This window comes from Hyperoodon ampullatus (assembly GCF_949752795.1).
Source record: "Hyperoodon ampullatus genome assembly, chromosome: 3".
Taxonomy (NCBI): Eukaryota; Metazoa; Chordata; class Mammalia; order Artiodactyla; family Ziphiidae; genus Hyperoodon; species Hyperoodon ampullatus.
This window is the reverse complement of record NC_136916.1, coordinates 85,277,179-85,421,357: the sequence shown is the minus strand read 5'-3', so window position 1 is coordinate 85,421,357 and position 144,179 is coordinate 85,277,179. Positions and strand designations below refer to the sequence as shown.

Below are 144,179 nucleotides of genomic sequence, written 5' to 3'. Positions count from 1 at the left end.
GTTTAAAGGCTACAGGCTTTGTTCATTGATGTGCTGATTTAAAAAACTGTTGATTGAATGCCCAGCAGATTCTAGAACAATGCTGGGAGCTGAGTAGATCTGGAGGGAGATGGGGCACAGAGGTGAATAAATCATAGTCCTTGGGGTGAGGAAAATTCAACACGGGTAGAGAAAGCTTCCCAAGGTATAAATAAAGAGCTGGCATGGAAAAACCGCAGAGACAGATTTCAGAAAAGAAGAGGAGCCCCGGGAGGAGTATGGTGTTTAGTGGGGAGGACAGGGAGAAGGGAGATGGGTGGTGTGGGGAGAGGAGAAAAGACCAGAAGGTAGGGAAGAGAGTGACTAACACTTGATTAGCTGTCCTGCCAACTGTTCAGCTTCAGAGCCTACCCAGGCCCACAGAATAATGAAAACTCAAGACAGGAAAAACCAGGCATAGGAGTGGATAAACTGTTAATGTGTATTCACACAAAAGGTTACTGCACAGCAGTTCAAAGCAATGAGGTATCTTTATGTGTCAACATGTATACATCTGGAGAACATGATGTTGAGTGAGGAAAGCAATTTGCTAATGGATACATAGGGTACAATCACATTTATGTACATTATAAAATCTTCCAAAGCAATACTATAAAGTATATATAGTGTTTGCACATAGTTGTTTATATTATGTAATTATAAAAATACCTTGTATGCATAGACACACATAATATGCTTTGGGATAACAAAATATTTTGAGAACTTCAATGCTATTGAAGATTTTCTGGGAAAATATAGATTATTAAAACTACCTCGAAGAGGTGTAGGAACCATGAAGGGCTCAATGACAATTAAAGGAGTTTAAAAAGTTATTAAAAAGGATCAATCCACCAGAAAGATAGAATGACTTTAAATGCACATAGGCCAAACAACAGACCCTCAAAATAGGTGAAGTAAAAACTGATAGAGCTGAAAGGAGAAACAGACAAATGCACAGTTATAGTTGGGGACTTCAGCACTCCCCTCTCAGCAACTTATAGAACTACTAGAGTTCTAATCAGCCTCTAAAATCAGAGATATAGGAGACCTGAACAGGATAATCAATCGTCAGGCTCTAATTCATATTTATAAAACATCCCACCCAACAACAAATATAAATTATTTTTCAAGTGCCCTTGAAACATTCACCAAGATAGATTATCTCTTAGGCCATAAAATAAACCTCAACAAACTTTTTTAAAAATGAAATCAATTAAAAAATAGATAAATAAAATGAAATCACACAATGTTCTCTGACCATAATGGAATCAAACGAGGAATCAATAACAGAAAGACAATTAGAAAATTTCTAAACATGTAGGAATGAAACAACTCAGTTCCAAAAAACAATGGGTCAAAAAAGAAGTCTCAAAGAAAATAGAATACACACACACACACACACACACACACACACACACAATCGATTTCAATAAGACATCTTTTAAGACATCTTTTCAATGTTAAAAGCCACAGAAGTCCAATTCCCTGTAAAAGTGTTGTAAGCAGAGAACCCAAGGTCTTGCTAAGAAGCTTTTGGGCATAATGAAAAGAGGATTGATTTGATGTGCACCAGTTAGTAAATGCCCCATATTTTCTCCCTCACAGGGGCAGAGCAGATCTTCAGGAAATGCACACGTGGCCGGACTGACAGCGTCTGCTACACACCCTTCTTCCCACATAATTTCTTACTGACTTTCCTCCAAGGTTATCACGGTATCTTTGAATTGTTTCCAGATGCACACTTGACTTTGAGAGCGTTTCTACTTTTTGTTTGTTTGTTTTTTCTTTTTTACACCGGACATGGCTGAGAACTGTTTGTAAACTGAAGTTCTTCATGGCATCATTTGTATAAGAGTGAACCATAGACAATGAATAAAGTACACTTCTGACAATTACTTGTTATAGAACTGAATGAAAAGAAAAAGTACAACGTATCAAAATATGTCGGGGTGACGCAAAAGTGGTGCTGAGAGGGACATTGATAGCGCTGAATGCTTATATTAGAAATGAGGAAAATTCTCAAGTTAAAAACCTGAGTTCCTACCTAAAGAGATTAGAAAAAGAAAAGCAAAATAAACCCAAAGCAAGAAGAAGGAAGGAAGGAATACAGACAAAAGCAGAAATCAATGAAATGGAAAACAATAGAGGAAATCAATGAAACAGAAATCTGGTTCTCGGGGAAAGAAATCAATAAAATTGATAAGCCTGTAGGAATACTGATGAAGCAGAAAGATGGAAGACATAAATGACCAATAATAAGAATGAAATAGGGGACATCACTACAGGTTCTGTCAATCTTTTAACATTCAACAGAGTAACAAACTTTTCCCCCCCTTTTTGTTAAAAAAATGAGGGATGAGTTTCCAAAACTCGGTGTGGAGTGTTACAGAAATAATTAAAGGAAAGAAATGATCATCACAGAAGTTATAATTCTTCTCTGAGGCTCCAGAATAATAATAACTTAAAAAAAATCACTGATACCATGCTTACAGGGTACACACCTTGGTGTGCCTGTGAGCAGAGGTTTTAATTTTTAATACCAAACAATTCCAAGATAAAAACAATTTTGAGGGCTTCCCTGGTGGCACAGTGGTTGAGAGTCCGCCTGCTGATGCAGGGGACGCGGGTTCGTGCCCCGGTCTGGGAGGATCCCGCGTGCCGTGGAGCGGCTGGGCCCATGTGTCACAATTACTGAGCCTGCGCGTCTGGAGCCTGTGCTCCGCAACGGGAGAGGCCGCGATAGTGAGAGGCCCGCGCACCGCAAAGAAGAGTGGCCCCCGCTTGCCACAACTAGAGAAAGCCCTAGCACAAAAACGAAGACCCAACACAGCAAAAATAAATAAAATGAATTAATAAACTCCTACCCCCAACATCTTCAAAAACAATTTTGAATTATGACAGTGCCATATAATACAAGGTGCTTGTTGGCATATGTCATCTTTAAACTGCATTCCACAATCTATAATTCTTTTGTAACATACAATAGAGTAGCAAACTCTTTCTCTCTTCTTAAAAACAAGGGGCACTGTAGATCTTTTACTATGAGGATAATAAGGTTATACTATGAACAACGTCACAGTGATAAATTTGACAACTTAGAAGAAATGGATCATTTCCTCAAAAAAACCACAAACTACTCAACCAAGATGAAATAGACAATTTGACTAGTCTTGTAGCCACTAGAGTAGCCACTACAGTAATGGAATTAGAAATTTTAAAACTCCTGAAAAAGAAATCTCCAGCCTCAGATAGATTCACTGGAGAATTCGACCAAACATTTAAAGAAGAATTAATACCAATTCTACAGAATTTCTTCAGAAAACAGACAAGAAGGAAGCACTTCCCTATTTGTTTTATGAAGTTAGTATTACCCTGATACCAAAAACAGCACCCAAAATGAAAACTATAGACCAGTATCTCTCATGAACTCAGACACAAAACTCTTCAACAAAATACTAGCAAGCAGAATTTAGCAAAATGTAAAAAGAATTCTGTACCAGGACTGAATGGCATTCATTCCTGGTATGCAAGGCTGCTTCAACATTCAAAATCAATCAATGAAATCCACCATATCAACAAGCTAAAAAACAAAAATCATATGATTATAGCAATTGACGTAAAAAGCATTTGACCAAATCCAACACCCATCTTGTGATCAAAACTTTCAGCAAGTTCAGGATAGAGGGAAAATAATACAACTTGATAAACAGCATCTATGAAAATCCTACAGCTAACTTGAAACTTAATTGTGAAAGACTGGCTGCTTTCCCTCTAAGACCAGAAACTAGGCACGGATGTCCACTTTCACCACTCTTACTCAGCATGGTACTGGAAGTGCTAGCCACTCCACAAATCTAAGAAAAAATAGATAAAAGTCATACAGATTAGGAAGGAAGAAATAAAACTACCTTTATTTGTAGATGTCATGATTGTCTGCATAGAAAATTCCACCCCCCCTCCTCCATTACAAACCCTCTGAGAACTAATAAGGATGTTCTCCGAGGATAAGAGATCATTCATAATAATCAATTTCTATAGAATAACAATGAACATGCAAAACGGAATGGAACACGATACCATTCACAGTCACTCTAATGAAAATGAAATACTTAGATTATACACTTAACCAAACATGTACAGGATCTGAATGCTGACAATTGCAAAATGCTGATGAAAAACCTCAAAGAAGAATTACGTAAATGGGGAGACATACTGTGTTGTCATTGATTGGAAGACTCTATACAGTAAAGATGCCAACTCTCCCCAAACTGACTGATAGGTTTAATACAACACTTATCAATATCTCACAAGGTTTTTGGTAGACAAAGGCAAGCCTTTTCTAAAATTTATATGGAAAGCCAAAGAAAGTAGATAGCCAAAATCATTTTTTAAAAGAAGAACAAAGTGGGAAAAATCAGTTTACCTGATTTCAAGACATTATGTGGCTACAGTATTCAAGACTGTGTGTTAATGGCAGGGGGATATACTTAAGATCATAGGGAACCCAGAAATAGACCCACACAAATATGCCCAACTGTTTTTTGACAAAGGTACAAAAGCCATTCAATGGAGGAAGGACAGCCAGTTTACAGATGGTGCTAAAACTGTTGGACATCCAAAAAGAACCTCTTTCGACCTCAATCTCACACTTTATACAAAAATTAACTCAAAACGGATCATAGACTTTCAATGTGAACATAAAGCTATCAACTTTTAGGAAAAAATAGGCAAAAATCTTTAGGATTTAGGACTAGACATAGAGTTCTTAGACTTGACACAAAAAGCATGATCCATAAAAGGAAAATTTGCTAAATTGGACTTAATTGAAATTACAACTTTTATTCTGAGAAAGTTCATGTGAAGAGGAAACATTACATACTGGGAGAAAATACTCGCAAAGCATATCCAACAAAGGACAAATTTCTAGAATGTATAAAGAACTCAAAACTCAACAGTAAAAACAACAAACAATCTAATTAGAAAATGGGTAAAAGACATGAATAGACATTTCATTGAAAAGGGTATAAGATGACAAATAAGCATATGAAAACGTGTTCAACATCATCAGTCATTAGGGAAATGCAAATTAAAATGACAATGAATACCTGAAACTAATATATTATTTTATGTCAATTATATTTCAAAGGAAAATAAAAACCACATGACCTCTTATTACCTATCTATCATAATGACCAAAATAAAAAATAGTGACAACACCAAATGCTGGCAGGGAAACAAAGAAACTGGATCACTCTTGCATTTGCTGGAGGGAACATAAAATGGTACCATCACCCTGGGTAACAGTTTGGCAGTTTCTTATAAAATTGAATGCGCACTTACCATACAGCCCATCAATTGAGCATTTATCCCAGAGAAATGAGAACTTACATGCTTACAAAAACCTATATGCAAGTGTTCATAGCAGCTTTATTTGTAATAGTCAAAAACTGGAAAAAACTCAGATATCCTTCAACAGATGGATGGTTAAACAAACTGTGGAACATCCATACCATAGAATACTACCAGAAATGAAAAAGGAACCAGCTGTTGCTACACACAATGACTTGAATGAATAGCCAGGAAATTATGCTAAGTGAGAAAAGCCAATCCCGAAAGGTTACACACTGTATGGTTCCATTCATGTAACATTTTTTTTTTTTTTTTTTTTTTTTTTTTTTTTTTTTTTTTTTTTGTGGTACGCGGGCCTCTCACTGCCGTGGCCTCTCCCGTTGCGGAGCACAGGCTCCGGACGCGCAGGCTCAGCAGCCATGGCTCACGGGCCCAGCCGCTCCGCGGCACGTGGGATCCTCCCAGACCGGGGCATGAACCCGCATCCCCTGCATCGGCAGGCGGACTCTCAACCACTGCGCCACCAGGGAGGCCCCCATGTAACATTTTTTAAGTGGAAAAAAAAAAGAAATGGAGGACGTATTAGAGATTTCAAGGGATTAGAAAAGGGGAGAGGGAAGGGGTATCAGGAGTGTTGTGGGTTTGAGTATAAAAGGGCAACGTGAGGGATCTTTGTGGTGTTGGGACTGCTGAGTAGCCTGATTGTGCTGCTGGATACACGAACACACACAGATGATAAAATTGTATAGAGCACGCACACATGCACACGCACAGAGACACACACACATACACACACAGAGTACAAGTAAAACTCAGGAAACCTGAATAAGACCGTGGATTACATCAATGACAATATTTTGGTTCTGGTATTATAGTCTAATTTTGAAAATGTTACCTGGGGTGAATTGGCCAAAGTGCACAGAGAACCTCTCTGGACTATCTCTTACAACTGCATATGAATCTACAATCACCTCAACAGAAATTTCAATTTAAAGGGTTTTCAAAAAGTTACTGACCCTTTCACTCTTCCGCCTGTTAAAAAGATCTGATTTCATATGATTTTACAGAACAGATAATTTCCCATGCTATTTAAAGTGTCTCAGCAAATATGAACAGATTGAAAACCACCCAATTCATTTCACTCAAATAATGTCAACTCTAAAACCACACATGGAACCCTAGTGTATAAAAAAGATTTTAAAAACGAAGCATCTCTGGTTGAGGAAGTGAGGAGAGCTTGTACTCACCTACTTGCTTTCCCCTCTTCCCCCCACCCCAATTCCTATTCCTCACCCTCAAATACATTTGGTGTCCCCGTGGAAACTAAGGGCCATACAACTCACTGTTTGAAAATCACTACTATTGTAATGCCCTAATTATTGAGAATCATAGCTGTGAAAATTCCAAACAAAACACTAACAAACTGAATTCAATTTAAAACAATTATTTGCTATGACAATGAAGTAGGGTTTATCTCAGGAGGGTGAAAATGGCATAAAAATAGAAAATATATTAATATGATATGGCATACCAGTAGATCCAATAAGAATTCCACATGTTAAGTTAAGAGATACTAAAAATTTTAGTAAACTTAATGCTTATTGCTGATTTTTTTAAAATTTTATTTATTTATTTATTTATGTAATTGAGGTATAGTTGATTTACAATATTGTGTTACTTTCAGGTGTACAGCAAAGCGATGCAGTATATATACTTTCAGTATATATATATTTATATATGTATATACACATATATTACATATACATATATACATGTATATATATGTATACTTGTTTCTAAGAACCTCCCTCTTAGAACTGCTTTTGCTGCATCCCATAGGTTTTGGATTGTTGTGTTTTCATTGTCATTTATCTCTAGGTATTTTTTGATTTCCTCTTTGATTTCTTCAGTGATCTCTTGGTTATTTAGTAACATATTGTGTAGCCTCCATGTGTTTGTGTTTTTACGTTTTTTTCCCCTGTAATTGATTTCTAATCTCATAGCGTTGTGTTCAGAAAAGATGCTTGATATGATTTCAATTTTCTTAATTTACTGAGGCTTGATTTGTGACCCAAGATGTGATCTATCCTGGAGAATGTTCCATGTGCACTTGAGAAGAAAGTGTAATCTGCTGTTTTCGGATGGAATGTCCTATAAATATCAGTTAAATCTCTCTGGTCTATTATGTTATTTAAAGCTTGTGTTTCCTTATTAGTATTCTGTCTGGGTGACCTGTCCATTGGTGTAAATGAGGTGTTAAAGTACCCCCCTATTATTGTGTTACTGTCGATTTCCTCTTTTATAGCTGTTAGCGGTTGCCTTATGTATTGAGGTGCTCCTATTTTGGATGCATACATATTTATAATTGTTATATCTTCTTCTTGGATTGATCCCTTGATCATTATGTAGTGTCCTTCCTTGTCTCTTGTAATATTGTTTATTTCAAACTCTAATTTATCTGATATGAGTACTGCTACTCCAGCTTTCCTTTGATTTCCATTTGCATGGAATATCTTTCTCCATCCCCTCACTTTTCAGTCTGTATGTGTCCCTAGGTCTGAAGTGAGTCTCTTCTAGATGCCATATATATGGGTCTTGTTTTTGTATCCATTCAGTGAGCCTGTGTCTTTTGGTTGGAGCATTTAATCCATTCACATTTAAGGTAATTATCGATAGGTATGTTCCTATTACCATTTTCTTAATCGTTATGGGTTTGTTTTTGTAGGTTCTTTTCTTCTCTTGTGTTTCCCACTTAGAGAAGTTCCTTTAGCATTTGTTGTAGAGCTGGTTTGGTGGTGCTGAATTCTCTTAGATTTTGTTTCTCTGTAAAGCTTTTGATTTCTCCATCGAATCTGAAGGAGATCCTTGCTGGGTAGAGTAATCTTGATTGTAGTTTCTTCCCTTTCATCACTTTAAATATGTCATGCCACTCCGTTCTGGCTTGTAGAGTTTCTGCTGAGAAATCAGCTGTTAACCTTATGGGAGTTCCCTTGTACATTATTTGTCATTTTTCCCTTGCTGCTTTCAGTAATTTTTCTTTGTGTTTAATTTTTGCCAATTTGATTACTATGTGTCTTGGCGTGTTTCTCTTTGGGTTTCTCCTTCCTGGGACTCTCTGCGCTTCCCGGACTTGGGTGGCTATTTCCTTTCCCATGTTAGGGAAGTTTTCGACTATAATCTCTTCAAATATTTTTTCGAGTCCTTTCTCTCTCTCTTCTCCTTCTGGTACCCCTAGAATGCGAATGTTGTTGTCTTTAATGTTGTCCCAGATGTATCATAGGCTGTCCTCATTTCTTTTCATTTGTTTTTCTTTATTCTGCTCTACGGCAGTGAATTCTGCCAATCTGTCTTCCAGGCCACTTATCTTGTCTTCTGCCTCAGTTATTCTGCTATTGATTCCTTCTAGTGTATTTTTCATTTCAGTTATTATATTGTTCACCTCTCTTTCTTCTTTAATTCTTCTAGATCTTTGTCAACCATTTCTTGCATCTTCTTGATCTTTGCCTCCATTCTTATTCCAAGGTCCTGGATCATCTTCACTATTATGATTCTGAATTCTTTTTCTGGAAGGTTGCCTATCTCCACTTCATTTAGTTGTTTTTCTGGGGTTTTATCTTGTTCCTTCACCTGGTACATAGCCCTCTGCCTTTTCATCTTGTCTATCTTTCTGTGAATGTGGTTTTTCACAAGAAATGTTTAACAAAGATCTAGAAGAGCTAAAGGACAAAATACAGAGATGAACAACACAATAACTGAAATGAAATATACACTAGAAGGAATAAATAACAGAATAACTGAGGCAGAAGAACAGACAAGTGACCCGGAGAATAAAATAGTGGAAATAACTACCACAGTGCAGAATAAAGAAAAAAGAATGAAAAGAATCGAAGACAATCGCAGAGACCTCTGGGACAACTATAAATTCACCAACATTTGAATTATAGGAGTCCCAGAAGAAGAGAAAAAGAAAGGGTCTGAGAAATTATTTGAAGAGATTATACTTGAAAACTTCTCTAACATGGGAAAGGAAATAGTCCCAAGTCCAGGAAGCAGGGAGAGTCCTGTAGAGGATAAACCCTAGGAAAAACACATCAAGACACATGTTAATCAAGCTAACAAAAATTGAATTCAAAGAAAAAATATTAAAAACAGCAAGAGAAAAACAAAAACTAACATACAATGGAATCCCCATAAGGTTATCAGCTGATTTTTCAGTGGAAACTCTTCAAGTGAGAAGGGAGTGGCAGGATATACTTAAAGTGATGAGAGAGAAAAACCTACAAGCAAGATTACTCTACCCAGCAAGGATTTCATTCAGATTCGATGGAGAGGTCAAAAGCTTTTCAGACATGCAAAAGCTAAGAGAATTCAGCACCAGCAAACCAGCTTTACAACAAATGCTAAAGATACTTCTCTAAGCAGGAAACACAAGAGAAGAAAAAGACCCACATAAAACAAACCCAAAACAAGAAAATGGTAATAGGAACATACATATTGATAATAACCTTGAATGTAAATGGATTAAATGACCCAATCAAAAGACACAGACTGGCTGAATGGATACAAAAACAAGACCCATATATAAGCTGTCCACAAGAGACCCACTTCAGACCTAGGGACACATACAGACTGAAAGTGAGGGGATGGAAAAAGATATTCCATGCAAGTGGAAATCAAAAGAAATCTGGAATAGCAATACACGTATCAGGTAAAATAGACTTGAAATAAAGACTGCTACAAGAGATAAGCAGAGACACTACATAATGATCAAAGGATCAATCCAAGAGGAAGATATAAGAATTATAAATGTTTATGCACCCAACATAGGAGCACCTCAATATGTAAGGTAAATGATAACAACCATGAAAGGAGAAATCAATGATAATAATAACACAATAATAGTAGGGGACTTTAACACCCACTTACATCAACGGACAGATCATCCAAACAGAAAATAAATAAGGAAACACAAGCTTTAAATGACACAATAGACCAGATGCATCTAATTGATATTTATAGAACATTCCACCCAAAAGTGGCAGAATACACTTTCTTCTCAAGTGCACATGGAACATTCTCTAGGATAGATCACATCTTGGGTCACAAATCAAGCCTCGGAAAATTCAAGACAAGTGACAGCATATCAAACATCTTTTCTGACCACAATGTTATGAGATTGGAAATCAATTACAGGAAAAAAAAAACTGTGAAAAACACAAATACATGGAGGCTAAACTGTGTGCTACTAAATAACCAAGATATCACTGAAGAAATCAAACAAGATATAAAAAAAATACATAGAAACAAATGACAATGAAAACACAACGACCCAAGACCTATGGGACGCAACAAAAGCAGTTCTAAGAGGGAAGTTTATAGCAATTCAATCTCACCTCAAGAAACAAGAAAAATCTCAAATAAACAATCTAACCCTACACTTAAAACAACTAGGGAAAGAAGAACACAGAAAACCCAAAGTGAGTAGAAGGAAAGAAATCATAAAACAGAGCAGAAGTAAATGAAGTAGAAACGAAGAAAATAATAGCAAAGATCAATAAAACTAAAAGGTGGTTCTTTGAGAAGATAAACAAAATTGGTAAGCCGTTAGTCAGACTTATCAAGAAAAGAAGGGAGAGGATGCAAATCAATAAAATTAGAAATGAAAAAGGAGAAATCACAACTGACACCTCAGAAATACTAATGATTATAAGAGACTACTACAAACAACTATATACCAATAAAATGGACAACCACAAAGGAATGGACAAATTATTGGAAAGGTACAATTTTCCGAGACTGAACCAGGAAGAATTAGAAAGTATAAACAGACCTATCACAAGTAATGAAATTGAAACTGTAATTTAAAATTTTCCAACAAACAAAAGTCCAGGACCAGATGGCTTCACAGGCAAATTCTATCAAACATTTAGAGAAAAGCTAACACCGATCCTTCTCAAACTCTTTCAAAAAATTGCAGAGGGAGAAACACTCCCAAGTTCATTCTACAAAGCCACCCATCACCCTGATACCAAAACCAGAAAAAGATATCACAGAAAAAGAAAATTATTCATATTTCCTCCCTTCTTACCCAAAAGGTAACATACTCTAAACACTGCTCTGTACTTTGCTTTTCCCTCCTGTTAGCAATGTAACATGGAGATAAACTCATAGCAGTTTTTTTTAAAACTAATTAATTAATTTATTTATTTATGGCTGTGTTGGGTCTTCGTTGTTGCGTGTGGTCTTTCTCTAGTTGCAGCGAGCAGGGGGCTGCTCTTCGTTGTGGTGTGTGGGCTTCTCATTGCAGTGGCTTCTCTTGTTGTGGAACATGGGCTATAGGCACCTGGCTTCAGTAGTTGTGTCACACAGGCTCAGTAGTTGTGGCTCACAGACTCTAGAGCGCAGGCTCAGTAGTTGTGGCACACGGGCTTAGTAGCTTTGTGGCATGTGGCATCTTCCTGGAAAAGGGCTCACACCCATGTCCCCTGCATTGGCAGGTGGATTCTTAACCACTACTCCTCCAGGGAAGTCCCTCATAGCAGTTTATAGGCAGTTTCCTCATTTCTCTTTATGGTTGTAAAGCTCCCCATTGTTCTGATGTACCAGTGTTTCTTCAACCCATTCCTATGGATGATATGTGGGTCCAGTCTTTTGCTATTAACAATACAGTTGCAGTGAACATCCTTGTGCATGTGTCTTCTTCATATTCTTTGGATAGATTCATGGAAGTGGACTTGCTGGTCAGAGAACAAATGCATGTGTCATTTTGCTTGGTGTTGCTAAATTCCCCTTCCTAAAGATTATACCCTTTTGCATTTCCTAGGTGAGGCTTATCGAGGAAGATGATCAAGAGAGCTGTTGTCCATTATCCTGGGCCCTTAAATACCAGAACACAGAGTTTTTTCCCCCTGGAACATTCCATTTCCTTAAGGAGAAGTTGTGTGATTGTTTGCATGGAGGGAATATGTATTGCTTCCAGGGGTCTGTGTTTCCACATAGGTGTGTGTGAGGCGGGGTGGTCAGGGGATAGTGGCAGTGAGTCTACTGGCTCTCTATGTAATTCTTCGATAATATTCTATTTCAGCCTAACATTTCCCTTGCACCAAGCATTTCTGAATCCCGAGCCTCTCTAAGTGTCTGCAAGACAGGCTGAGATCCTTTGAGTGTAATGCTGTCTAGGTTGCTCTTGGTTGGGACTTCTGCTCACCCAGTAGTTACTCTGGTGTCTCAGTGGGCTCACCATCTTGCAGGACTTTGCTGAAATCTCTTGTCTCTTTGTGTGCCACCTCTTAATCTCTTTTCTATTGAGAGTTTGCATCTTCTAAGTTAATTTAGTACCATCTCATTGGCTTGAGGATGGAAAGGAGATGCGGTTGTGGTATTATTTCACCGCTGTGATCCAGAAGTGCACCAAAAATGTGTAGAGGGTGATGCTGAAACATTTGCAGGTTATGAGGGATAGGGTTAGGAAAAGAGAGGATTTTCTAAAAAAGGCTTCTGTGGACCATACATTAAGCTGTACTTTATGGTTTCTGAGAAACACAAGTGAAGGATTTGACTTATTTTGAAATTGCTTTTGTTTGCCAGATGGGTGTATCATTGGCTGGGCCACCCAGGTTCTCAACACATAAAGGATTAATGAACAACTGAGTTAATTCTGAAAACAGAGCAGATGGTATGCTTAAAATTTGGGACCTGCTGAAATGTTTGATGCAACCATCCTGTCACCTGACATACATAGGAGGCTTGAATTTTATTATAAAGCAATAAAACGACCCCCCAAACAAAAAAACGCAAGGCACCTGCAGAATTCTGTTACACTTCTGACAATTTGCTTGGGCCCCGGCATATGCCATACATTTTCTCAGATGACTTGCTTCTTCTAAGACTAAGATATGAAATGAACATTTGTCATTATGGACAATGCACACCTCATTTGCACAGTCAATGATCTAACTACTGTCTATCCAGGGTCATAGTTGTGTCAGCTTCTGTGCTAGGTACTGGGAACAAGACAGTCCTTGTTGTCAGGGAATTTACAGTCTGGTGGGGGAGGAACGGGAGACAGGCCACAAAGAGATAATTATAAAATGTTGTGATAGATGCTATTATGGTGGAATGTACAGAGGAATCCAGGATTTCATTAACACAGTTAACAACGTACATTTTTATACATGCTCACTTTGACAGTGCATCCATTAAAACTGGAGAAGTACAGAGAAAATTGGCTAGGTTCCTGAGCACAGATGACTTGGAAACTCATGAGGCACGTATATTTTTGGGAAGCAGCCTGTTGTGCTGGAAACTTGTCTCTACTTAGTCTCCAAAGGTCTGGGTTTGATCCCCATTTCTACCTTTAGTTTCTATTAAACAAGTCCCTTAACTGTCTCTGGGTGTCAGTTTCCCCATTTTTAAAAACAAGGAGGAAGGTTAAATGATGACTGAGGCCCTTCCACGTTGAACATCCCGAGGGATGAATTCCAACTCTTCCCTGATGTGAACCCAAAAGCCTGGTGAGGACATCACTGATCGCATTGCAGAGCTGGGCTAGATGTATCCAAATGACCAACCAGGGTCTTCGTTAGGTGTCAGTGTTAGATACACAAAGTACCTTTTTGGAGGATAAACTTGACAAGTTTAATGGCAGTGGGGTTATGTTGCTCTTCATTTCTGAAGCCAGAGTTGCAAGGCTTTCTGGACCATACACGCAGAGCAGAGAAAGTGCACACTCCCCAATATTCATTGTCCAGGACAGGTTACCAACTCCAGCTTAGGCTGGGGAATCAGTTGGTTGTTAAAACATCCTGATCACTCTAAATTTGTGGATGGAAGCTCAAAGAATGGTTGGGAACCTGGTACTGAATATGATTTAGTCACTTGAAAGATAAAATGTATATTTTGGTTTAAAAAACATTTTTGAAGATTGAGCATCTACCTTGCCCACATCCATGTTCAGGTTTATGGGAAACTTCAGAGGTGAACCCAGGTCTATCTCATTTCAAAGTATATGCTCTTAACCGTGCCTTAGTAGTCTAGTTGGGGCAGGAATTGGATGATGCTCTCAGTGGAGACTTATTTATTATTTTAAATTGTAGTAAAATACATGTGACATGAAATTTTCCATTTTAATCACTTTTAAATGTACAGTTCAGTAGTGTTTAGTGCATTCACACTGTTGTGCAAACTGTCTTCAAAACTCTTTTTATCTTGCAAAACTGAAACTCTCTATCCATTAAACAATAAATGTCCATTTCTCCCTTCCTCCCAGCCCCTGGCAACCACATTCTACATTCTGTCTCTGTGAATTTAACTACTCTGGTTACCTCCTGTAAGTGGCATCATACAGTATTTGTCTTTTTGTGACTGGCCCAGTTTCCACACTGCAACAGGGAAGAGAAAAATCTGCAGAGACAAAGGTTGAAGCAAGCACAGTTTTATTTGGCCACTTTTAGAGATCCCTTTTCCACGGGGCTGAATGCCATCAATTCCTCATTCCAGGCAGACAGCACGGGGTAAGGACCATCAAATTAGTTACTTTATAAGATGTACCATTATTCCTTCCAGGAACACTGGGGTCCATCTTCTCTTTGACATTGCACATTGCCAAAGTTTTCCATTGGTCAGCCTAGATTTCTGGCTCTTTAAGATTCAGTGTTCTGTCTCTATTTTTACCCTATTGACAGATATGCATGAAAATACTAAAGGACAGATGAACATGGTCCAGAGAAGCCAGTATTTCTGGAATAATGATTTAAGGGTATCTGCAGTGGACACTTGATACTCTAGAAATTCTCCTTTATCCCTCTTTCCCATGGCTACTTTGGGAGCTGCCATCCTGGTGCAATGTCACTTTCCCTGTGGCCACAGTGGATTGGTCTAGATTTATCTCTCAAGTTAAGCTGGGCCACTTTGAGTTCTTTCCCAGAGAATTTCATTGGAGAGGCAGAAAGGACTGACGCTCTCTCTCTCTCTCACTCTCTCTCTTTTTTTTTTTTTTTCATGTGGACCATTTTTAAAGTCTTTATTGAACTTGTTACAGTATTGCTTCTGTTTTATGTTTTGGTTTTTTGGCCCTGAGGCATATGGGATCTTAGCTCCCCGACCTACACCCCCGCCCACACTGGAAGGGAGATTGAACCCACACGCCCTGCATTGGAAGGTGAAGTCTCAACCACTGGACCACCAGGGAAGCCCCTGACTCTCTTATTTGAGGCTTGATTGACAAGTGTCCAATCTGCAAGCTATTGGCAGCTTGGTGGATTAAGGGGTAGAGGGGTTGATGTGTAGTGGCCAGAGGGAAAAGAGAAGCCAACATAAGCAAGAAGAGTAGAGGGTATATTTGTCTCCAAGGGCTGCTGTAACAAATTACTACCAACTGTGGAGCTTCAAACAATTGAAATTTATTTTTTCACAGTTGGAGGTTAGAAGTCCAAAATTGAGACGTTGACAGGGCCATACTTCATCCAAAGTTTCTAGAAGAGGATCCTTCCCTTCCTCTCTTCTAGCTTCTGTTGGCAATCCTTGGTGTGTCTTGGCTTGTAGACACATCACTCCAGTATTTCAATCTCTGTCTTCACATGGCATTCTCCACTGTGCGTCTTCACAACGTCTTCTTTCTGTGTCTCTTCTCCATGTCTTCTTATAAGGACACCACTTATTGGATTAAGGCTCACCCTAACCCAGTGTGACCTCACCTTAATTTTAATTAATCACATCTCAAAGATCTTATTTCCAAATAAGATCACATTCTGAGGTTCCAGGTAGACATGAGCTTTTGGGGACACTACTCGACCCAGTACAGAGTGGGTGGCCTGAGGGCATCTGGAACCTTGATTCCAATGTGTTCACAAGATCAAAACCACACTCCACGCTTTGGGTGTTGTCAGACAGGCCCATAATCTGACAATAAATTCTCATTTGTGTTTAAACCTTGTTCAATTTGGGTGACTGTTACATGCAACCAAAAGAATTTTTAATATGCATAAAATAATACAGACCCCCATTGTTACAATTCTATTAGCTGCCGCTATAAATAAAGTAATAATATCTTTTTCTATGGGCCCCAGTAGGGGTGGGCACCATATTAATCAACTTTAACAAGCACACATAGTGTATCACACAGATGCCTGCACCCCCAGCCTCAACTCAACCAGCGTAATAGGAGGGTCATAGGCAGGACAAACCCAGGGTGACACTGGGCTCCCGTTCTGCTTCTCTGTGAGTCTCTTGGCTTTGCACCTCTCCATGTGTCTGAACAACTCCTGGGCTGGAGTCCCTACGTGGTCACAGGGCGGCTGAAGCAGGTCCAGGCATCATATTCAGGTACAAAGTTCTGAGGCAGGAAGTGGCCATCTCTCCCTTAGGTCTCTTTATAAGGCCAAGGAGAACTGTCCCAGGAGTCCCCAGCAGGGACAAGTTTCCCACCCCTGGCCTGCCCCTCCCCCAACTGACTTCCCCCACCCCAGTCCAGAGGCCCTTGACCCAGCCCTGCAAATCCCAGGAAAACTGGGCTGAGGCTCCCCCTGTAAGGACTGGGTCCAAAGGAGATTCTCTTCCTGCTGCCGGGACTCAATGGCTTCCCACAAATTGACATAACAAGGCCTGAGGTATCATTGTGGTGGCTCATTTAGAGCCTCATTTAGATGGAGACTGCCCACAAAGAACAGACAGGTTTGGTGGACCTTTGCATGTAACAGCTGCTTACCACCTGATTTTATGGCGTTAAACCAACTGGCCTGATTGGAATCATCCTTTCAGGCCCTTTTGCCCAGCTGAAAAGGCAGTGAATGGGGCTTCCCTGGTGGCGCAGTGGTTAAGAATCTGCCTGCCAATGCAGGAGACACGGGTTCGAGCCCTGGTCCGGTAGGATCCCACATGCCGCAGAGCAACTAAGCCCGTGTGCCACAACCACTGAGCCTGCGCTCTAGAGCCTGTGAGCCACAACTACTGAGCACATGCACCCTAGAGCCCATGCTCTGCAACAAGAGAAGCCACTGCAGTGAGAAGCCCGTGAACCACAACAAAGAGTATCCCCCGCTCGCCGCAACTAGAGAAAGCCCGTGTACAGCAACGAAGACCCAACGCAGCCAATAATAAATAAATAAATAAATAAATGAATTAATTTTTTTTAAAAAGGCAGTGAATGGGATTTTTCTGCTGAGGGGCCTACATGGAGGGCATCTGAGAGGATCTGGCCAAGGAAAGCAGCTGTTATGTCCTTCAGGAGGTTAGGGGATGCATTGTCTGGGTCCTGGTCCATGGACTTACAGCCGGAAAGTGTGCCTCTTCTTTCATAGGTCTCCTAAAACAGTCTTTCACAAAGCCACTTTCAAAGTTATGCAACCATCAGGAAAGCTGACTGAGCTGTTTTTCATCCTTTATGTGACTGATATCAGAGGCACAGATCAAAACACTGGTGGGATGCTACATTCTGGCACTTCCTGCCAAACTTTGCCTATGACACATGGATGGGTGTTTAGGTGTGATCTAAAAAATCTGGTGGAAAGAGCCCTGCGGCCATACGGTATTTGGGGACCATAAGCTTGCCAGGTGTAGCTGATACTGCTCGCTGCCCACTCGACATGCATTTCTCGTCCACCCCCCTCCCCTCTGGATTCAGAACACGCATCTGTCCTCCTTCACTCAGCTTTGGGTTTCAAGGGGTGTTCATCTGAGCCCCAGCCCAAGGGGAAAATCCTGAGAGGTCCAAGTCAATCATGGGTTTCCAAACCCTTTGTTGGTGATGTGTGTGGATATGGGCATATGGCATATTTAGGGCCAAAAAGACTTGAGAGAACATCTGCTGGGGACTCCTGGGCAGTTATAAAGATGTAAAGGAGAGATGACCCCTTCCTGACTCACACTCCATCCTAGAGACTTCCTGCCCCTCCGGAAAAGAGAAAGAGACTTTTCTATTGATCTCATGGAATCATCCTAACTGCCAATGATATGACCGCCCCGCCCTCAACCCCGCCCCACCAGTTTACATTTAAGGAGCCTGAGGTTCAGACAGGATGAGAGGTATAACCGGTTCACACTGCCACTGAATGAATTCAGAGCCCATGCGAGTCCTGAGGGAACGGGACATGAGAGACAATCACATGATGGAAGAGGAAGGTCAAGGGAGACCTGGATGGCTACTTGGGAGGGCAGGCTGAGTGGTCCCCGAAGGAGAGGATAGCCTGGGGGCACAAGAGTTAGCAGGAGGCATTGCACTGGGAAGACAGAGGGGCAAGGAGGTAAATGGCGCCCTCCGATGTTCGTTTCTGGGAAAACATGGCACCACCAAGGCTGAGCTCTCTCAGGAGAGCAGCAGAGCTAGCTGGCTGGGATGGCAGCGGGGAAGGGTTCTCGGGAAGCAGGAAAGCACTAGGGGATGCTGGGGAGTGGGCGGAGCCTGGCTTGCAGTTACCTGCGGATGGGGGATGCAGTACTGGGAGGGGGAGGGGAGTCATGGCCGGGAGGAAGCCAGGCATGGTCAGGAAGATAAAAGCATGCATCAGATTCAAGGAGTGAGACAAGGACGGACTGGGAAAAGGAACAGTGAATTGGAGGCCCAGTTGAGGAAGAGTTGGGCCAGCCAAGAGGTGAAGGCTGGTCACGGGGGGCGTGGAGGCTGCTTGAAATCCCCTCAGTACCCTGAGCAGCTGGGCCTGAGGATGCTGCATGAATCAGTGAGGACTTGGGCAGCTCAGAGAGGAGGGTCCCCTTTGCATGTTTAATTTGAAGAGGTCTCATGATCTAGGGATCCAATTCTCCATTTTATAGCCAACTCTGGGGGTGTGGGCGTGGGCAATGGGGCAGGATCCCAGGGGCTCCCCCACGTGGAGATTCCACATATGTACAGACGTGAGCCTGTGCTGACCCCATCCCTTCCCCCACGTGGGAACTCTAGGGAAAGCTGGTGGGGTCTGTGGGCCTAAGAAGGTAGGCTTCCCTTATGATTGAAGCGAAACAAAGAACCTCTGGGCCAGATGGAAACTCAGTTCCTTTTCTGGCATGGCCAAGGGACACCTTTAATTGCAAATTTCAAGACCAGCCCTTGATGGAAATTGCAACGGAGTCCAAGGCCGTATGGGAACATTTCTTGATGGAAATGAGCATCTGTTCTCTATAAGAAATGCAAATGATGCTTAATTGTGCCTTCAGAGGGATGTGTTCCGCCCCCAGCACGCTGCCCACAGGCAGGGTAATCTGGTTACCCTTCAAAGTCCTCAGCTCCTACCCACTAGACTGAGGCAGCACAAACCACACTGGACCAGGCAGCGCCCTCTGTTGATGGTCCATCCAAATACTCAGGGTACAGAAGGGAACCAATGCCTGCTGGGTTCCTACCACGTTCCAGGTTCTGGGCAAGGCGTTATTGTTTCATTTAATGTGGGCAACCCCCACTGTGGGATCTGCTGCTTTACAGACAAGGAATCCAAAACTCAGAAAATTTATGTAGTTTGCGTGATGTCATATACTATGTGGTGGGACAGAAGCACAGGAAGGACTGACGGTGTGCAAAGCCCCACAGTGTGCTCTAATATTTACTGAGTGCCTAGGTCATGTCTTTAGCAAACGTTCTCTTATTCTGTCTGTCTCTCTCCCTTCTCACTTTCCTGTGAATGGCTGAATAAAGGGGGTCTGCAGAGGCAAGCGGTATTCCTTCATAATGAACACCTCATTTCCTTCCCAAAACATTAGAGATGTCTTACACAAAGAGCACGTACAATAGGACAGGCAAAATGAAATAGAAAAGGGTTAAGACAAAGCAGCCATTCCCTGCAGGAAGATGAGGGATAAGAATTTCTGCATTATCATCACCATCATTAGATTTGATGGCACTGGAGTCAAGAATACTAACCTGTGCTTAGCCTGTACTTCACAGGCTCCAAGGAGCTCATGGGACAGCTCAGCACAAGTCCTAGCTCCGGAGTGAGCTCATCTGTGAAATGGGATGATAGGTCCTATCTCAGGGGTTTGCTGCCAGAGTTAATGTGCTCATGTTTTTAGAAGAGCATCTGGCCCATGGTAAGTGCTTAATAAACACTAGCTGTTATTACTTTTCAAGATCTTACAGTTAGCCCTGCTCAGGGTTTGAAAACTCCCTGGAGGTCCTGGGGTGCGGTGTGGTTACTGCTCTTGCTTCTGCAACCAGAGACACCAGAGCTTTTATCTTTTATACACAGCAAGATAGGCTGCCTACAAGATATTTGAAAACTACCTTGGATTATAGGGGTCATATAACCTCTCTGAGCGCCCAGAAACAGTAGGGAATTTTTCTTACTTAGGCAGTGTTATGGGCTGAATTGTATCCCCCACCCCCAAATTCATATGTTGAAGCTTTAACCCCCAGCATCTCAGAATGTGACCGTATTTGAAGATGAGGTTTTTAAAGAGGTGATTAAGTTAAAATGAAGCTATTAGGTTGGGCCCCAATCCAATAGGACTGGTGTCCTGGAAGAGACACCAGGGACGATTGTGCACGGGAGTGACTACGTGAAGAAGCAACAAGAAGGAGGCCCTCTGCAAGCCAAGGAGGGAGAACTCAGAGGAAACCAAACTGCCAATGCCTTGATCTTGGACTTGTAGCCTCCAGAACTGTGAGAAATGAATGTCTGTTGCTTCAGCCACCCAGTCTGTGGTATTTTTTCTGTGACAGCCTTAGCACCCTAAGACATAGTACATCTTCAATACCTAGAAGATGTCTGGCACGAAGTAGATGCTCAATTAATCCACGCCGAATTGGATGCAACCTCATTTTCCTTTTCTATGAAATGCAAAATCTATGAAATGTGTTCCAGGACTCGTGACCCCTATAAGAGAGACACCCTCCAGGAAAGTGTCTCATGCACATTCAGAGTCTCTGTGCAGATGCTCTGGAAAGTGGGCACGAGACCCTCGATTGCTCCACTGTCCTGGGTTCTTCTCTACCCCCTACCCTCCCACCTTGGGCATGTTGCCTGGCCGAGGAGAGGAAACCAAGTCTTTCAGGAAAACTAGACCCTGGTTGTGGCAAGGAAGTCAGAGGGAGTGGCAGGTGGGTCAGGAGGAGAGAGGAAGGGGCCAGTGTGCTCAGAGCGGGTAAATGGGAGCAGAACCTCCAGCTGGCTCTCAGGAGGACGGGCAGATGTCCCTGGCTGGTGCAAAATGCGATCACGCTAAAACAAGGGACTTTGTAGCAGCAGCTCCCCACCTCCCCAGCTTCATCCCACTGGCCACAGTTTGCGGGAGAAGAAATCATGGTGTTGAGGTTACTGCTCGTGATGCTACTCAGGGGTTTTCCTGGAGCTTTGAAGACTCTGTACTCAGAATGTCATTCCCCAGGGATTCCCTGGTGGCACAGTGGTTGGGAATCCACCTGCCAATGCAGGGGACACGGTTTGAGCCCTGGTCTTGGAAGATCCCACATGCCACGGAGCAACTAAGCCCGTGTGCCACAACTACTGAGCCTGCGCTCTAGAGCCCGCGAGCCACAACTACTGAAGCCCGCGCCTAGAGCCCGTGCTCCACAACAGGAGAAGCCACAACAACGAGAACCCCGTGCACCGCAACGAAGAGTAGCCCCCACTCACCACAGCTAGAGAAAGCCCGTGCACAGCAACGAAGACCCAATGCAGCCAAAAATAAAGAAATAAATTAATTAATTAAAAAAAAAAGAATGTCATTCCCCAGACGAAGGTTGTGGGGATGTTGGAGGTCAGGGTGGATTGGATACATAGACCTCTCCTCTCCTTGTTTGCCCTGAGAAAGAGAATGCTTCTGTCTTACAAGTGAAACAACCCAGGCTCAGAGACGTTAAGTGACTTGTCTAGGTCACACAGCTAGGAATTTCAAGCAAGTCTGGATGAAACCAAAGTCTGGGCATTTTTTTTCTGGACACAACACAGCATTGTCTGCTCTCAGACCCACAGGTTTGTATTCTGTTTATCAGGCTCTCCCTTCATGGATAAAAACCACTTATAGAGTGAAGGCAAACCCACTTCCTCCATCCTCATGGTCTGCTCTGGGGCTCCCTGGACTGCCTCATCATGTGGGTTCTAGGCATTGAGCTCCCCGGCCCCAGACAGCAGAGATTCGGAGAAATACAGAACTCATGGGCCACGGGGACTCATCTGTCCACCTGTCCCTGATTGTGAAATGGGGCCACATTTACGCTGATCCCCAAATGACAGAGGCCTCAGGCCGCTTATCTCCCCAAACAAGAGTGTTATCTGCTCTCTTCACCCCGCCCCATCCAAGTGCCACCGGTCATTTTGGGGAGACTCAAAGGGAACTTCACTGGGGCCCAGGCTGTCGGGGGCACCACCAGTCAGTGTCCACCCCTTTTTCCTTTCCTATTCTGGTTTCCACTTGCCCAATCCTTGCAGCTTTCCTGCTGTGAATTATTAATCATGTTATGGTTATAAGCACGTTATTACTAATCATGAAAGTGGACCACCTGAAGAGTGAGGTTTGTGCCAATGTCTGTGCCATTGGGGCTCATCCACTGCCTGGAAGGTCCTCGTTCATTGGCAGAATCTCACAATGACTCTCACGGGGATACTTGGAGCTCCCACCTCAAAGGTCTTGTCCAGAGGGCCAGGTGGGCACAGGTGCTCTGTCATTCTCCCATTAACCTCCAACCTCCTGATGGCATCTAGCTACAATCACACTCCCTCCCATGGCTGATCAGTGGATACAAAGAAATCTTAGGGGACACATTGTTATGGTCTACACAGGTCTCCAGAATGATTTTTAATTGCACATTCCTATCAGTACATCTAAGAATCATGTACCCCTCTAAGATGCAAATCTGTTTATTCATGTGTCACATACACATAGCACTGCATTTATATATAACATGCATTAAAACCATGCACAAGGTAGAAATGTACAAGGATGATGTTTCTTCATAAATTAGAAACATTTATGTATTTCTGTGCTATGTCCATGAAAACCATCTGTAAAAATAGAAATGTAAAGGGAAGATGTAGAATAAATATAAAAAGAAGTTCTTATCTTTTCTTCCCCCCCACTCCCCATGCATCTGTTCCCATCTGCACCCCAGGTGCGTGCACCTCATTTTAGAGATTACACTCTGTCCACATCTGCACGCTTACCAGACGCCCATGTCACATGCACGATTCACTCGAGCTGCTGCTGCTCTCTGTTTTATGCATCAGATCAGAAGTCAGGCTCCAAGAGGCTGAGCCCTTTGGGACCCAGTGAGGAAGTTTGGAGCCTGAGGTTGACTCCTGCTCAAGCTGCTCTAACAAAATAGCTTAGACCAGGTGGCTTAAAGAACAGACATTTGGGCCTCCCTGGTGGCGCAGTGGTTGAGAGTCCGCCTGCTGATGCAGGGGATACGGGTTCGTGCCCCGGTCTGGGAGGATCCCATATGCCGCGGAGCGGCTGGGCCCGTGAGCCATGGCCGCTGAGCCTGCGCATCCAGAGCCTGTGCTCCGCAACGGGAGAGGCCACAACAGTGAGAGGCCCGCGTACCGCAAAAAAAAAAAAAAAAAAAAGAACAGACATTTATTTCCCTCACTTCCGGAGGCTGCAAGTCCAAGATCAAGGTGCCAGCAGGGCTGGTTTCTGCTGAGGCTTTTCTCCTTGGCTTGTAGACAGCTTCCATCCCACTGTGTCCTCACATGGGTTTTCTCTGTGGCTGTGCATCCCAGGTGTCTCTCCATCTTATAAGGACACCAGTCAGATTGGATTAGGGCCCCACCATTATGGCCTCATTTAACCTTATTACCTCTTTAAAGACCCCGTCTCTGAATACAGTCACATTCTAAGGTACTGGGGATCAGGGCTTCGATGCATGAATCTAGGGGCCAATTGAGTCCACAACAACTCCTAAGCCTGCGTTCTCTGAATCACTAGGCTGCCCTGCTTCACTGGTCTGGGTGTGTGACCTGGGAGCACTCACCCAGAGGGTAAGCTTGCTCTGACCCCCCAGGGGACAGCTCCAGCAGCATCTCCATGCTCCCAGTGGGAGCTCCTCCATGCCCACTTCCAGGATGCTGCTCCACCAGTTCTTCTGCCTGGGATGCCCTTCCCTCTGTTCTCAACAGCCCCCTTCCACCCCACCTCCCCTATCTCCACCTATCAGTGTCCTACCTGTCCTTCCAGCAGACTCAAGTGCTTCTCCTCCATGAAGCCACCCATAGAGAAGCAGGCTGAGTCCTGCACCGGGATGCCCTGCTGAGAGGATGAGGAGAAGGATGGTGTTAAAAGCCAGCTTGCTCCTTGTTTGCCAAACCCTGGGGCTGTTACGCAGTCCGTCCTCCTGCGTGGCTTGCTGCACGACAGGCCGATAAATTGAGAGATGAGTTGCTGGGGCAAGGAATGGCGACTTTATTTGGAAAGCCAACTGACTGAGAAGATGGCACACTAGTGTCCCAAAGAGCCATCTTCCCTAAGTTAGAATTCAGACTTCTTTTATACTAAAAGGGGAGGAAGGGAAAAGTCCTGGTTCCAATGAGACTCCGGATGGGAAGGAGGGTTTGTGTTCATTTCCTCCCACCTACAGCCAATCACAGGTGGGCCTGGTCAGGAGGTTTCCTGGGAGTCAAACAAAGGTATTTTAGCTTAACACGCATTACCTGGGAGGCAGTGGTTCCCAGAGATGGGCTATTATGTATAATTCAAGCTTGTAGGCAACATCCCTGTAATAGAGTACAAAGGTTCTTCCCTATCACAGACCCAGGGTGCTGGGCCTGTCAAGGTGGACTAATTCCAATGTGCACCAAGACTCCTATGGGCTAGGAGGGCCCTGAAACCTTGCAAGAAATGATTTTTCTCTCTTTTTTCATTTCCATAAAATTTTATGGCACCTCTTATACTCAGCTGTATCATAGGTGTTTTGCACTTGAATCATCTTCCTGTCTAGGTGAGTTCTGAGCATGCAGGGATTCTATTTGTCTTATCCGTGTCAGTACAGTAAGTCTTTTCCCTGTGTCTAGTCCAGGAAGACCCCTACATACGAACCTTCAAACTGTGAACTTTCAAAGATGCGAACGTGCGTTCCATCAGCGTCAGGCATGAGTGACATTGCAGCTTGCCCTCCGTCTCCTATTGCTGACGACCCTTCAGCTCTACCATCTCCCACCTCCTCCCCCTCCTACAGTCAGCAACTCTTCTCACCTGTTCACTCGATGCCAGCCCCTGGATGCCAGCTGTTGTACTGTACTACTGTACCTTTCAAGGTATTGTACTGTAAGATTCAAAGCGTTTATTTTTTGTGTGTGTTTATTTTTTATGTATTATTTGTGTGAAAAGTATTAGAAACCTATTACAGTTCAAGAGCCAATCTTGTTAGTTGGGTACCTAGGCTAACTGTGTTGGATTTATGAACAAATTGGACTTACAAACACACTCTTGTAACGGAACTCGTTTGTATGTAGGGGACTTACTATACTTTGTCATTCATTCGCTCACTCTATACCTATTCTTGAAACTCAATTGTGTTAATTCAATTCAAATTTGTTGAATGAACGGGTGAGTGAAATGTTTCCTCTGGAGCACGTGTTCTTCCCGTGTCCCGCCTCCCCAATCCTACCTGCTCTTCCAACCTGGTCTCCAGGATTAGACTCCTCCCATAGAGCTGGCCTTAGGTGTGGGCGGGCAGGCATCTTCTGAGGTGAATGAACGTGGCCATGCCCAGAGGCTCCTCTGGCCTCTTCGTGACCCTCAGGTGCAGGCTTTCCCCAAGCTGACCCGCCCTCCTCTAGGAGCACTCCATCCCAATGCTCCACCCACCCTTCCCACCTCCTAGGGTAGGCAGTTTGGAGCAGGTGAGCTACATAAAGCCTATACAGTCCCTTGTTCCTTCAGAGGGTGGGCAGAAGCTTGTGGGAGTGGGAGCCACCCCTTAAAGAAAGGAAATAGGCAGAGACGTCTTGGGCTGGGATCCTGGCAAGGAACAGATGCACCTCAGCTATGACTGGGAGTTACTAGGAACTACCCCCAGCTGCTAGCCTTGGGGTGGGGGTCGGGGGTTGGGGCGGGGGAGAAAGAGGGGGAGGGGGGAGGGGGGAGAGGAGGAGAGAGGAGAATTGCACTCTGAGTTAAGAGAAGTGTGTTAAAGGTCCCCCATCACTCCCACCCTCCTCCCCAAAACCAAACAAAAAACAAACCAATAAGGAAATTGATTTTGTTCAAGCCATTGCAATAGGTAGAGTACCCCAGATCCAAAGAGAGTAGAAAAGTCCCTTAAACTTGTCTAGGAAGGAGCAGACAATTTATCCATGGGGTAATTGTACAGTCGGTGTTGTGATCGGGGCGAGTGTCAGTCAACCGGACAGGAAATGTTCACTTCTGTGTCTAGCTAGTTTCAGGGGGACCAATAGTTTGGGCAATCACTTCTGAGACAAAGAACAGGAGGTTGGAGGGACTCTGTCTGGCCTCATCACTGGTAATTAGGGGGGTGTCTGCGAGTCTCATGAGGAGTCATGGGAGAGAGTGGACCGCAAGTCTTATCTAAGTCACATGGGGAAGGTGGTCGTTTGTGGTAAGCTGTTTCCCAGAATGCAAAAGGATAGGCGGACTTTGGAACACATGGGTTTGGGGGGTTTCTTCACCATCTTTGTTTGTTGGAAGAACAGGGCTCGGATAAATTTCAAATTTTTTAATTCTCTCAGTGACCTTGCCTGATGGGTGTTATCAGACTAATTTTATAACAGGCTTGGTAAGACCACCTAGATCTCTTCTCAGAAGTGCTGGGAAATCACTCTAACTGGGAAGAAGTAGGGGTGGGAAAACTTAGGTCTCAAGACACCAGTGGTCTGAGGGACTCTTTTCTCTCTGCTTCTGAGGAGAGGGTGCTGGTGGGGGGAAAGTTCTGTGTGGTGTTGCAGATGGGGAGGGGAGGGTGTTATTAGGAGCAGACTATGAAAGAGGGAATTTGCAGACATGACGGCTTAGGTTGACTTATCTGCACATTTGTTTGAATTCTCCATTGACTTCACACTCTGTAGCCTTTTCCTTCATTAGCAATAATTTTACCAAGAAGTGGAGTGAAATTTCTGTGCAAGAAATCATTTCTTGCCAAAGCAGTTGTAAAAAATTAATAAACAGAAACCTCATTTAAAATAGAGTCAGGAGAGCAGAGGGGAGAGCTCTCAGGCTCTGCGAAGAGGAAAGAACTCACTCTTCTTGCCTGCAGGAGCACAGCCAATGAGAGACAGTCACAACTCAGTCAATGAAAAGCCACAGACTCTGTTTACAGCACTCCCACTTCCCTTTCCCTCTATAAAAGAGTGCTCCTGGGCTTCCCTGGTGGCGCAGTGGTTGAGAGTCCGCCTGCCGATGCAGGGGACACGGGTTCCTGCCCTGGTCCGGGAAGATCCCACGTGCCGCAGAGCGGCTGGGCCCGTGAGCCATGGCCGCTGAGCCTGCGCTTCTGGAGCCTGTGCTCCGCAACGGGAGAGGCCACAACAGTGAGAGGCCCGCGCACTGCAAAAAAAAAAATAATAAAATAAAAAAATAAAGAGAGCATGGACGTATATTTGTTTATGCAATGTAGTGTTTATGTGTACCTCAGCTGAAAACTAGGCATTGTGTGGAGCACAGCCACCTGGGTTAGGTGATTCTGATTCTATGGGGTTCTTCACCTTTCATGGCCTTTGGGCTATTTTGTATCTCCACAGCTGATAGCAATGCAAATAATTCTTTATAGACATGCAAATAAATTCTGTCTGGCGGAGGTTCATTTGACTAGCTCCTCCCCAGTGGAAGAAGCCACTTTTGTGTTCATTTGTAAATCCATTTCAGTATTCCTCCTCGTTTTTTTTTTTTTTTGCGGTACACGGGCCTCTCACCGTTGTGGCCTCTCCCTTTGCGGAGCACAGGCTCCAGACGCGCAGGCTCAGCGGCCATGGCTCATGGACCCAGCCACTCCGCGGCATGGGGATCTTCCCGGACCGGGGCACGAACCCGTGTCCCCTGCATCGGCAGGTGGACTCTCAACCACTGCGCCACCAGGGAAGCCCGTTCCTCCTCTTTTGTAACCTCTTAATTGGTCCCTCGTTAATAACGAATTAAGTAAAAATTGTAACGTGTTCATTTTATATATGTAGGAGAGTCATAATTTCATCTTTAAAAAATTATCCTTTAACCATTGAAAGGTACTTGTGATCATTATTAAATAATAAAACAAGTTACAAATAGTGTACCAAATAGTGTATCTTATATCGTTCAAAGAAAAATGGCATGTTTTAATTGATGCACAGAAATAAAAAGTTCAGTGCAGTACACACCAAAATGTAGGAGTGTTTATCTCAGGATGGGTTCATGGCTGAATTTAATTGTCTTCATGCTCATCTTATTTCTTAGGCTTAACACGTACTATTGTGAATAAAAGTATTTAAACACCAAAGAAGCATTAATCAAAATCTGGGACATACCAGCCTTTCTAACCAAATTCCCGTGGGATTCAGATCTCCCGTTCTCCCAATCTGGCAAGTCTAAAGTCAGGAGGTAACTTTTCTGACATAACCCTGCTTCCCTTCTGGGGGAGGATAAGGTGGCTGACATTTAAGAAGCCCCAAGGAACATTTAGGTCTGGGGCTCCCTGCTGGGCTACATGCCCAGAGGCTCTGGGTTGGTCTGTTGGGTGGGGACATGGGGTAGAGGCTTCTGAAGATAATATTTGAGACGTTTAGGCTGTGACTACACAATAAAGAAAATCTGAGGAAACTACTGGTTTGCATAGAGTGGCTTTGAATGATTAGGATTGAAAAAGACCGAGGGATTGATAATTCATGCCTGACTCTCTGGTGGCTAGGGTACCAGATAGTCTCAGAAAGTGCTGCTATTAGAGGGAGCTGTGGATGGTTTGAGCTGAGGAAGGGTTCAAGGTTAACACTCCCCACCCCCTTCCCCAGTCCCACAGGAAGAAGCTGGTGGGCAGATCTGCATGGGGTGGGCAGTCTCCTTGTAGATGCTGGGTGAGGTCGCCGGAAGCCACCACGAGGTGCTATCTCAGCCCAGGGGACACAGCTATTCTGAGTCCCTTTGCTGGAGAGGGGTGGGGTAGGGAGGAAAGTTGTCCCCCGAAAAGCTGCTCTCCCCTCGGAGAACCAGGAATTCCCTGGGCAGTCTCTAGCAGGAGTGAAATGTAGATCCTTTGCACTTCAACTCCTGTTCTATTTTCAGACTGATTCATAACTAAAACATGAAACAAATGATGGAAGGCATGGAGCACTGTCTGACACTTGCTGAACGCGCGTTACTTTCTTCCCTCCCTCCTTCTCTTCTTCATCAGAGGCTGTGGGGCCAGACTGTAGGCGCTGACTCTCAGACTGTCCTGTCTGAAGGGCTGTTTTCTGCAGGTAATTACAGAGGCGGCGGGTCCCTGGGCTCATTCTGCTCGAGGGAAGGAACCTGGCTTCCTGCCGCGCTGTCCACGCCGCCTTTCGAGCTCAGGACGCCACGAACCCTCCCTCTGGCGGCGACAGCCCCGCATGTTCTCAAGCGGCCAAGGCTCCGCCCCGCCGGGGCTTCACTGCAAAACTTCGTTCCCGACGCCTGGTCACTGTCACCGCACAGTGGACACATGTCCCGCTTTGGACCGAATTACTCGGCAGGACTGCAAGGTGACTTGCTAACGCCATCAGACAAGAAAGGAGAGCATGTGAAGCTGGAGAGGGAGGGGAGAAGCATTTGCAAATTCCTTAAAATACAAGTGGTACCTCTCCCCCATTCCTCAAAATTTTGTTACGAAAAGTTTTAAAGATACCTAAAAGTTCAAAGAATTTTACAGTGAACAGACATATCTATCACCCAGATTCGTCCATTAACATTTTATTCGACTTGTTTCATCACATACCTACCCATCACCCACCCTCTCTCTCCACCCATCAGAACAGCTTATTTTTCGGATGCATTTCAAAGTAGGTTGCAGACACTTCCCTCTAAACATCTCAGCCCTCAGTTTTTAAAGAAACACATGGAAGAGGTTGATAATATTTATTTTCCTGCGCAGTACATTTCTATTTTCATGTTTTGTTCTTATAACCCTGTGAATGAGTTATTTATTCATTAAACTGAGATATAGTTGACGTATAACATTATTTTAGTTTCAGGTGCACAACATAATGCTTTGGCATTTGTGTATTTGTATATATTGTGAAATAATCACCACCCTAAGTCTAGTTATCATCCATTACCACACGTAGTGGTAACTTTTTTTTTTTCTTGTGATGAGAACTTTTGAGATCTATTCTGGTAGCAACTTTCAAATATTCAATGAGGTAGGAAGTTTTAATCCCATTTTACAGGCGTGGAAACTGAGGGTCAAGATGGGTGAGTAATTTGATGGAGCTGTGATTCAATCTGTGTCTTTCACAGCAGATGTCCTCCCCTCCCTAATTTTGATGGCTTCACATTTTACTTGGAATAAAAGCAGAACTTCTCATGCCCACGGCCATCCAGGACCCTGCACTGTCTGTTCCTTCCCTCCCTCACCAAAGCAGTCCAGTCTGCTTGGAGATGCATTCCCAGACCACCCTGTCTGAAGTTACCTCCCCTAGGGATGTTTTATTATCATCATATTTTATTTCTTTCTTAACACGTTTCACAATTAGGAATTACCTTGTTTTTACATTTGTTTGCTCATTATCTGATTCTCCGAGGAATGTAAGGATCTCCAGTACCTAGAATTGGGCCCAGAATGAGTCAGCGCTGAAGGAATATATTCATTAAGTGGATGACTGTAGAATTCTGCTCAGCTCACTTAGTTGCTAAGTCTCTAAGATATAAGATCTTGGAACATTAGGGTGTCAGGTCTACAAGCACTGCTGCCATCTTGCTTCTGGTCTGAAGAAAGAGCTAGCCCAGGGAAGGGTAGACCCAAGCAGGAGGCCTGACTGGACCTCCTGGCCCCCACTGTCCTTCAGGACTTGCAGTTTTGTGAGAGTATTTTCAGTTATTTGCAGCTGAAGTCATCGTTTGCCGTTAGCTGACCACTTACCATGTACCCTCACTTTGCTTAGCGTTTTAGAAATAGTATATCTAGGCTTTGTAACATTGGAGGCTGGCATTAGCCCCAAGGGTGCCCTTGTGACAATTAGTAGCAGAGATCCCCTCTGAGCAGATGTAGCTGTGGGTCCCATTCACCTCCGCTCAGGATGTCCCTGGTGAAGGCGCAGCCTGAACCCCATTACAAGGTAGCATAGGTGCCATTGCTCCCGTTTTGCAGTGAGGAGACCCAGGCCCAGAGCGGAAGTGACTTGCCCAACGTCACATGGTTTAGCCACAGGCAGAGCTGGGAATCAAACCATGTCTTTCAAAAGCTCATACCAACTTTTAAAAACAATGTTTAGTTTTGACTTTAAATGACACATTTGAATAGAATGAAATAAAACCAAAAAATAAACATTTAAAATTGAGCTGTGTTGGTGGATTCTTTCCTCAGGCAAAGCCTACGGAAATGTTTTCAGTATTTTTTTTTTTGGCTTCGACAATAGACAAAATATGGAATGTGTCATAGATGTGCGTGTCACTCTTGCACAGGGGCTGTGATGATGTTCCTTGTATAGTTCCAATTTTAGTATATGTGTGGCTGAAGCGAACACAGTATGGGTTTTTTTAAAAAGGCTTTTTGAGATATAAGTCACACACCATACAGCTTACTCATTCCAAGGGTACAATTCAATGGCTTTTGGTATATACACAGAGTTGTGCAACCACCACTGTAGTGAATTTTAGAATTTTAGAATTTCATCACTCCAAAAATAAACTTTGTACCACTTAGCCCAGTCTTCCCTCCCCCTGGTCCCTGGCAACCACTAATCTGCTGTCTCTACAGAGTTGCCTGCTCTGGACATTTCACGTAAATGGGGTCACACACCACGTGGTCCTTTGTGACTGGCATCCTTCACATAGCATAAGGATTTCAAGTTCATCTATGTGTAGCTTGTATCCATACTTCATTCCTTATCATGGCTGAATATTCTACTGTATGGGTATATCACATCTTATCTATTCATTCACTGGTTAGTGGGCATTTTGTGTGTTTCCACTCTTTTGGCTGTTATGAATAATGTTGCTATGAACATTCATGCCCAAGTTTCTGTATGGACATATGTTTTCATTTCTCTTGGGTACACACCTAGGAGTGAAATTGTTGGATCATATGATAAATCTATGTTTAATCATCTCAGGAACGTCCAGATGGTTTTCCAAAGTGGCTTCACCATTGTATGTTCTCACCAGCAGTGTCTCAGGGTTCCAATTTCTCCACATCCTCACCAACATTTGTTACTATCTGACTTTTTGGGGTTTTTTGTTTGTTTGTGTTTTTGTTTTTTGGCTGCGCCGTGCTGCTGGCAGGATCTCAGTTCCTCAACCAGGGACTGAATCCAGGCCATGGCAGTGAAAGTGCAGAATCCTAACCACTAGGCCACCAGGGAATTCCCTACTATCTGACTTTTAATGACAGCCCTCCTAGTGGCTGTGAAGTGGTATCTTGTGTGGCTTTGATTTGCATTTCCCTGATGGCTAATGATGTTGAGCATCTTTTCATGTGCTTAATGGCCATTTGCATATCTTCACTGGAGAAATGTCTTTCCAGATGCTTTCCCCAGTTTTTTGTTTTTTTTTTTGTGTGTGTGGTAGGCGGGCCTCTCACTGTTGTGGCCTCTCCCGTTGCGGAGCACAGGCTCTGGACGCACAGGCTAAGCAGCCATGGCTCACGGGCCCAGCTGCTCCACGGGATGTGGGATCTTCCCGGACCAGGGCTCGAAGCCGTGTCCCCTGCATCGGCAGGCGGATCCTCAACCACTGCGTCACCTGGGAAGCCCTTTGCCCAGTTTTTAACTGGGCTATTCATCTTTTTAGTATTGTCTCAGTGTGGGTTTTATTAAGGGAATAAGGGGCTGGCTGAATTAGATCACTGTCTGAACCACCTGGATATAGTGTATTGGAGAGCACTGTCTCTCATCTTAGAAAATCAGATTTCTCACATACAGTCTCAAGTAGATCCCAGGTCAAATAAAGAAAATTGGAGTAGGATATGCCAAGCCTTGGTAACACTGAGGAAGAACGCTTTCTGGCTGTGTGATCTTGGGTAAATTACTTAACTTTTTTGAGCCTCAGGTTTGGGTCCATTTTATAGGCTGATACTCTTCCTCTCAATCTGTGCGTGTAAGATGATTAGGAAAGCAGCACCTCTCACTCAGCACTAGCCCTGCGGTAGGCAATGCGGTCAGTGCCACTCCAGGATGGATGAATGCCGTTTCCCTTCTCTTCCTGCTTCTCAAAGCTCAGCTCCAGTTCTCAGGGCTCAGAGGCTCAGATCACTTGAAGGAAAGTCACAGTTATTTCATCAGATTAACCACAATAACTACAGCTCACAATGGTTGGAGGAGAGGATGACTATCCAGATCTGATTTGGCCATGAGTGGCACTAGAGCCCTAAGGATGTTTCAGCAACATTTTCTGAGAGAGGACACCTGGTGGGCAGAGCTTCCTGTACCAGGGTCTTTTCTTTCCACTAGAGGTAGCCTGCAGGGGATGCTGGCCGCCCTGGGGAAATGCTGGCCCCCACACCCTCCACCTAGCCTGTTGGAAGGAAGGGCAGAAGAGGAGGCCACAGGCATGTGCACAGCGTGTGGACACACGTCACCCTGTGCACTAGCACACACGACTCCGTCAATGCCCTGGAATCAGACTCAATCAGATTACTCCTTTGTAGGGAGCATTCAGGGAAGCAAGAGATGGGCAGGCATTTCCTCTGTTCCCTACAGACTGTTTCTCTCATCAACCCAGCCTGGATTTAACTCAGCATTCCTTCCTTCCGTCCTTCCTTTCTTTCTTTCACATTTGTGTAGCATTTCCTCTGCACCAAGCATTGTTCTTGCCACTGGGGATTCAAATATCAATCCAGCTCCAATGTGCTCATCACCAAGGAAGGGAGAAGTAGATGTTTGTGTACTGAGGTACCAGGTGAGCTTGGATTTAGAAGCTGTGCCAGCATCTTCAATGTCTAGGCAGATATAAAAAATCACCTCAAGATGGGTTCTTCTGATCAGGGAAGAGCCACGGGCATAATTCCTATCGATATGCAAGGGGAGGGACAGTGGTACTCACATCCTGGGGGAAGAAGGGACAGGATGTTCGTCTGACCCCCACCCCCGGTCTGCCTCCCCCTCCAAGCACAGGTCTGTGGGGGATGCAGCTGGGGCAGGGGCAGGAGTTGGGAAATGCACCAACTTGCCTTAGAAGCCTGGAAGCCTTGCAGAAAAAGAAGGACTGACATTACAACCCTCCCTGGAGTTCAAGGACAGGGAAATTGAGGAGGAGGGTCTAACAGGAGGTCCCGACCAAGGTCTGTGAAAGGAAGGACACCAAGGGTGTCAGAGTGGGAGCTCACAATGAGGGGAGGAGACACAGTGCCTAGTCCTGCCCCAGGCCCATAGCATTTGTGAGCAGGCTCAGGCTGTCCCTGAATTGATGGTGACTGTGATCCAACCTCCCCAGTGTGTCCTTGTGCTTTGGGGGAACAGTGGTAGAGCTTGTGAGTGTGAACTAGGACAGCATGACCTTGAAGTTCAAGTGTGGAACCCCACTCTTTTTTATTTTATTTATTTTTTATTCAGCAGGTTCTTATTAGTTATCCATTTTATACATATTAGTGTATATATGTCAACCCCAATCTCCCAATTCATCCCACCACCACAACCCCTGCCATTTTCCCCCCTTGGTGTCCATACGTTTGTCCTCTACATCTGTGTCTCTATTTCTGCCCTGCAAACTGGTTCATCTGTACCATTTTTCTAGGTTCCACATATATGTGTTAATATACGATATTTGTTTTTCTCTTTCTGACTTTCTTCACTCTGTATGACAGTCTCTAGATCCATCCACGTCTCTACAAATGACCCAATTTCGTTCCTTTTTATGGCTGAGTAATATTCCATTTTATATATGTACCACATCTTCTTTATCCATTCGTCTGTCGATGGGCATTTAGGTTGCTTCCATGTCCTGGCTATTGTAAATAGTGCTGCAATGAACATTAGGGTGCATGTGTCTTTTTGAATTATGGTTTTCTCTGGGTATATGCCTACTAGTGGGATTGCTGGGTCATATGGTAATTCTATTTTTAGTTTTTTAAGGAACCTCCATACTGTTCTCCATAGTGGCTGTATCAATTTACATTCCCACCATGGAACCCCACTCTTGCTCGGACAGATCTGGGCTAGCAAGATCCCTAGCTGGAAACAGGCAAGTGTGCCTTGCAAGTGTGCACTTGGGCAGTGGTGTCCAACAGGGACAGCAGGTGTCGGTCCAGAAGCCATTGCGCCAGTGGACCAGTCGGACTCTGCATTCTCTCCTCTCCTTTCCTCTTCTCCTTGTCTTCCTCTTATTCCTCCTCCACAATCACCTCTTTCTCCTCCCCCCTCTCTCTCTCCCTGGTATTAGAAGTAGAATATCCCTTTGGATCAAGTAAACCCTTAAGTCCTGGGGCAGTTTAAGCTGGGGTAAGGGGAGAATGGGGGTAAGTCTCCAAAGGAGATGTTGGAATTCCAATAGGATCAAGTGGATTCTTAAATGGGTCATTAGAAAGGTGAAAACTAAATATAACTGTTGTCCTTGTCATCTGTGAAATGATTTTGCCAGAAATCCAGGCCTATGATTGAGTAACTTGGACACTCTATTAGTCAGGAAATGTTAATTTCTTTAACAAAAAATCCTCAAGTCAGTGGGGTTTAAAATATATATACATGTAATATATGACAATAGTGGTACAAAGAACTGGAGGTGGTTAATGGAACCATAATGTTGCAAGTTTCCCACATTTCATGTGAAACCACTAAAAATGTGGTTTTTAAAAGCCAATAGGGGAATTAAAATGGAATACTAAAAAATAATTGATTAATCCAAAAGACAATAGGAAAGGAGGAATAGAAGATCAAAAAAGAGATAGGACAAATAGAAAACAAATAATAAAATGGTAGACCTAAACCCAACATATCAATATTTGTATTAAGTGTAAGTGGACAAAGCAGACCAATTAAAAGGCAGAGGTTGTCAGACTGATGGAAAAGCAATATAGGTATTCCCACTTTTGGAAAGTTCACTTTACCCCACTTTGCTTTTATGAAAGCCCTGTATTAGTGCATGTTTCTGCTAACTGAAAGAAAGCTGAAGAGGATTTTCCCTTTTATGAAAAAAGGCAAAAAGTGATAATAGTGCTCAGCATTTGTTCTGCAGTGAGAAGTTATAGAGGCAGCATGCACCCTGAGCAGTGAGAGGGGCACTGCCAAGCTCCTTCCCTGGAAACTACACTCAGCACCTCAGCATCAAGCTGCCACAGCTTTGAACTGTGTCTGTGAGCATCAAGCTGCCACAGCTTTGAACTGTGTCTGTGAGCATCTGTGTTTTTTTTTTTTTTTTTTGCGGTACGCGGGCCTCTCACTGTTGTGGCCTCTCCTGTTGCGGAGCACAGGCTCCGGACGCGCAGGCTCAGCGGCCAGGGTTCACGGGCCTAGCCGCTCTGCGGCACGTGGGATCTTCCCAGACCGGGGCACGAACCCGTGTCCCCTGCATCGGCAGGCAGACTCTGAACAACTGCGCCACCAGGGAAGCCCAGCATCTGTGTTTTATCTCAGTTTATCTTGTGCATCCGTTAGCAAGATGTGTCCTGAGGTAATTGCTTCTTTGCTTTATGCCATTTCAGCTTACAAAAGGTTTCATAGAAATGCCCTACTTTTGGATAGAGAGGAAACCTGAATTTCTCTTTATGCTGTTTATGAGAGACACTTTTTAAATGGTTTATTACAGGATATTAAATATAGTTCCCTATGCCATACAGTTGGGCCTTGTTGTTTATCCATTCTATATATAATAGTTTGCATCTGCTAATCCCAAACTCCCAGTCCATCCCTCCCTGACCCCTCTCCCCCTTGGCTACCACAAATCTGTTCTCTATATCTGTGAGTCTCTTTTTGTTTCATAGATAAGTTCAATTGTGTCATATTTTAGATTCCACATATAAGTGATATCATACGATATTTGTCTTTCTCTTTTTGACTTACTTCACTTAGTATGATAGTCTCTAGGTCCATCCATGTTGCTGCAAATAGCGTTATTTCATTCTTCTTTATGGTTGAGTAGTGTTCCATTGTATATATATACCACATCTTCATTATCTGTTCATCTGTTGATGAACATTTAGGTTGTTTCCATGTCTTGGGTATTGTAAAGAGTGCTGCTATGAACATAAAGGTGCATGTATCTTTTCTCACACTTTTAATTTAAAGAAATGGCTGAAAGTAGAAGAATGGAAAACAATACCTTATGAAAACAGTAGTAAGTAGAAGAAAGCTGGAGTGCCTATAATAATAATAGCCAAAATAGATGTCAAGGCAAGGAGTATTACAAAAGATAACAAGGATCATTTCATAATGATTAAAGGACAAATTCATCAGGAAAACATACACATTCTGTATGTGTATGTGCCTAATGACAGAGCATCCAAATGTATGGAACACAAACTAGTAAAATTGAAGGGAGAACTAGGCAAGTCCACAGTGACACTTGAAGATTTTTAACACTCTTTTCTCAGTAACTGATAGAACAATTAGACAAAAATATCAGTAATGATACAGAAGATTTGAACACTATTAATTGCCTTGATCTAACTGATATGTAAAGACACCACACTCAACAAGAGCAGAATACACATTCTTTTCAAATGTATCTGGAAAATTTCAATAAAAGTCAAAAGACTAGAACAAAATAAAAACTCAGCAGCGCAGGTTGCTGGGCTGATGTTCAAACAACTCACTGGGTCATGACCTCAAAGCAAGTGTGGGAGAGATGTGTAATTGGAAAGGGACATTGCAAGTCATGAGTTGATTCAGGCAGCATTTTGCCTAAGAGATGAGTGGAAACAGAAACTGGATTTGAAATAAATCCCTCATATTGTCCATACTGCCTGTTTCAGTCCCTGAGAATATTTGATAATTTACTTATCACTGATTTAGGAATAAAGGGGGCTTAAACTGGCCTGAACCTCAAATTTCCAGCTCTAGATTTTTGGGTTTTTTCTTCCCCAGCGCCTGCGAAGAATACTAATTATTCATAAGGAATCAGTCACGTTGACACACAAGATTAAATAATATATGTTCTGTTGAAGGGGCACATTGGGTTATAAAATGTGACATTCCAGATCTCTCTATATGCAGACCTGATGTCTTATAACTTCTAGTCATGGTAAGCCTGCGAACGTTAGTGATGGTTGATAACTGCCTCTCTTTCTCCCAGAGTGGGACTTTTCTTCCCCAATTCCCACCCATTTCCTTATCTTTCTGTGCTTTAATATCATCATCAGTGTGACTGTGAAAAGTGCTTTGGTTGTTTTAGTAATAAAAGAGCTCAGTGTGATTGAGGCCATGGAAACTAATTGTTAAGGTTACTGGAAATTCATAGGACCAGCTCCTTGGAGTAATTGTAAAGAACACTTTTATTCTGACACCTGAGCATCATATCCCGTCTTCTTTTTCTCCAAGTTTCTCTTTCTCCATCTATGCCCTTCCTACCGCCACCAGATACAGACTCCTCAGTCACTGTGATAATGTGGGAAAGTGATAGCAGGGAAAAGTAGAAGTTCAAAGATAATCTCCCACCTGGGGGTCAAGCTGTCTAGTACTGGGGAGTTTTAAAAGGTGGGAAACAAAAGGAGAGTCTGAGTGTCCAATATCTTTTTTTGCAAAAAGCTTTGGAATTTGCCTGTGGTGGGTGCAGGATAACCTCAGAATGTCAGCTCAGCTGTTCAGCCTTGGATCTCTTCTCTTAAAGATGCTTTCCCTGTAAAGTGACTCCACAGATGCCTTGTGTTTGATTCTTTATCATCCATGGCACTGGTGTCTGAGAGGTACTTGTCTCTTCCATGACCTTTCTGAGTCTTATTCAAAGTCATTTGCAGTAGCTCTAATATGATCTATGGACTATTTCCAAATGTGCCTAATTGATATCATGGTGGCCAAAGAATGACCAGGTTACCTCAACTATTCCTTTTCCACCCACACCCTTCAGGATCGTGTAGGAGTCAACATACCATTATTGCCATGTTAACCCAGACTTCAAGTATAGCTCCCTTTTGGAGGCTCCAGTAGTAGGTAGGAAACTTGCCTGTTATCACAATAATCGCCCAAACCTATTGTCCTACCTAGGCAAATTTCTTATTTATTAGAATATATCACATGAACACAGGGCAAATTTTCATTATGTAAATGAAGTATGTGGCAAATGGTACAAATTAGACTATTAAATGAAATAAACTTCTCTCATTTTGTTTAAAAAAATAGCTCTCTTTTTCTGAGTTCAGGGCCAGCTTCTTAAGCTCAGATTGTTAAGGTGGCATTATCCTCATTGTACGGATGAGAAAATGGAAAGGCAGGGAGTTTAAGTGATTTGCCAAAATTCACCTAGTAAGTTATCAAGTTATCCAGACTCCTTGCTTTTTCCACCACACCATGCTGCCTCAAAGGGTTAAAGTGGGAGTTTGTAAGTTTTTTCATTACACAAGTCAGTTGACGTGGCCCTTGAATTAGGAGTCATGAACTCTCATCTGGAAATTCAAGCCATGAAATGTTCAAAGATAACATATGAATTGGTAGGGCCCTTACTTTGCAGTATTTGTGCATTTGATCTTCACTGATGTGCGCAGCACTGTTAACCCCTTTGTGACAAATACAATGAACCCTATTCAGTCTATGAACTCATGCTGTCCTGAACATCATTTTGATTGTTATCTGTAGTTGGGGTTTCTTAAGCAGAACACTGCAAATCCCTGAAGATGCGTGTGATCTGACTCAGCTGCTCAGTCGACCAAGAGAATCATCCAAAGGTGCAGAGTTGTGCCTCTAAAAATGAACGGTGGTCCTTCCACTCCTTTTGCCACCTGCTTCAAAGCTTCACTGCCTTGATTCCATTTTAGTATTTAAGCTTCCATCTTTCTGCATAAAGAAAATGCAAATCAACAGTGTGATTTCCCCCAACTTCCTGCCCACTTCATCTCTACTCAAGACACATCTGCATCTCCACTCACTCATTCTTGCTTCTTTCTCTCTAGTCAAAGTGAAAGAGGTATCCCTCCTCCTCGATGCATCAGTAGGGTCCAGACAGGAAGTAGAATTCATTCAGATAGTTTAAATGAGGAGACTTTTAAGGAAGGGTCTAATTATAGAAGGCATTTTTGGACAGGGTTTAAAGGGACAAACAAAACATGTTGAAACACCCAGAGCTAGCAAAAATGAAAGTCATCACTGCCCTAGGGTTGAAGACAGCATGGGAGGAAATTGTGTTACTAGAGTCTCTGAGATCTGGAGTTCTGGGAGGGCTCATGGTCATGGGGGGATGGGGTGCTGCCAGAGGGATGGGGCAGAGGCAGGTCGTGGCTGACATTGGCAGAACCCAACTGAAAGGTAGCTGTATTAGTCAGAGGAACAGAACACTTATTTACCTACTATAGGAATTGGTTCACACAACCATGGAGGCTGAGAAGTCCTGAGATCTATAGGTGGCAAGCTGGAGAACCAGGAAAGCTGATGGTGAAAGTTTTAGTCTGAGTGTAGGAGAGGACTGCTGTCCCAGCTCAAGCAGTCAGGCTGGAGAAGTTCCCTCTTATTCAGCCTTCTGGTGTTATTCAGGTCTTCAACTTGGATGAGGCCCACCATATTGGGGAGGGCAATCTGCTTTACTCAGTCGATTCATTCAAATGTTAATTTCATCCAAAACTGCCTTCACATACACACCCAGCATAATGTTTGACCAAAGGTCTGGGCACCTCCTGGTCCAATCAAGTTGATAAAATTAAATCATCACAGTGGCCATCTTGGGAGACAATATGCTGCTCTCTGTAGGAATTAGTCTCCGGGAGCCCTGAGCAGAGCCAGGGAAAGACACAGGCTGGATCTGGGTGGAGAAGAACCAGCAAAACTGTTTTACTAAATGGATTGAACTCTGTAGACTGGTTTCTCTTCCCCTCATCACTATTTTCAGTTATGCTCCAACTGATCTTGGGCAAAACCTATTCTTTTTTAGCCACTTTGGGGTCCAATTAGCCTCATTTTCAGGTATTAAAAATCCAGTCCAATCTTAAACAAGACATTGATTTCTCAGGCTATTCAAATATTCTTCCTTCCCCTCCTGACTCAGCTTCATCAGCCACCAGGGGGAAGTGGGTTCATGCCTGTCCTTTCTCTCTCCTGTTCCATGTCACACCCTCTGCCTCATGGCTGGCTTTCCCGGGGTGGATCCCAGAGGGAAGACGAGTGGGACTCTGGTCAAAGGTCTTTTGACTTAGCTGAGCTTTTGTTCCTCCTTCTCCCTTGGCTGTTGAATGCCCTCTGTGAGTCACATAGCTTGTATGAGGCCTGTATTAGCTTCCTCTGAGACACCCCATGGTGGCCCTGGATCTACCATTTCCTGATGCAGACAATTCACCCTCTGAACTTCTTCTGACTCTCCCCAGCTCCTGTCCCCCCAGTGGTACACTCCACAGCCTCCTCTGTTGGGGTTTCCTCTCTGCAGCCGGCAGTTGATCAGAGCAGGGTCCCTTCAGCACTTCTCTGACCCAGCTCCTCCCTCCAGCCTACACCTGGCCTGGGGGAGCCCATGTACTCCTGTTTCCCAAATGGTGGTGGAGAATGGGCCCCTCTGCTGCCCCCTTTCAACTGTTCCTTGGTGGGCTGCTGTAGCCAGGCCTACAGGAGACTTCAGTCTCTTTACCCCCAAATACCGGGGCATACATGTCAAACTCTCCCTTCTACTTCCTCAAATTAAAAAAAAAAAATTCTCTCACCATAAGGAAATCCTCTTTGAGTCTCAGCCCAGTCTCACACAGGCTGTTGAGGGGGATATCAGCTGACTGGCATGTACTCTCTAGAACAGCAGCAGTCCCCCGCCTTTTTGGCACCAAGTACCGGTTTCATGGAAGACAGTTTTTCCATGGATCAGGGTAGGGGAGATTGGTTCAGGCGGTAATGCGAGCGATGGGGAGCGGCAGATGAAGCTTCACTCAGTGGCCCGCCGTCACCTCCTGCTGTGCAGCATGGTTTCTAACAGGCCGTGGATGGTACCGGTCCATGGCCTGGCGGTTGGGGAACCCCTGCTTTAGAAGGTAGAGGCAGGGCTGGGGCTAGGATGAAGTGAGTGAGGCACTGTGTGGGTGTAAAATTTAAGAGAGCACCAAAAACTCGGTGATCCACGTAAGTGATATGTTTTTATTTATTTATATATTTAAATTGAAGTAGAGTTGATTTACACCATTGTGTTAATTTCTGCTGTACAGCAAAGTGATTCAGTTATACAAACATATATATATATATATATATATATATATATATATATATATATAAATATATATACTTTTAAAAAAAATTTTCTTTTCCATTATGCTTTATCATAGGTTATTCAATGTAGTTCCCTATGCTATACAGGAGGACCTGTTGTTTATCCATTCTGTATATAATAGCTTCAGGTAGGTAATACTTTAATGCAGTTACCAAAAAATCAAAATTAATGCAAAAAATTCCATGATGAACAAAATAACAAAAATTTAAAAACAGGATCAGAATGGCTGATTTTCCCATTTGCCTCAGGCTCCAAGGTGGCTCATCAGGGCACCATAACTGATCCTGCCTTTAGTTAAAAACTTTAAATAAAGTTAAAACTTTGATATTTTGGGTCTTAATTTTGAATTTTTAAATACTATCCTATTTTGATTACTTACTTATTTTGATTACTGAGTTTTGGGCACCCCCTTCAGTTTTGCCCAGAGCCAATACCTTGCTTGCTTCATCCTAGCCTCTGTTCTCTGTCCAGGGCACCTAGCACACTGCCCCGGGCTTTGAGGTTTGGTCAAGTTCCTGAGAAAATGGTTAAATTTCCCTTGCATCGCCTGGTCCCTGTAGCCATCCCTGCTTTAGAGCTGGGCTGCCATTCGTCATTCCAGACTCATGTTCCAGCCTCCCCTGCCCCGGGGCCTGGTCACGCCAAGGTCCTCCTAGTGTATGGGCACGCCCTGCGCTCCCCTGCCTCTGTGCCTGTGCTCATCCTTACCTGCTGCCTGGAATGCTGTTTGGAACTCCCCTGGCTTCGAGGCTTCTCCTTGGCCTTTGGGAATAGTTCAGTCACCTCCTCTGTGAGGCCTTCTGTGGCCTCTCCAGAAAGAGAGACCCTCGCCCTGTTCGTACTCCCTGAGTCACCCACATATTTCTGTTCCAGCAATGCTGACATGGGCGAGGGAGTGTTGATAGTTTACCACAAACTTAGGGCCTTACAACAACCCAAATTTATTCTCTCTTACAGTCTGGAGGTCAGAAATCTAAGATGGAGGTGCCAGCGAGGCTACATTCTTTCTGGAGGCTTCAGAGGAGAATCCATTTTGTTGCCTTTTCCAGCTTCTAGCAGCCACCTGCATTCCTTGGCTCACAGACCCCTCCCTGCATCCCTCTAACCTCTGCTGCTGTCATCACATTTCCTGCTACTGACTCAGACCCTCCTGCCTCCTCTCGTCACCTTTGAGATGACACTGGGCTCATCCTGATAATCCAGGATCATTTCCCATCTCAGGGTGCTAGGCTTACTCCCCCTCTGCAAAGTTGCCTTTGCCATGTACGATCACGTGGTCACAGGTTCAGGGAATTAGCAGGTGAGTGTCTTTGGGGGGCCCTGTTTTGCCTCCCTGAACTATCCATCCTGCCATGCTGGCCACACCAGAATTGCAGTCATGGTTTCACCCTCCCTGCTTAGCACAAGGCTGAACGTGAACTTGGTCCTTCACGTGGTCTTGCTGCATTGAAGGGAATTCACAAAGCTGGAGCCTTCCTTCCTGGAAGCTTTTGCGACCAGGGGCAGCCCTGGGAGTTCTCTGCAGGCCACAGCCCAGTCTCTCTGAACTTGAGTAGATGCCATCATAGAATCCTTCCCAGTTGGGGTGGCGGGGAGGGAAGCATCTCAGATTGACCATCTTCCTCCATTTTACCTCGGTTTCTTTTCCTGGGTCTAATCACTTTCATTAAAATCCACCGCACGTTTCCAGTGTGTTAAATATATATTTGGTTTTATGCTGTGTGTGTCTTCAAAACCTGAGAAAAAAACCCCACGTTGAACCAGTAATATGGTTTTACTTTCCCACGGTTTGTAGGAAATCGAGTTCCCAGCAGCTCAGTGTGATTTATCCAACCTCAGAGAACAGACCTCTTCCAGACATATCCCCATTCTGCTAGTCCTCCCCCAGCTCTCCGCATTGCCTCAGCATCTATTTACAATGCAGGGGGTGGTTTTGTCTGCCAATTTCTGAGCAGGCTGGGAGGCGGGAGTCTGAGCAGGGCATGGCCTGCCCCTTAGTCCAGGCAAGTCCTTTTGGGTCTTATATTCTGGATTTTGGATCCCGTCTTTCTGGGTAAGTGTGGAAGAAATACCGAAATGGAAGCCGCATTTAGCGATGGAGGGGTGATGAATGTTTGTGGAAGTGTTTGCATGCAGTGCAATGGAATGTGTTTTAAAAGATTTATGGATTAGCTAAATATTTTGACAGAGAAACAAAAATAACTGTGGAGACCCTTCCACCTGGCTCCCCCTGTTTACTGCATGAATATTTACACTGCTGCTTTGGGAGTTTCAGCAATTCGAGAATGAACGTACAGAAACAGATTCTGTCTCCTGGCCAGAGTAGGAGACAACTTTTATCCTGTGAGTTGAGGATAAGCAGAGAAAAATACAAGCACAGGCCACCCTGAGGGGTTATGTCTCCTCTCCCTTTCTTTTCATGTACAGGACTAATGTCACACCCTCAACCCTCCCCCCAAAATTCTTGATGCATGTGTTGCTGTTATTATCACTAGTTGCAGATGTGGTTGTACTTGTAGGGGTGTGAGTGGCTGTAATTGAAAAGCCTTGAATAGGTGTTAGAAGATAGTACCAAGGAGAGAAGATGTTGCTTGTGCTTAAGGAATTTCAGGTCTATGGATCAGAGAGGAAACATATGGAACTTTTTTTGGAATGTCAGTGCAACTCACATAGAGGAGGGTGGGCCGTCAGGGAAGGCTTCCTTCCAAGGTGGAATTTTGAGGCAGGGCTGGGGTGTCCAAGAGTTGAGGATCTGGCTTGGAGGTCCCGGCACACTGACTTCCCTGACACGCTGGGCTGCCCTCACTTGGGTGCCTGTATCTGCCATCCCTCCATCTGCAAGGCTGCCACCTGGCTACCCGGCCAGCTCTCACTTCCTGATCTCACCTCAAACAAAAAGTTTTCCTTTTTGATACTAAACCTCATTTGGTGGCAAATCCTTCCTGAGCTGCCATGAGGTCTTTAAAGCTGTTGGTCATCTTTATTTCACTTTTACTCCTCCTGAGTTTTGCTGCAAAAGTCGGTGTGGTTGACTGAGGGTGACATCCCAGACCCTGATGGAGACAGTAGGAAATAGGCAACCTATAGACTGTTTACTTTCCTAATATCCAACAAATTCAGAATTCCAAACCTATCTGGCCCAAGCATTTTGATTAAGGGTTTGTGGACCTGGGTCTTCCTTACAGTAACTGCCCCGAGCATTCCTGTACTTTGTTGGAAAATCTGTCTCCCCAGGAGCCCATGGGCTTAAGAAAGGAGCCTAGTTTCTTCTTTATATACCAGGACCCCCAGATGGGTCATGCCCATAAGCATGATAAATATTGGTTGACAGATTATCAATTGGAGATATTCACTGAGGGTGTCCTTCTTTTACAGTACCACCAGGGAGGTTGACAGGGCAGAGCTGTACGGGGTGACTTTGGCCATGAGATGTTGCACGGCTGGACCAGGCAGATGTAGCACGCTCTGCCTGGGGGGGTCACAGCCTGAGATGAGCAGGAAGATTGGGGTTTGGACCCTGCGGACCCACCCCTACCCTGACCCTAGACTCAAGATAAAGTGGGGGCAGGAGATCCTGAATTTACTGATACCAACTCTCTGTTCCACGATGGGACGAGTACGTTCATTTATAGAAAAACAGAGAAAACCTCCTTCTTGCACATCTACATTTGTGGAGTAGAAGCCACACTGGCTGAACAAATGAATAAAATGATAAAGGAGGACTTCATCATTTACTTTAAATCCCCAATGAGTTTTGTTCTCCTACATGTCAGGCATTGGTTTATATATATTTGTCATTGTATGTGACATCCAAGGGACCTCCACAGCTGGTCCTGACTTATTTAGAGCTAGGTATGCCATAGTGGGGCAGAGCGTCCAGAAAATGAGATGGAACGCTAGTGCCAGCTCTGACGTCGGAGTCTATTTCTGCATGTGGGAAGCAAACAGCTTCAAAAAACTTGGTTGAACAAACAAACTCACAGAAAAAGAGATCAGCTCTGTGGTTACCAGAGATGGAGGGTAGAGGGAGGGGGAATTAGATGAAGGTGATCAAAAGGTACAAACTTCCAGTTATAGGATAAATAAGTACAAGGGATGTAATGTACAACATGGTAAACATAATTAACACTCATGTATGTTCCATAAAAGTTGTTAAGAGAATAAATCCTAAGAGTTCTCATACTAGGAAAAATACTTTTTTCTTTAATTTTGTTCCTATATGAGATGATGGATGATCACTACACTTATTGTGGTAATCATTTCATGATGTATGTAAGTCAACACCTTGAATTTATACAGTGCTGTATATATGTCAATTATATCTCAAATGAAACTGGAAGGAAAAAACCCTTGGTTTAAATAGATATTGGTTTAAGAGATCTCTAGAAATCTTGAAGGGGAACCCGAGATAGCTAAAAAAGAACGAATGAAAAAAGAAAAAGGAAAAAGGGAAAAAAAAAATCATCTATCTTCCGACATGTGTTTGGGGGACTGCAGGATAACCAGTAACCCACTAGGCGGCACTGCTGATCCAACTCTAACTTGAAGCACCCCGGCGCCTGTCTCTATGGCAACAAGTTTACAAATTTATGGGGAGAATTGGCCTTGCCCTCTGGGTGTGTGCGTGTGTGTAAGAACCAGTTTTGAGTGTTCAGAAAAGTCAGCTCTGTGCAGCAGCGACTGTTGATAGAGATACAGAATCACTCTGTGCAAGGCAATAAGGAACGTGCAGAGAAATCGCTCCTTCTAATACACTTACAGCCTTTCTTACTACCTTCCCTGACTCTGATGCTCTTTAATGCATGCAGCTAGGGAGCAGGGATCCGAGGCATGCTGGGAGCCTTGGGCTGGGCTACAGGCTGGATTTGCATTTGTGCAAGACAGCACTGCAGGAGCTCAGCCTGGGGAGAGCTGGGGTTGCTTGAACTGTGGGTGTTCCACGGTGTTCTATCACATAAAATATCACATAAGGCCAGACATCCAGTTCTACGTGTTATTTTATGTCTGGGCTTTTATGATGGCTCTCTGTCGAATGTGGGTATCCCACACTCTGTATAAAATGTGTTTCCAGAATGCGGCTCTGCTAGCCCTCGAGACCCCTCTTGCGTGATCAAAAGCCCAGCTCCCTGATCTTTCTCTCCCTGGTACTGTACTTTATCACCGCAGAGTGCCAGGCGCTCCCTATTCACTATGTGCTGTCAGGACTTCTGGGATTGTGGACCAAGATCGGGGGGCGGCTCTTACACCTGCAGAGATGCAGAGGTGCTTTACATGCTGACAGTGAGTAAATGCTGCTCTGGAGGAAATCCACCCACCCAAATACAGTTTCTCAGCAGCGAGGAAGTTTTTTTGGAGGTGCCTCCTGTGTGGGCCCTAACTGGTGCCCCACAGGTGACCTGCAGAGGGCTTGCTTGCCTCAGTGTAGAATTTGTGTTGGTTTTCAGCCGTAACAGCCTATTCAGTGGGGCCAAATTATTCTTTAATTTTAGTTTTCATGGAGAGAAGGGAAAGAGAAAAGAATGACAATACAGGACCTGAGCAATATTTCTGCAGACCTTTGCAAGAATATGCTCATCATTGGAGTTTTGTCTGGAGAGCTGTTCTGGATAGTTCCTAGAATATTTTTTAAATTGCAAATATTTTGAAGTAATTTCAGAGTTAGAGAAAAGTTATAACAGTACAAAGAATTGCCATATATCCTTCATCCATAGCTCCCCAAATTTGCCTACCGTCATGAAATAGATATCTAATGCATTTTTTAATACTTTTAAGGGTACGTTACAAACGTGATGTCTTTTTACCTCAGAGTTTCCTTAAAAACAAGGACATCCTCTCACATCACCACAGTACAATTATCAAAAGCCAGAAATTAGCATCAATACAATAGTCATTTAATCAATGGACTTTATTCAAATTTCATCAATTGTTCCACTAGTGTTTTTCATGTCATATGGGAACATTTTTCACAGTTCAGGAGCCAATCCAGGATCGCACATACATTTAGTTGTCATGTATATATGTCTCTTTAAAAATGATTAAAGTTAAAAAAAATGATTAAGGTTGCTTTTTACTTGAGAGTGGCGTTTGTTTTTTTCCTTCTCTTGCTATTGTGAGTCAGTGGCTTGCAGTTGAAAGTTGTCTACTTCGGGGAATCATGACTGTTTCTTAAGTGGCTGGCAGATGGAAAATACATAAATCCACACAAACCTGGATTCTAATCTCAAATCAGCCAGTTCCTAGCTGCGCTACCTGGGGGAAATTTCTTCATTTCTCTGAGCAGCAATTTCCTTTATAAAATGTAGATAATAATCTGAGTCTTGGAAAGTCAGTATAAGGATAAGTGAGATAGATAATGTCCAATAAAGACTTATCCACCACAGGTCCTGTTGGAGGAAGCTCTATATGCAATTTCCCCTATTCCCAGAGGAAATTCTTTTATATTAAAAATATTCAAGAATATTCAAAATACTTGAAGATGTGTTTTCATTTTCTTAGATTTAAACCACAAAGTAGTTGAAGTAAACTTTTAAAGACTTTCGTTACCTCAACTTTTTCAACCATTGTAAACATCCAAAAGATCTCTAACTTTTTTTTTTGGTATATAATAATCCCTCCCTCCTTTCCCCTTTGGTAACCATAAGTTTGTTTTCTAAGTCTGTGAGTCTTTTCTGTTTTGTAAGTAAGTTCATTTGTATCATTTTTTAGATTCTACATATAAGTGATACCATATGCTATTTGTCTTTGTCTGGCTTACTTCACTTAGTATGACAATCTCTACGTCTATCCATGTTGCTGCAAATGGCATTATTTCATTCCTTTTTATGGCTGAGTAATATTCCACTGTGTGTGTGTGTGTGTGTGTGTATGTGTGTGTGTAAATATATACCATTTCTTTTTTATCCATTCATCTGTTGATGGACATTTAGGTTGCTTCCATGTCTTGGCTGTTGTAAGTTGTGCTGCAATGAACATTGGGGTGCATGTATCTTTTCAAATTAGAGTTTTCTCCAGATATATGCCCAGGAGTGGGATCACTGGATTATATGGTAACTCTATTTTTAGTGCTTAAAGGAACCTCCATAGTGACACATTTTTTAAATTAAAGTTTTTATTTTGAGATAATTGTAGCTTCATGTACAGTTATAAGACATAATACAGAGAGAGCTCATGTATGCTTTACCCATGTTCCCCCATTGGGAATATCTTGCAAAACGCTAGTAGGACAACGCAGCCAGGAGACTGGCATTGATGCAGTTGAGATGCAGAACGTACCCATCACCACAAGCATCCCTCCTGTTGTGCTTCTATAGCTACACCTGTTTCCTTCCCTCCTCCATCCCCCCCTTCACCCTGGTCAGCCATGAATCGATTCTCCATTTCTATAACAGTATTTCAAAAATCTTATATACATGGAATCACACAGTATGTGATTTTTGGGGATTGGCTTTTTGCACTCAGCATAATTCTCTGGAGCTTCGTGTTGCATAGAGAAACAGTTGTTGCTTGTTTATTGCTTGGTAGTGTAGCATGGTGTACCACGCTCTATAGCTTCCTTTGTAGAGCGTAATTGACTTGAGTTTCATTAAGTTGGTCACACATTAAGGCACACAGACTTCTTCAGGCCAGAAAGTAGTCAGACTGGTGTGTATTTCCACCAAAAGTACAATACTTGAGAAAAAAAATTTGGGAAAAACTTTTTCAAAATTTGAAATCAGGAATTCTAAGATGTTTATTATTTCCCAATAGTGAGAGAATTAAAAATAAAAACAATTCTCAAGAAACAAGACTGTTGAAATACGAAAATTTCCCAACAGTTGATGAGATATCATTCTGGAGTGTCACCTCTAACAATATGTAACGTTGGGACATCATGATTTTTCTCAAAATTGCTGATGCTGTAAAATTAAGAAAAACGAACCTAGGGAGAATTGTTTGGCAAGTTCCACGAATCTATCTTAGGTTTTGCATTTTCGGTGCTTATACCTTGCACTTCCTTCAGCTACAGGACCTAAGAAAGATACCAACAACCCCAAGTATAAGTAGCTCTAAAGGAAGCTGTGATTGGCAGACAGATGAGTGGCCATGAAGGAGTTATGGCTCCAATTGCAGGCTTACATGATAATACATGATGTAAAAACTCCAGTTATGCCACTGCAGGACATTTAGCACTTAAGTGAATAAGTGAACTACTTGTAAATGCACATGTGACTCTTCCTTCCACATCCCTAGAAAGCTTGCATATTCAAGTTGACCCCAAACTTTTTTTTTATTAACATATTCTCATTAGGAAAATGGGAGATCACTTTGCATTTGGCTGTCAGGGAAAGGCTTCTGACCTTCTCTGCTCTGGGATAAGAATTTAACTACTTCTCCTATGGCCATTTAACTTCCAACACAGCCAAGGCAGCGCTAACAGAAATACATGTGGAAGCAGGGAAGCGGGTTGGGAGCTGATTTACGTTACAACTTCCCTGAACACCCTGCGTTTGCAATTTTTAGGATGCCCTGAGTTGATCTGCAGGAAGGTAATTTGACTCTAGTTTGCTACCCATTCAAACCTCAGGCATGTTTAAGCTGTACTTTTTTTTTTCTCATCAGGATTCTAACAGTGTAATTTATTTTCTCCCTTAGTGTTCACTCCTGAATGCTGGTTCGGATGCTTCTTTCTCCACCCTGGGAAGATGGAGCCACTTGACAGTGTGGGTTTTGGCTTTGCCACTCATTAAATTAGTGGCCCTGGGAACCAGATGGTCTTTCTGATCATCAAGTTTTCCCATTTGTAAGAAGGAAGGTGACTGTACCCTTCAATATCACTTCAGGTGAGTGAGTTGGTGCATGTGTGGCAGGTGTGTCCTGGGCTTGAGCAGAGTCCCCAAGGGCCCATCACCTGTCCTTTGCCCGCAGACCTCTGGTCCCCACCCCGGGCTCTGTCTGGCCTTCCCTCCTGCTGAAGACTCACTGGCAGAAGGAGAAAGAGCTTATGTTTCTTAGGCCAGCCCTTTCCCAGAGTTCCCAGCAGGATGCGTGCACGCAAGGTGTGTGTGTGTGTGTGCGTGTGTGTGTCTAGTGGCTGTGTCCTTTCCTCAGAACCCAGTCCTCTTCTCCCCAGACTTGCACACACTGCAGGTGCAGGTGGAGACAGTGACCATCTGGTCAGCCTCGCTGCACCTGGCCTGCCCACCCTTGGCATCCTAGCCCTGCTCTCAGCCAGACATCTGGTGCACCTGGGCTCATTTTTGCCTTGGGTCCCGAGGTCAGCCTCACCTAGGGGCACCCCCAGCCCCTACAGAAGATCTGTAGGGGTCTGAACCCCAAATGTGAGACAGGCTCAAATCTTTTCCCTCAGGATGCCCAGAACTCCAAGCACATCAGGGGAGTGGTGGCCCCTGGGATTCATCTCCAGGATTCAGTGAGTCCTCAGTTGACCTCTAGGGGGCAGTGTGGCCTGACTCCTCCTGCCGCCTTGTCCCCCTTGGCCCAGGCCCTCAGGGTTGAACGCACTGGGTATTGCAGCTCAGAGCCACAGGACAACAGCTGTGATCACAGCGGCCACAACTGCTACAGTTACAATTTCCTTCTTCTCCCTGATCCATTGCAATCACAGGTCAGAAACGCCTTCCTGCCTCTGAGCCCGGGAACCTCTCCTTCATTGGGACTCCATAGCGCTGAGCATCTGGAAATCTTGCTTGACATTTGGCATTTAGTTTTATGTCTCCGGAGGGAAGGAATGCATTTTCAGTTTTCTTTGATTCATCCCCGTCTCTGCCAGCCAACAGTCCCCCACCGGCCGAGCAGCAGTTAGTTTGGCACTAGGTCCAAAAAGGGTCTCGATGCATATGTGTAGTGATGGGGTGATGGTGGCAGCGGCGGGATGCAGAAACTGTGAGGGCCAGGGCCTGCGCTCTGCCTGGCATTTCTGGGTACACCCAGGTATTCCTAAATCCATGGCCCTTCTGTCCTGACTCACACCTCACCTTTATTCCTCCACCCTTCTGTTTCCTCATCTGTTGAATGCACAGTGCTAAGTCATATTTGCCTCATTGCCCACAATTTGAAAAGGACATGCTTTCCCCATAACCTCTTCAGGGGCTGTAGGATTAAAAGAACAGTCAAACATAGGAGTTAGCAGTTGAGGGCCCAGGAGGCGACCAGGCATTCCTTTCGAAAGCCTCTTGCCTCCGGTATGACCACGTCGATGGGGTCATGAGCCGCGCACACAGCATGGCTCCTCGGCAAGTGTTGGGGGCTTCTCTGGATCACTGATGGTGACTGACGCCCAAGGGGCCTGTGCAGCTGCTCATGAGAGCAGGGCCCAGCAAGGATGCTGTGGGCAGCACGTTGCCCTAAACCTCCGAGCTGGGTCGTGGTTCTTTGGGCTTGCAGTGTGTCTCTGTTTTGTGATATTCGACACCCCCTCAGATCTCTTTTTCTGTTAGCTGGTATCCAGCCTGTTGTGGCAGCTGGGAAGTTTGTCAGTGAGACCCGCCCGGAGTCACTGAGCTGACAGTGGAGGAATCAGGACGCGAATGCAAGTCTCTTGACACCTTCCATGCTCTTTCTTCTCCGTTTCACTCCCGCTCAGAAATGGACGCTGTCCTCAGGGCAGGAGGGCAAAGTGTGGCAGTGTCTTGGGCACCGTAACAGTGCTGTGCCTGTGTGCCTGTCACCCACATGAGTGGCTGGTCGCTTCATCATTTGGTGGCTGCTGAAGTGGCTTTAGTAACTCAAAGTGTGGTCCATGGACCAGCAGCAGAGATGTCAGCTGGAGTGTGTTAGAGCCGCAGGGTCCTGGCCTCATCCCAGGTCTGCACCAGATCCTAGCCCTCCTGTACTCACTGTGCCTGCTTTTCCCCGGGATTGCCGTGCCGGGGCACGAGACCTGTGTCGTCAGAGCTGCCTGTTGAGCGAATGGTCATCAGCCAAGGTATGCGTGTCAGTGGTCCAAGGGGCCCCCTTCCCAGGCACTCAGTGATTGAAGGGGGGGACCCCCAGGTGGGCAGCCCTGTGCTCTGAGTGCAGGGGTCAGAGTCACTGCATGATACTCACCCCCCCAAGGGCCTCCTTAAGACCCATGGACTGACTTTAGGCCTGCATGGCAGGCACTGAAACCCAGTGGGGCCCACTGCCCTGAGGACACCGTGTCTGTGGCCACTCCCCATTCACAAGACCACCTTTGACCCTTCATTCTCCTGGTGACCCTGTCCTCCAGGTGGGCAGTCTTCCACAGAGCTGATCCAAGCCAGACACTCAGCTGAAAGCCTAGTCATTTCCCCTAATGCAAAGAGAAAGGAACCCGCTTTATTAATAGCATACATTCCAGAGGGCATTCATCTTCAGGCTTAACGCCTAAGCAGAGAGGGCCCAAGTGTTCTTAAAAATGCTCTCAAGAGGTGCCAGGAGTCCCTCTACCATTGGGGACATTCTCCTGTAAACACACACATGCCCAGGAGTGGAAAGCATTGTCTTACAGAAAATGGCGTCAGCTGGAACCTAAACTGAATTCAGCCTAATGCAAAATTCATGCCAAAGGATAGCAAATGAAAGATAGTTTATTAATCCGGCTTATTCAAGGCTCCTAAGAAAGGCTCAGGCAGCAGGAGCAGCCCATGAATATTCTCCATGCTAATTGGAACTGTGCTTCAGGCCTCTGTTGGGCAGAGGCAGGAGGGGGCAGAGGGTTCGAATTCCCCTTTGGGAGCAGAAGAGCGGCAGGCTCCTGTGCAGTCCACCTCCCGGTGTGTCCTCGCCCCGTCTGGACAATTGGATCTCGGGCCTCTGGGACACGCACTAGTCAGTCTGTCCCCTGTGCTCCCTCCTACAGCTGCTCACACGTGGGCAGGATCTGTATGGAGATGCTGTCTTGATGAGGATCAGGGACAGGTATCCACGGCAGTGGGCTGGGTGCTGGCATCCCAGCTCTGTACCTACCAGCCATGTGGCTTCAAGGACATTTTTCCCTTGTTGGTTTTAGTTTCCTCAGCCATCACAATGTTCTAAGGACTACATGAGTTAGGAGTGCAAAGTTCCTAGAAGGGGTCTGGTGAGTGCTTAGGATGTGGTAGCTGTGTCACATCAACTCCTATGATGGTTCCCACTGATTCCCTTTCTTGATGGTGGCCTAGGCTAGTCACTTGCTTTAAAACGTTTTCTTAGACTTTTTTTAAGTTTAGTGTTAAGGTCTCAGCAAAACTGAGAGGAAGGTGCAGAAATTTCCAGAGACACTCCCACCCCCCACCGCATTCATAGCCTCCCTGACTATCAATATCCTGCACTAGAGTGGTGTATTTGTTACAACTGATGATCCTACACTGACATGTCGTTATCACCCAAAGTCCAGAGTTTACAATAGAGTTCACTCTTGGTGTCGTACATTCTGTGGGTTTGGACAAAGGTGTAATGACATGTATCCATCATTATAGTAGCGCACATGGTATTTTCCCTGCCCTAAAAATCCTCTGTGCTCCACCTATTCATCTCTCCCTCCCTCCTAGCTCCTCACAATCACTGAAAGGATCTTTTTACTGTCTCCATAGTTTTGCCTTTTTCCAGAATGACATACAGTTGGAATAATACTGTATGTAGCCTTTTCAGATTGGCTTCTTTCACTTCGTACTATGAATTTAAGGTACCTCCATGTCTTTTCACATCTTGATGCCTTATTTCTTTTTGGCATTGAATAATATTTCATTGTCTGGATATATCACAATTTTTTTTTATCCATTCGTCTACTGAGGGACGTCTTAGTTGCTTCCAAGTTTTGACAATTATGAACAAAGCTGCTGTAAATCTGTGTGCAGGTTTTTGTGTGAACATATGTTTTCACCTCCTTTGGATGAATGCCAAGGAGTGTGATTGCTGGATCATATGGTAAGAGCACGTTTAGTTTTGTAAGAAATCACCAAACTGTCTTCCAAAGTGGCTGTACCATTTTCCATTCTTTTTTTTTTTTTTTTTTTTTTGCAGTTTGCGGGCCTCTCACTGTTGTGGCCTCTCCTGTTGTGGAGCACAGGCTCTGGACATGCAGGCTCAGTGGCCATGGCTCACGGGCCCAGCTGCTCCGCGGCATGTGGGATCCTCCCGGACCGGGGCACGAACCCGTGTCCCCTGCATCAGCAGGCGGATTGTTAACCACTGCGCCAACAGGGAAGCCCCCATTTTCCATTCTTACCAGCAATAAGGGAGAGTTCCTGTTACTCCACATCCTCCCCAGCATTTGGTGTTGTCAGTGTTCTGGATTCTGGGCTTTCTAATAGGTGTGTAGTGGTCCTTTGTGTTGTTTTAGTGGCTCGATTTAATACATAGAACACCACGAAGGTGACAGGGTGCCCCTTCTGTGATTAGGTTACGAGAGACAGTGACTCCCATCTTGTTAGCTCTCTCTCTCTCTCTGGCTCTCTGTTCACCAGCTGCCCTCCACAGAGGTCCATGTGGCAAGGACCAGGGGAAGGTCTCCAGGCAACAGCCAGTGAGGGACTGAGGTCCTCAGTCCAACAGCTTGAGAGGAACAGAATTCTGACACCAATCACTTGAGTGAGCTTGGAATCAGGTCCAGATGAGTGCAGCCCCAGCCATACCTTCAAGGCCGCCTGGGAGAGACCCAGACACAGAGGGTTCAGCTAAGCCACACTTGGATTCCTGACCCACAGAAACTGTGAGACAACAAATGTTTTTGAGACAGTAAGTTTGGGATAATTTGCTATGCGCAGTAGCTAACTGACACGGTAGCCATTACAGTATGTTTATTATTATAATTGTCCTAACCCCAGTTAACGATATCAAAGGGGTGCATAAATAAAGCACAGGGGAGGGGAATTTCTAGAATACTGATTCTCAGCCTCCATACTTATTTACTACACTTGGCTTGAGCCCCAGAGGAGGTTAACATGCATCCCCAGCAGAAAAAATGTTATTATATGTCACTGGCTGAGTACTGAAATGGAGCAAGGAACTTTGAAAAAATGCTGAGTTCTGGGCCTCATTGGAGAAGATGCTGATTCAGTAGACTAAGAGTCAGACCAGTGACCTGAAGTTGAAAAAAATGGCCTCAGGTGTTCTTCTTTTTTAAATTTTATTTAGTTATATTTTTGGCTGTGTTAGGTCTTCGTTGTTGCGCGCAGGCTTTGTCTAGTTGCGGTGAGCGGGGGCTACTCTTCATTGTAGTGCGCGGGCTTCTCATTGCTGTGGCTTCTCTTGTTGAGGAGCACGGGCTCTAGGCACAGGGTCTTTAGTAGTTGCAGCACATGGGCTCAGTAGTTGTGGCGCATGGGTTTAGTTGCTCCACTGCATGTGTGATCTTCCCTGACCAGGGCTCGAACCCGTGTCCCCTGCATTGGCCGGCAGATTTTTAACCACTGTGCTACCAGGGAAGCCCCGGCCTCAGGTGTTTTAATCATCATTCTGGGTTGGGAACTCCTGGGTTAGGTGATATTTGCACTATTTAGCTAATGTGCACATTTCCTGAAGTGTCTGCCTCATATTAAAACAGTGGATTTTATTTCTGACTGCACATTACAATCACCAGGGCAGCTTTTAAAAAAATACTTTACCTGGGCCCCACCGCAGACCAATTAAATCAGAGTCCCTGGGGTAGGGGGGCTCTGGCACTAATATTTTTAAAAGCTCCCCTGTTGAATCTAATGTGCAGCTAGGGTTAAGAACTTCTGTGTTAAACCTTTAAAGAACACATAGAATTTACTCATCACCTGTGTTTGGAGGCTGCTTTTGATTATTGTCTGCTTTTAGTCTCTCATAGAGGTAATTTGTTATTCAGGATGTGAGTTTTTCAATCTAGCCTGATCCGTGTAAACCACTTTGGGTCTGTATCTCCCTTTGATCTGCAGGCTAGGCTTCCATAAAGGTGGTTGAAGATGGTTCTTGCTTTAAAAAGGTTTTTTGGGGCAGCTTCACCCATCATTGGTTGATTCATTGGGCTTATGGAAGAACTGAGCCCTTAGGTCTTTTCTGCACACACTGCTCTTGAAATGATCTCCTCTACCAGGTGTTTTTGCTGGTGATCTTCTTGATGGTTGTGACCAGGGATGCAGTGGGCCTGGGTCCTGGAGAGCTGATGGGGTGGCCGTTTAGGGCAGGTCAATAAAACAACTGTGCCTGTTCCACTGGACTTAAGCCACCCATGCTTGGTCAGCAGAGCCCAGCTGGATTTCAGCCCCACTCACTCCCTGGACCACACACCTCTGTGTGGGGCATGAACTGTTCAACCTCCCGTGGCAGGAGAGAGGCCCACGTGAACCACAGGGACTGGGGTGGTGGGGAAAGAGGGGTTCCCTAAAGAGAAATTGAGATGCTGTTCCCCAGAGATGGGGACATGGGTGTTGGGTAGGCGAAACAGTGCTGTCTTAGACCTGAGCAAGAGGGGCCCACAGCCTGGTCCCTGTGCTTTAGAGGGCCCTTCTTAGGTCCTGCCTCAGGGTGGGGCCCCAAAGGGTGGGGGCCAAGGGACTGCACCCTATACACCTGTGTCATACCACACTGTGCCTGCTGTCACCTGCCTGGTGGCCCAAGCCCACTTTCAGGGCCCATGTATGCCTCTTCCCTGGGGCCAGCTCCTGAGGGCAGACCGCACCTCTAGTGTGTATACCCTAGGCCTGTGGGCCTGATCTAGGGGTGACAGGTGGTAGAGGTTGCGGATGGAGCTTGGACCTGTGGGCTGGGGTGTCCGCTTGCATGCATGCATGTGAGGCCCTCTGAGGAGCAGGGTGGGGCTGCGCTGAGCAGGGGTGGGCTGGGTGCTGTTGTGCAGGAGTTAGGAGCTGGATTTTCCAAGGTTGCCATATTCCAGAAACTAATCCTAATGAGTCCTGAGATTTGGAAGTCAAATCTGGCTTTCCAGTCAATATGAATGTGTATTTGTTAAGGCAGGAGGCTAGAACATGTCATTTGGTGGTTTGTTGGCTTATTTTTTTTTAAATATGGATCCTTTAGTATACTTTTTTTTTAGTTTATTAATTAATTAATTTAATTCGGCTGAGTTGGGTCTTTGTTGCTGTGCGCGGGCTTTCTCTAGTTGTGGTGAGTAGGGGCTACTCTTCGTTGCGGTGTGCGGGCCTCTCACTGCGATGGCTTCTCTTGTTGCGGAGCATGGGCTCTAGGCACACAGGCTTCAGTAGTTGTGGCTCGTGGGATCTAGAGTGCAGGCTCAGTAGTTGTGGTGCACGGGCTTAGTTGCTCCGCGGCATGTGGGATCTTCCTGGACCAGGGCTCTAACCCATGTCCCCTGCACTGACAGGCGGATACTTAACCACTGCACCACCAGGGAAGTCCACTGGCTCTTAGATATTTGTTTACATGAGGGGTGGCCTCCATTTGGACTCTGGATCCAGGTACTATACTTGTGAGGGAAGGGCTTTGGCACAACCAACACATGGATCCAAAAGATGTCTATCCAGGAAGAACCCAAGGAAAGGCTATCTTGAACAGGAGGTCAGGGTAGAAATGAGGAATCATGCAGATGGTGGATAAGTTCTTGGCTAATTCAAGGCAGGCTGCCATCTTCCTATTTATAAAACCTCCTGGAAGGAGCCTTGGCAACTGATCCTGCCAGAAACCTACAGTTTCCCTGGATTCTTGCTGATTTATTGGACCCCAAAGGACCATAGAGTTGGCCAAAAGTTTCCTTCCTTTCTCAACCCTCCAGCCTCACTCCCTAGTGAAATCAGCATTTACAAGAATTTAAGCCCTTGATATTCATCCCTATTGGCTAGCAGCTCTGGATTTCCTGTTGGGGGAAGATACAGCTGGATGCTGCGTCATAAGGATGGACAGAAGGGTCTCTCATCGTGAACCATGTTTTCCTACATTCGTTTTCAGCTAAGACTGAAGTCAGAACCACTTTTCTCCTTTGGGCCTCAGGTGTAGGAAACTGGAAAAAGTTCAAAAAACAGGGATCCAGAAGGACTGTCTTGCTTTGTCTTGAAGATATGCTTCCACCAAAGAGATGGACCTGCCAAAGTTACCTTAAGTAAGACAAGCATCAGAAGAAAACTGTAGGGGGAGGTTTGACATGAACCTGGCTTTGACAGGAAGCCTCTCCCTCCTCAACCAATTAAAACGGATCTGACTATGGGCCCACGGATGGAACCTGGAGGCTGATGGTCAGTAAGGATTTCAGGGATAAATGACAGAGAGGAAAATGTACAGAACACTGAGGCAATGGGGCGGTTATCATTTATGGGTGGAACCCTCCTAGCACGTTGGAAGTGAGGCTGGATTTACAGAAGTTTTAAGAGTAGATCAGTTACCTGATGCAAGATAACTGATGTTACCACAGTGGTTGTTATTTAGAGGGGCCAAATCATGTCCCCTCTGACATAGTTCTGCACATAAAACCTAACATTTTTTTGGATGCTCCCCCCCACCCCACCCTGGCCACCACCATCATTATGGAGGAGTTCTGTACCCAAGTTGTCTCGGTGGCCGTCCTTTCTCCGTATCCAATAAACTGACTCTGGTTTCTCCAGATTTGCCAGCTCCTGGAAGGTGGGAACCTGCCACCTGTCTCTTTCTGTGCAAGCACAGAATGACCTGCCGAGAGGGGTGGTCCCCTTGGGATGGAGGTGAAAATACTAGTGAAGGTTAAAGGTGTGGAGACAAGTCATCTGGATGAGTAGGTCTGGGTTACACTCCTGTTTCAGGCTCCTTGGGGAAGGTGCCAGAGCTGAAGCAGTCAATACTAAGTGTTTCTTCTAAGAGGCTGTGTATGAGTTTCCTTCAGCTGCCGTAACAAATGACCACAAACTTAGTGGCTTAAAACAGTACAAATTGAATGTCTCACAGTCTTGGAGGCCAGAAGTCAGAGATCAAGGTATTGGCAGGGACATGCTCCCTCTGAAGGCTCTGGAAGAGAGTTCTTCCTTGTCTCTTCCCACTTCTGGTGGTTCTTCGGGTTCCTTGTTTTGTGGAAGCATCACTCCAATCTTTGCCTTTGTCTCCACATGGCTGTCTTCCCTCTGTGTATCTCTTTCTGTGTCCTTTTCTCTCCTAAGGACACTCTCATTGGATTTAGGAGCTGCTCAACCCAGTGTTATCTCATCTTGGCCCTTACCTGAATTACATCGGCAAAGACCCTACTTCCAAATAAGGTCACGTTCCGAGATTTCATGTGGACATGCATTTTGGGGGGGCAGTAATCCACCCACTACATGCTGTGAAGTACCTTTAGGAAGAACTTTGCTGCATGCTCTTAGAGATGGCCTTGGTCTCAGAAATGCTTGTATCAACTCCAAGGTTGGAACAAGGGTGTGTAGGGTGGAGTGGGGTGAGATGGCAGGCAGACATTTTATTGCCTGTCAGTTTACCTGCTAGGTGTTCACCTGGTATTTGTGGCCATTAATCCTTAAAACAATGGTTCCAAAAACATGGCACCAAGGCCAGCAGCATCAGCATCACCTGGGAACTAGATAGAAATGCACATTCTACTACTCAGCCCTAAAAAAGAATGAAATAATGCCATTTGCAGCAACATGGATGGGCCTAGAGATGATCACACTAAGTGACATAAGACAGAGAAAGACAAATACCATATGATATCATTTATATGTGGAATCTAAAATATGACACAAATGAACTTATCTATGAAACAGACTGCAGACATAGAGGACAGACCTGTGGTTGCCAAGGGGAGGGGAGTGGGAGAGGGATGGATTGGGAGTTTGGGGTTAGCAGATGCAAACTATTACATATAGGATGGATAAACAACGAGGTCCTACTGTATAGCACAGGGCACTACATTCAGTATCTTGTGATAAACCAAAATGGAAAAGAATATGAAAAAGAATGTATATATGTATAACTGAATCACTTTGCTGTACAGTAGCAATGAACACAACATTGTAAATCAACTATAGTTGAATAAAATACTTTAAAAAGAAGAAGAAACCACTCCTTCTTACACCTTGATCTTGGACTTCTAGCCTCCAGAACTGTGAAAACATAAATTTCTATTGTTTAAGCCAAAAAAGAAAGAAATGCACATTCTTAGGCCACCTGGGATCTGGTGCATCAGAAACTATGGGGCTGGGCCCAAAAGTCCATGTTTTAACCCTCCAGGTCTTCAAGTTTGAGAAGCACTGCCTAAAACATCCTTGATCCTTTCAACAATCCTATGTGTTATCATCACCATGTGGATAACGAACCCTTAGGAAGGTAACATGTTCAAACTGACCCAAACCCAGCCTTGCAAAGCTGAAATACACACCCAAGTCATCCCAGCCCCAAAGTCCTCAGAGCTTGCACCACATTCATCCTGCCTGTAAAGAAAATCCAGAATCTACTTTTATTTCCAGCTCCACCTAACACTCTTTTTGCCAAGGCAGTCCACCCCTTCTCCCTCTCGTGGTCATCTCTCGATCAAGGGGAACCTTCCCATTCCTGTTTTCTGAGTTTTGTCTGTGAACTAGTTAAGCTTTGAAGAGGCAGTAGCAAAAGTGCCCAGTATCATTTTGAGTAGCCTTCGCAAATAAGAAAACAATGCCAACAAGTCAATACAGTGTGCAAAGGGCAGTAAAATCCCACTAACTGGCTCCCTGGCTCAAGTTTTATACAATAAAATCAAAGACTGAGGGGCTTCAAGAAGGCGGAAGAGTAAGACGCGGATTTCACCTTCCTCTCCACAAATACATCAGATATACATCTACACGTGGAACAGCTCCTACAGAACACCTACTGAACGCCTGCAGAAGACCTCAGACCTCCCAAAAGGCAAGAAACTCCCCACGTACCTGGGTAGGGCAAAAGAAAAAAGAACAAACAGAGACAAAAGGATAGGGACGGGACCTGCACCAGTGGGAGGGAGCCGTGAAGGAGGAAGGGTTTCCACACACTAGAAGACCCTTCTCGGGCGGACACTGCGGGTGGCGGAGCGGGGAAGCTTTGGAGCCCCGGAGGAGAGCACAGCAACAGGGGTGCGGAGGGCAAAGTGGAGAGATTCCCGCACAGAGGATCGGTGCCGACCAGCACTCACCAGCCTGAGAAGCTTGTCTACTCAGCCGCCGGGGTGGGCGGGGCTGGGAGCTGAGGCTCGGGCTTCGGTCGGAGCGCAGGGAGAGGACTGGGGTTGGCGGCGTGAACACAGCCTGAAGGGGGTTAGTGCGCCACGGCTAGCCGGGAGGGAGTCCAGGAAAAGTCTGCAGCTGCCGAAGAGGCAAGAGACTTTTTCTTCCCTCTTCGTTTCCTGGTGCGCGAGGAAAGGGGATTAAGAGCGCGGCTTAAAGGAGCCCCAGAGACGGGCATGAGACGCTAAGGCTGCTGCAGCCACCAAGAAGCCTGTGTGCGAGCATGGGTCACTTTCCACACCTCCCCTCCCGGGAGCCTGTGCAGCCCGCACTGCCAGGGTCCCGTGATCCAGGGACAACTTACCCGGGAGAACGCACGGCGCGCCTCAGGCTGATGCAACGTCACGCTGGCCTCTGCCGCCGCAGGCTCGCCCCGCACTCCGTACCCCTCCCTCCCCCCGGCCTGAGTGAGCCAGAGCGCCCGAATCAGCTGCTCCTTTAACCCCCTCCTGCCTGAGCGAAGAACAGACGCCCTCAGGCGACCTACACGCAGAGGCGGGGCCAAATCCAAAGCTGAATCCCGGGAGCTGTGCGAACAAAGAACAGAAAGGAAATTTCTCCCAGCAGCCTCAGGAGCAGCGGATTAAATCTCCACAATTAACTTGATGTAACTGCATCTGTGGAACACCTGAAGAGACAGTGAATCCTCCCAAATTGAGGAGGTGGACTTTGGGAGCAAGATAGATTATTTTTTCCCTTTTTCTCTTTTTGTGAGTGTGTATGTGTATGATTCTATGTGTGATTTTGTCTGTATAGGTTTGTTTTTACCATTTGTCCTAGGGTTCTGTCCGTTTTTTTTTAAGTACTTAAAAATTTTCTTCTTAATAATTATTTTTTATTTTAATAACTTTATTTTATTTTAACGTCTTCTTTCTTTCTTTTTTTTTTCTCGCTTTTATTCTGAGCTGTGTGGAGGACAGACTCTTGGTGCTGCAGCCAGGAGTCAGTGCTGTGCCACTGAGCTGGGTGAGCCAAGTTCAGGACACTGGTCTGCAAGAGACCTCCCAGCTCCACATAATATCAAATCGTGAAAATCTCCCAGACATCTCCATCTCAACACCAACACCCAGCTTCACTCAACGACCAGCAAGCTACAGTGCTGGACAACCTATGTCAAACAACTATCAAGGCAGGAACACAACCCCATCCATTAGCACAGAGACTGCCTCAAATCATAATAAGTCCACAGACACCCCAAAACACACCACCAGATGTAGACCTGCCCACCAGAAAGACAAGATCCAGCCTCATCCACCAAAACACAGGCATTAGCCTCCTCCACGAGGAATCCTACACAACCCACTGAACCAACCTTACCCACTGGGGGCAGACACCAAAAACAGCGGGAACTACGAACCTGCAGACTGCAAAAAGGATACCCAAAACACAGTAAGTTAAGGAAAATGAGAAGACAGAGAAACACACAGCAGGTGAAGGAGCAAGGCAAAAACCCACCAGACCTAACAAATGAAGAGGAAATACGCAATCTACCTGAAAAAGAATTCAGAATAATGATAGAAAAGATGATCCAAAATCTAGGAAATAGAAAGGAGAAAATACAAGAACGTTTAACAAGGACCTAGAAGAACTAAAGAGCAAACAAACAGTGATGAACAACACAATAAATGAAAGTAAAAACTCTCTAGAAGGGATCAACAGCAGAGTAACTGAGGCAGAGGAACGGATTAGTAACCTGGAAGATAAAATAGTGGAAATAACTACTGCAGAAAAGAATAAAGAAAAAAGAATGAAAAGAATTGAGGACGGTCTCAGAGACCTCTGGGACAACATTAAATGCACCAACATTTGAATTATAGCGGTGCCAGAAGAAGAAGAGAAAAAGAAAGGGACTGAGAAAATAGTTGAAGAGATTATAGTTGAAAACTTCCCTAATATGGGAAAGGAAATAGTCAATCAAGTCCAGGAAGCACAGAGAGTCCCATACAGGATAAATCCAAGGAGAAACACTCCAAGACACATATTAATCAAACTATCAAAAATTAAATACAAAGAACAAATATTAAAAGCAGCAAGGGAAAAACAACAAATAACACATAAGGGTATCTGCATAAGGTTAACAGCTGATCTTTCAGCAGAAACTCTGCAAGCCAGGAGGGTGTGGCAGGACATATTTAAAGTGATGAAGGAGCAAAACCTACAACCAAGATTACTCTACCCAGCAAGGATCTCATTCAGATTTGACGGAGAAATTAAAACCTTTGCAGACAAGCAAAAACTAAGAGAATTCAGCACCACCAAACCAGCTCTACAACAAATGATAAAGGAACTTCTCTAGGCAGGAAACAGAAGAGAAGGAAAAGACCTACAATAATAAACCTCAAACAGTTAAGAAAATGGTAATAGGAACATACATATCGATAATTACCTTAAATGTAAATGGATTAAATGCTCCAACCAAAAGACTTAGAATGGCTGAATGGATACAAAAACAAGACCCATATATATGCTGTCTACAAGAAATCTACTTCAGACCTAGGGACACATACAGACTGAAAGTGAGGGGATGGAAAAAGATATTCCATGCAAATGGAAATCAAATGAAAGCTGGAGCAGCAATTCTAATATCAGACAAAATGGACTTTAAAACAAAGACTATTACAAGGTTCAACGAAGGACACTACATAATGATCAAGGGATCGATCCAAGAAGAAGACATAAAAATTGTAAATATTTATGCACCCAACATAGGAGCACCTCAATATATAAGGCAAATATTAACAGCCATAAAAGGGGAAATTTACAGTAACACAATCATAGTAGGGGACTTTAACAACCCACTTTCACCAATGGACAGATCATCCAAAATGAAAATAAATAAGGATAGACAAGCTTTAAATGATACATTAAACAAGATGGACTTAATTGATATTTATAAGACATTCCATCCAAAAACAACAGAATACACATTCTTCTCAAGTGCTCATGGAACATTCTCCAGGATAGATCATATCTTGGGTCACAAATCAAGCCTTCGTAAATTTAAGAAAATTGAAATCGTATCAAGTATCTTTTCCGACCACAATGCTATGAGACTAGATATCAATTACAGGAAAAACTCTCAGAAACACAAACACATGGTGGCTAAACATAACCCTATGTAATAACCAAGAGATCACTGAAGATATCAAAGAGGAAATCAAAAAATACCTAGAAAAAAATGACAATTAAAACACAATGACCCAAAACCTATGGGATACAGCAAAAGCAGTTCTAACAGGGAAATTTATAGCAATACAATCCTACCTTAAGAAACAAGAAACATCTCAAATAAACAATGTAACCTTACACCTAAAGAAATTGGAGAAAGAAGAACAAAAAACCCCAAAGTTAGCAGAAGGAAAGAAATCATAAAGAGCAGATCAGAAATAAATGAAAAATAAATGAAGGAAAAAATAGTAAAGATGAATAAAACTAAAAGCTGGTTCTTTGAGAAGATAAACAAAATTGATAAACTATTAGCCAGACTAATCAAAAAAAAAAAAGGGAGAAGACTCAAATCAATAGAATTAGAAATGAGAAAGGAAAAGTAACAACTGACACTGCAGAAATACAAAGGATCATGAGAGATTACTACAAGCAAATCTGTGGCAATAAAATGGACAGCCTGGAAGAAATGGACCAATTCTTAGAAATGCACAACCTTCTGAGACTGAACCAGGAAAAAATAGAAAATATGAACAGACCAATCACAAGCACTGAAATTGAAACTCTGATTAAAAATCTTCCAACAAAAAAAAAGCCCAGGACCAGATGGCTTCACAGGCGAATTCTATCAAACATTTAGAGAAGAGCTAACACCTATCCTTCTCAAACTCTTCCAAAATATAGCAGAGGGAGGAGCACTCGCAAATTCATTCTACGAAGCCACCATCCCTCTGATACCAAAAGCAGAGAAAGATGTCACAAAGAAAGAAAACTACAGGCCAATATCACTGATGAACATAGATGCAAAAATCCTCAACAAAATACTAGCAAACAGAATCCAATAGCACATTAAAAGGATCATACACGATGATCAAGTGGTGTTTATCCCAGGAATGCAAGGATTCTTCAATATATGCAAATCAATCAACGTGATACACCATATTAACAAATTGAAGGAGAAAAACCATATGATCCTCTCAATAGATGCAGAGAAAGCTTTTGACAAAATGCAACACCGATTTATGATAAAAAACCCTCCAGAAAATAGGCATAGAGGGAACTTTCCTCAACATAATAAAGGCCATATATGACAAACCCACAGCCAACATCGTCCTCAATGGTGAAAAACTGAAACCATTTCCACTAAGATCAGGAACAAGACAAGGTTGCCCACTCTCACCACTCTTATTCAACATAGTTTTGGAAGTTTTAGCCACAGCAATCAGAGAAGAAAAAGAAATAAAAGGAATCCAAATTGGAAAAGCAGAAGTAAAACTGTCACTGTTTGCAGATAACATGATACTACGCATAGAGAATCCTAAAGATGCTACCAGAAAACTACTAGAGCTAATCAATGAATTTGGTAAAGTAGCAGGATACAAAATTAATGCACAGAAATCTCTTGCATTCCTATACACTAATGATGAAAAATCTGAAAGTGAAATTAAGGAAACACTCCCATTTACCATTGCAACAAAAAGAATAAAGTATCTAGGAATAAACCTACCTAAGGAGACAAAAGTCCTGTATGCAGAAAATCATAAGACACTGATGAAAGAAACTAAAGATGATAAAAATAAATGGAGAGATATACCATGTCCTAGGACTGGAAGAATCAACACTGTGAAAATGATTCTACTACCCAAAGCAATCTACAGATTCAATGCAATCCCTATCAAACTACCACTGGCATTTTTCACAGAAAGAGAACAAAAAATTTCACAATTTGTATATCTCAAAAGATCCCGAATAGCCAAAGCAATCTTGAGAAAGAAAAATGGAGCTGGAGGAATCAGGCTCCCTGACTTCAGACTATACTACATAGCTACAGTAATCAAGACAGTATGGTACTGGCACAAAAACAGAAATATAGATAAATGGAACAGGATAGAAAGCCCAGAGAGAAACCCACACACATACGGTCACCTTATCTTTGATAAAGGAGGCAGTAATTTACCGTGGGGAAAGGACAGCCTCTTCAATAAGTGGTGCTGGGAAAACTGGACAGGTACATGTAAAAGTATGAGATTAAAATACTCCCTAAGACCATACACAAAAATAAGCTCAAAATGGATGAAAGACCCAAATGTAAGGACAGAAACTATCAAACTCTTAGAGGAAAACGTAAGCAGAACACTCTATGACATAAAGCACAGCAAGATCCTTTTTGACCCACCTCCTAGAGAAATGGAAATAAAAACAAAAATAAACAAATGGGACCTAATGAAACTTCAAAGCTTTTGCATAGCAAAGGAAACCATAAACAAGACCAAAAGACAACCCGCAGAGTGGGAGAAAATAGTTGCAAATGAAGTAACTGACAAAGGATTAATCTCCAAAATTTACAAGCAGCTCATGCAGCTGAATAACAAAAAGACAAGCAACCCAATCTAAAAATGGGCAGAAGACCTAAATAGACATTTCTCCCAAGAAGATATACAGATTGCCAACAAACACATGAAAGAATGCTCAACATCATTAATCATTAGAGAAATGCAAATCAAAACTACAATGAGATATCATCTTACACCAGTCAGAATGGCCATCATCAGAAAATCTAGAAACAATAAATGCTGGAGAGGGTGTGGAGAAAAGGGAATACTCTTGCCCTGCTGGTGGGAATGTGAATTGGTACAGCCACTATGGAGAACAGTGTTCCTTCAAAAACTACAAATAGAACTACCATGTGACCCAGCAATCCCACTCCTGGGCATATACCCTGAGAAAACCATAATTCAAAAAGACTCATGTACCAAAATGTTCATTGCAGCTCTATTTACAATAGCCAGGAGATGGAAGCAACCTAAGTGTCCCTCATTGGATGAATGGATAAAGAAGATGTGGCAGATATATACAATGGAATATTACTCAGCCATAAAAAGAACGGATATTGAGTTATTTGTAGTGAGGTGGATGGACCTAGAGTCTGTCCTACAGAGTGAAGTAAATCAGAAAGAGAAAGACAAATACCATATGCTAACACATATATATGGAATCTAAGAGAAAAAAATGTCATGAAGAACCTAGGGGTAAGACGGGAATAAAGACACAGACCTACTAGAGAATGGACTTGAGGATATGGGGAGGGGGAAGTGTAAGCTGTGACAAACTGAGAGAGTGGCATGGACATATATACACTTCCAAACATAAAATAGATAGCCAGTGGGAAGCAGCCGCATAGCACACGGAGATCAGCTCTGTGCTTTGTCACCACCTAGAGGGGTGGGATAGGGAGGGTGGGTGGGAGGGAGATGCAAGAGGGAAGAGATATGGGAACATATGTATATGTATAATGGATTCACTTTGTTATAAAGCAGAAATTAACACACCATTGTAAAGCAATTATACTCCAATAAAGATGTTTAAAAAAAAAAGATGAAAGACAACCCTCAGAATGGGAGAAAATATTTGCAAATGAAGCAACTGACAAAGGATTAACCTCCAAAACATACAACTATCTCATGCAGCTCAATATCAAATAAACAAACAAGCCAATCCAAAAATGGGCAGAAGACTTAAATAGACATTTCTCCCAAGAAGATATACAGACTGCCAAGAAACACATGAAAGAATGCTCAACATCATTAATCATTAGAGAAATGCAATTCAAAACTACAATGAGATATCATCTTACACCCTTCAGAATGGCCATCATCAGAAAATCTAGAAACAATAAATGCTGGAGAGGGTGTGGAGAAAAGGGAACCCTCTTGCACTGTTGGTGGGAATGTAAATTGATACAGCCACTATGGAGAACAGTATGGAGGTTCCTTAAAAAACTAAAAATAGAACTACCATATGACACAGCAATCCCACTCCTGGGCATATACCCTGAGAAAACCATAATTCAAAAAGAGTCATGTACCAAAATGTTCATTGCAGCTCTATTTACAATAGCTAGGACCTGGGAGTAACCTAAGTGTCCATCAACAAATGAATGGATAAGGAAGATGTGGCCCATATATACAATGGAATATTACTCAGCCATAAAAAGGAACGAAACTGAGTTAATTGTAGTGAGGTGGATGGACCTAGAGACTGTCATACAGAGCGAAGTAAGTCAGAAAGAGAAAAACAAATACCAAATGCTAACACATATTTATCGAAATTAAAAAGAAAGAAAAGAAAAGAAAAAAAAATGGTCAGAAGAACCTAGGGGCAAGATGGGAATAAAGATGCAGACCTACTAGAGTATGGACTTGAGGACACAGGGAGGGTGAAGGGTAAGCTGTGACAAAGAGAGAGTGGAATGGACATATATACACTACCAAACGTAAAACAGACAGCTAGTGGGAAGCAGCTGCATAGCAGAGGGAGATCAGCTAGGTGCCTTGTGACCACCTAGAGGGGTGGGATAGGGAGGGTGTGAGGGAGGTAGATGCAAGAGGTAAGAGATATGGGAACATATGTATATGTATAACTGATTCACTTTGTTATAAAGCAGAAAGTAACACACCGTTGTAAAGAAATTATACTCTAATAAAGAAGTTAAAAAATATATAATAAAGATGGCTTCTCTCTCACACACACACAAAATCAATGACAGTTCTGTTAGGCCTGCTAATTTTAAAGGCAAAAGACGCCGGGCATACGGGGTTGAAGGATGGAGGTTGCGTTTCACTGGTGCTCATTCTGGAAGGAAGTTAACAGAAGTGCTTAAACCTTTAACCTCCAGCGAGTTGGCCACCAGGAGGAGGAGCGCAGCTCATTAGCATAAGGTGACCCTGAAGGTTTGGCTTCCATCCTCTCTGCGACTCTGAGATCCACAAGATGGCAGCAGCCACTAAAACATTACACACCTTGTCCCTGCTGCTCTGGGAATTTCCAAATTAAAAAAATATCTGCAATCTGGAGAAGACCAAGAAAGATCCTTCATTCTGGTCCTGCCCCCATCCTTCCAGAACCGTCCACGTTAGAATCAGTGTGAACACCCTGGTCATAGAGCTGTTAAGGAAAGAAACTCCTCCAATCTCTCTTGTTTAATCAACTGACTCATTTGTTTACTTATTTCCCATCCTCCCAATTTTTTATTCTAAAAAATTCAAACCTATAGACAAGCAGGAAGATTAACACCTGCTTGCTCTTCACTTGGATTGGTTGATTATTAACATTTAACTACATTTATCTTATCTCTGTCTCTGTCTGTGCCTCTGTCTCTCTCTGTTTCTCATTCTCTGTCTCTCTCTCACTCTCTTTTTTTGGCTGAAACATTTTAAAGTCAATTGCAGACATCCTGCTGTTTCACCTCCCAGCAATTCAACGTGCGTCTCCTAAAAATGAAGACATTTTTCCACATGAGCACGACATCATTGTCACCCTCAACAAGTTTATCATGGATACATTAATATTATGTAATATACAGTCCATATTTAAATAGCCTCTGTAATCCCAGGTATGTTCTTCGCAGGGACCTTCAAACCGCATCCAGACTCCATTCAAGAACTATGCACTGCATTTAGTGGTCATGTCTCTTTAGTCACACTTTTTTCTAGAGCTGTCCTCCAGAATTTTGAGGTTTTTTTTTTTAAACAGCCCAGTTCGTGTGTTTTGTAGAATGCCCATCACCCTGGATCAGTTTTGTTCTTTCCGTATGATTAGATTCAACTTCAACATTTTGGCAAGAATGCAAGCTGGGTGATTTGGTGTCCTTCCTGTTGCATCACTGCAGCTGGCACGTGTTGTCATGTGGTCCTGTTCCTGGAGATGCTGAGCTGGAACTCCTGGCTGAGGTACCACGCCTTGGACAGGGAACCCTTCCTGTGGCTCCTGCAGCTATGAGCTGTACGCTTCCTACAGTCTCTTCTCTTCCCACAGTGCTCAGGGGGATATTCTGATGGTGTCAATCACATCAGGACCTTCCTTTGCTTACCCCCTGTCCCAAGGCTTCTCATCACTCCCAGGAAATTCCAGACTCCTTGCCATGACTTTCCTAGTTCAGCACGGTCTGCCCCTGCCTACCTTCTGACCTTGTTTTGCATCACTCTCCTCCTTGCTTACTGTGCTCCAGCTGCCTGGTCATCTTTCTGCATTTTTGGAGGCACCACCCCCTGCACTCTGGGTTCCTTCTGCCCGAGAAGCTCTGGCAGGGCTGGATCCTTCTTATCACTCAGGTTTCCGTTCAGATATCACGTTTCCATCCCTATCTTATTTTTTCTCCTTCTTTTTGTCTATGAAGCACTGATCACCATTTGAAATTATCTATTTACCTATTCATTCAGTGACTAGTTTATTGTTTGCCCCATCCCACAGGCCCACAAGCCCCACGAAGTCCAATACCTGGGTTGTTTTGTTCACCACAGCCTCGCCAGCCCTGAATAAATCTCAGCACATAGTAAGTGCTCAGTTAACATTTGTGAATGGATGGATGGGTGAATGAATGAATGAGTGAATAAGGTCAACATGACACCATATTGGGGCATTGTTTTAGATTCGGAGATGGAAAAATAAAGAAGATATGGTTCCTGCCCACAGGTGGCTCCTGGTTTAGTGAAGACAACTTACACATAGAGAGACAGCTGGAGTCCTATCTGCTAAGTGCCATGTGCCCTGGGTGTACGGAGGAGAGGGTGGCTGAGTATCCTCTAGGCAAGGGAAGCTTTCCAAGTATGATGACTGCAGAGCTCATTGGCATGTTTGTGGCGCAGATTTTCCTCAAGAGTGCTGTGGTGGCCCCACTGGAGCATTGTGCTGGGAGGCACAAGACCCAAAGTGCGGGTCCAGCTGTGTGACTGCAGACCAGACGCTTAACCTCCTAAATGTGAGTTCTCTCCTTTGTAACGTAAAGGGCTTAGACTTGAGAATGTGTTGATTCATTTGACTCCAATGTTATCTGAGACCAAGCTCTACTGTTTGTGAGCAGCTGACCCTAAGCAGACCTCTTCCCTTTGTGTCTCACTCACCTTGGCTGTAAAATGGGTTTAATAACACCTACCCCATACAATTACTGTGAGGAGTGATGTGAGGGTGAATCAAAAATAAGGGGTTGTTATGGAGAACAGTATGGAGGTTCCTCAGAAAACGAAAAATAGAGCTACCCTATGATCCAGCAATCCCACTCTTGGGCATACATCCCGAGAAAACCATAATTCAAAAAGATACATGCACCCCAGTGTTCACTGCAGCACTATTTACCATAGCCAGGTCATGGAAGCAACCTAAATGTCCATTGACGGAGGAGTGGATAAAGAAGATGTGGTGTATATACATACAAAGGAATATTACTCAGCTATAAAAAAGAAAGAAAGAATGCCATTTGCAATGACACAGATGGACCTAGAGATTGTCATACTAAGTGAAGTCAGACAGAGAAAGAAATGATATCACTTACATGTGAAATCTAAAAAAATGGTACAAAGGAACTTATTTACAAAACAGAAATAGAGTCACAGATGTAGAAAACAAACTTCTGGTTACCAAGGGGAAAAGGGGGGGAGGGATAAATTGGGAGATTGGGGCTGACATATACAAACTACTATATATGAAATAGAGAACTAATAAGAACCCAGTGTACAGCACAGGGAACCCTACTCAATACTCTGTAATGACCTATATGGGAAGAGAATCTAAAAAAGAGTGGATATATGTATATGTATAACTGATTCACTTGGCTGTACAGCAGAAACTGACACAGCATTGTAAATCAACTGTACTCCAAAAAAATTAATTTAAAAAATAAGTAAGTATGCAAACCACACACACAAAAAGAAGGGGTTGTTCTTATTCAGGAGCAGTTCTATTGAAATGAAAGAATCTCAGATTGCCTTTGTCTTCAGAACTTTCTTTCTGCAGCTGCCCCAGGAAGAAAAACTAGAATTTTAGTCCAGACTGCTTCTCTGGAAGCCTTGGCATTTTGAGCTGAAGGGTCATTAAATGACCAGATGGCAGAGAAACCTTTTAGGCTACTGTTTCCAGAAGCTCCGTGGTTCAGTTAGAAACCCTGGTGCCCTGGCAGTGCCCTGCAGAAATGAAGATCAATGATGCCACGTGCCATCAATGCATCTGTGCCTGTCCTAGACACAGCTGCCCACCTGCTTTGGAGACAAAGAGCAGAAATGAGGCTTGGACCTGTCACATGTCACCATGGCAACTGCTGTGTATGTGTGTTCCCTTGCTACCCACCAACCAGCTGTGGGGCAAGAGCAGTGCCAGGGGCCTATGGAGGGGACAATGGGGATGGCAGGGAGCTCTAAAGCAGGTGTGGGAGGGTCTGGGTGGGAAGTAGAGTGGCAACTTTTCCTTCTCTTTCTCTCTATTTTTTATTGAGACATTCACATAGTATAAAATCCATCCAAGAAAATTCAATGATTATTAGTATATTCAAAAGTGATGAAACCATCACCACTACCTAATTCCAGAACATTTTCGTCACCCCAAATAGAAACCCTGTACCTATTAGCAGTCGTTCTCCATTCCCACGTACCCCTCCATGGATTTCCCTACCCAGGGCATTTCATATATGTGGAATCATGTAATATTTGCCCTTTTGTGCCTGGCCTCTCTACTTAGCAAAATGTTTCTAGATTTCATCCCTATTGCAGCATGTATCAGTACCTCGTTTCCTTTTTAATGGTTGAATAATATTCCATTGTATGAATAGACCACACTTTGTTTATCCATTTGTCCATTGATGACCATTTGGGTTGTTTCTACTTTCTGGCTCTTGTGAATAATACTGCTTTGAACACTTGTGTTCAAGTTTGTGTGTGAACATGTTTTCATTTCTCTTGGCTATACATCCAGGAGTGGGGTTGTTGGGTTCTCTTCCTTTTTTTCCTGCCACCCCACAATATTCTCATGTTTTAGCCCAGGTACATAAAGGATAAGGAGGATAAGGGGGGCATTTGGACCCTCTGACCATTGAGGGTCCTACTTAAAACATATTTTTTTTATTGGGGTATAACTGATTTACAGTGTTGTGTTAGTTTCAGGTATACAGCAAAATGAATCTGTTATACAAATACATATATCCATTCTTGTCCCACATAGGCCATTACAGAGTATTGAATAGAGTTCCCTATGCTATACAGTAGGTCCTTATTAGTTATCTATTTTATATATAATAGTGTGTATGTGCCAATCCCAATATTCCAATTTATCCCTCCCCACCCTTACCCCCCGGTAACTATAAGTTTATTTTCTATATCTGTAACAATATTTCAGCTTTGTAGATAAGTTCATTTGTAGTCTTTTTCAAGATTCCACATATAAGTGATATCATATATTTGTCTTTCTCTGTCTGACTTACTTCACTCAGTATGAGAATCTCTAGGTTGCAGCAAATGGGATTATTTTGTTCCTTTTCATGGCTGAGTAATATTCCATTGTATATATGTACCATATCTTCTTTATCCATTCCTCTGTTGATGGACATTTAGGTTGCTTCCATGTCCTGCCTAGTGTAAATAGTAGCTGTATATAGCTGATTCACCTCATTGTACAGCAGAAACTAACACAACATTGTAAAGCAATTATACTCTAATAAAAAAATTTTAAAAATTAAAACAATAAAAAACTCTTGCAGGGGGGCAGGAAGGAACATACAGGTTGCATTATAGGTTCTCCATAAAACCTAGCCTAAAACTGGAAAAATATTAGAATATTTCAATATTCTTCTTAAAATTGATAGTTAAAATATCTGCCCGGTGTGATAGTTAATTTATGTGCCAACTTGGCTAGATTATGATCCCAGCTGTTTGGTCAAACACAAGTTAGATGTTTCCATGAAGGTATTTAAATATATATATATATTTAAATACAGTTTTGTATCCTGCTTTTATAAACATCACATTTGGAGCACTTTACCATACCATTAAGTATTCTTCGAGGAAATGATTTTATTTATTTATTTATTTATTTGGTTGCACCAGGTCTTAGTTGCAGCAGGTGGGCTCCTTAGTTGAGGAACGCAGGACCTTTAGTTGTGGCATGCAAACTCTTAGTTACGGTGTGCATGGGGGATCTAGTTGCCTGACCAGGGATCGAAGCCAGGCCCCCTGCATTGGGAGCGCAGAGTCTTAACCACTGCGCCACCAGGGAAGTCCCCTCTGTGAAGGTGTATTTAAATGTGATTAGTATTTAAATCAGTAACTTTGAATAAAGCTGATTACCCTCCATAATGTCCATGAGCCTCATCCAATCAGTTGAAGGTCTTAAGAGCAAAGACTGAGGTTCCCCAAAGTGGAATGAACTCTTTTCAAGACTGAAGCATCGAAACCCTGCCTGAGTTTCCAGACTATTGTCCTGGGGATTCAGACTCAAGACTGCAACATCAACTCTTCCCTGAATTTACAGCCTGCAGGCCCACCCTGCAGATTTCAGACCTGTTGACAGAGATAGATAGATAGATGATAGATGACAGATAGATAGTTAGATAGATAGGTAGATAGGTAACCTCATACTGTTTTTATTTCCCCTCTGGAGAACACTGACTAATAATTTTACTATATCCCAGCAGCAGGGCTATAGTTATGTTTCACTATATCCTGGCAACAGGGATATAGTTATGTTTATAATTATAGTAAAATGTATTGTGGTAATCATCTCATAAGTCAAATCATTATGCTGTACACCTTAAAATTATACAGTGCTGCATGTCCATTATATCTCAATAAAACTGGAGGGAACAAAAAAGAATTTCAATTCGGGAGACACAGATTCACGTAAAACTGAGTGTTCCGAGAGGGAGTCAGGGGATTATAAAGACAAAAAGCCACAGGCTGACAAAAATTGCCTGATGAGAATTATGACTGACTCTGATACGAGTCCGGAAATACTTGTCCTTAAGGGATCACAAGTTATTTTAGGGTAGGGTCCAAGAAGTATCTTGAGTTTCTGGCAGATGTTCTGGATGACATTAGGACAATAAATGGTCAAAAGGTCAGATTCCATCCAGGCTGAGACGTGCATATGTCACACCCCTTAATGGCCTCCCAGCTCCACTTTAGAGAGCCCTCTTTAGGGAGCACTACCGACTCCATTTTTATTTTTCTTTCACAAAAGGCAGTATGAAATTTGTCCCTGACTTCTGCTGAAGTGAACAACTGTACAATACCATACAAAGTGAAGAAACTTCGTATTCTATTACAAGTTAATCACTGAGGGGATGTTGCCTACAAGCTTAAGTTATACACAATGGCCCATCTCTGGGAACCCTGCCTCCCAAGTAATGAGCATTAAGCTAAAGTACCTTTGTTTAGCTCCCAGGAAGCATGCTGACCAGGCCCACCTGTGAATGACTGCAGGGAGGAAAAAGAGGAAAACAGTAACACCTCCCCTCAGGAGGCTGATGGGAACCAGGAAGTGTTTGACTTTACTCCCTCCCCTTTCAGTATAAAAGAAGCCTGAATTCTAACTCAGGCTAGATGGTTCTTTGGGACATGAGTCTCCCATCTTCTCAGCCTGCCAGCTTTGCAAATAAGGTCGCTATTCCTTGCTCCAACAACTCGTCTCTCAATTTATTGGCCGGTCCTGCAGCGAGCAGTATGACTAACACAGTGACCCCACCTCAGCTTGAAGCCATTCAGGTGAGCTTCAACTCACTGGCTAGTATTGTATGGATAACAGAGTTTGCCATAGATTCCTTCCTTGCAGGCGAAGCAAAGTCTGTGCCACTTGTAAATTAGCATCGCTACCTGTACTAAGGTATGTGCTGTCGGGGAGAAAAAAAACCTTCCTCTATCCTTCTAGGTTCGTCTGACTGGTCTCAGGATAAAATTGATGTGAGGCAGATTAACAGGAGAAAAACAAAAAAAAAGCTTACTAACATGTATACTTCCTGTATACATGGGAGAGGCCCAGGAAAACTGAGTAACTCACCAGAATGGCTAAAAACCTCCCCTTAAAGACCATCTTCAGCTAAAGACAAAAGAGGATGTTATGGGTAGTGGTTTGGGACTACAAAGTAGAGGAAGGCAAGTCACATGGAGATGGAAAAGCAAATGTCTGGAACTCCCTGTAAAAATCTGGAGTGCTCTTTACCGCACCTAGCCCATATTCCTTCTAGGTGTCTCTGGTGATGGCGGTCTTCTCGGACCAGGCCCTTTATCTAAGCTCTTCAACAGTTAAGGGGGTGGTAAAAAGAAAGACTTCCTGAGTCTTCCACTTCTTAAAATTATTCAGCCTAAAATAATTCTCGTGCCAAAGACACACGTTTAGGGGTGACAAATTTTGCTTCCTTACAGTGCCTTGGGCCAGATAGCAAAGGTTAATATGGAAACACAAGGAGGAAGCCACCTGCCTTCCCAAGGTCGTCCCTAATGCTTTGGGGGACTCGGCTAGATGCCTGAACCTGAGATTTGGGGGAGTTCAGCTGAGACCAACTTCTTTTGCTAAGTCAGGGTTCTGCTGATCGTAGCTCTGATTAAGTGTTGGCTAAGACAAACCCAAAGGATCTGGTGCCCACCAGTTTCAAGTTTAGTTGGACTGGTTACAGTGGCCGATGTTGGGGCTAAAGCTCCTTCCGGAATGAGGGGTGGAATTGTGGGGAAGCAAAATTTCCTGGGATTTCTCAGCGATCTTGTAAAAAGCCCTGGCCCTCTGAGACTCTCTGTGCAGTGTGAGATTCACATCTACAGCCATTTGTCTAGTTAATTGCTCTGATCTGAAAGGATTCATAAAGTCTCATCCCCCCAGGAGGACCAAATAGTTACAGCTCTCAGTAGGTCCCCGAAGGTGCACCATCTCCCTAGGAATTCACATTTCAAGGAGGAATGAGGCCTAGAAACTTGGAGACTCCGGGTCTGGCTCCTGAAGAGACTTCATCACCGGCAAAGCCCATTAGCTGTTCCCAGGAAATAAAAATAGAATCTGGGTAGTAAAATAGTGTCTAACCTTTTTTGCCTTTGTGCTTAGTCTGCTTTCACTGGCTTACAGGGGGGCTTCGTGCAGAGGCCTCGCATCCAGCACTTCACACCCGAGTTCCGGGTGTGAAATGTCTGCACCAATGCTCCAGCTGGGGGTGGGAGGTCCGACCGATTGCAGGAACGCTGCACACGACACCCCCAATCAAGATGGCGGTGGCGGGCCATGTGGGCACTGCGATGGGGAGCAGCTGCGCCTGCGCCTGCTCCTGCGCCTGCCCTGCGAGAACTCCACCCCCTCCCCTGCTGATGGGATCCCTGTGAAGCAGCCCCGCCCACGGCCTCTTGAGCGGGAGCTTGTGCCTCTGCATTCTTTGATCAAAGAGTAAAGCTTTCTTTTGCTTCTGAACCCAACTCATTCTACTGGTGGGGGCGACACTGGGCAGAAGGACCCTTGTTGGGATGGGTAACAGTTTTACTTACATACCAAAGGCCAGAGTGAGGAGGAGATGCTTCCCAGGAGAGAAGGACGGCTAACTCCCGCCCCTTCACAGGGAAAACCAGTTTCCTCCCGCCCTTCACCTGCTGACTTAGAACAACTGACCTGTTCTCACCATGTTGCCCCAGGTGCAGGCCTGGGCGAGGGGGGAAGGCCTGTGTATTTACTGTGAGATATTAATAAGAACTCTGTCTGCGATCCCAATACGCTGTGGGTGCATTCAGGATGAAATTAAAGAGTATTAAAAGCCCAGCCGAAAGGAGAGAGTGTCTCAAAGAGGTCAGTTATACTGAATGCCAAGAGGAATGAGAAATTCAGTTAGACAAGGACTGGAAAGGTGTCACTTTGATTTAGCGATGTGGAAGTCATCGGTGACTTCGGAGCAGTTTTGAGAGAATGCGGGAAGGAGAAGACAGCCTAGAGCGGGTGGGGATACCGGCAAATCTTTCAAGAAGTTTGTCGTGAGAAATGAGATTGCCTGGTACACATGAGAGGGAAAAAACAGGGTGAAAAGTTTACAGAGAGAGGAGATTTGAAATCGACATTGTGAAGAAAGAAGATGCAAATTAACTAAATAAAAGTAGTAGAATAACTTTCTTCAGCAGCACGTAGATGCCTGGGTGAAAGTAAGGGGGGAGAATGATAAGCAATCTCTTATGAAGTTCTGCCAACTAAGTACACTGAAAGGACAGAAGAAAAGGGAATAAAGGATGTAAGTAAGAGTCGCTAACATTTTAGCTCTTGGAATTGTTGGGAAGGAAAACACTTCCTTTACCCTCTTACGTTCATTAATTGGGAATCTGCAAATTAAATTGACAAAAGCAGATTACCATGAGAAAAAAACATTTAACTGTGGATGACTACATGCAGGGGTTCACAGAGAAACGTGATTTGAAGGGCTGGCTACAACTGGGGGCTTATATACTACTTAAGTGACAGGGAGTAGGAGAAAGGCATCTTCTGAAAAACATGACTTCTTGGTGGGGGGAGGGAAGGGCACTTATGGGAGAACAAATGACATTTAGGAAAGATAAATGTTACATTAGGAGAATATATGGGAGATATGGTAGTTTTAGGAAAATGTCTGTTTGAGTCTGGTGCTTGGAACTCTTCTCTAAGACTGTTTCCAAAAAGTAAGTAAGTAAATAAATAGAAAAGGTGAAAAGTCTTAGGCAAATTTTATTTCTCCATGAGGAAAGATCTATGAATCAGTGTTTAAAGTTATATATACTAAGTTTTATGGCACTAGAACAATTGTAATACATCCAAACATTGACAATAAGGACTCCCCTGGTGGCACAGTGGTTAAGAATCCTCCTGCCAATGCAGGGAACACAGGTTCGCCCTGGTCTGGGAAGATCCCACATGCCATGGAGCAACTAAGCCTGTGCGCCACGACTACTGAGCCTGTGCTCTAGAGCCTGCATGCCACAACTACTGAAGCCCACGCGCCTAGAGCCCAGGCTCCGCAACAAGAGAAGCCACCACGATGAGAAGCCCGTAGCCCCCGCTCGCCGCAACTAGAGAAAGTCCGCATGCAGCAACGAAGACCCAACACAGTCAAAAATAAATAATATTAATAAAAACCCCAAAAATTGACAATAGCCATAGCAGCAGTATATCCAAATGATGTCTGTCTAAATCTTTAGGTCTATATATAGTGATAAAATTGGAAATAGAAAAAAGCTATCAATCAACACCACTATGTATCAATGACAAGTTTGGTTGTCTGGGTGTTGGTATCAGGGCTCAGTTTGAGTATGTAAAACTCAACAGTGTTTTGATTCACAAAATCTGATTAAAAGTAAGTTAGATGCAGAGAAACATGGTTTAAAATACTATATAAATTTTCATCATACACATATAATACAAAAATATTTTCCTTTAATCCAGATTTTCACGTCATGTTTAATGGGAAACAACTAAAATGTTATGCAAACAACCCAGGAGGGAAATTTTTACTATTTATCTTTTAGATCATATAATCTTTCTTCAAAATCTGTACATATTCTCGTGATGTTTTCAAAACTAGATCTTGATTTAGATTTGACTCTTCAGTAGCTCCTAGATGAGAAGCTCTATAGCATGCTGATTCAATTCAGCAGCAGCTGAAAAGAAAAAGAAAGGATTATATTCTTTACCTAAAATACTTGAGTTAACTAAATATAAGTTAGTAAAAAAAAAAAACCTGAGACCTTTCTAAGCGTTCAGAAGAATGAAAAGTATCTATACACGACATAACACAAAATACAAGATTACTAGTATATAATTTGCCTGTGGTTGCACGATGAATTAATTGCTCTTGTGGCTGAGTATCAGAGCTTCTGGCTTTCTCATTCGTCATTCATTTACTCAACAACCATCTGCTAAGGTGCTGTGACAAGCACTGAAATTACAAGATGAAGGTGACACAGTCCACCCTGAAAAATCATACTATAAACTGGAAAAACAGACAAACAGGCAATTTCCATACAGAGTCATAAATACTATGACAGGTATAAAAGAGGGTACAAGGAACACTCAGAAGTGACACCCAGCTTTGTGTCAATACTGTCAGCTTTTTGGTGGAGGTGGTATGTAAGCGGATACCTGAAGGGCAAGGAAAAAGTACGGGAGATGGAGGGAAGAAGCAAATACAAAGACTAAAGGTGAGGAAGAGCACCTGTGGGATTGCAAGCAGTCTATTTGACTAGATGTAGAGCAAAGGGGCAGAGGAAGGTAGTAAAGAGATAAGGCTGAATACTATGGCAGGACCCAAACTGATTTGGGTGTTTTTATTCCATGATAAGGAATTTGGAATTTTTCCTGAGAGTGAAAGATAAACCAATGACAAAGTCAATGACAGGAAATTTTAATGTCAGCCACTAAGTGACAGCTACACGAACGTGACTGCTTGAGTCTGGGTTTTTTGGCCTTAATCACTGCCAGAAACTTGAGAAGTTGATAAACCCCATGTTTTCTAATAGTGTCAGTGTGCAGGTTGACAGTTCCACAGGGATGGCAGAAGTAGAGAGGAAGGATATAGCCAGAAATAAAAAGAAATATAGACTTTTTGAGATTTTTTTTAAAGCTATGGAACATGATGAATAAATGAGGAATCAGGATATTTTTCATTATGAATGTTCATCCTTTCACATTTTTTCATTAGATATGTATAAGAAAAGATATTTAACCTATCAATAGTATCTGTCATCCAAACAATGGAAAGAGATGCCATTTACTACTGAATATTTACAGTTTATTTCAGAAATCAATGTCTAAATTTAATTCATAAATTTCAGCAACATACCTTTTTCTAGTTCTCTAGTTATATTTTTTTCCATCTCCTGCCACATCTGAAATAAGTCAAATATTATTTATGTTTAAGTTAGACAAGAGACATTTTTGTAGGAATGATGTATAGCTTATGAAATGTGGCCTTTAAATAATACTTCTAGAGACTAGACCTAATTTGAGGATTGCTTAAATAGAAAAATAATCACATAAATAAAATAAAATAAATTCCTACTTATTTTGATTTTAGATAATAAAGAACACATATATGTAACGTTATGTAGATTAATCTGATAAAAGGTACAATGAATATCAGTCTATTGAATATACATAATTTCAGAGGGTGATATTTGATCTTATTGGTACAAACAAGTTTAAACGATTAAAGTCATATATTACAGTGAATGCATTACTTTGCAATTCTTAGAAAAATTGCTCTTTATAAAAGTTTAATCAGTTTTTAACTCTAATGGATCTTTCCTTAAAATGAGTTTTCCTTTCTTACACTTCTATATAACTAAAATTTTAAGGTATGTTCTATGGTAATAATTTTTCAACATAGAATCTTAAATACATAAAATGGAGAAAATGGTTCTGTTGTAATGTCATGTCAAAATTCTACTGGCAAAAAATTAAGTAAAGGTATTTTGCTGTCTATATTAGGACTAAAACATTTATTTCAGAAAATCTGCTTGAAGAAAGGAAAAGTAGAGGCTAGAGCCAGTTTTCAAACTCAGTTTCTGATTCATGACTTTCTAGAATTAGAAGCAAGGAAAACAATACATAATTCTTTAACTGTAACTTTGTTTCCATTCTAGAAATTAGGGCCAACTTTTTGAAACATTTGACTAATTATAGTTATCTACTTAATTATGAAATGTGTGGGAACATTTCAAACTGTATTACAAGTGTCTCCACCTAGTGTGTTCTTTTAAAAACCTTTCTTATAAAAGGCACCCTCTCACTAAACAGGGTCTCAAATAGTATGCTGAACATAACAAACACTGTGATGATAATGATATCATGATAGCCAACGCCTTTGTAAATTTTAGGCGCGAAGACAAATTTTTTGGCTAGCAGGTTTCCCAATATTTTGAGAGACTGCTTTCCATAACACTTTTCTGACAACAGCACTGTAGAGAGGCCCTATGAAATGAATAATGTGACAACATTACTAGACAGGTTTTGTGAAATTAATAACTCATAACAGATGAAGGAAGAAGCCTTTACTGGAATAATTTTTTATTACCATTAATAAACACTGCAAAATGTAGGTCACGTTTTTACATGCGTTGAATTAGGGAATGACCCGTGTAAGATTACTCTCTTTTCCCCCAAAAGCTCTTTTCCTCAGTATGTACTTCCGAGGCCCTTATGTTGATTTCTAGGTGAAGATCATGTTCACCTGGAGGAAGTAGTTGGAAGTCGAACATTAATAAGGAGAACAGGGCTTCCCTGGTGGCACAGTGGTTGAGAGTCCGCCTGCTGATGCAGGGGACACGGGTTCGTGACCCGGTCCGGGAAGATCCCACATGCCGCGGAGCGGCTGGGCCCGTGAGCCATGGCCGCTGAGCCTGCGCGTCCGGAGCCTGTGCTCCACAACGGGAGAGGCCGCAACAGTGAGAGGCCCGTGTACCGCAAAATAAATAAATAAATAAATAATAAGGAGAACACACCTGCATTTTTCTGTAAACTTTTCCATTTAACAAAAACACAGAAAGGTGAGAAAATTATACACAGGAAACCAATATATCAGCAAGTTTTAATTTTTAAGATTTTTAGTTAGAAGGATTCTCTCAAAACTGGTAGTTTCCAAACTATGTCCCATAGAAATGGAAGGTCCCCCACTGAGGACACTGCAGGATTGAAGGAAAAAGAAGTCACAGCTTCAGGGTGTCCGCCAGTTCTTTAGCTAAACAGCTCTATATTTATCTCTGTTTTATATAATACAGTTTCATGCAAAAATTTTTTTTAAAAAAAGAAAGGTTCTTTTCCTTGAAAGAAAATTTTTTAAGGTGTGAGAGTCATTGATTTAGTCAAAGTCCCTAATTTTACAAAAGAGGTAACAAAGGCTCAGAGAGACTTTGTCACAAAGCCAACGTGTCACAAAGCCAACGGCCTTCTCACTGAGTCTAGAGAGAGTTCTATGCCAGCTACTTCCTCAGATTAAGAAAAAAAACACATAGATTTTTAACTATAACTCAGAGAAAATGAATATGTAAAGCTTTGTCATGTAGCTCAATAACGTTTCATGCATGAGACATGAAATAGTAGCTTTCTAACTAAATTATGTTTTAAAGGCATGAACAAGAATAAATTATCATAACTCCTATTAGTAGCAGTCAATATATTTAATTTATAAAGCACAGATTTTTTTTCTTTTAACCACAGGACAGGGAACTTGAAGGAGAAAATCTTGAGTTGAATCACACAGGCCAAAATTTAGGAGATTCTTCTTCTTTTTTTAATTATTATTTATTTATTTATTTTTGCGGTACGCGGGCCTCTCACTGTTGTGGCCTCTCTCGTTGCGGAGCACAGGCTCTGGATGCGCAGGCTCAGCGGCCATGGCTCACGGACCCAGCTGCTCCGCGGAATATGGGATCTTCCCAGACCGGGGCACGAACCTGTGTCCCCTGCATGGGCAGGCAGACTCTCAACCACTGCGCCACCAGGGAAGCCTGAGGAGATTCTTCTTTAAAAGGATATTCGTTTCCTCCAAATAAAACTTGGTTTACCGAAATGAGTCAACAAATGAATTATCCACGTTGTGGGTTATTTATGGCAAAATTTAAAACACAAAACAGATTTCTCTTTACTATCTAGCACACTTCAATCTCTCATCATTAGTTTGTATGTATAAAAAACATGAGTGTAATCTCAATTAGAATTTAAATCCAGTCAGGAATTACAGGCTCATTCCTTGGCCTAAGGTTTCAACGTGAGGACTTACACTCCTACCCTCCTCATGAGAGGAGGGGAGATTTACCCAATGCGTGAATTTGGGAGAAGGAACTAAGAAGTGTTGGCTTGCTTCCGAATCTCTTCTTTGAGAAGGTGTGTGTGCCCTCAGCACCGGGAACTGGGGTCTGCTCTCATGCCCGCAGTAAGCAGCCTGCCCTGGGGCGGGGGTCAAGCATTTGCTTCCTCCCCTTAGGCCTAATTTGGAATGAAGTATTCTGAGGCCCACTGTGACTGCACACCTAAAGCACGTCTTCCTCCAATTCGTTAGTTATGTGTCAGTAACAAAGCTCCTTAGTTGATCTCTAGCTGCTGACTCCCGCGTGCTGAACTCAGAAGGGGAAGAGAAGTGTCATCTGCCACCTACCCACCACAGCTCCAACAAGGCAGAGGACCACACGACACTGAGGGCACGTCTTCTTCTTCTTCCCTGACTTTATAATTAATGTACATTGTTCAAAACAACCCCCACTATAAAGTAGGGGAAAGGTGAAAGGAACATTTTAGAAAGAAACGTAGTGAAGCCAGTAACAATATGAAGCACAACAAGTATGTGTTCGGTCACCCAACCGTAATGTATTACTGTTAAATTATATCTGAGACTGCAGGCTGGAAAATAATGTTGCACTCTCTTTTTAAGACCAATTTGATAAATATATACACACCACACACATACACATGCACACTCATTTCCAAAGTTAATTTATTTTCAGTAATTATTGATACTTTTAAAATTTGATATCACTCATTTTAAATGTCACGAAAATGTAATAAAATAAAGTCATTTAAATCACCTCAATTCATTATCCAATTGTAAACAGGCTAAGGTATGAAGGAAATTACACTTGGCAGTCTGTAGATATTAAGTACATATATTTTGCTGCAGAGAGAAGAACTGAGGAAGAATTTGTAGATCAAAGAGCTGAAAAACTAAGTACAGGAAAAAAAATGAATGAAAGAAAAAGAACTGTTAAGAAGTTGAACTATTACCTCTATCTTTCAAAAGATAAAATGCCTACTCATTTGTCCATGTGGACAAAATGAAGTGGGAACAAGAAGGATTATACTGATATAATAAACTGAGACAATAAACAAGTTTATTGAACTCTGCCTGTGCCTTATGAGAAACTAGCTTAACTACTGCGGTAATTTGATTAGAGTTAAAACTCAAGAGTGGATAGGCACTGCCTTGGTGATGTAAACACGAGGCCTATTTTTTTTAAAAGAAATGTGACTCAATATTCTGGTGAGACACAAAATGTTGTGTCATATAAAAAGTCACAGTCTTAGGAATATTAATTGTTTTAGCTTCAGTGCATTTGTATGACCACATTTAGAAAGAGAGTTGCTAAACTGAATGGACATTTGAGCAATTTTTTAAATTACTTAAATAAATCATTAGAAAAATTTTCAAAGTGTCAGTAATGCACCAAAAGTCCAAAATCAGTCAATGTAAAATGTAATCCTCCTACTTAAGACAGATTTAAAGGGCATTTATTAACTACTGTGGCCATGCATCGTGTTCGGCACACAAATACCTAAAAACTCTTGAACATAAAAAAATCTTTAAACCAGTGAGATTGTGTCTGTTATAAAGTTGTCTGGAATAGATTTTTAAGTTTTCAGTTCTTGAAAAAATTCTATGTGCAAGAAAATCTAACAGTGATGTAGCTATTTTGGCTAATGTTAACTTTTTGAATTTTATAATAATATAATTAAATAACACAATTGAAAAAAACTGTAAAATTACTTCTGATATATAGGACCAAACATCCCAGAATTAACTAGAATGTGAAAACTGAGGGTAAAATTAGTAAGACCGATACGTAGTAATCTCCTACCCCCACAATGGTATCAACTGCTAAGACTGAACTTCATGTACTGGTGAGGGAGGTAATAAATCTGTGTTAGGTACATGGAGTAAGCTTGCTGCTACAACCAGCACAACTGAAACCACACACCTAGAGCAGTACTTGGCTATAATTATTTTCCTTAAAGTTAGGGGACAATGCTGAGTAAGATAAAACTTCACAGTGGGAATAGTCCAAAATGTTAAAACATTGCAAATAAAGGAGAATGATAAACAAATGCAATCTTAATGCCATTTTTAACATTTTACTTTGTAGAATCATAGCTAAAACCTTTAGAAGGCTATTGTTTTATCATGTCCCATCCAAAAACCCACCTCTTTCTATCATTTTAGACAGTACGTTAACACCTCTCATAGTATTATTTTATGTTTTCCTAGTAGAAATAATTATATTCCTAGCAATTCCAGAAGGCACCTTCTTTCTGTAAGTCTTACTAAGTTGTTGTGAACAACAACTGTATAATAACTCTTCCGCGGCATTCTGTAGTGATTATGGAGACGTCTTTGCATCTTGATAGAGTTAAGTAGTGCTCTTCAATTTCTCTTATTAAAACCAGCACGATTTGGCAAAGACCCCACAAGGGAACTATGTATACCTAGTAACTACAACATTGAGTTTAAAATAAACGATTTTTCGATTTATCTAGAATTACTAAAAAAATAAACGCCTCTTTCCTCCAAAAAAATTAAAGGAAAAAATTCCCGCAGAAATTTTCTCTCACATTGTTTTTGCATTCACACACTCTTTCATCTTCATCTTGTAAAATGATACATTGTTTGAGTTTTTGGGTGACAACCCATGAGAACATTCTAAGTTTACATCATGCTTAGCAACTGACAGAGGGCTTGACATGCATTTTCTTTTCGACCCTGGAGTCCAGTTTCATGGCTCTGAAGCACTTAGACCCAATTTAGCCACAGCACTGTCTAAGAAACCTTAGCTTTGCTCTTCTATGATTTCTTACGACGTGAAGCCAAATGAGAAAACAGGTGGAGACTTCATTTAACAAGGCCTACTTTTCTCTGCATCAAGAACATCATGAAAACACCATCAAAACCATAACCCTGTGTGCACAGAGTGAGATGCATATTTTAATAACAATGATACGCAATGAAAACTAGTTTCAGTTTAAAGACTCCCCATCATAGTCATCATTCATCCAGGTGATGGCAAGATAGAGACATAAGTGGACTTCATTTTAAAAATTTAAATATTTGCTTTATTTACGTATTTAGAAATGTTCTACAGTTGCTCATCAAGACATTTTATAAAAATTCAATAAAAATGCTCTAAGTAAAATAGCAATTAAGGATGCATTCTCATGTACAAAAATGACAAAAAAATTTAACTTAAAAACAGAAATTAACTTATTTAGTGCTATAAATCTATTTAATTCACAAAAAGGATTTATCTAGGATTCCTTTAAATAAAAAAAATCCATATATGGTTAAGTGTTTGGATGCCAATCATTCACTTATGCTTAGGGGTAGAAAAACTAGGGTGCAGCAAAACTTGAAAATGATTATGAACCATTGCCAAACTGAAATCAATTAGAAGGTATATCTTTGGTTATTAGGCAATAATATTTAATTTCTAAAATAGGATTTAACTGCAGTTTTTAGAAATTTAAAATGTGTCAGTTTAATTACATTTACTGAATAAAGTTAATGATAAATCTTTCTTGAAAATGAGAAATCCAGGGACTTTAAAAAATCATAAAATTTCTGTCTCTTTATTAGCACAATTAATTATGGCTTTTACTTCGTGTGTGTAAGTCAAATAAACAATTCAGAATTTCACCAAATTAAAAACAAGAATTATTATCAGAAATCTGAAACCCAAGGAAAAAAGGATAGTATAACTAACCTTGGTCAAGTACATCCCCATGCTCTCATGTGAAGGGCATGAACTTGAGGTAGAAATCTCTAAGTTTTCTCCTGGAGTAAGATATCTATTGAGCACTAAACTATTATTAATATTTCCTACACAAGGTGGCTTCAGGACTGGCCTCGTAGGAAGAGTGCTGAGTAAAGATCTCTTCTGCTGTTTCTCCACCAGCAGTTTGGTACTGACCTCTGCCAGCCTCTCATTAGTCCTGGGAAGATGGCAAAACACCAATTTCATTCATTGCATTTTCCCTAAATGATTCGTAAATGATTTGCATTTCTTAAATTGCCATAATAGTAAATGGAATGTCCCATTAAACCACGTTTTAACACTGAAAATGGGTCAGAGCAGACCTATTATAAACAATTCTAGGTGTAAAATTGTTCTAAAGAAGTATATATGTGTCTGGGGGATCCTTAACTAACAAGTCAGTCAGAGTCGGGAGAGGAGAGAAATGGCGTCAGCGATGGAGACGGCTTAACAGGTGACGCTTGCTGCCTTCTGCGATGGCTGCACTTAGACACCCACCTTTAGTAAACCAGTTCAGGGATGAAAAAACAAACCATCCCTCAAAGACATTTTCAAGCATTTGCTTTCACCACCCCTGTATACACATTTCACTCATTACCTCAGAGGAATTAAGCATTCGGCACTGAGGAATAATCTAGAGCAGCGGTCCCCAACCTTTCTGGCACCAGGGGCCAGTTTCGTGGAAGACAACTTTTCCATGGATGGGGGTGTATGGGGCTTGTCAGGATGGTTCAGGCGGTAACGCGAGCGACGGGGGGCGATGGGGGGGCGGCAGGTGAAGCTTTGCTGGCTCGTCCGCCGCTCACCTCCCGCTGTGCGGCCCGGTTCCTAACAGGCTGCGGACAGGTACCGGTAACACTGTTACTGAGGCACTGGGGGTGGGATCTGCCCTTGCGGTCTTCCACGCACACCCTCACGCAGGCCACCGTGTTATTTTTAGACACTTTGTGAATTATACGGCCCTTCGCCCCTCTGTTACTTTCCCCTTATTTCACAAGCATGCCTTTATGTAGAGTAGAAAAACTTCAAATACAGTAGTTTGTCTCAGGGCGCCCTCTAGCGATGATACCAAAGATCATAATCAAGCAAGTAAATTTACCAAATGCTAAAATGTGACGCTTTGCGTTTAAGCGGTAATCTTCCAAAAAATAATTAAACTCGTTAATATTTCTACTTACGGGAATTCCAACAAGAAATTTTATCTAAATTACAAAGTTTCAAAAACACTTGGCTTAAAGACTAAATCAGGTTAACTATTGGGTTGGCCAAAAAGTTCGTTTGGGTTTTTCCACTAACATCTTACGGGAAGACACAAATGAACTTTTTGGCCAACCCAATATAGGAAAATATAAAAAATAAAGTTATGTAAAACCAACAAAAAGGTGGGGAGATGCAAACTGGACTAACATTTTAAAGGTGACTTCACTTACTAACATCATTTTCCAAAGTTATACTATCTAGTTAGCTTTCACTCCTACTAATCTCATGAACCTGGCTCAATAAAAATTATGCTTTAGAGGCAAATTAATGAGCTAAATTTAAATTTATTTTCTATGATTCTACGTTTTGACTTACTTGTTTCGTTTATTTGCCAATGACTTTCTAACTTTTAGTCCTTCGAGGTAGAGTTGCTTATATTTTTCCAACTCTGCTTTAGTAGAATCTTCTTGAAAAGTTTTCATTTTGGAGAGTTCAGATTCCAGATCTTTAATTCTGAGTTCCATTGGACTTCTTATTGAAGCATTATTATTCTCTCTTAACTGCTCTAAGTTTTCTTGAGATGCTGCTTGTGTCTAAAGTCAAATAAAAACATACATGTTTAAAATAATTATAACCTGAATAATTATAGTATATTTGTTCCCTTTAGTTTTGTGTCAATGATTCAGAGAGCAATTTTAAATGTGAAAAAAAAGCTGAACTTTAAAAATATTTATCATCAATGTAAACTGAGTTAAATCTTAATTATAAAATTAAAGTTGGATCATTCTTATATTCGTACTCATGTAATCTGATAATTCAAAGAATAATAGGATCAATTTTAAAATTTTTAAATTGAACAATACAGCTAAGAATAATCCAAGAGTATAGTACAATTTCTAAATCATAATATTTTTTCATCCTAATAGTTTTGTTTTATACCAGTTGGTCTTAAAAATAAAATGATTCCCTAGTGAGAATCGTTCTGAAAGATCAATTTAGTGAGAATAATGATGGAAACTGAAATATTTAAAGGGAGAAACAAATGCCACCTTCCTTCCAGAAATTTACAAAACAAACTGCTATAAGGGAAGTAGAAGAAACATATAAAGTGTATACATCCGAAATGTAATTTATAGTGAAGTGAATTAAAGCACATTACAGAACAAAAAATTAACCTGTAAAAATAGGTTGACTTCTTTTAATTTTTCTATTATATCCTGTCTTGCTCTTTCTTCAACCTCCCATTTATACTGCTCTACTTGACTGTGTTCTATCATATTCATTTCTATATGACTTCTGAGGTTCACTGCTTCTTGTTCCAACTTCTGTTTATTCTTCTCTAGTTTTTCACATTTCTTTTGCATTACTTTTATAGATAATAACGCCCGTTGAAGAACTTGATTTTTTGCACCCAGATGTAGACATTTTGAAGATGCAGTTTCCAGTTCTGCTGTAAGGTCATCGATCTGCATGAATAAAATAAAATCGCTTGGTAATTAGGGAGGTAAACTGAGAATAGCCTAACTCAAAATCAGTATCAACTTTTAAAATAAATTCAGTTACAATAAAATGGTGTCTGTATTGTAGCGTGTAGGACCTTGAATTACTAAGAAAATGAAGAAAAAAGTTCAAACCACCAAGAGCCACAAATATATATCCTTCACTGTCATCATTGTTACACAAAATTTGCATTTGATTTTATACTTTTATTCTTCTATTGTTTCATGCCTTTCCTCCATAAAATGACTATAAGTCACCTCTTAGTAGAAAGCCTCTTACTCCTTCCCCACCCCCATCTTAACCCTCCATGATTTTTAAAGTTTTAGGGATATCATATTGAGTTATTTAGGGCTGAATTAATAAATGCCTCCCAAAATAAGACTCGGAAAATCAGACTCTAATGAGTCTTGTAAATATGGCTTCTAATGCCATAAGCCTTTTTTCTGAACTACAAATATTTTATGCTAATTTGAATTGCATTCCAAGGAGAAATGCTTCGCAGGGTTAAGGAGAAATCACATCTCCCAGTGTAATAGTTTAGCGAGATGATCCATACATTTTTCTGAACAAAAAAATGCCATTAATTCTTGCAATGCTTTGTTACTTTCCACAGAATAAGAGAACATACTAAACAAAACAAACAAAAAAACTGGCTGGAATTTCAAGGACACTGAGTTGGGAAGAACTACTTCCCTTTAGACAGAATGATTATTTGGTAAGACAAGACAAGTGGATGTGGTAGTTTAAAAACATGTCTACATGTTTTTAAACTGGTGGCGCAGTGGTTGAGAGTCCGCCTGCCGATGCAGGGGACACGGGCTCGTGCCCCGGTCCGGGAAGATCCCACATGCCGCCGCGGAGCGGCTGGGCCCGTGAGCCATGGCCGCTGAGCCTGCGCGTCCAGAGCCTGTGCTCCGCAACGGGAGAGGCCACAACAGTGAGAGGCCCGCGTACCGCAAAAAAAAAGAAAAAAAAAACCCTTGTCTACAAATTCTTTGACACTTATCTCACGAAATTCTCAGGGCTTCGCAGGACTGTTAATGGAAGCCTGACGGCCCTTGAAGAGGCTGAAGGTGACAGCTTCTAGGCAAGGGAAGAAAATGACACAGCAACCTGGAGGGAGGGGGACTCTAGCTACAAAGCAGCTGAAAGTCAAACTGTTGAGAGGGATAAGCTAAAAAAAAAGACTATTAAATATAAAGGATCCAGGATTCATTGGGTTCAATTATCTGTATCCCATTTACAGCATCTCCACCTGCCTAAATAATGCTAAAACAGAGAAATAGCTTCTGGACTAAGATCAGATTTAGGGTGCTGCCAGGAAAACATGGTCTAAAGATGAAGCCAAGACTGTACAACCCTTTATTAACACCCTGGAAAGACTTAAGTTGGTGCCTCAAATTCCTTTAAGGATCTTAAAAAAGCATAAGAATTTTAAAGGCATCATCCTACAAAGTTTCCCGTCCTACCATCCTACAACAGCTTCACAAGAAGCCCAAGGGGAAGAGCTTATCTCAAAAAGATTTGGGAGGGTAGCTTTCCCAATGTCATGAACCCCAATAAAATTCACAGGACATTCAAAGCTTTAAAGAGAACTGTGGTAGCAAAAACACTGCTTGCTAGCTTGGATTAACAGAGACCAAGACAGTACAAAATGAGAAGAGGCCTCTGGGATTTTCTTAGAAGTTCTGTAAGTCCCCCTTCCTCCAGGTTTCAGTGTCATTTTCTTCCCTTGCTGGCTTGAGAAACACTACTCAGATGCAAACACAGGTCATTTCTTATGAAAAGGACAGAACAAAGAGCTCAGAGGGCACAGCAAAGGAGAATCACTTCCATGGTCGGGACTAAGTCCTAATCACAGAGCTGGCAGCAGATATCAGGCTGTATTGCAGAACTGCTATGGACCAGCATGTCTTCCATTTTACATTTCTGAATGGGGGAGTCTTTAGCAGTTTAACAGAATGTTGGGTATGTGGGTGGCAGAAAATTTGTCCCTTTAGTTCTCAAGTCTTCGTACTGAGAGCATTGGTACTCAAGGGTCTATACTCTAGAAACCACACACAGGAGCCTCATCCCCATCCGTACCTGGTGAAAGATGGTAAGATCCTGGACTCAAGCCGGAGCCTGACACCGTAACAATTGAGACTTGTGGGGGAACTGAGTAGGGATAAGTGTATTTTTCATGTGGAAGGAATATAAAAATTGTGGCCAGTGGGTAGATTATGCTGGTTTTTAAATGTATCCATAAGTTTTTGAAAAAAATTATCCCATAAAAAAAGGTAGACTATGGGCCAAGCATAAGTGACTTATTCCTAATGAACAGAATATGGTGAAAGAGATGCTGTGTGAATTGCAAGGTGATGTTAGACAAGGCAACACAGCTTCTGCCTGGCTCTTAACCTTGGAACCCAGCCCCATGTTGTGAGGAAGCTCAGGCCACAAAGAGAGCCTAGGTGTTCAGGGTAGGTGTTCCAACTGAGGGGAAGAGAGGCCAGCTGTCCTGGCTATGCTTTTCCTACGTATAGATTGTGAACAAAATAAACATTGCTTATTTTAGCTACTAAACTTTGAGGAGATTTTTAGGAAAAAACAGATAGAAAAGTGGATGAAAAAAAAGAGATAATAAGAAACATAACTTAGACACAGTAGAAATTGGTTTCCTATAAACTGGAATCTAATAAATGTTGAGATTAATTTAAAATGACAAACAATGCTGATGAGAAGAAGCAGATAACTAGAAGAAAGACCTAAGAACTATTCAGGAGGAAGTTTTGGGCAGGTTCCCTTCACTTACAATTTCTTACACATAGGCAGGTATGCCTCTTCAGAATTTCCCCTCAAGTTTGAAGATAAGGAAGATTGGTAAGCAAGGAGACATATGAAGTATAATAGTTGAAAAACAACTAGAAATCGTCAGTTTAATTACCAAAATCAGACTTTTTTACCTCATCTCAATTAACTGAAATTCTAAGGGATAGGCAACTTTGAATATTTATTAATCTAGGACTCAATCTTCATTGTCCTTTCCTCAGAGAGGAAATAAAACATCATGGAAGCATTTTTAATCTTCTCAATAGTAAAACAAATGGAGTGTCCTTTGGCAGTATATAATTAAATACAATTTTTCCTTTACCTTACTTAAAGCTTGTTTGTAAGGGAAGGTAGGATATCTCATTTTTACATTGTACCACAGTGCTTCTCTATATCATACAAACTGGCTTTGAAATTTTGAAATTCAAATTACTAATCTATTATTTGTCCCAGATAAATTATTACCTTTTTAAAAAAAATTTATTTTATTTATTATATTTATTTTTGGCTGTGTTGGGTCTTCGTTGCTGTGCACAGGCTTTCTCTAGTTGCGGCGAGCAGGGGCTACGCTTTGTGGAGGTGCACAGGCTTCTCATTACGGTGGCTTCTCTTGTTGTGGAACACGGGTTCTAGGTGCATGGGCTTCAGTAGTTGTGGCACACAGGTTCCACAGCTGTGGCTTGCGGGCCCTAGAGTGCAGGCTCAGTAGTTGTGGCACATGGGCTTAGTTGCTCCATGGCATGTGGGATCTTCCCGGACCTGGGCTCGAACCATTGTCCCCTGCATTGGCAGGCAGATTCTTAACCACTGCACCACCAGGGAAGCCCTACCTAGTTTTTAACAGCTATACTCTTAAAAATTTTTCTTTGGATGGGATGAAATAGTTATTCTATTCATTATGTGTTAAGCTATAAAGTACAGCTATGCATCTCTTTCTTTTTCAATCCAAGAAGGTAGATACAGGGAACTGTGGTTTCTGAGAATGCAGGATCTATGTCAAGAACAAGATCAGCATGAGTGTTATACACAAGAACCACATCAAAAGATGATTTAATTGTGAATTGCAACATGATGGCTTAGAGAGATTTCCAACGAGGAAAGCTGACAGCCCAGACTTAATCTTCTCCTAGATGGTGAAACCTATGGATGAGTCTATGAATTATAAGGAGCTAAACATAATGAAGCAGATAGCAGACGAAGTCAGCAGATCTCGTGACCAAGATTTGATGGAAACTGGAGTGAAGTGGGAGGCACTGGGTGAGAAACTAAAGGTCTGAATGGAGGGAGAAAAAAAGGAATGGACTTTACCTTTGTAAACCTACTTCCCATTGTGTCATGGGGTCAGTGAGGCATAAGCTGGCCACAGGTTCCTTCAAGAGGCAAAAAACCTCCACGGAAGTAGAGTTAAAGACATTCCACTACATTGACTTTTTATTATTACATAAAACAACTGGTAAGATGCAAGATGATGAAGAAAGAATTCTCATAAAATCTGACTTGATACTGGCATAGGACAGACATATAGATCAATGCGTTACCATTGAGAATGTAAAAGGAAAGCCCCACATTTACGGCCAACTGATTGTAAGAGTGCCAAATAATTGAATGAGACAAGAATAGTCTTTTTAAGAAATGGTACTGGGACAACAGAATATCCACATACAAAAGAATAAAATTAGACCTCTACCTCATACCATATGTAGAAATTAAGTCAATATGCAAGAGCTAAAACTACAAAATTCTTAGAAGAAAACACAGGTGTTTATCTTCATGACTGGATTTGGCAATTTTTAGATATGACACCAAAAGACAAAAATCGACTAACTGAACTTCATCAATATTAAAGACTTCCGTGTTTTGAAGGACACCATCAAGAAGGAGAAAGGGCAAGCTCCTGAGTGAGAGAAAATACTTGAAAATCCTATATCCGATGGAAGGTTTGTATCTAGGATACAAAAAGAACTCTTACAATTCAATAATAAAAAGACAATCCAACTTAAAAATGGGCAAAAAGTTGAATAGACAGTTCTTCAAAGAAGATACACAGATAGACAATAAGCACATGAAAAGTGCCTCAACGTTATTAGTCAACAGCAAAATGCAAATCAAAACCACGAGAGATGCCACTTCACACCTACTAGGATGGCTATAATCAGAAAGACAGGTAATGACAAGTGTTGGCGGGCATGTGGAGAAATTGGAATGCTTACACACTTTGGATAAAAATGTAAAATGGTGCAGCCACTCTGGAAAACAGTACGGCAGGTCCTCAAAAGTTTAAACAGAGTTACCATATGATACAGCAATTCCATTCATAAGTATATTCCAAAAGGAAATGAAAAAAATATGTTCACACCGGAACTTGGACATGAACGTTCATAGCAGCATTATTAACAATAGCCAAAAAAGTGGAAACAACCCAAAGGTCCATCAACTGATGAATGGATAAATAAAATGTGGTATGTCCATACAAATGAGTATTATTCAGCAATAAAAAGAAAGTATTGATCCACGCTACAAAACAGATGTACCTTAAAAATATTATGCTGAATGAAAGAAGGCAGTCACAAAGGACCCCATATTCTGTGATTCCACTGACATGAAATATCCAAAATAGGCAAATCTATCGAAACAGGGAGTACAGTCGTGGTACTAGGGCTGGGAATAGGAGGAAGGGAAAACTGGCACAGGGTGATGGCTAAAAAGTACAGCGTTTCTTTTTAGGGTGATGACAATGGTCTAAAATTGATTGTGGTGATAACTGTATAACTCTTTGAATATATTAAAAGTCACTGAATTGTACAGTTTAAATGAGTGGACTGCATGGTATGTTCATTATATTTCAATAAAGCTGTCACCAAAAAATAATGGATGCTTTGGGGTAATGGTGTGCTGCTCAGCTTCAGATCACTAGCCATGGTTCAAGACACAAACAGTCAACAGTGTGCCCTTTTTATGGAAAAATTATATAGGAAAAAGCTGTCTTTTTTACTGGTATCAAGTCTAAAAAATTAAGAGACAAATCTATGTTTCACTGCTCAAAGCATGGAGTGATTTATATTTCCCCCAATTAAGTGACTTTTGGGTCCCAAAACTGATTAAAAATTACCTTATGTTTTAGCATATTAATCTGAATATCCATTTCACTTTGACTGGTTTTTAACTCTCCATGGAAACTAAGCTCTCCATTTTCATATTCATTTAACTTCCTTCTTGGCATTTTTAAGAGTTTCTTAAGTCTGTAGAAATGCATAGAATGAATAAGTCAAGTTCTTTAAGAGTAGATAATTAATAACTATTTAAACAGATATATGTTCTATCATATAAAATAAACTCTATAAATTATAATCCTGTCTCATCTGTTCTAATCTAATATGGTTTGAAAGCATAATAACTAAATTATAATCTTAGGTAAATAATATGAAGAAAAATTTTATGACACATGCTAAGTAAAGAGTTAATATAGCATGTGTATATATATATTATACGGTTCTTATAAGGAAGCTGTTATTAGTATCCATTTTTAGTATGTTAATATGAAATACTAACTTATTATTAAACACTAGTTATAAACCAGACATCAGTATCCAAGCTGAAGAAGAAGAGCATATCATATATGAATGTTTTGAAAAGACACAAAAAGACATTTTGGTACCTACTGACCACAGCCTCTACAAGAAGCAAAGAAATAACACACACAAAAAAATCGACACTCACTCAAAATAGAAAAAGAAACAAGAAAGGAAAATCTTTGGAGTCTGAGTTGACGGAGAAAAAACCAGGCTGAGCTTCATAAAAAAGGAAATCAGCAGAGAGAGAATGTGTACCAGTCTCTTCAAGCTGTTTTAAGAGATCTAGAAATCTTGCCCAGCACAATGTTAACAAAATGCCAAGCAATGTAGAGAAAATTAAATGAGAGAAAAATACTTATGAGAATCAGGGAAGAACCATAAGTACAATACCAAAATCCACAGATGCTCAAGTCCTCCTAAGCACATACTCCTGTATACTTTAAATCATCTTTAGATCACTTATAATACCTAATACAAGGTAAGTGCTATGTAAATAGTTACAAATACAATGTAAATAAATTCTATGGAAATAGTTGCCACCTGAGGCCAATCCAAGTTTTGCTTTTGGGAACTTTCTGGAATTTTTTCACCCTGAATACCTTCAATCTGAGGTTGGTTGAATCTGCGGATGCTGAGGGCTAACTGTGCTCAGCAAATAACCAGAAAGGAAGCCGTGTGGAGGCATCACAGACATTGGGAAACACTCTTATTATTATTTTTTTTAATCTGAGTGGTCAAAACATGATCATTCATTTTATTATTCTTTAAGTCATACATATGTTTTTGTATGTATATTTTAGAACTAAACTTTTAGAGCAGAAAGAAAATATAAGCAAAATCAAGATAGTTTTTGATGTTGTTAAACAGTGACACAAATAGGTTTTTAGATATTAAAATACTTGAACGCTGAAGGGGAAGAACACAACTAAAAGAAGGCAGGATTACCCAAAAAGAGCAAAGATATCTTGCAGACATAAAAATTCAAGGTAGATGATGAAGAGCAGAGTGACATTACTATATGCAAGGCACACTATTGTTATTGTTTTAGAAATCATTAAAGAGGAACTGTAGTACTGGGGCACTCAAAATAGTTTCAGATTGTGCTGTGAGTTTCTAAAGTAAACTTTTAAATAGGATGGATGATTTGTTTAAGTATGAATATACACATATAAAATGAATTTGTATCTAAGGTTTTAATAAAACAAAATTATAGTTAAATCAATTAATTGTTGAAATTATCAGAAATATTAAAATCTTACCTAGTAATCTCTTTTTCTAATTCACTATTTTTCTTCATTTCTGGATCCAAACTATATTCCAGAGACTGTTTTAACTCAATATATTTCTTTAATTGCTCCTTTTCATCCTCAAAAAAAATTAATTATTTTTTAAAACCTAGAGACTTACTCTTCTTTCTTAAAAATATTACTTCTCATGAGTTCATGAGTAATATACGTTTATAGTGAAACACAGTTTATAAACCTGATGCCAATAAGGACGGATTACAAAAATAATGACTTTTCTTGAAACAGCTTATATTGATTTTTCATTTTCATCATTTCATCATTTTTCTAGAATTTAAATTGCCAAAATTTATTTGTTAAAAACAGACGTTTTGGGACTTCCCTGGTGGCATGGTGGATAAGACTCCGTGCTCCCAATGCAGGGGGCCTGGGTTCAATCCTTAGTCAGAGAACTAGATCCCACATGCAGGCCGCAACTAAGAGGTTGCATGCCACAACTAAGGAGCACACCTGCTGCAACTGGGGAGCCCGCCTGCTGCAACCAAGACTTGGAGCAACCAAATAATAATAATAATAATAAATAAATAAGTAAATAAATAACCCAGAGGTTTTTACACGTTAATGAAATTTTTTTAAAGAGTGGTTATATTTACGTTTTAGTTTCTAAAGATGCCCTAGAAACATTTTCATCAATGGTTTAAGATATTCCAGGTTTTGTTAAATCACATCTTACTAATATAATCTTTGAAAAATTCCCACACAAGATAAAGCCTTTCATTCTCTGTAAGCATTCTTCCATAGGTTTCAATTTCTCCATTTCTATTAACCATTCTTCTCTTTAAATAAAGTTTAAGTCTTCTGTACACTAAATAAAAATGTAACTTCGGGCTTCTCTGGTGGCGCAGTGGTTGAGAGTCCGCCTGCTGATGCAAGGGACACGGGTTCGTGCCCCGGTATGGGAAGATCTCACATGCCTTGGAGTGGCTGGGCCCGTGAGCCATGGCCACTGAGCCTGCGTGACCGGAGCCTGTGCTCGGCAACGGGAGAGGCCACAACAGTGAGAGGCCCGCGTACCGCATAAAAAAAAAAATGTAACTTCTTCTTGATGCTTGTAGCTTTTTCTCTCATCCTTTTTCTCCCTCACTCCCACTACTGGACTCTTACATTCTTTTTTAAAATTAATTAATTAATTTTATTTATTTATTTTTGGCTGTGTTGGGACTTTGTTGCTGCATGCGGGCTTTCTCTAGTTGTGGTGAGCAGGGGCTACTCTTCGTTGTGGTGCGTGGGCTTCTCATTGCAGTGACTTCTCTTGTTGCAGAGCATGAGCTCTAGGCACATGGGCTCAGTAGTTGTGGCTTGCGGGCTCTAGAGCGCAGGCTCAGTAGTTGTGGTTCACAAGCTTAGTTGCTCGGCGGCATGTGGGATCTTCCCGGACCAAGGCTCGAACCTGCATTGGCAGGTGGATTCTTAACCACTGCACTACTAGGGAAGCCCTGGTCTCTTACATTCTTTTTTTTTTTTTTTTTTTTTTTATCAAAACGTTTATTTCTTCTTTTTTTAATTTTTATTTTTCTTTTTGCTTTATAACAAATTTACTCAGTTATACATATACATATGTTCCCATATCCCCTCCCTTTTGCATCTCCTTCCCACCCTCCCAATCCCACCCCTCCAGGCGGTCACAAAGCACCGAGCTGATCTCCCTGTGCTATGCGGCTGCTTCCCGCTAGCTATCTACCTTACATTTGGTAGTGTATATATGTCCATGCCGCTCTTTCACTTTGTCACAGCTTACCCTTCCCCCTCCCCATATCCTCAAGTCCATTCTCTAGTAGGTCTGTGTCTTTATTCCTGTCTTACCCCTATGTTCTTCATGACATTTTCTTTTCTTAAATTCCATATATATGTGTCAGCATACAGTATTTGTCTTTCTCTTTCTGACTTACTTCACTCTGTATGACAGACTCTAGGTCCATCCACTTCATTACAAATAGCTCAATTTCATTTCTTTTTATGGCTGAGTAATATTCCATTGTATATATGTGCCACATCTTCTTTACCCATTCATCCGATGATGGACACTTAGGTTGTTTCCATCTGGGGGCTATTGTAAATAGGGCTGCTATGAACATTTTGGTGCATGTCTCTTTTTGAATTATGGTTTTCTCAGGGTATATGCCCAGTAGTGGGATTGCTGGGTCATATGGTAGTTCTATTTGTAGTTTTTTAAGGAACCTCCATACCGTTCTCCATAGTGGCTGTACCAATTCACATTCCCACCAGCAGTGCAAGAGTGTTCCCTTTTTTCCACACCCTCTCCAGCATTTATTGTTTCTAGATTTGTTGATGATGGCCATTCTGACTGGTGTGAGATGATATCTCATTGTAGTTTTGATTTGCATTTCTCTAATGAGTAAAGATGTTGAGCATCCTTTCATGTGTTTGTTGGCAGTCTGTATATCTTCTGTGGAGAAATGTCTATTTAGGTCTTCTGCCCATTTTTGGATTGGGTTGTTTTTTTTTTTTTATTGAGCTGCATGAGCTGCTTATAAATTTTGGAGATTAATCCTTTGTCAGTTGCTTCATTTGCAAATATTTTCTCCCATTCTGAGGATTGTCTTTTGGTCTTGTTTATGGTTTCCTTTGCTGTGCAAAAGCTTTGAAGTTTCATTAGGTCCCATGTGTTTATTTTTGTCTTTATTTCCATTTCTCTAGGAGGTGGGTCAAAAAGGATCTTGCTGTGATTTATGTCATAGAGTGTTCTGCCTATGTTTTCCTCTAAGAGTTTGATAGTGTCTGGCCTTACATTTAGGTCTTTCATCCAGTTTGAGCTTATTTTTGTGTATGGTGTTAGGGAGTGATCTAATCTCATACTTTTACATGTCCCTATCCAGTTTTCCCAGCACCACTTATTGAAGAGACTGTTCTTTCTCCACTGTACATTCCTGCCTCCTTTATCAAAGATAAGGTGACCATATGTCCGTGGGTTTATCTCTGGGCTTTCTATCCTGTTCCATTGATCTATCTTTCTGTTTTTGTGCCAGTACCATACTGTCTTGATTACTGTAGCTTTGTAGTATAGTCTGAAGTCAGGGAGCCTGATTCCTCCAGCTCCATTTTTCTTTCTCAAGATTGCTTTGGCTATTCGGGGTCTTTTGTTTTTCCATACAAATCATGAAATTTTTGGTTCTAGTTCTGTGAAAAATGCCAGTGGTAGTTTGATAGGGATTGCATTGAATCTGTAGATTGCTTTGGGTAGTAGAGTCATTTTCACAATGTTGATTCTTCCAATCCAAGAACATGGTATATCTCTCCATCTATTTGTATCATCTTTAATTTCTTTCATCAGTGTCTTATAATTCTCTGTATACAGGTCTTTTGCCTCCTTAGGTAGGTTTATTCCTAGATATTTTATTCTTTTTGTTGCAATGGTAAATGGGAATGTTTCCTTGATTTCACTTTCAGATTTTTCATCATTAGTATATAGGAATGCAAGAGATTTCTGTGCATTAATTTTGTATCCTGCAACTTTACCAAATTCATTGATTAGCTCTAGTAGTTTTCTGGTAGCATCTTTAGGATTCTCTATGTATAGTATCATGTCATCTGCAAACAGTGACAGCTTTACTTCTTCTTTTCCGATTTGGATTCCTTTTATTTCCTTCTTTTCTCTGATTGCTGTGGCTAAAACTTCCAAAACTATGTTGAATAAGAGTGGTGAGAGTGGGCAACCTTGTCTTGTTCCTGATCTTAGTGGAAATGGTTTCAGTTTTTCACCATTGAGATTGATGCTGGCTGTGGGTTTGTCATATATGGCCTTTATTATGTTGAGGAAAGTTCCCTCTATGCCTACTTTCTGCAGGGTTTTTATCATAAATGGGTGTTGAATTTTGTCGAAAGCTTTCTCTGAATCTATTGAGATGATCATATGGTTTTTCTCCTTCAATTTGTTAATATGGTGTATCATGTTGATTGATTTGCGTATATTGAAGAATCCTTGCATTCCTGGAATAAACCCCACTTGATCATGGTGTATGATCCTTTTAATGTGCTGTTGGATTCTGTTTGCTAGTATTTTGTTGAGGATTTTTGCATCTATGTTCATCAGTGATATTGGCCTGTAGTTTTCTTTCTTTGTGACATCCTTGTCTGGTTTTGGTATCAAGGTGATGGTGGCCTCGTAGAATGAGTTTGGGAGTGTTCCTCCCTCTGCTATATTTTGGAAGAGTTTGAGAAGGATAGGTGTTAGCTCTTCTCTAAATGCTTGATAGAATTTGCCTGAGAAGCCATCTGGTCCTGGGCTTTTGTGACTCTTACATTCTTTAACGCATGGTCTCATCCATAATTCATCTTTCATCACTTATTCTCTTCTTTTACACTAAATTGACTTTCAATCTTGTAACTCCACTAAAAGTTTTGAGGGTCATCAAGAACCGTTTCTTCTTCAGTCCTTACCCTGCTTCACTTCTCAGCAGCAATCGCGAACATGACCACACTCTGCCTCTGCTCCTCTGAGCCCACCTCAGTCTGAATGACAGTAACCCTTGATGTTCAGTCCTTGACCCTTTCTAATCCTCTTTCTAAATTCTCTCAGGGCTCCTTACATCTCAAGGCTTCGTACCAGATTCCCTAACCTGCCTTTCCAGCCTTGACCCCTTTGCTGAGATCACCTGTAATTTTCTCTCCCCCTTCTTGCTCCTCATAGACAACATCCTCAGCCACACTCATGAGCCATTACTCAGTGTGGATTATCCTTGTACAGAGCTATTCTTGGACACCTTATGTTTATTCTTATTGGTGTTACTTTGAGTGTAGTGTTATTTTCTAATCTTGGGGGGCAGCCTCACCCTTAGGATGTTGACCAGCATACTTTGTCTTTATTTTTTTTTATAATGCGGAAGTTTTTCACAAGGATCAGATTATCAATTATTTGCCCTTGTTTTCTTTTTTCTTTTCTTTTTTGGCTGCATTGGATCTGCGTTGCTGCGTGTGGGCTTTTTCTAGTTGAGGTAAGTGGGGGCTTCTCTTCACTGTGGTGCATGGTCTTCTCACTGCAGTGGCTTCTCTTGTTGCAGAGCACAGGCTCTAGGAACGTGGGCTGCAGTAGTTGCAGCACATGGGCTCAGTAGTTGTGGCTTGCAGGCTCTAGAGTGCAGGCTCAGTAGTTGTGGTGCACGGGCTTAGTGGCTCCCCGGCATGTGGGATCTTCCCGGACCAGGAATCAAACCCATGTCCAATGCACTGGCAGGCGGATTCCTAACCACTGCACCAGGGAAGTCCCTGCCCTTGTTTTCTTTTGAATAATTTCCTATTCCATAGAGACCTGACCTTATGGAAGTCTTCTGACACTCCTTTCAGGTGAATACTCAACTATAGTGTTTGGAGTCTTGAGTCAGCTAGAGCTCTCTCTTCTTCCCAGACCAGATTCTTCATCTCAACACTGTGCTGACCATATATCTTAACTCAGGTTGGCTCTGGCCTGGGGATTCCTGAGGTGAGAACTTTAGGAGAAGCCAGGGCTACTGACTGAGTTGGTGGAAAGCTCTCTCATTAAATTTTTGATTTGTGTAGACCTTAAAGTGGTCAATAATTCTATGTCATAATCCTAACTCATTTCTATAGGAATCTACAGAAAATCCCTCATTATTTTTTTTAATACGCTTAATCAGTGTGGGGTATCCTTACAAAATTTTCAATTTCTGATACCCGAATAGATTTGTTTGACAATGTAAGGGGACATCTGGCACTCTCATTCACATGACACTCCTTTTGTCAACATATTGTATTGTCACTTGTATGAAAAGTATGCTAATACAATGTGACTAATGCATATCAAGTCTAGAAAAAATAATTTTCAATGTTTCTTTGAACACAAGAAGGGCCAGTCAATAGAATGTTCTAGTCCCCCTGACAGGTATATCTGTATAATGACACTGCATGAATCTAACTATTGTGATGGAAAGAAACGAGTTGGTAGGTGCATCTACCTCATCCCTCCAACTTAGGGTTCACAATAGAATCTTCTGATTTTTAAATCATAGGTAGCTTCCCCTAAAAAGGAGAGTATAAATGGCAGGAGAATCCCTTTCTGCTTGGTAAATAGTTACATAGCTTTCACTATACATTGATAAATTGGAATCCTGGATTACACATCAGTCTTTTCTGAGACTGGCTGTTACACCTTTGAAAGGCTGATTAACTCAAGTGTCTGGGAGAAAAATTGTTCCTGAACTTGCTATGCTAGGAGCACCTGTTACTATGTAAGGCCCTGATTGAGCAGCCATTTCTACTTTTTCACTGGCATCTCTTTTCTTTTTTTAAAGAAAAAAGGGGGACTTCCCTGGAGGTCCAGTGGTTAAGACTTTGCCTTCCAATGCAGGAAGTTTGATCCCTGGTCAGGGAGCTAGGATCCCACATGCCTCCTGGCCAAAAAACCAAAACATAAAACAGAAGCAGTATTGTATCAAATTCAATAAAGACTTGAAGAATGGTCCACATCAAAAAAATCTTTAAAAAATAAAGTAAAATATAATCCAAGAAAGGAAAAAATACATTCCTTTCAGAAAAATGCTTGCATAGTGACCTAGTATTCCTTCTTGATAAAGAAAATGAACTACAACATTAAAAGTAATTCATTCTCAAAATAGCAGTGGAGGGTTTAGATTACAAGGGAAGTTCAGAATTCTAGATCAAATCATTACTCAAATTTCTGGACTCAAACAGATATTTGTGTACCACTGTTCATAGCAGCATTATTAACAATAGCCAGAAGGTGGAAAAATCACAGTGTTCATTGACAGATGAATGAATAAACAAAATGTGGTATATATAAAATATTGCTTTTGGACTGTCACCATCTTTTTAATTAAAGTCTTACTATAAAAATCAATTTTATTATTTCAGTCAACTTCCTCTACAAAGAGGAATTATGCTACCAGTAGCAAGTAGTATCAATATAAAAATAAACTCTTTTATCAATGAGACTTTTCATATTGTCCAAAATATTCTTATATATTACTAGTAAAAAAATTAAAATTCCTTTTCAGCATGACAGAAATTAACAGATTGACTTACTGAACTTGTACTTAACAGGTTTTTCTGAAGCTCTTCAATTTTGTCCGCTTGCTTTTTGACTGTAGCTTTTAACTTGGCATTTTCAATTTCAAGCCTAAAATGCATATTTTAAAATTATTATTCTCACACATAGATTTTAAAATACCACACAGTTTCTGAACAAACACCTGCAGGTTCAATTACATACGTTCTAAGAATTTTGAAAAGTAGATGATTTGGCAATTGTGCCGTTTTCTAGTTGTGTTCTGTGGATAATGTGAAAAATTTAGAAATAGTGGAGAAAAATTATGCATTTCAAAATAGCTCAAAGCTGAAATGTTTACCCAGCTTCACAATGATGTATTTATTGTCATAACTGATATAATTCTCATACTATACTGCTTATCTGCTCTATACTTATACTAAGTTATTTTCTGTGCTGCTTTAAATTGTACTTTTGGATGTGATCCTGCGTCTTCTCAGCACATCTCATGGCCTCTGTACGTCGATCCTGTGCTTCTTGCAACTAAAAGGAGAAAAAATTTTTTTAAATTACTGATAATCTAGCAAATCCGCCATCATCTGTTTTTATGTCTTTCATCTGCATATTGTTTATGGCTACTTTCCTGCTGCAACAGCAGAGTTGAGTTGCTACAACAGACACCTTGTGAACCACAAAGCCTAAAATATTTACTATCTGGCCCTCTACAAGTTACTGACCTCTAGTACTAAACCACAACATCATTCATGTTTTAAATTATATTTTATCAAATAAATACACAAATTTATAAATTGGCCAAATGGGGAAAGACATTTATATTTTTTACTCCACGCTCTATACCAACTATAATTTTAAATATCCACATATGTGAATGACCACAGCTCTTCCAGTGATTATGAACGTTCATACTACAAACTACTGTTGGTGACAACCAGATGCTTCAGGGACTAGTGTGAGAGGTAGTATCTACACAGGAGCCAGAATGCATGGGTCTGAGTCCCAATTCCACGAGTTATTTGCTGTATGTCCTTGAGCAAATTACTTAAATTTTCTGTGTCTCAGTTTCTCCAGCCGTAAAATGAAGATAATAATAGCACTGGCCTCACTGGGATGTCGGGAAGATTAAATTGGGGGGGGGGGTATACATAACTTATTTAGAAAAGTACGTGGCACATAGTAAATGCTAAGTGTTTACAATCAGAATTATTACTATTGCTGTATTTTATGTTCTAAACAATTTGATATTTTAGGCAGATGGCATGCCAACAGAAGTGGTCTCCTGTACAAGTCACACTGAAATCATTCTCCATACCATTGAAATTGGCAGTAAAGAGGGAGCATGAGGACCAGAATGTATGTGCCCAGTACTTCAAAAACTTTCACTGATTCCACTAGTCCTTTTTTCCACTTACAATAATTTATAACTTACTTCCTCTCTGTACTACTCAGTGGGCAGTGATCATGGACTAATAAGCAAATAGCACCTCCTGGATTGAGTGGTACATAACTTACATGACCATCAGAGGAAGGGTTAAGTCACTGGCTTGGAAATATCACCCTACTGTTAAATCAAAGTTCTGAATCAATTCACTCCCAGCAACTGTTTATGTCTAGAAAGTACTTGGATGAGAAAATTAAGGTTATGTGGTATGGATATCGGAGAAGCTATCCACAGAGCTTTACAGTTGGTGAAATGCTATCAATGTGAAAATCCCCAGTTCTGGCTGCATAATGAAGGAAGGCAAATTTAGATTTTTTTTTCCAGAGTGAGGGGAAAAAAAAAGAGCATTTAATTGAACAATTCTCCTCTATTAGATTAAGAGCTTTTAATTGTATATTTAATTGCTTAAAATACATTTTAATAAAAGATTATAGCAATATCTCCAAGAAAAAGTTATTGGTATGGTATAAAGTACTTAATTGTATCCCAGCAACTGTTAAGCTAAAATATTTTCAAGTTATGCAAGACAGGTGCCGTGCATATCAATAAATATTCCCTGTTAGACAAATTTATACTTAGACGAGATTCTCTCTCATGAAAAAAATTAAAACAGTGTAAAATTAAGGGCTAAACTCTTCTTCACAGACTAGATGACAGGGTCAATGAGAGCTAGGACAGTCAGAGAGAGAGCTTCATGGAGAAGACTGGGGGCCAGGTCTGAATAAATGGAGGATTAGGCAGGAGGAAAAGAAACTGTAAAGACAGAAAGGACAGCATGAGTAAAGGCCAAGAAAAGGTGAAATCAGCCAATTAACTCAGAGGATAAAACCCAACAGCAGGGAGATAAAAATTATGTCCACACAGTAACTTGTAAATGACTGTTCACAGCAGCATTATTAACAGCCCAAAGGTGGAAATAACCCAAAGGCCCATCAACTGATGAATGGATGAACGGCTTAGCCACATAATGTGCTGTTCGACAACATACAGAAATGGAAGTACTGATATGCGCTATAACATGGATGAATCTCGAAAATGCTACGTCAAATGAGAAAAGCTAATCACAAAGGACCACATACTGTGTGATTCCATTTATATGAAATACCCAGAATAGGCACATCTACAGAGACAGAGATTAGACTGGTGGTTGCTGGGGCTGAGGGAGATGGGGGCCATGGGTGACGGCTAAGGGATGCAGGGTTTTCCTTTGGGGGTGATGGAGATGCTCTATAATTGATGCCAAGTGCACGACTCTCTGAATATACAAGGAGAGATTGAACTACACATTTTAAATGGGTGAATTATATGATATGTGAATTATCTCAATAGTTTTCTTAAAAATACAATGGCAGGATCTAGATAATTTTCTTAATTTTCTATTTGGGGTATACATACTATACACGATCTGAGTATCTCTACGCTTTTACAATATATCTAAAATAAAAAGAAAATGAAGGCATTGCCTAACTTCAACTGGTTTGTATAATGACCTTTCTGCACAAGTTATTCGGAAATCCATGAAATAAATATACACAGATACTATATCCATTCCCGAAAGTGAAGATGAAAAATGACAATTTTATGGAACATTCCATTAAACATTATCCTCTGATTTTATCTGGCTTGCTTCATCATGGTAGTAGGGATATCACTAAAAAATACTGTTTAATAGAAAAAAAAAGTCTCTCAACTTCTGTGAGGAATCACGCACAATTCTCAAGTTTCCTAAGGGTAAATATTGTAAGAAAAAATATATAATGCAAACGGCAGGATGAAAGTCAGAGTTTAAGAAACAAGTGCATTATAAAGATAACAAAATTGTAATAAATTTACTTTTAACGAAAATACAAAAGAAAGCCGTCCATGAAAATCAGTGTCCTAAAACACTTTATCCTATACATTAAGTATTGACACGTTAAATTTCATACATACCTGACTTGTGACTTGACGTAATTTTTTCTTTAAATCCTGTGCCTCATCTTCTAAATTAGTACGATAACGTGACGTGGCCTCCAGTGAAGCCTCTGACATAGATTGCTTTTTTAGGGTATCAGCCAGTTCTTGTTGAAGTTGTCTCACAAGTGCCTAATAAGATACTCTGTCACTGATTTTATAAATTACCTTATTATTAAGTTATGTTAATAATAGATAATTCCAACCTATGTACTTTGAAAACTATCACCAGAGACATCAATTTGTCTCCTTCTTCTTGTATGTGCACCTTCCTGCTCACTGAATTTGGTTTAAGACACAGAAGGTGTTACCCTCCGGCCTTACCGCTATTAAGTTACTTAGACAATGGATTCAGTCCCACTATCCACTCCCCACCCTTCCCGATCAATTTGCTGATCTTGAGGACCTCCTCAAGTCTCAGAAAGAAATGGGTGTGTAGGTGGGACGAGTGGTGGGAACATCTTCCCTCTTCTCTACTGGAGGCTTCCATTAACTTCAGAGATCCTCACATATTCAATCCAGTGCTCAATAGATTCCTATCTCAGAATTAAAATGAGGTCATTCCCATTTTAATTCCTAGAATTAAAATGAGACCTTCAGGGCCTCCCTCTGCCTCCTGATAGCAGCCCCTATGACCCTGTCCCACACCTTATTCCTGCTACTCATGAATCTGCCACCCCTCACTAGTCTAAAAATGGGAGTCCAATGCCAAATTAATAAGTCACAGAGAGCTACAATTCTCTTTGTATTGGACAGATTTATATCCAAATGATAGTAGCTGAGCCTTGAAATGAGAATTATGAGCAAATTATTTGTAAAAATGTTCCAAGTAAATTATAAATAGAAGTGGGAAGATTAAAGCAAGTATAGTTTTGCTAAAGCTCACTACTTTAATCCCAAATTATGATTTAATGAAAAGTAGATGCCTTTAAAGAGTTGAGAGGTCATAAGAATACATGGTTTGAGGCTGAACTATTTCCCAAATTAATTCAAATTGACATGAAGAAAAATAAAATTATATCAACTAAAAAGTTATGACAAGCTACTGAAGGAAAAGTACTATGAGATATGGCATCAACACATCAGTTCATTAGGGAAATCTGGAATTGACTGTCAAGGTAATACACACAATTGAACCTTAATTTCAAAATAATTCATTTTAGATCTGAGCGTTTCATTTATCTGCTTCATCACGATACTAAAATGTGGTGACATAAAGATTAAAATTATTATCTTAGCAGTAGAAGAGTAAATTACTAATACCTGTCTATACCCATTAACAATTTATAACTTAATCTCTTAAAATTTCATAGGTGACACAATGTCTCTACTCAAAGTAAAGTACCTCTCAGGTCTAATTCTTTATTTGCTGGATACAAGGTATGCTTTTAGGCTGATTTACAGTCTATAGATTTATAGTCTATATATTATTTATATTCAACTAGATTCAACATTTAGCCATAATCAAAATCACTTTGAATTTTCTTTCAGGAAGTCTGAGAATTATTTCTCTTCTTGGATACTTACTTCTCTTTCTGTTTTCTCATTTTCATACTGATACATTCTCTCTTTTAAATGATTACATTCATTGATTAACTCCTTGTTCCTTTCCTCCAGCATCAGACCTTGTTTTTCACTTTCAGCTTGAAGTTTTTTCACAATCTCCTGAAACTGGTCTTGGATGTTAATTACTGTCTTCTCTCTACTGTCGGCTTTGTTTTGCGCATCATCCAGTTGCTGTCTGAGCAATATGTTTTCACTCTGGAGTTGAGATAATCTCTCTTCTAAGGATTCCTGCTTTCCAATGTATTTATTCACTTTGCCTTGTTCGCTTTGATACATGTGTTCAAGTTCTTTCTTTTGACACTGTGCTTGGCTTAGGTCTCTCTGTACAAGTTCTAGCACCAAAGTCTTTTCTCTGAGAGCATCCCTCGTGTGATGGAACTTGGTTTTTAGGCTACTGAATTTACTTTCAGCTTGAGAAAGTTGCCGGGAAAGCATCTCATTGTTATCTTTCAGGTTAGACACATCAAAATTCATTTTGTCCTGCAAGCGTAACCACTCATCTCGTGCTCTCTGGAAGGCAAGTCCCAGGTCTCTTTTTGATGTCTGACTTTGATGGTGATCATGTATCGCAGCAGCCAGTCTAGAACGGTAGGATTCCACTTCTGTTTCCAGTCTTTCTTTGCTTTGTTTTTCATTCTCCAGCATAGAGTCTAGCATTGTATTCTCAGCTGTCAGAACATTAAGCTGTCCAGTATATTGGAATATTGTCTTTGTTAATGTTTCCTCATTCAGTTTTATTGTCTTTTGAAGATCATCATTCTTTTCTTTTACAATTTCAACATCCTCAACATATTTCTTTTCCTTTTCCTGGTTCTGACATTTTATTGTGTCTATTTCCAGTCTTAGCATGGCAACTTCATCCTGCAACATGTGGTTTTTATGTAACAGATCTTTTTCTTTTTCAGGACTATCGGACACCTAAGTGAAATAAAGGAGATTTTTAGCTAGTACTCAATAAATTGACATTTCATGATTTCCTCTGAAAGACTAACCTATATGTTTATACAATGAAAAGGCTGCAATAAGTGGATATCCAAGTGGAAAAAACAAGGTTGGATACAAACCTCAGACTTCTTACAAGCAGAAATCTTCAAAAGTTCAAAAATTTAATTGAAGACAATGAATCCATGAAAGTAAAAAACAAACCACAGGAGAATTCTTAAGAAGCTCAGAATTGGAAAGGCCTTTCTCTAAATTATAACAAACCCAGAAGGCTTAAAATAAAAGATTAATAAATCTGACTACACTTAAAAATTGCATCTGATGTGATATATTTATACAGTGGAATACTACTCAGCCATAAAAAAGAATGAAATAATGCCATTTGCAGCAACACGGATGGACCTAGAGACTATGATACTAAGCGAAGTAAGCCAGACAGAAAGACAAATATCAATATGATATCGCTTATACATGGAATCTAAAAAAATGATACAAATAAACTTATTTACAAAACAGAAAGAGACTCACAGACGTAGAAAACAAACTTATGGTTACTGAAGGGGAAAGAGGGGGAGGGATTCATTAGGAGGTTGGGATTAATATATACACACTACTATATAAAAAACAGATAACCCACAATGACCTACTGTGTAGCACAGGGAACTACACTCAATATTTGGAAAAAGAATCTATATATATATATATATATATATAACTGAATCACTGTGCTGTATACCTGAGACTAACACAGTATTGTAAATCAACTATATTTCAATAAAAAATAAAATAAAATACCACCTGCTAGCTTAAAAAAAATTACATCTGCTATCTAACCTATACAGCTACCCCATAGTAAAAGCCTTAGCTCTGTATATATTTTTTTTTTTTTTTTTTTTTTTTTTTTTTTTTGTGGTACGCGGGCCTCTCACTGTTGTGGCCTCTCCCGTTGCGGAGCACAGGCTCCGGATGCGCAGGCTCAGCAGCCATGGCTCACGGGCCCAGCCGCTCCGCGGCATATGGGATCCTCCCAGACCGGGGCACGAACCCGTATCCCCTGCATCGGCAGGCGGACTCTCAACCACTGCGCCACCAGGGAGGCTTTAGCTCTGTATATATTTCAACAGATTAAATTTCCTAAAAATTTTTTTTCCTGAGAATATTCCATAAATATTCTATGTTTCTACTATTTATATAGTCATGAGACTATTCCATAAATATTCTACATTTCTAATATTTTTATAGTCACTTACAAGAATCACATCTACTGATAACTGTACTAAGCACTTCTACAAACATCAATTAACTCATTTAGCTATGACAGTCCTGGAAATGAGGAAGTCAAAAATACAAGCAAGCTGCAGGCTTTTCTCCAGGTCTTCTGACTTTACTATGAGTCCTCTTACACCAAACCACAGCTAGTTCTCTAGTACAAACATATAAATATGAAATGAGCCTTATATTTCACTATGGTGCATACACTAGTGGTAAATAAGGTAAAATTTATAGAGATCTTAGAAAATCGTGAGATTATTCGCTGCTGCAATAACTTTTATTCTCTCTTCATAATGCTTAAAATAGTAAGGTAGGGGGAAATACAATGAACTGTTTCACTAAAAATAAAATACTTATCAATAAATTATCACTAAATAAATATTATGGCATATCTATCACTATTTTCAAAAGTTCCTTGTACTGAAATAGGACACTACATGGAGCAAAGTGTTAATTTTCTCACAAGTAGAAGAATGACATCCAAAAGACGTTCTCTAAACTGGCTATACCTTTCCCCCTTACCATCAGTGGAAGGGATAAACTAACCTCTCTATTAATCTATCAAGGAAGTGAAATCACTGCCAAAAACCATAATGTTGTTTTGTTTGTTTGTTTTGGGGTTTTCTCTCTTTTTTTTTTTTTTTTTTGGTAATTTTGTAAGTTTATTCTAAGGAAATATATTTTTTTAAGTGCTCAAAACTGTTTTTATGGGCTTTCCTGGTGGCGCAGTGGTTTAGAGTCCACCTGCCCATGCAGGGGACACGGGTTCATGCCCTGGTCCGGGAAGATTGCACATGCCGTGGAGCGGCTGGGCCCGTGAGCCATGGCTGCTGAGCCTGTGCGTCCGGAGCCTGTGCTCCGCAATGGGAGAGGCTACAACAGTGAGAGGCCCATGTACCGCAAAAAAAAAAAAAAAAAAAAAAGTTTTTACAACTAATGTTGCAGCTTTTACGATACTGAAAAATTGTAAGTGATGTGAAAATGTCATTGATGGGGTACTGGTTAAAGAAATGACAGTGAAGCCAAGAACAGACTCTGATTTAGACACTGAAAATGATGAGGTGCATAGTGATTAACATGTTCACTCCAAAGCAGAGGGTAAGAACGTATTCAGTGCTGGGATTTGGTCGGGTAGTGTTTTCGATGGTGGAGCACACATGGTCTTCCCTGCCTAAACCGCCATCAGGGTGCAGACCTTTCTAGATGGTAGCAATAGATTTCAGATTATGAAAAGTTCATCAGTTCCTATGGAAAATATTAAAAGCCGCTCCTTGGATGAGGCTATTGTATGTCACTGCTTGACTGTTGCAGACAAATGGATTTGAATTAAAAATACTACTTGAATTAAATTTAATCAAATATAATTCAATTATGTTTGAACTAAAAATATTAAATATCCAATGGACGAGAAACGTCACCTCCCCCCAAATATACTTAAATAGGTTTTAAGTATCCTCTACACTGTCTGTGATGTATAGTATTGGTTTTTAAACTATATACATATACTGATACGTACACACAAATATTTGAAAATGATTAAAGAAAATATCTCAGAATTCATTTCCTTATTAGTCATTTCTATCTCCTTTTGTTTGGCAAGGTGACTGGTCAGGATTCCATCTTGTAAAATTCTGGCATTCTGCTCTCGAGAAAGCTGCCTCTGAGCGTCATTTCGCTCTTCTACAACCTGGAGACACATTTCATGAGGTTTTTGGTCTCATACCATTAAAAAAAAAAGTCAAAAGTTTAAGAGCAGAATTTAAAAAAAAAACAAAACTGTTAAAAGGAAGTAGCCTTTTAAAATAAACACAAGGATATTTATCCCACATGAATAACTTAAGATTTTAATTTAAATGACTGCTAAACTTATCACAGAGCAAAAATACAGGGAGATACAGTATTGTGAAAGAAAATCTTTTTACAAAGCATTTAACTAGTTCCATCGCAGTCTCAAGGCAATTTACCCTGTATTTTAACATAGAAAAGCCAAAATTAACACATGGATTGGAATTAAGAATATTACTTTCGAATGGACCAAAAATGCCAATCATTATGTTAATCATTAAGCTCAATTTACCTTCCATTCTTCCATTCAGAAAACATACACAGAGCATGTATTAGAAGCTAAAAATGGCAAGAAATTAATAATTTAAGCTATAAATGTCATAGTTCATATTTAGGATGAGATAACACTTTTTATTTGTTTTAAACCTAAATAATATATATTAAATCAAAGAGATATTACAAATAATACTGATGAAATACTGTTGGAAATTTGAAATTTTCACCAAAGATTAACTTACCTGATTCAGATTATTTCTCACAGTCCTCAGTTCCATGTCTAGTGCTCTGAGAGTGAGTTCAAGTTGTTGTTTCATTTCAACTTCTTTACTGTATTGCTCTTCTTTTCTTCTTAACTGCTCCCTAATTTTTTCATATAACCTGTCAGCATTTCTTCTCTTCTTTTTTTCTTGTTTTAGGGTGAATCTGCAGTTAAATATGCTTACCTTAAAATGTGTTTTGTTGGAAAATAAAAAGTTCATTTTATGATCTGGCTCTTCACCCGCTGATTTAGTATGCTAATGAAATTTCTGTTCTCCAGTTTTTTTTTTCCTTTCTAGGTCTCATATTTTTAATTCCTCACTTCAATCTCTTCATAAAGATATATATACTTGAAAGGTAGCAATGAAAAAACATTCTGCCACTTAAGTAAGTTTTAGTCAAGAGTAACTCTGGTGAATAGTGTAGGAAAGAAATTTTGAAATTATTCAGTGAAGTTAGGCCGAAAATTACCCTGTTTTCCACACTGTCATAATTACTCCTCCTTTAGGACAGATAATTTAGTTACTAGTTAAAAAGAGAAGCTGTTGTTTAGAAACAAGTTTATAAGTTCACTAGAAATAAAATTTCAACTTCATAAAATACTACAGGTACCCCTAAATGACTTACAGTGCCAGATAAAATCTGCAGATGCCTTTTACAGAACATATATCTTCAGACACTGTAATCCAAGACTAGGCTAGGGAGTCTAATATCTGTTGCCCCACACTTTTTATGTTTCTTCTTTTGCAACATTTTCAACTTGTTGATTATTATCTATTTAATAAATAATTTTAAATCCCGTAAGGCAGGATCCATATTAATTAATTAAATAGAGAGTATTTTGTGCTTTCAGCACAAACGTGTGAACTAATTTTATCTCTGTATGAAAGAGATATTGAATAAACTAATCAGTAATCACCTTCCATTTTTACCTTTTATTTCATCCATGCATATGTTAAGAATAAAACTACATAAATGTTTTTAAAAATTTTGTCTTGAGAAAAATGGCCATTTCATACTTCTGTGGGTGGGAGTGTAAAGAAATATAAACTTTCTGGAGAACAATTTAGAAACATGGATCAAAGACCTTTTTAAAAAGTTCTCATACTTTAACCAAATAACACAATATTAAAGAATTTATTCAAAATAAATAATCAGAAATGTAGAAATGAATTTATAGAAGAGACATTCCTTGTAGCATTAAATATAATGCAGAAAAATGAAAAATAACTGACATTCAATTTGCTAAAAAAATAATGACCATAACTCAAAAAGACAAAGCACCCCAATGTTCATTGCAGCACTATTTACAATAGCCAGGTCATGGAAGCAATGTAAATGCCCATCAACAGACGAATGGATAAAGAAGATGTGGCACATATATACAATGGAATATTACTCAGCCATAAAAAGTAACGAAATTGGGTCATTTGTTGAGACGTGGTTGGATCTAGGGACTGTCATACAGAGTGAAGTAAGTCAGAAAGAGAAAAACAAATATCATATATTAATGCATGTATGTGGAATCTAGAAAAATGGAACAGGTGAACTGGTTTGCAAGGCAGAAATAGAGACACAGATGTAGAGAACAAACGTATAGACACCAAGGGGGGAAAGCAGGGGGGTGGGATGAACTTGGAGCTTGGGATTGACATGTATACACTAATATGTATAAAATGGATAACTAATAAGAACCTGCTGTATAAAAAAATAAAATTAAAAAAAAGAGATTACAAAAAAATGAGGCTTCGTATGGAGGACTTCTGTATGGCCATGAAAATGATGATTTGGAAATATATACATTAAATTATTAGTAGAAGTATCCACTGTTAAGAACTTGCTGTATTATTTCCAAGAATCTCACACTCCACAATACTAATGAAGTTTTCTCCCCTGTAAAATCCCAGCAGGTAAGTTAGCAATTATAAAACTTCCCGTAATATTAAAGTAAATACACATCTGTAGTATTACAGTAAATAAAAACAGTTCAAATATTTCTTGAAAACCAAGATGTTCAATACCTCAAGCTGCAGAGCTCTTGTTCCCACTCCACTTTTTGATGCTCTAACTGTGATTTCATTTCTTTTGTTTCTGATAGCTCCTTTTGTAGCCCAGTGACCTTACTTTCCATTTTTTTATTTTGTCCTGTAAGTAGTTCACAGTGATCTTTTTTAAGATCTATTAATCTTTCATATGAAAGAACTGCATCCCGAATTTTCAATAAGCTAACAGAATCTGCATTAGGAAGAAAACAAAGATAGAAATGAAATATATGAGTAATTTTTATGTATAAAGCACTGTGCATTTTCACCTTCACTCATCCATACATTGAACAAATACCTTTTTTTTTTTTTTTTGGCCATGCCGCACAGCATGCGGGACCTTAATTCCCTGACCAGGAATTCAAGTGGCTAAATATACAATGCCCCAAAGAGGTGGAGGAAAGAAACAGAAAAAAATATATTTGAAGAAAAGAATGGCCAACAACTTTCTAAACTTAATGAAAACTACAATCCCACAGATCCAGGAGGATCTGGCAAGGAGAGAAGAAGTGGAAGTAAACTATTTTGAAATATTCTTATCCTATATATGATGTGGTACAATATTACTTGAAGGTGGACTGTGATAACCCTAAGTAAAATACTGTAAACCCTAAAGCAACCACTAAAATAGTGAAACAAAAGAGTTACAGTTAATAAACCAAAAAAAACAAAAAAGAAATAAAACTACATCATAAAAATTACTTGATTAATCTAAAAGATGGCAGAAAAAGAAAAGGGGAACAAAGAACAGATGGGATAAACAGAAATCAAACAGCATAATGACAGATTCATACCTACTGTATCAATAATCACATTACGTGAAAATGGTCTGAAAACCTCAATTAAAAAGCAGATTGTCAGGGACTTCACTGGTGGCGCAGTGGTCAGGAATCCACCTGCCAATGCAGGAGACACAGGTTTGAGCCCTGGTCCTTCCACACGTCATGGAGCAACTAAACCCATGTGCCACAACGACTGAGCCCACATGCCACAATTACTGAAACCCATGGGCCTACAGCCTGTGCTCCACAGCAAGAGAAGCCACCGCAATGAGAAACCTGTGCACCACAATGAAGAGTAGCCTCCACTCGCCGTAACTAGAGAAAGCCTGTGCGCAGCAATGAAGACCCAACGCAGCCAAAAATAAATAAATAAATAAATAAATAAATTTTTAAGAAAAAGCAGATTGTCAGACTGGATCAAAAAGCAAGACCCAACTGTATGCCAACTATAAGAAATGCACTTTAAACATACAGACATAAATTTGTAATAAGGTTAGAAATAAGATATACCGCACTAAAATGTGACAAAACAAAGCTAAGCTAGACTGGCTATATTAATACCAAACAAAGTAGACTTCAGAGCAAAAAACATTATCAGCAATAAACAAGGTCATTTCATAATGAGGAGTGTCAATTAATAAGAAGCATAACAACCCTAAACGTTTATGCGCCTAGTAACTTCAAAATATATGAAGCAAAACTTGAGAGAACTGCAAAGAAAAATAGACAAATCCACAATTACAGTCTGAGATTTCAATACCCCTCAATGAATAAGTGATAGAAAGAGAAGGCAGAAAATCATCAAGGATACTGTAGACTTGAACACCACCATTCTTTTCAAGTAGCCATGGAACACTTACCAAAAGAAGACTATATTCTGGGTTATAAAATAAAGGAGTAAGTCAAAAGGATTTAAGTCATACAAAGTATGTTCTCTGACCACAAAGCAATCAAACTGGAAATCAAGAACAAAAATATTTCGGAAAATACTCCAATATTTGAAAACTAAATAACACACATCTAAATAATCCTTGGATTAAAGAGGTAATGAAAAGAGGAATTACAAAGTATTTTGAACTGAATAAAAATGAAAACATAATATATTACAATTTGTGGAATGCTGCTTACTTGCATGAAAATTTATAGCACTGGATGTCTATATTAGAAAAGAAGGTCTCAAATCAATGACCTTGGCTTCCAACATAAAAATCCAGAAAAAGAGCAAATTAGGGGACTTCTCTTATGGTTCAGTGGTTAAGGATCTGCCTTCCAATCCAGGGGACACGGGTTCGATCCCTGGTCGGGGGACTAAAACCCCACATGCCATGGGGCAATGAAGCCCGCCCACTGCAACTACTGAACACGCAAGCCACAACTAGAGAGCCGGCATGCCGCAACTACAGAGCCCACACACGCTGGAGCCCACACCCCATTTGGAGTGTCACAAATACTGAGCCCACACGCCACAACTAGAGAGAGAAGCCCACGCGCTGCAACAAAGGATCCCACATGCTGCAACTAAGACCTAACGCAGCCAAAAATAAAATAAATAAATAAATATTCTTTTAAAAAGAGCAAAGTAAACCCAAAGCAAGCAGAAGAAAGGAAATAAAAAACATCAAAGAAAAAATCAATGAGAAAAAACAAAACAAACAAAACAAAAAAGACATGGAAAAATCAATGAGGGACTCCCCTGGTGGCACAATGGTTAAGAATCCACCTGCCAATGCAAGGGACACGGGTTTGATCCCTGGTCCAGGAAGATGCCACATACCGCAGAGCAACTAAGCCTGTGTGCCAAAACTACTGAGCCTGCATTTTACCATCCGCAAGCCACAACTACTGAGCCCGCGTGCCACAACTACTGAAGCCCATGTACCTAGAACCCATGCTCCACAACAAGAGAAGCCACAGCAATGAGAAGCCCGCACACTGAACGAAGAGTAGCCCCCGCTTGCCGCAACTAGAGAAAGCCTGAGCACAGCAACGAAGACCCAACACAGCCTAAAATAAATAAATAAATAAATATGTTTTTAAAAAACCAGTGAAACCAAATATGTTCAGAAGATGAATAAAAGTGATAAACCTCTAGCCAGGCTGATAATGAAAAAAAAAAAAAGAGAGAGAAGGCACAAATTACCAATTTCACAGAAATGAGTAATGAGAAATTACTACAGATTCTATAGATATTAAAAGACTGACAGAGTAATATTATGAACATTATGTAAATAAATTTGACAACTCAGATGAAGTGGGTAAATTCCTTGAAAGAGGGAAAATACCAAAGCTCAATCAAGAAAGAACAAATAGGGCTTCCCTGGTGGCGCAGGGGTTGAGAGTCCACCTGCCGATGCAGGGGACACGGGTTCGTGCCCGGGTCCAGGAAGATCCCACATGTCATGGAACGGCTGGGCCCATGAGACATGGCCGCTGAGCCTGCACGTCGGAGCTTGTGCTCCGCAACGGCAGAGGTCACAGCAGTGAGAGGCCTGCGTACCGCAAAAAAAAAAAAAAAAAAAAAAAAGAAAGAACAAATAAACTAAATAGCCCTATATCTAAAAAAGAAACTAAAGTCCTACTTAAAGACCTTCCCACAAAGAAAATTCCAGGCCCAAATGGCTACACTGGTGAATTCTACCAAATATTACAACAGTATACACAAAAATATACATATAAATATACATATTTATACCATGGTCCTACCTTTACACTCCATGCTAAGTTGTTCTATTAGCAACATGGAATTCTTATAATTAGAGTAAAGCATCTGGCAATCGTCAAAAGCTGTTTCAGATGATTGAGTTAAGTCATCAAGGTCATCCATAGAATTAATTTGCTCTTTGACCTACAAATAAAAAATACTATTTCACAATGTCCCCAAAATACTTATAAAATATACTAAGTGTACAGAGGTGATAAATATCTCTTTATTAAAGTAAAAACACAGATACTTCTTAAAAGAACAGATTTTTATCAAAGGGATAATTTTATCAACACTGTTTCTAAATTATTTTTTCAAAGTAAATGTTTCTACCACAAAGGAAGATTTTCTATTTTTCCACTATACCTTTCACAAAGTAATTTTTTACTACAGGATAATATTTTTTATAATTAATTTTTTACTCTACCTTGTTCTTTTCATTAGATGTTTCCTTTGTAGCCCTAAAAAAACAAACGATTCTTTTCAGGCAAATATTAAATACTTAAAATACAAAGAATACCTAAACCTATTGTTTTTTACATGAAATCTTTGCATTGGTAATTAATTTTCTATAAAAGAGATTAAAAAATAAATAGAAAGAGTAACATTAAAGGACAAAGAAAATACACCATAATAATATTAACAAAGCATTAAATTAGATTAAGCTGACAATCAAAGGAAAAGGAAAAACATAATGTTACTTGCATTATTTGATAGGAAGAAATATACCGGGTTTTTTGTTATCGTCATTTTCAATAAAAACTAACTTTATGGCACTAAAACCTATTTGGAAAGTATTAAGTCCTATATGAAAGAAACCCTTTTTTAATAATCATGATATTAGCTTTTTGAGGACTTACTATGTAATTGCTATGCATTATTATAAGCACCTTACATGTCTTAAAGGCATTTTAATCCTCACAACAATTCTGGGAGAGAGGTAATACATTAGGTCCTTTTTACACAGGAAGAAATGCAGCACAGAAAGGCTAAGTAACTTGCCCAAGCCCATACAGCAGATCAGCAGCTGACCCAGAATTCAAACCCAGGAAATCTGGCTTCAACACTTGTGTTTCACAATATGATGAGAAGGTAATATTTATTTTTAAGTGTTTTTAAGTGATATGATAGCAAATGAATCTGTATTATTATTCCATGTCTAGTTATAACTATAAATAATAATTTCTGAATCTTACACATATTTTTCAAAAATAAAAAGACTTTAGACCCAGGCAATATTGGAATTCTATTTTCAATAAAGATTTGCTTTTGTAAAGAAATTCATCAACCCATTGATGAGGGTTTCATTCACCCATTCATTCATTCACCCATTCAGCTGTTTATTCATACATTCAACATATACTTAGCGCACAATACGTGTTAATGACACTTTTGGTATAGGAAGCATGACTTTTGTAATTTAGAACTTTATAATCCAAAAGTAATAATCTGTGATAGATTGTTAATAGTTTTTTTCCTATCAAATATAAACAAAATCTTACCCTTTTCCCTGGAATCTAAACCACTATGAAGTTAACATAATCTGTTTTAGAGCACCTTACAAAACCATAGCCACTCATGATGATACTGTCATCTAGAATTATCAAGGAATGATTAAATCCTTTTCAGTATGGCCTAAATGTTTGTAAATTTATGATTATATAATTTTTAAAAATCTACGTATGATAGAATAACTTTTAAGTACTCATCTGCATATTCAATTATATAAGAATATTACACTTCAAAATCAATGAACAAGCCCTTACCATAAAACTATACGTGAATAGAAGTATTATGTACAATTAGTTTACTATAATATTTTAAAGGTAATGTAATACAATCAATAAGCTTTCTAATATTGGACATGCAAACAAGATTAAACTGAATAAATGCATCCTCTACTGGCTCATTTCCAACAGCATACAAACATACTCTAAAAACTCCCATCTTAACATAAAAAGAGAAAGGAAACTCCCTTGAACTCCACATTCCTCTTCAGTTACCATCCAGTTCTCTATTGCCTTTCCCAGTAAATATTCCCTAAGGAGCCGTTTATACTTATTCACTACAGTCCAGCTTCCATGGGGAATATTTATTGAAACTACTTCTGGTCAAAGCCACTCATCCTCATCTTAACCTTTCAGCAGCGTTCATCTGGTATAGTTGAGAATACTCCTGTCATGGCCTGTACACTATATTATGCTGTTCTATTTCCAGAAAAAGTATTCAGTGCTAATATTTCTTGACCTAAAAGAATTTGTAGATTTTACCTGCCATCATCCTGATCTACTCCACTTAAACTGCTGTCATCCTTCATGTGTAGCAGACCACCAATCAGTGAATCAGCCTTCTCAAACATTGGTGTAATCACACATTCTTTTGATGTCCAGTTTTCATTTTCCTTTTTCTTTACTTCCTTCATGTGCACGCCAGGACCGCTACTTTAAAAAATCCATTAAAAAGCCAATGTTTTCTAATAATTCTACTGATAAAGAATAAAAAACCAATTTTTGTAAAATTCCAACTCTTACCCATCATAAGTCATTTATTAGTTCACAAAACAGTTATGAAGTACCAACCATATGCAAGCAAATACAAATCCTTGCTTCAAAGACAGATACACAATTATGGTACAATGTGATATGTAAGAGTTGACACATGAAAGTTATAAGTGAACATAGGAAAGCTTTACAGAAGAGGTTAAATAAACAGAGGAGGTCATGAGGAAAAGAAAATGGAGAAAATCATTCTACTTGGTGATTAGAATGTGAGCACAAAGATTAGACACATGGAGTCTAGGTGTTTCCGAGAAACTTGGAAGGAAAAGTACAAAATACATGGAAGGAAGGAGAGAGATGAGTCTGGAAAGACATTCTGAAGAACCTCAAGTGCTACAATGAAAAGCTGAAGTTCACTACCTAAAAGCAATGACTCTTAGACATGGGAGTAATAATTAGATTTCTACTATATTTTTTTTGTTTTGTTTTGATATATAATAATGTTTAATTTGCATGATTTTTAAAAATAACATGAGGTACATAAAACACGAAAGAAGAACTCAAGGAAATATCTTGGGGGGAAAATTTACTTTTAAACACCCACATGTTGGGGTCATGTCAGCATCAGGGCTGAAAAATAGGTACCTCATAGTATCCCTCCACCACCAGCAACAATTTGGCATCTATCCACAGACAAAAGTGGCTTTGTGGCAGTTGCAGGATCCAGCACCATAAACCAAGGGACCTGGGAAGAGTCCTGCCCACCCAAGTGGTAACAGACATACAGACCACAGCCCAGCTGTGGACCCTGCATGGCCCATGAACTGGCTCCAGCCACTCTTAGCAATGTCCAGGGAACCCCTGGAAAACACTGTCTTAGACAATCACCCACAGACGAGAGAGCCTTTGTGGAAATCCAGGTTTCCAGCAGAGAAGTGCCAGCATACCACTGGAACAAAAAAATGCAAGTTGGGATACATTGGAGAGGGCAGTTATTAAAGACTGGAAGAGGTGACTGCTACTTCAAATTCAAAGACAGCAATGCAAAACTTCAAGTAACATAAAAAAAATCAAGAAAACATGACACTACCAAAAGATCACAATAATTTTCCAGTAACAAATCCCAAAGACATGGAGATGTGCAATCTACCTGACAGAGAATTCAAAATAGTAGTTTTAAGGAAACTCAGTGAGCTACAAGAAAACACAGAAAGACAACCCAATAAAATCAGGAAAGTAATACACAAACAAGATGAGGAGTTTAACAAAGAGATAGAAATAATAAAAAATAACCAAATGGATATTTTGGAGCTGAAGAATACAATGAATGAAAGGAAAAATGCAATAAAGAGCACTGACAGCAGAATGGATCAAACAGAAGAAAGAATCTGTGAGTTATGAGACAGGAGCTTTGACATTATCCAATCAGAGGAGAATAAAGAAAAAAAGAATGAAAAAGTGGGAAGAAAGCCTACATGAATTACCAGATACCATCAAAAGAAATAATTCATAAATCATTGCAGTTCCAGAAAGAGAAGATAGGGAGAAGGTGGCAGAAGCTTATTTAAAGAAAAAATGGTTGAGAACTTCCTAAACCTGGCGAGAGATTTGGATATCCAAGTTCCTAAAGCTCATAGGTCACCAAGCAAACTCAACTTAAAGAAATCCTCGCCAGGAGACATTATAACAAAACTGTCAAAAATCAAAGACAAAGAGAGAGTCTTAAAAGCAGCAAAAGTAAAGAGGCTTGTAAATTATAAGGGAACCCCCATAAGTCTATCAATGGATTTCAAGAGAGTAGGACGACATATTCAAAGTGCTAAAAGAAAAAACCTGCCAACCAAGAATACTCTATCCAGAAAAGTTGTCTTTCAGAAATGAAGGAGAGATAAAGGCTTTCCCAAACAAAGCAAAGCTGAGGGAGGTCATCACCACTAGACCTGCCTCACAAGAAATGCTGAAAGGAGTCTTCAAGCTGAAATCAAAGGACGCTAATTAGTAACATAAAATATATTTAAATATACAACACACTGGTAAAGGTAAGTATACAGTCAAATCCAGAATACTCTAATACTGTAATACGGTGGTGTGTTAACCAATTAACTCTAGTATTAAGGCTAAAGGACAAGAGTATTAGAAATAACTACAACCCTAGAAAAATATAAAATTTGTTAATCATGAACATTAGCTCAAATGAGAACTTGTTTTATAGGAAAATAACAATTATCTATTGTTAAATACTGACATAGGCTTACCTATCAGAATCTTCATTCTCCATGGTAGGAAACTGTTGGTTATTAGTTTTTCTGCTCTTTCTCTGTTGAATTAATCCACTATCATCAGCATCATATATGTTTTCTGATACTTCCATTTCACTACTTTTGTGCTTCTTCTTTGCTTCTTCAACCTTTAATGAAAGTTTGACACTACATATAATTGTTATTACCTTATTCATTATAAAGACCTTTTCATTGTCATTAATTACTTGACTCGGAGTTTGCCCCGGCTTTAAGCAATAAAAATAGTTTTGTGCTTACTTTAATTTTTTTAATTACAAGTCATTGAAATTTTTGTAAAGTCTGCTTCTTTCTGTTTGAGGAAAAGAAATAAAATTTTAAAAATTTCAAAAAGGGCTTTCTTCATGTGGTGCAGCTATTCACATCCACTCTTCCCTGTCTGATGGCAGAGACAGAGAAATAAAGAGACAAAGACACAAAATTTGTCCTCTTTGGTCTTTACCACCTGGATTTTGCATTAAACAGCCAAATTTAGAGGATGGGACACCTTGGTGCTTCAGTAACAAAAAGGAAACATCCTTCTTTCTGCACTGAAGCTATTCTTCCCCCACTGCCTTTTACAATTCTTTTTTCACTTGGATCCTGGGAATAGCAAAAAAGTGACGGTGTTCACTAAAATATATGAACCAAAGTTTAGCAAAAAACAGGAGTAGAGTGAAATTAATGAACTGTTAGTTAGTGTGGAATTCTGGAAAATGAGTAATGCCTCCCAATTTCACATTCAATAACCATGAAATTTTATAGCTAAAGGGTATAGAAGTAATTATCTACTTTAGCCCCACTATTTACCAATAATGGGAATAAAACCAAGAAAGGTTCAATGATTTGTCCAAAGCCCCTAAAGTGGCATTTCCTATCATTTCATGGCACCAAAAGAGATGATACAATTCTGTAACCCTGAATCTGATAAATTACCAAATGAATTCATCAGATTAATCAGATAAGTTAAAAGTGTGACTTTGGCAAAGTAATTTAATGCCTCAGTTGGGGGTAGGGCTCATCTCTTTTTCTTTTAAAGGAGAATATCTACAGATTTTTGTCTATCTTTAAAATTCAGTCAGTGCACCTTTTACACAAAAGAGCAAACACACAAATTTAAAAATCTATTACTGGAAGGAAAAAAAACCTCACTGCATGTCAAAACTCAGTTTTCTCCTTTGGAGATAAATACTGAATTTGTTTGGCTGAGGGTTTATACTACCTATATGAGAAAATCATACATGTCAAAACTTACCACATTTTATTAAACAACATAATGTAAAGGTCTGACTCAACAGAAACATCTGAGAGTGGTGACTAAAGAATATGTGGGAGTACATGTATTTGTTATTAAAAATATCTTGAAGTGGCCATGTTGGAATTCTAAGTGCCAAGCGATTGAGTAAAGCAGAGAAGATCGCATACACTAAAGCACAATAAAGAGATTAGTTTAGCAGGAATACGTGTTTATGTCCCTTCTTTCAGTCACTGCTTCCTTCCCATACTATAGAGTGTAACTTATATTTAAAACCCAATAGATTAAAAAAAAACCCCAAAACCCTAGCTTATTATATTTCTTAAGCAATTTCCTTTGTGGAAATTCTGGCTCAGAAGGTCACATGGTATGTAGCTAAATTAGTTTCCCAGTTCATATGAAAGACTGACAGAGAGAGACTTAGGTTGATTAAGGAACAAAAGCCAGGAAAATAGTTTCCTATTATTTAGATGGCAGAAGTAATCTATTTCTACACAATTACCTATTTAGCTGACCCCATTTTATTACTAAGTGGAAAATCAGAATGGATCAGATCATTGATAAAGAGAAAGAACAAAGTAGCAGCAAATGAACCTCTACCTCTTTTTGAAGTTGAATTTTCTGTTGTCTGAAAGCCAGGAACTCTACTTGTAACATGGCTATCTCATTCTTAAGCCTTTGCATATCTTGCTGTAATTCTTCATTTAGATACACTTTGGATGTTCTGTTACTATTCAGTGGAGAAGAACTCCCATTTTCTAATTCAGGTTGCATGCTTTTATAGTTATTAGCACTGCAATTATCTGCAAGCAATGGCTTCTGGAACCAGTCTTGTATTGGTTTGGTTTTCTTACAAGAATTTGGAACAGCAGAAATATCACGACTTTTTATTTGAATCATGTGTTTCATTTCATTGGAGCGGGCAAGCCATAAATCAAAAAGTCTTTTGGGATCACTAGACTGAGGTATACATCCGATGTCTTATTTCCAATTAGTGGTATTTTGGTTCATATTTTGTAACATTTGCATATCAAACTCTTGGTCTTCTTGCATTTCAAATGTAACTACTGGGTCCCTTACTTTTCTATTTTCTGTATCATTATAAAAACTCTCCTCATTTTTGTTAAAAACATGTTCAGTGTCTGGTTTATCACTTTCATAGTCTAATTTAATTTCATTTAAATAAAGCTGTGAAGATGATGGGCAAGCATGTCCCCAAGACCCAGAGGTTAAATAAGATGGAAAAACATTTTCAAGACTGGGTTCTTTTTGTTCAGGAAATGCTTGGAATGCTAGAGAGACAGATACTCCAAATGCAACTTTTGCCTCACAGTCAGGTATATTATTTGTCAAATTAGAAGGTATTTCCTTTATGTTTGCTCCTTCTTTAGGGTTATCATGTAGTGGCTCTTCCTCAGGACAAACAGTAATTTTGTATTTTTCAAAAGTTCCACCAAACTTCCACTTTAACTTATTTGTGATGTGTTTGAAGTTATTTTTCCACCCTAATTTGCCTTGTTTGATCCACATTTCCTCATGCTTTTGTACACAAGGAAGTCCTGAACATACAGATATGTCCTCTCTATCACATTCCTTATTCATTTCTGGTTCTTGAGGCATTTTTTGCAGATGCAAAAGCGGAAGATCAATTGGCTTGATTTGATTTTCAGATGTCTTTTCTGTCAGGGTACATGTTTGTAAAATAACTTTATCCTTAAGTAATCAAGTACGGACAAAGAAAAATTAGAAAATAATTAAACATTAACCATTAAACTTCTTAATCTATGTTTATCTACTCACAAATCACTGGATTACAACTAAGAAGTGAAAAATAACTTGCCTTAGCCTGAAACAGGAGAAAAACATGAACTCACAAACCCAATTTTGTCACTGTTTGTTTGAACTAAATAATTCATATATGTTAAATCTACCAAAAATGAATTAGGGGATGATTTTTAATGTCACAAAGGCTTCCTTACTTAAAAATATTTCACCTCACCATACCTTAAAAAGTCCCTATATGCACGTAAGGATTTTTTTTTTTTTAAGGACTAGTAACTGGAGAATAGACAAACCTTAAATTACAAGGAGCCAAAATCAATTAATACCAATCAGAAAGAGGAACAAATTCCTAAATTTTAATGCAAATTATATACTATGATAGTATTATACGTTGATATAATACCTGCTTTCATTCAGTTATATTATATTCTAATATCCACTAATGAAAGTGGATAAAACATTGTTTAATATTATTTAATGGTTTCCTACCCTGAAATGAAATAAATTACAAAGTTATTGTCTGTATCCTAACAACAAAGGTCCAATTCTGGAAGGTCTGCTTCCTTAATAGGCAATTGGGTTGACTGTATGACCCCTTCTTCCCTGAATGTAGATCTTTAGGTCGATTACATAGAGGTCACAAGACAGAATAAATCTTTAATCTTGGCATTAGTGACTGGCAACTTGAAACTGTAAATTTTGAACAGCTGGGAATGATTTCTCCTTCCATGAATCTAACTCACGGACCATCACTGATATACTGTTCATAATTTCAACTGCTTAATCATATGATTCAGTATTTGATTATCACCTTCTTTATCATGTAAGGAAGCAGCAAACAATATTCAGGAAATTTTTTTGCCTCAATTCCAAGGAAAAGTTTAACTATAAATTATAACAGATTCTAACAATATTTTAACCTTTGTAATTAAAGCACTATAAAAACTAAATATTAAATTATTATCTATCAATTCTAAGAGGTTAATTTTGAAAGGTAATTTCATTTGAACTCTGTTATGTTGTTAAAGCATAGAAAACAATATTGAGCCAGAAATTTACATTTACATTTTTACATACCTGTGAGTGGTTATTTTCACTTCCATCAAGCCTTTCTTGTGCTTCCTCCGATGTTATTTCTAAGTCTAGTTCTGCTGACAAATCTATATGTTTAGTTAAAATTAACTACTTAGAACACTTAGATAAAACACATAATCTTTATAAAAATAGATTTAAAAAATTTTATCAAATGACAATTTAAATTAAGCTTAATCTTTAGCTGAATATTTACTTCTTTAAGAAATACTTCTAATTACCTAAAACTCCAACAAACCATCTGGGAAATACCAGATGTCACCAGGTTACAGGCACACAAACATCTCAAAGATTCATTTACAAATTCATCCACCAAACATCAATGAACAGAACAATCAAAAACCAAACAAAGGGTTTCCCTGGTGGCGCAGTGGTTGAGAGTCCGACTGCTGATGCAGGGGACACGGGTTCGTGCCCCAGTCCGGGAAGATCCCACATGCCACAGAGCTGCTGGGCCCGTGAGCCATGGCCGCTAGGCCTGTGCGTCTGGAGCCTGTGCTCCGCAGTGGGAGAGGCCACAACAGTGAGCGGCCCGCATACCGCAAAACAAACAAATGAACAAACAAAATATAAAAATACAGGACAAACATAGAAAGTCACAATATACTCTGTTCTCTACTTCATAATAGTACCTATTTAACAACACACCAAGCTTCAACTGCAACGTTATTCATGGTTTCCAAAATTACTGTTACTTTTCATGCTTTTATCAGTTCCTTAATCTGAAATGTTTTCCTCTACTCTTCTGACAAAGTTCTTTTCATCTTTTAAGACTCAGCCTGCTTTGTGAAGTCCTCCTTGATTACCGCTCTCTTTCCCCAAATAGGTGTCTCTTTCCTAGTAGCTACCTTAGTACTTTATAGATTTTTCTAGTGTATCTTCATCACCTGAACTGTAAATTATTTCTTCACATCTATCCTCTTTGCTTCTAGACTGTAGAGGACAATCTCTTGAAATCATCTTTGTATAAACAGTCTTTATTTTACTCAATAATTATTTATTGAGTTCCTGCTCAGTACTAAACATGGAGTTTAAAGAAGAATGTAGATAAAAGGTGTCAGGGATGGCTTTTCTAGAGATAATGCCTGAGCTGAGACTTACACAGTGAGGTCAGTCAGATTCAAGGGAATAGAGGGCAGGAAAGGCAGAGAGCATGGAAAGCTGTAGCAAGACAGGCAGAGAAGCATACATAAAACAGGGTGAATATTTGTCTAAAATACAGGGATAGATGAGAGAGCATCACCAGCAGTTCAGAATTCCAGAGCAAAGGACAGACAGAAAGGGCTAGAGAGGGAGAGTCAGGTAGAAGTTAGATTATGAAAGCCTCGTGTCATTCTAAGATGGCTGGACATTAATATGCTTTAAAGAGTGGTTCACGATCACTGGTGCATTTGAGATAGATCACTCTAAATGCTGCGGGAGGGATGAATTTGAAGGCCATACAAATAAATAGAGGGAGAAGAATTTGATGGCATTATAATGCAAAAAAAAAAGATGATGCAGGCCTACACTGAGGGACTGTTTCCAGAAATATTTAGGATATAAAATTACCAGGACCCAGCATAGAATAAATCTTTATTAAATAAATAAATGCACGAATCCTGGGCCCCTCAAGAACTAGACTCTGCTTATTACTTTATAAAAGGTATCAACTGAGAAGAGAAATGATCTGCATGAACTGTTTTAAATTGCTTGTATTTAGTTTCCAGTTTTCCTGTTTCACATCTTCCTGTGTTGAGGGGGCTCGTGTAGGTGTTTCGTTTGAATTTGTGCTTCTTGGACCTACCAAGCTCATGGAGAAATGAGAGCAAACAAGTCACTTGTATAGATAAAAAAAAACTTTGAGTTTACAGCTTGTAGTCACTACTCTAGGAGATAACTGAGAATCTTTTGTAAATGTAACATTAATTCCACAGGTAAGGAAAGACAAGAAGATAAAACTATAGGACTGGAAAAAGAAAACAGTGTATGATTTATTACTATAGCCCTGATCATATGACTGATTAAGGGCACTAAATTAATCGGTATTTATGTAGAACATATATTAGATGTGGTTAATCAATAGACTGGGCATCCTAGTAGAATTAGAATTGATTTTCCTTACACTATCTTTAAATGATCAGCACTCCTTAAAACCAATATCCCTTGTGAACTATTAATTCATTAAAAATAATAAGTTGATATACTATGTGGACACAGCTAAGAAGGAGGGATTATGTAGCAATCCGCAATGACTCCCATTACTGCTGGGAAAGCCAATTCTAAAATATATAAACTCATAGAAAATACAAGAAAAAGTTTAGTATTGGTTTGGAGGTGATTTTTTCATTACATTGAATATAGTTATAACTAATACTAATGAATTCAGAGCTAAACAAAAATAAAGCTAAGAAAGTACATTTTGAGAAGGGAATCTTGAGATGTCTACCTAGGTTTCCCAACTAGTCCCAAAGTTCTAAATATAATCTTCCTACCCACTCTCAGGTGTATGTTAAATACTAGCCTAACGAACCTACTCTCTCTCCTAATTCCCTTTGTTATTTATTATGTTGCTTTGGTCAGAGGAAGAAGGCAAACGTCTTGCTGAAAGACGTTTGGCTGCAGGTTGAATAAAAGGAGTAAACACAAAGCAGATTTTGCCACAAAATGATTTTGGAAACATCAGGATTATGGTGAAGCCATGCCGAGGTGGCCTACGGTTGAGTGCTCTGTGCTTATTTATTACATTGTTTGCTTTCTCTGTTTTCTGGCAGTTGTGACTCACACAGGTCAAGGAGCGTGTAATCCCCTAACAGAAACAACACTCCGATATTAATCTTTTCTTTATCTGTTAAGGTCATCTGTCCAAATTCTGTGGGTGCTGACTGATTTTTGGTCATTGATTGTGACACAAATGGATATTTATCATCAACTTTCAAATGCCCAGCTCTTTGACAAGTCTCATTATTGAGCGACAAACTAGCAGAATCCCAATCTGAAAAATCTGAAAACAAAGTTTCCGTTTATTAGAATGTGAATACTAATACAAATTTGACTAACCTGAACAAATTCTTTCTTCAGAGAAGCAGTCCCATGTCCTCCTCTCCCCCCAAACACACTATTCCTTCATGGCTTATTGTATCTTACACGTCATTGCCATTCATATAGATATGTTAACTATTGCCTCTCATTTTTTCTAATTTTTAATTTTCTAGTGTTACTTACTTTGATTCACTCATCAATCTCTATTACATATTCTGTATACCTTTAGAGCTTTATTAATAATTATGTCTCTTCAACATATAAATTTTTTCATTAACAAATTATGTCTAACCATTTATTTTATGTTTAAATATGCATGACAGTATTGTGTGTTCCAGAGACATGGGTTTTAAAAAATATTTTAATGAATGGTACTACTTTAATACAATGAGATGGTCTTTCTTCAATGTAGCAATATATTCAGAACTCATTTTTTAAGGCTTGGATAAATATCATAAATTTACAAAAGAAATGATAGCCTTGAGTGACTAATTGTTTCCTGGTAAAAATAGGATAAGTCTAGGTCCACACTAGATCCAAAGAGCATACAGTGCCATGACACAGGAAATGAATACATAACAAAAATATTTTCCTTTTTTTTAACGAAAGTAAAATTGTCAGATTTCAATTTCTGAAGACAAATAAGAGCTGAACCAAGATGGTGGAGTAGAAGGATATGCTCTCAGTCCCTCTTGTGAGAACACCAGAATCACTACTAGGTGCTGGACAATCATTGACAGGAAGACACTGGAACTCACCAAAAAAGATACCCCACATCCGAAGATAAAGGAGAAGCCACAATGAGACAGTAGGAGGGGCGCAGTCACAGCAAAATCAAATACCATAACAGGTGGGTGGGTGACTCATAGACTGGAGAACACTTATACCACAGAAGTCCACCCACTGGAGTGAAGGTTCTGAGCCCCACATCAGGCTTCCCAACCTGGGGGTCCGGCAACAGGAAGAGACATTCCTAGAGAATCAGGCTTTGAAGCCTAGTGGGATTTGACTGCAGGACTTTGACAGGACTGGGGGAAAAACAGACTCCACTCTTGGAGGGCACACACAAAGTACTGTGCGCAGTGGGACCCAGAAGAAGGAGCAGTGACCCCACGGGAGACTGAACCAGACATACCTGCTAGTGTTGGAGGGTCTCCTGCAGAGGCGGGGGGTGGCTGTGGCTCATCATGGGGACAAGAACATGGGCAGCAGAAGTTCTGGGAAGTACTCCTTGGCGTGAGCCCTCCCAGAGTCTGCCATTAGACCTACCAAAGAGCCCAGGTAGGCTCTACTCTTAGGTTGCCTCAGGCTAAACAACCAACAGGGACGGAACCCAGCACCACCCATCAGCTGTCAAGTGGATTAAAGTTTTACTGAGCTCTACTCACCAGAGCAACACCCAGCTCAACCCACCACCACTCCCTCCCATCAGGAAACCTGCACAAGCCTCGTAGATAGCCTCATCCACCAGAGGGCAGACAGGAGAAACAAGAACTACAATCCTGCAGCCTGTGGAACAAAAACCACATTCACAGACATATACACAGGATGAAAAGGCAGAGGGCTATGTGACAGGTGAAGAAACAAGATAAAACCACAGAAGAACAACTAAATGAAGTGGAGATAGGCAACCTTCCAGAAAAAGAATTCAGAATAATGATAGTGAAGATGATCCAGGACCTCAGAAAAACAATGGAGGCAAAGATCAAGAAGATGCAAGAAATGTTTAACAAAGACCTAGAAGAGTTAAAGAACAAACAAACAGAGATGAACAATACAATAATTGGAAAGAAAACTACACTAGAAGGGATCAATAGCAGAATAACTGAGGCAGAAGAACAGATAAGTGACCTGGAAGACAGAATGGTGGAATTCACTGAGCAGAAGAGAATAAAGAAAAAAGAATGAAAAGAAATGAAGACAGCCTAAGAGATGTCTGAGACAACATTAAATGCAACAACATTCGCATTATAGGGGTCCCAAAAGGAGAAGAGAGAGAGAAAGGACCAGAGAAAATATTTGAAGAGATTATAGTCGAAAACTTCCCTAACATGGGAAAGGAAATACCCACTCAAGTCCAGGACGTGCAGCAAGTCCCATATAGGATAAACCCAAAGAGAAACATGCCGAGACACACAGTAATCAAATTGGCAAAAATTAAACACAAAGAAATATTACTGAAAGCAGCAAGGGAAAAACGACAAATAACATACAAGGGAACTCCCAAAAGGTTAACAGCTGATTTCTCAGCAGAAACTCTACAAGCCAGGAGGGACTGGCATGATGCACTTAAAGTGATAAAAGGGAAGAACCTACAACCAAGATTACTCTACCTGGCAAGGATCTAATTCAGACTCCATGGAGAAATCAAAAGGTTTACAGACAAGCAAAAGCTAAGAGAATTCAGCACCACCAAACCAGCTCTACAACAAATGCTAAAGGAACTTCTCTAAGTGGGAAACACAAGAGAAGAAAAGGACCTACAAAAACAAACCCAAAAGAATTAAGAAAATGGTCATAGGAACATACATATTGATAATTACCTTAAACGTGAATGGATTAAATGCTCCAACCAAAAGACACAGGCTTGCTGAATGGATACAAACACAAGACCCATATATATGCTGTCTACAAGAGCCCCACTTCAGACCTAGGGACACATATAGACTGAAAGTGAGGGGATGGAAAAAGATATTCCATGCAAATGGAAATCAAAAGAAAGCTGGAGTAGCAATACTCATATCAGATAAAATAGACCTTAAAATAAAGAATGTTACAAAAGACAAGGAAGGACACTATATAATGATCAAGGGATCAATCCAAGAAGAATATATAACAATTATAAATATATATGCACCCAACATAGGACCACCTCAATATATAAGGCAACGGCTAACAGCTGTAAAAGAGGAAATCAACAGTAACACAATAATAGTGGGGGACTTTAACACCTCACTTGCACCAATGGACAGATCATCCAAAATGTAAATAAATAAGGAAACAGAAGCTTTAAATGACACAATAGGCCAGATAGATTTAATTGATATTTATAGGACATCCCATCCAAAAACAGCAGATTACACTTTCTTCTCAAGTGCGCACAGAACATTCTCCAGGATAAATCACATCTTGGGTCACAAACCAAGCCTCAGTAAATTTAAGAAAATTGAAATCATATCAAGCATCTTTTCTGACCACAACACTATGAGATTAGCAATGAATTACAGTGGAAAAACACAAAATACACAAACACATGGAGGCTAAACAGTAAATTACTAAATAACCAAGAGATCACTGAAGAAATCAAAGAGGAAATCAAAAAATACCTAGAGACAAATGACAATGAAAACACAACAATCCAAAACCTATGGGATGCAGCAAAAGCAGTCTTAAGAGGGAAGTTTATAGCTATACAAGCCTACCGCAAGAAAAAAGAAAAATCTCAAATAAATAATCTAACTTTATACCTAAAGGAACTAGAGAAAGAAGAACAAACAAAACCCAAAGTTAGCAGAAGGAAAGAAAACATAAAGATCAGAGCAGAAATAAATGAAATACATACAAAGAAAACAATAGCAAAGATCAATAAAACTAAAAGCTGGTTCTTTGAGAAGATAAACAAAATTGATAAACCATTAGCCAGACTCATCAAGAAAAAGAGGGAGAGGACTCAAATCAATAAAATTAGAAATGAAAAAGGAGAAGTTACAACAGACACCGCAGAAAGACAAAGCATCTTAAGAGACTACTACAAGCAACTCTATGCCAATAAAATGGACAACCTGGAAGAAATGGACAAATTCTTAGAAAGGTATAACCTTCCAAGACTGAACCAGGAGAAACAGAAAATATGAACAGACCAATCACAAGTAATGAAATTGAAGCTGTGATTAAAAATCTTCCAACAAACAAAAGTCCAGGAGCAGAGGGCTTCACAGGTGAATTTTATCAAACATTTAGAGGAGAGCAAACACCCATCCTTCTCAAACTCTTCCAAAAAATTGCAGGGGAAGGAGCACTCCCAAACTCATTTTACAAGGCCACCATCACCCTGATACCAAAACCAGACAAAGATATGACAAAAAAAGAAAATTACAGACCAATATCACTGATGATGCAAAAATCCTCAACAAAATACTAGCAAACAGAATCCAACAATGCATTAAAAGGATCATACACTATGATTAACTGGGATTTATCCCAGGGATGCAAGGATTCTTCAATATACACAAATCCAACAATGTGATACACCATATTAACAAATTGAAGAATAAAAACCATATGATCATCTCAATAGATGCAGAAAAAGCTGCCAACAAAATTCAACACCAATTTATGATAAAAACTCTCCAGAAAGTGGGCATAGAGGGAACGTACCTCAACATAATAAAGGTTATATATTACAAACCAAGAGCAAACATCATTCTCAATGCTGAAAAACTGAAAGCATTTCCTCTAAGATCAGGAACAAGACAAGGGTGTCCACTCTCACCACTATTATTCAACATACTTTTGGAAGTCCTAGCCTCAGCAATCAGAGAAGAAAAAGAAATAAAAGGAATATAAATTGCAAAAGAAGAAGTAAAACTGTCACTGTTTGCAGATGACATGATACTATACATACAGAATCCTAAAGATGCCACCAGAAAACTACCAGAGCTAATCAAAAAATTTGGTAAAGGTGCAGGATACAAAATTAATGCACAGAAATCTCTTGCATTTCTATACACTAATGATGAAAAATATGAAAGAGAAATTAAGGAAACACTCTCATTTACCATTGCAACAAAAAGAATAAAATACCTAGGAATAAACCTACCTAGGGAGACAAAAGATCTGTATGCAGAAAAGTATAAGACACTGATGAAAGAAATTAAAGATGATACCAACAGATGGAGAGATAAACCATGTTCTTGTATTGGAAGAATTAATATTGTGAAAATGACTATACTACCCAAAGCAACCTACAGATTCAATGCAATCCCTATCAAATTACCAATGGCATTTTTTACAGAACTAGAACAAAAAATCTTAAAATTTGTATGGAGACAAAAAAGACCCCGAATACCCAAAGCAGTCCTGAGGGAAAAAAAACGCAGCTGGAGGAATCAGACTCCCTGACGTCAGGCTATATTACAAAGCTACAGTAATCAAGACAATATGGTACTGGCAGAAAAACAGAAACATAGATCAATGGAAAAAGATAGAAAGTCAAGAGGGAAACCCACGCACCTATGGTCAACTAATCTATGACAAAGGAGGCAAGGATATACAATGGAGAAAAGACATTCTCTTCAATAAGTGGTGCTGGGAAAACTGGACAGATACATGGAAAGAATGATATTAGAACACTCCCTAACACCATACACAAAAATAAACTCAAAATGGATTAGAGACCTAAATGTAAGACTGGACACTATAAATCTCTTAGAGGAAAACATAGGAAGAACACTCTTTGACATTAATCACAGTAAGATCTTTTTTGATCCACCTCCTAGAGTAATGGAAATAAAAACAAAAATAAACAAATGGGACCTAGTGAAACTTCAAAGCTTTTGCACAGGAAAGGAAACCATAAACAAGATAAAAAGACAACCCTCAGAATGGGAGAATATATTTGCAAACAAATCAAGAGACAAAGGATTAATCTCCAAAACATATAAACAGCTCATGCAGCTCAATATTAAAAAAAACAAACAACCCAATCCAAAAATGGGCAGAAGACCTAGATAGACAGTTCTCCAAAGAAGACATACAGATGGCCAAGAAGCACATGAAAAGCTGTTCAACATCACTATTAGAGAAATACAAATCAAAACTAGAATGAGGTATCACCTCACACCAGTTAGAATGGGCTTCATCAGAAAATGTACAAACAACAAATGCTGGAGAGGGTATGGAGAAAAGAGAACCCTCTTGCACTGTTGGTGGGAATGTAACTGATACAGCCACTATGGAGAACAGTATGGAGGTTCCTTAGAAAACTAAAAATAGAATTACCATATGATCCAGCAATCCCACTACTGGGCATATACCCAGAGAAAACCATAATTCAAAAAGACACATGCACCCCAATGTTCACTGCAGCAGTATTTACCGTAGGCAGGTCATGGAAGCAACCTAAATGCCCATCGACAGACGAATGGATAAAGAAGATGGGGTACATATATACAATGGAATATTACTCAGCCATAAAAAAGGAATGAAATTGGGTCATTTGTTGAGACGTGGATGGATCCAGAGACTGTCATACAGAGTGAAGTAAGTCAGAAAGAGAAAAACAAATATCGTATATTAACGCATATATGTGGAACCTAGAAAAATGGTACAGATGAACTGGTTTGCAGGGCAGAAATTGAGGCACAGTTGTAGAGAACAAACGTATGGACACCAAGGGGGGAAAACCGCAGGGGGTTGGGGATGGTGGTGGGATGAATTGGGCGATTGGGAATGACATGTATACACTGATGTGTATAAAATTGATGACTAATAAGAACCTGCCATATATATTAAAAAAAAGACAAATCAAAGAAAAAAGCAAGAAATGTAAAAGTGAAAGTTTAAAGCCTGTTTCATCACAAGCGTCCCTTTATCATTTCACATCCATGAGCTCTGTAAATGGTTTAAAACAGTGGTTCTCAAGTGTCACCTGAGCATCCCTGGAGTCCAAAGACTCAACCGTTCAAGGGGTCCAAGAGGTCAAAACTATTTTCACAATAACAGTAAACGTTATTTCCATTCTCATTCTGTTTTAAGTGTACAGAGCAGTTTTCCAGAGACAAGATATGTGATAACATCATACTTCTAATGGCTAATAGAATGTATGATTGTGTGTGCTTGTATTTTAAATTTTCCAGTTTTATTTGCAAATACAGTAAACATCAGTAGATACAACCTACTTAAACAAAAGTTCCTTGGAATTCTCAATAATTTTTAAAAGTATACAAGGATCCTATATCTGCATCATAAAAAAAAACAAACAAATAAATAAAAGGATCTTAAAGCCCAAAACTTTCAGAATTACTGTTTTAAAAGATTGTGTCTATCAAATCGTCATTAAGGTATGATTACTTTCCCCCACTTTTTTTTTTTTTTTTTTTTTTGTCGTACGCGGGCCTCTCACCGCTGCGGCCTCTCCCGTTGCGGAGCACTGTCTCCGGACGTGCAGGCTAAGCGGCCATGTCTCAGCGGCCATGGCTCGCGGGCCCAGCCGCTCCATGGCACGCGGGATCCTCCTAGACCGGGGAACGAATCCGCGTCCCCTGCATCGGCAGGCGGACTCTCAACCACTGTGCCACCAGGGAAGCCCTCCCCCACTTTTAATAATCAAAGACGCACACACACATACACTCACACAGAGTCTGCTAATCAAAACATCTGGTTGGCTTAAGCTCATCCATGTAACACCACTAAAATGAAATAATTAAATTTGAAATACAATTGACATGTTAGCAAGTGAAGCTTTACTCTAGGTTAAGGTCAGAATTCTAATAAGCATTTTATAAAACTGGAAAAATCTTAGAATCTAATAATTTACCTCTGAAAATCCCTAAGAAGTACAGAGATTCCAAACTGAGAACTTTAGGGTATTGAAACATACATAGAAACATCTGAGTTAAAGCTTACATTTTAAAAATATCTTTTTCTTATGCTTGTAAATATCTTTTTTTCAAAACATGGATACCAACAATAACATGTGCCTTATTTATGTCAAATCCTTCAATTAAACTTGCAAAAACAAAAAAGAATTAGGAATATGAAGGCTGTGAGCATTTCAAATATTTTAGTGTACTTCTTTCCAGAGTGAAATTTGCACTGCAAAATTTACCTGATCTGGCTGTTTGTAAATCCTTCATTCCTACTGTTTTATTAGGAACAGGATCTTTCACTCTAACTGCAGGCTGAATGGGTTTTGAAACAAGTTGATTAATAAATAATATACATTTGATACAATCTGTAGTTAATAATTCAAGACAAAAATATAAGTTTTTACCTTCAAGTGAGGATATTTTTCAGGAGAATCTAAAAGGCAAAAGGGACATAAAATCAATTACACTTAACTATGAAAGCCAACTATATATTCATGCAGTTAGTACTGAGCAGAATCCTCATGCTTGGCCTTGGCAGTGAATACTTTAGGTTTTGGTGTTTTGTTTCTTGGGGGAAGTTAGGACTGCAACAAGACAGACGTATGAATCCACTATAGATACTGAAGAAAAAATAGGAGTACAGGTTTAACAAAACATGCAGTTAAGATTTCAAAAGTAAGATTATGTTCCAAAAGCCTTTATAAAATAGAAAAATGCACATGTACCAATGTGAACATGCTGATTGATGAGGAGAAAAGTGATCTTTAATCAGAGGAACAAATCATGACCCCGAGAAGGTAAATGTGAAAGCTGATGGTAAAATGCAACAGCATATCTTGAATGCAATACAGCAGCATCATTTACACCATTATACTACAAGTATTTATCATGTTCTTCAATTTGTCCTGTAATTTAGGAAGTGCACAGTTGGGATGACAGTTCAGTTGAATGTATAATTCATTTCTCATCAGAGAAAGTGTTATGAACTGATCAGCTTGGATATACACTTTTAGAATAATAGTTCATAAAAATATTCATTTTTTTACATACCCATGTGGGCTACTGGTATGCCTACATTTCTTGGATCCTCTAGTTTAGTCATCTTAAAGTTTCTCGATCCACTCATGCAAGAAGGTATATAAGGCACATCTAAGAAATAACGTATTATAAGTTTTCAATATCGAAGTACGATTATCAAAAAGCAAAAAGTAAATTTTACTGCCACAGAATTATTAGATATTAAAAATCTTTCATATTTCAAAATCAGTGTAGTATTTACTGAAAATAACAATTTTAGCATTTAGGGAATGAACCCTATTAATTTCTTTTGTTTCCAAAATTAGTTTGGTTCAGTATATCATGCTAATGTTTAAAAGGATTTTTATGAAACAATTATCATCAAAAAATTACCTATCTTAGGGACTCCACTGGCGGTCCAGTGGTGAAGACCCCATGCTTCCACTGCAGGGGGCACGGGTTCAATCCCTGGTCGGGGAAATTAAGATCCCACATGCCAAGCCAAGCAGCCAAAAAAAACAAACAAACCTATCTTAAAAAAAAAAAAACAGCCAATGCTTCCATATTCAAATTAATCTCATTTGAATAACACATACCAACACAACATATATCTTTGATGCCTGATAGTTACAAGGAGGAGCTGGGGTTTACCTCAATTCTAGCACCCACTCCTGCTTCCAGGATTCTCTGAAGCAGCAATGACCTAACCTTGTTTCAGTGTAAATACACTGAAGTCTCCAGCATTTATTGTTTCTAGATTTCTTGATGATGGCCATTCTGACTGGTGTGAGATGATATCTCATTGTAGTTTTGATTTGCATAAATGCTGTAGAGGGTGTGGAGAAAAGGGAACACTCTTGCACTGCTGGTGGGAATGTGAATTGGTACAGCCACTATGGAGAACAGTATGGAGGTTCCTTAAAAAACTACAAATAGAACTACCATATGACCCAGCAATCCCGCTACTAGGCATATACCCTGAGAAAATCATAATTCAAAAAGAGACATGTACCAAAATGTTCATTGCAGCTCTATTCACAATAGCCCGGAGCTGGAAACAACCTAAGTGTCCATCATTGGATGAATGGATAAAGAAGATGTGGCACATATATACAATGGAATATTACTCAGCCATAAAAAGAAACGAAACTGAGCTATTTGTAATGAGGTGGATAGACCTAGAGTCTCTCATACAGAGTGAAGTAAGTCAGAAGGAGAAAGACAAATACTGTATGCTAACACATATATATGGAATTAAAAAAAAAATGTCATGAAGAACCTAGGGGTAAAACGGAAATAAAGACACAGACCTACTTGAGAATGGACTTGAGGATATGGGGAGGGGGAAGGGTAAGCTGTGACAAAGCAAAAGAGAGGCATGGACATATATACACTACCAAACATAAGGTAGTTAGCTAGTGTGAAGCAGCCGCAGAACACAGGGAGATCAGCTCGGTGCTTTGTGACCGCCTGGAGGGGTGGGATGGGGAGGGTGGGAGGGAGGGAGATGCATGAGGGAAGGGATGTGGGAACAGATGTATACGTATGACTGATTCACTTTGTTATAAAGCAGAAACTAATAAAAAAAATACACTGAAGTCATCTAACGAGAGTTCTCTCAAGTTTCCTCATCACCTCCACAATCACCTCCCTAACACCCTTCTTTCCACCCTCTTTCCTTTCACTATATTCTTTCCTCTTCAAAGGTAGTCTCTGGATCTGTGGTCTTAATTCTCCCCCTTTGACATTCTTTTTATGGATCATCCCCACCACTTCTTTTTTCCTCTTTGCTTAGCAGTGGCACCTTACATCTATAAGTTCTACCTCAACGCTTTGCCACCCTCTGGCTATAAACACACTCAGAAAGAAAAACAAAATAATGCTTTTCCTTGATCCTGTTCTGTCTTGAACTATCCAGTGGCTCCTCTTCCAGATTTCTCTCAATGCAAGCCTACACCCTTGCTACTCTGAGAGCTTGTCAGAAATGCAC

At 40.5% G+C, this 144,179-nt stretch overlaps 1 protein-coding gene across 1 annotated transcript; it reads right to left on the bottom strand.

Moving 5' to 3' along the window:
- Positions 1-81,088: 81,088 nt before the first annotated feature.
- LOC307050998 (ankyrin repeat domain-containing protein 26-like) lies at positions 81,089-141,462 on the bottom strand. The gene is given in 19 exon segments (XM_079701312.1): positions 81,089-81,329; positions 81,332-81,340; positions 82,522-82,567; positions 89,204-89,432; positions 90,830-91,047; positions 91,630-91,920; positions 106,659-106,752; positions 107,093-107,163; positions 110,012-110,164; positions 111,560-112,516; positions 116,116-116,299; positions 118,156-118,369; positions 118,971-119,072; positions 121,662-121,803; positions 122,087-122,120; positions 123,930-124,100; positions 126,413-126,564; positions 130,548-130,630; positions 141,412-141,462. Coding segments are annotated over 19 exon segments (3,303 nt in total). The 5' UTR covers positions 141,440-141,462; the 3' UTR covers positions 81,089-81,204.
- Positions 141,463-144,179: the final 2,717 nt, after the last annotated feature.